We start from the raw sequence: 136616 nt of genomic DNA, 5'->3' as shown, positions 1-136616 counted from the left end.
TGCCAGGGTAAAGCAAAACAAAACCAAAATCATTTCACCATCGTGAGGCTGCTGTTTGGAAATACGTTTTTTTGTTTTGAATTAACTCAGAAGTGTAGCTATGTAATCTTAAGCAATGCGCTTATTTCTGGGCCATGGTTTATTTGTAGAAGGGGGGGTAATTTGAAGATCGAATTGACTCACTAAATGATTCGGGAATGGGGCAGCACCCCATCTAGCAAATGGAGAGGTGCTCCTTAAATGGAGGGTGTTTAAACAACTTCACCGAGATACAATTCACATACCAGAGCATTCACCCGGTCCTCTGTGACCGGCTTCTTTCACTGAACATAAGCATTCAAGGTGCGACCACTGTAGCTTGCATCAGTCCTGCACCCCTTTTTACTGCCAAACAATACTCCATTATATGGATCCATTCTTCAGCGGACGGACATTGAAGTTGTTTCTTTTTTTAAAAAGGCTTTTATTTCTTTATTTTGAGAGCGGAGGAGAGAGAAGGTGTGTGGCAGGGAGAGCAGAGGGAGGGGGGAAGCAGACTCGGGGGAGCGCAGATCCGGACGGGGGAGGGCGGGGGGCTGGATCCCACCACCCCGAGATCATGACCTGAGCCTAAACCAAGACACGCAACCCACTGAGCCACCCGGGCACCCCAGTTGTTTCTTTTAACCATTATGAATAATGCTGCTGTGAATATCCACGTACAAGTTTTGTATGAATACATTTTTAATTCTCTTAGGTATACACCTTGGGTTGGAATTGTTGGGGCATATGGTAACTCTTATGTTTAGCATTTTGGGGAACTACCAACTAGTTTCCAAAGTGGCTGCACTACTTTATTTTTTTTAAGATTTTATTTATTTGGGGGGCGCCTGGGTGGCATAGCGGTTAAGCGTCTGCCTTCGGCTCAGGGCGTGATCCCGGCGTTATGGGATCGAGCCCCACATCAGGCTCCTCCGCTATGAGCCTGCTTCTTCCTCTCCCACTCCCCCTGCTTGTGTTCCCTCTCTCGCTGGCTGTCTCTATCTCTGTCAAATAAATAAATAAAAATCTTTTAAAAAAAAGATTTTATTTATTTGGGGCACCTGGGTGGCTCAGTCAGTGAAGCGTCTGCCTTCAGCGCAGGTCATGGTCCCAGGGTCCTGGGATCGAGCCCGGTGTCTGGCTCACTGCTCAGCAGGATGTCTGCTTCTCCTTCTCCCTCCGCCCCTCCCCGCCTCGTTTGTGCACGTGCACTCTCTCAAATAAATACATAAAAATCTTTTTTAAAAAAGATCTTAAAAAGAGTTTTAATCTTTTTAAAAAAGATTGTAATGTATTTATTTGACAGAGAGAGAGAGCACAAGCATGGGGAGCTGAGGCCAAGGGAGAGGGAGAAGCAGGATCCCCCCTGAGCAGGGAGCCCGATGTGGGGCTCGGTCCCAGGACCCTGGGATCATGACCTGAGCCGAAGGCAGACGCTTCACCGACTGAGCCACCCAGGCGCCCCTCGGTAATGTTTTTCTGATTTGAAATTTTAAGAAGCAGATCTTGGAGCTCAATTAAGGAGAACGGCTTACTTACCTGCAGTTTCTTGGGCAGGCACATTTTTCAAAACAGACTTTGAGGAGAGGAGCATCTGTCTAGGGGCAGAAGGAGCCTGAGCCAGTGAAGAACGCAGGTGTAGAGCCTTCCTCATCAGACAGATCAGAGCTTGAGTCTGGCCTCCACCAACCAGCTCTGTGACTTTGGTCTGTAGCCTGTTTCCCCTTTCCAAAGAAAATGACGAGCCCAGCCCACAGATTCACTGTGGCCGGTACGTGGAGTAATGCAGGTAGACGGTACTGAGCACAGAATTGAGTACACAGTGGACATTCACCAAATGAGTGTTACTTTTTTTTTTAAGATTTTATTTATTTATTTGACAGAAAGAGAGACAGCCAGCGACAGAGGGAACACAAGCAGGGGGAGTGGGAGAGGAAGCAGCAGGCTCCCAGCAGAGGAGCCCGATGCGGGGCTCGATCCCAGGACTCCGGGATCACGCCCTGAGCGGAAGGCAGACGCTTAACAACTGAGCCACCCAGGCGCCCCGCGAGTGTTGTTACTGATTGCACTGGGAAAGACTATAAACAGGTCCCCTATTTCAAAATGGGTAGGTTGAAGTTCAGAGAACTTTATACGATGTATGGAGTTAGGAGAAGAAAGGAGACATACACACTGGGGGAGGAGATTAAAAAAATAAACTTGATTATTATTAAAACAGTTTTAGATGTACAAAAAAGTTGGCAAAGATCGTAAGAGAGTACAGAGACTTCCTGTATGCCCCGAACTCAGTTTCCGGTATTAACACTACTAACATCTCATATTTGTTACAATTAGTCAATCAGTATTGATGCATTATTGACTTAAGTCCATACTTTATTCAGATTTCCTTGGTTTGTTTTTTTTTAAGATTTATTTGTTTGAGAGAGAGAGAAATGAGTGCACCAGCCGGAGGGGCAGAAGGAGAGAGAACCTCAAGCAGATTCCACGCTGAGCATGGAGCCCGACACAGGGCTCGAACTCACGACCCTGAGATCATGACCTGAGCCAAAAACCAAGAGTCGGATGGTCAATGGATTTCGCCACCCAGGTGCCCCCAGACTTCCTTAGTTTTACCTAATGTCCTTTGCCTGTTTCAGGATCCCACAAAGACACCACATTACGCTCAGTCATCCTGTCTCCGTAGGCTCCTTTTGACCAGGACTTTTCTAGACGTTCCTTGTTTTTGCTGATCTTGAGTTTTGAGGAGTATTGGTCGGGTATTTTAGAAAATGTCCCTTATTTAGGATTCATATGGTGTTTTTCTTAGGATGAGACTAGAGTTATGTATGGGCTTGGGGAGGAAGCAGAGGTGAAGTGCTGTTTCCATCACCTTGAATCATGCCTTCGAGACGACCCATCCTGGGGCTAAGGCAGTGCCGGCCAGCCTCCACTTACTCTTTCCCCCTTCTTTGCATATTCTGCTCTTTGGAAGGAACTCACTCTGCAGCCTAGACTGTGGGAGTTGGGAAATTATGCTCCGCCTCCTTGGGGGCGGAGTATCCACTTGAATTACTTGGAATTCTGTATGGGAAATTTGTCTCCTCTACCTTTCTTTATTTATTCAATCGTTTATTTATATTATGATGGATTCATGGGTATTTCTTTTCTACTTTAGGTTATACCCCAGGACTATTTTATATATGGCTCCCCAGTTTTCAGTTGGCTCCTGTGTCCCTTTCATTGTGGGTTTTTGGTGTTTTTTTGTGTTTTGTTTTGTTTAGCAGACGCTGACTTTTTTTTTTTTACTGTTTATCCTTTTGTATCTTTCCGTTTTTGTCTCATGTGCATGTATTATCTGTTCTTAAAAGTTAAAAGCTGCCAGTGTACTTGACATAAAAAGTTTGTAGCTTATAAAAGAAGGTAGACTAGGGGTGCCTGGCTGGTTCAGTCAAAAGAGCATGCACTCTTGATCTTGGGGTATGAGTTTGAGACCCACGTTGGGTGTCGAGATTACTTAAATAAAATATGATTTAATTTTTTTTTACTTTTTAAAACATTTTATTTAAATTTTAAAAAATTTTTAAAAGAAGGTAGAGTAAAAAGTCTCCTTCCTTCCCCTGATCGCTCCAGCCTTGCTCCATTTCAGCTTTCATGAGATACCAACATGAGATACCATGTTGATTTCTTGTTTATTTCTCCAGAACAACTCTTTCTTTCTTCTTTCAAACAAATATTTACATATAGTACAGGCTGTTCTGTGTACTGTTTTTCTCAAGTAACTATCTCTTGCGGGTTACAGCATTCCTTTGTAAGGCTATACCATAATGTATTTAAACCACTCTCCGTGAGTGGACCTTTATGTTCTTTCCAAAGTCTTTTACTAGAACAAGGAGTGCTGCAGTGGCTACCCACCTCTTTTGGATACCTGAGCCGATAAATCCGGAGGATACATTTCTAGGCAGAGAATTGCTGAGTCGAAGAGTATATGCGTTCAAGATTTAGATGCTGCAAAATTGCCCTGCACAAACCTTGTGCCAATTGCCAATTTCCAGTCTCACCAACAACGTAAGGGAGGACCTGTTTGCCCACACCCTTGCTAACGCGGAGAACTAACAAGTTTTTTGATCTTCGCCAATCCCACGGGTGAAAGATGGTGACCCGAAGAAGTTTGAATCTGCATTTCTTTTATTAGGAGTGAAGCTCATCATCTTGCTGGAAGGTTAAAAATCCTTCATGTTTTCGTTTTCCAGGTTTTGCCTTTTCAAAGGGCTACCTCTTCCCCTCTCCCCCTGCTCTTTGGTTTTTAGGTGTTTTGTTTTGTTTTTTAAGATTTATTTATTTATTTGAGAGAGAGCGAAAGAGCAGAAAGCACACACAGAGGCAGAGGGAGAAGCAGGCTCCCCGCAGAGCAGGGAACCTGATGGGGGGGCTCGATCTCAGGACCCCGGGATCATGACCTGAGCCAAAGGCAGACGCTTAACCGACTGAGCCACCCAGGCTCTTTGGATTTTTTATAACTTTTGTTTTGTGCCTCAGTGAAAGCTACTCGTTCATCTCTTCCATTAACAAATATTTATTTACCTACTGCATATCAGACTCTGATTTAGCAATGTGATAGTGACCAGAAAGGGCAAAGATACTTTTCTCTGGGCGATTAAAATTCTAGAGGGGGTAGACAGAGAGGAAAGGAACAAATACCTGTTGGTTGGCGATACCTGTTACGGAGAAAAAGTAGGGTATGGGCTAGAACGTTCCGGCGTGCTGTTTTCTATAGGTGGATTCAAGAGGGTTTCTCTGAGCGATGCTAAGGGAGAAGAGATGGGAATAAAGTGAGAAAAGGAAGCATGCAGTCGTCTGGGAGGGGCGTGCTTTCCGGCAGAGAGAGCAGCAGTGCGAAGCCCCTGAGGTGGGAACGTGCTGGGTGAGCTGGGGGGTCAGCCAGAGGGCCAACGTGGCTGGAGCTGAGTCAGCGAGAGGCAGAGGGTTGGGAGATGAGGTTTGAGAGGTAAGTGGAGACCACATCATGCAGGGCCTTGCAGGCCTTCATAAGGACTTTGGCTTCTACTCTGAGTGAGGTGCTAGCCATTGCAAAGTTTGTTTATTTTGGCTGTACCTTTTATTTTATTTCCGTTTTTGGAGAGTTTTGGAGCAGAGGAATGGCATTATCCAATTTAGCTTTTTAAAGCACCGTACAGGGCGCCTGGGTGGCTCTGTTGGTTGAGCCTCTGCCTTCGGCTCAGGTCATGATCTCAGGGTCCTGGGATCCAGTCCTGCATCAGGCTCTCTGCTCAGTGGGAAGCCTGCTTCTCCCTCTCACTCCCCCTCTGTACACACACACACACACACACACACTCTCTCTCTCTCTCAAATAAATAAATAAAATCTTAAAAAAAAATAAAGGACCATATAATAGCACGATCTAGGAATTGAGACATTACCATACACGTGTCACTGGGGGCATTTCCCATCATCAGCCTGTTCAACTGGAATATTTAGGAGCCCGGTCCGCTTTAAGCAAGTCCAATGTGTGACGTTCCTGATGCACCTGATTTTCTCTAAGGGACCGGGCAGTCATTGCCATGGTCATGGGCTCAGTTTGGCAGATCCCAAGCCTCTAGTCCCTCTAGTCTCTAGGATGACAAAGAAGCCTACCCTTTTTCCCACTGGAAGGAATCATCTCCCCAAAGCTCAGCAACCACATTCTAGAAGCGTCTCCTGCTGACATCTTCATACAAAGCCATAAATATGTGTGTTCAAGAATGTTCCCACAACTAGGTAGATGGTAATAGCTGCACAACCTTGTGAATATACCAAAATTGCCTGAATTGTAGACTTTAAAGGGTTGGAATTTATGATATATGAATTGTAATTCAATAATAACAATAGAAACAACAAGGGACGTTTTCAGAAACCCCGTTCATCATGGCACAAAGATCAGAAACAACCCGAATGTCTATCCACAGGGATCTGTTAAATACACTTGTAGGGTCATCAACGGGTGAACATGGAGAAGTTAAGAAGAATGAGGTGTGTCTGCATTTGCAGATGTGGGAGACAGAGAAAGCTCTCCGTGATGGTCTGTTAAGTTTTAGAAAAATGAAGGTGAGGGGGGCGCCTGGGTGGCACAGCGGTTAAGCGTCTGCCTTCGGCTCAGGGCGTGATCCCGGCGTTATGGGATCGAGCCCCACATCAGGCTCCTCCGCTATGAGCCTGCTTCTTCCTCTCCCACTCCCCCTGCTTGTGTTCTCTCTCGCTGGCTGTCTCTATCTCTGTCGAATAAATAAAATAAAATCTTAAAAAAAAGAAAAGAAAAGAAAATGAAGGTGAGGAACTGAGCGTGTAGCATACTACCATTTGTAAGAGAAGAGTATGTACACGTACACAGAAAATACTTCTAGAAAGGTCGTTGAGAATTTCTTAACAGGAACTTTTAGGGAGTGGAGATAGGGTTTTACCTTCACTGACACTTTCTACCCTCTCTACTTTTATTCACTTTTAAAAAGACTTTTATTCACTTATTAGACAGAGAGAGCGAGATAGCACAAGCAGGGGGAGCAGCAGAGGGGGAGGGAGAAGCAGGCTCCCCACTGAGCAGGGAGCCAGAGGTGGGGCTCGATCCCAGGACCCTGGGACACGACCTGAGCTGAAAGCAGATGCTTCACCGACTGAGCCACCCAGGAGCCCCTACTTTTATTCATTTTTTTTAGAAAGATTTTATTTTTATTTAATCTCTACACCTAACATGGGGCTCAAACTTACAACCCCGAGATCAAGAGTCACACACTCCCCCAACTGAGCCAGCTAGGTGCCCCTACCCTCTCCAATATTTTTTTAAAGATTTTATTTATTTATTTGACAGAGATAGAGACAGCCAGCGAGAGAGGGAACACAAGCAGGGGGAGTGGGAGAGAAAGAAGCAGGCTTATAGCGGAAGAGCCTGATGTGGGGCTCGATCCCATAACACCGGGATCACGCCCTGAGCCGAAGGCAGACGCTTAACCGCTGTGCCACCCAGGCGCCCCACCCTCTCCAATTTAAAAAACACATATGTTGGGGCACCTGGATGGCTCGGTTGGTTAGACATCTGCCTTTGGTCATGATCTCAGGGTCCTAGGATGGAGCCCTGCATCCGCATCGGGCTCCTTGCTCAGTGGGGAGCCTGCTTCTCCTTCTCCCTCTGCCTACTGCTCCCCCTGCCTGTGTTCTCTCTCTTTACCAAATAAATAAAATCTTTAAAAAAAATACATGTTTGCGTATAACTTTTAAGCAAATATGCATTTTAATTATCACAAGAAATATCAAAAATGCAAAAATAAAGAATCGGGGAGAGGAACGCTTCCGGCAGAGGGAGCAGAGGTGCCCGGTCGCTGGGGTGGAAATGTGCTGGGTGGGCTGGGGGATCAGCCAGGGGCCGTGTGTGGCTGTTGCTGGCTACTGATCAAAGAACAGACTGTGACGAGCACTTGTGGGGCATTTTCTATATGCCTGGCATTTTGTTGTGGGGCAGTGGTGAGTAAGACTGAGGTAGTTTCCCCATTCCTCCCAACTCCCAGAGTTGGTGGGAGGCCCCGGGTCTTGGAGGGAGTCCTCTCTTGCCTTCTTTCACCCCCTCCCACCTCTTCTCCAGGACCCATCAAGTCCAGAGTAGGCAATGACCCTCGAGCAGAGGACTTCACCTTCCTCAACCTTAGCTGCCCATCCGCAAAATGGGAATAACGATAAAGCCTAGCTCGGTGGAATTATCGTGAGAATTATCGGTGCTCTAAAAGTAGTTTGAATTACTGCGAATATTATTAGCCTGCCTCCAGCACTGCCTGCTTGGGCTGCCTATTGAATAATAAGAGTATAATTATTCTCACAATCATACAGAGAGACGGGCGGGGCTGGGATGACTATGCCCATTTTGTATGTAAGTACAATGAGGCACCAAGATGAAAGGGGCTTTCGAACTTAGTGGAAAATTCAAGATGGGCAGAATTTAGGGTTGTACAAAATACGAATTTGAATCCCTGCTTTACAGCCTACTTGCTTTGTGATTTTAGGGTAGTTAGCTCTCTGAGTCTGAGAGTGAACCATACTTGTCAGAAAGGGACCAGGCCTCAGCCCTCACAGGACTTCAAGGATTAAAAGCTGCTGGAAAAGAAAAAGGCCTCCCATAGTGCTTGGAGCCTGGCAGCTGCCCAGAAAATAGCTGCTATTAGGGTAATTATTCTGTAAATATTCTGAATGATAATAATATTTATGGACCAAGGTGTCGCCTGTGTTCGGTGCTGAGGTCAGAGGAGAGACCAGGTCTTGCCTGGTCTCTAACTCTCTCCCTAAGACCAGCTCCTGCCCTCCTGAGCCCCACTGGGAATGAGGCGGAGAGGCCCTCGGTGATGCAAATGACTGTTGACTTTTCATTAACAAAACAATGAGCTCGTTGACGCCTGCGGTGGAAATGTTTAAAACTTTGAAAAGGAGAAAAATCGGTTCACAAGTGTTTGTTGATATCCTCACACCCTGCTTTACTGGTCAATCAACATTTCCCAAGGCCTGCGGGACAACCCCAGGTTGGCCACCTGTTGAGGTCTCTAAAACGCTGCGTGAACTGGGGCCTTACAGTGTTTTAGGCTGAAGGATGCTAATCGTTCAGGGCTGGGCTGGGGCGGGCTTTGATGAAATGTGTATGCAGAGCCTGGGACCAGTTAGAAACAAAGCAATTTTTCAATCAGTTTATTTTGCCCCAAACCGCCCCCAGCCCACCCTTAACTTCAGGAGGACGCGGACCACCCCCTTTGGGGATCACGGAGCCGCTGTCAGTCTCCTGGGGAAGACATGGGGGAGGAACATGGTGAGGAGTAAGGAATGAGGACACCTAGAGCCATCAAGCTGGGTACAGAACAGGCTGGTTAGGTAAGACATAGAGAGATAAAAAAAAAAAATACTGTTTTTCAAATATGTGAAGATATTCACTAAAGTGTATCCACTAAAATATTGTTTCTAGAACCTAGAGAATGAAAACAATTCCAGTGTCCAAAATAAGAGACAGATTAAATACATCATTTGACATTCACACAATGACTGGACCAATATGGCTTTTTAAAATAGGAAGTAGATCCTAACATGAAGACCTGGGCTAATCTGCAAGATTTCTTATTCATAAGTAAGCGGAGATATCTCACGTTCATGGAAAGGAAGACTGAGGGTTGTAAAGATACAGTTTTCTCCAGATTGATCGGTAAGAGTCAATACAATGCTAATAAAACTTACAACAGGATTTTTTAAAATGAAACTCAACAAGTCAATTAAAAAAATATATAGGGAGGGGGTGCCTGGCTGGCCCCGTCAGAAGAGCATGTGCCTCTTGATGTCGGGGTTGTGAGTTTGAGCCCCATGTTGGGTATAGAGATTAATTAAATAAGGAAACTTTTAATATATATATAGGGGGGCATGGATGGCTCAGTCATTTAAGCGTCTGCTTTTGGCTCAGGTCATGATCCCAGGGTCCTGGGATCGAGCCCTGGTGTCCAGCTCCCTGCTCAGCAGGGAGTCTGCTTCTCCCCCTGCCCCTCACCCCTTCATGCTCTCCCTCTTTCTCAAATAAATAAATAAAATCTAAAAAAAAAAAAAAGAAGGAATCACCAAAACCAGCTCAGGAATATAAAAAGTTCTGATAAATGACAGGGGTGGCAGGACACATCAAAGGGGGGACTGTTTGATGAGTGGAACTATAACAAAAATTGTCATCCACATGGGAAAAAATACAGTTAGATCATTGCCTCACACGATCCACAAAACCCAGCTCCAGATGTAAGAACTTATTATCAAAAGCAAAACTTTAAAACTTTTAGAAGAAAATCTAAAGGAATTTCTTTCTGGACTTGGGGTAACAAAGAATCTCTCTCTTTTTAAAGATTGTATTTATTTACTTATTTTAAAGTTTTTATTTTTTAAATTTTAAAAATTTTATTTATTTATTTATTTATTTATTTATTTATTTATTTATTTATTTATTTATTTATTTTTACAGAGGGAGAGAGTGTGAGCAGGGAGGGGCAGAGGGAGAAGGAAAGAGAATCTCAAGCCAGGCTCCACACTTAGCACAGAGCCTGATGCAGGGCTTGATCCTACGACCTTGCGATCACGACCTGAGCCGAAATCAAGAGTCAGACGTTCAACTGACTGAGCCACCCAGATGCCCCTTAAAGATTTTATTTTGTTTTAATTTTATTTATTTATTTGACAGAGATAGAGACAGCCATCGAGAGAGGGAACCCAAGCAAGAGGAGTGGAAGAGGAAGAAGCAGGCTCCCAGCAGAGGAGCCCGATGTGGGGCTCGATCCCAGAACGCCGGGATCACGCCCTGAGCTGAAGGCAGACGCTTAACGACTGAGCCACCCAGGCGCCCCTTAAAGATTTTATTTTTAAGTAATCTCTACACCCAACGTGGGGCTCAAACTTACAACCCCAAGATCGAGAGTCACACACTCCACTGACTAAGCCAGCCAGGGGCCCCACAAAGAATCTCTTAATTAAACAAAACAGAAAAGAGTAATCATAAAAGAAAATATTAATACATGGTTAGATATTTTAACATATGAGAAAAGAAAATGAAATGATAAGCTACACATTTGCAGAAGAAACGTGCAAACACATATAACCATCCAAGGATACTTCTCGAGATACCCTAAACAGCTTCTGCAAATCAATAAAGGACAATAAACCAGAAGAAAAAATGGGTAAAGACTTGAAAATGCATGTAAAAGGAAAGGAAACGTGGCTGAAAATCTCACGAAGGGATCAATGATCGACATCACCAGTAATCAGGGAAACACAAATCAAGATCACGACGAGATGTCGTACCGATTTCTATGCGGTCTGTGGTGACAGTTAAGACGTCAGGTTTAACAGTAAGTGCTGGAGAAGAGCAATGGGTCTCCTGTTCGTAGCTGGCGGGAATGTATATCCACAGCCATTTGGGAAAGCAATGTATCATTTTCTTGTAAAATTGAACTCTCGCATATCTTAAAACCTGGCAGTTCCCCTCTTGGGCAAAAATCCAGGAGCAAGTCTTGCATGTGTGTTCCAGGAGACGTGTATATGAATATTCATAACAGCAGTGAATAAATGGCAAAAAACAACAAAAAAAAAAACCAACAACAGCAAGAACGCCAACTGCCCTTCAACAGGAGAATGGATAAATACATGAGGGTACATTAACCGAATGAAATATCACAGAGTGAAATTTGAATGAACCACAGCCACACATAACCGTATGGATGATTTTTTTAAGGTTATTTATTATTTAAGACAGAGAGAGAGCGCGCACGTATACGGGAGGAGGGGCAGCAGGAGAGGGAGAAAATCTCAAGCAGACTCCATGCTGAGCGTGGAGCATGATGCAGGGCTTGATCTCACGACCCTGAGATCGTGACCTGAGCTGAAATCAGGAGTCAGTCGCTTAATCGACTGAGCCACCCAGGCGCCCCAGGGATGATTTTTATTACTGTAATACTGACTGTAAAAAAAAAAAAAGAAAACAAAAACAGGAAGCCAAGGGCTACTTACACCATGATACCCTTTTCCTAAAATCCAGAAACACTACAACTGAACAACATATTGTTTCATCATCACATCGAGGGCAAAGCCACAAAATTAAAGGTGAGGAAACAATAAACACAAAATTCAAGATAGTGGCTTCCTGGTTTGTAGAGGGGAGAAGCAGCTTGACTAGGATAGAGGTAGAGGTCATCAGAAGATGTGAATTATTGTCAAGGATCTTAATATTAATAAGTAAATACATAGGGACGCCTGGGTGGCTCAGTCAGTTAAGCGCCCGACTCTTGACTTTGGCTCAGGTCATGATCTCAGGGTCGTGAGATCAAGCCCTGCATCGGGCTCCGTGCTGAGGGTGGAGCCTGCTTGGGAGTCTCTCTCCTCTGCCCCTTCTCTCACCCCTGCTTGTACATACACTCTCCCTCTCTCAAAAAAATGTAAATATATAAATAAACGAACAAATAAAAACATAAAACAAGTAAATAAATAAATAAAAGAGGGCCGTGAACAGAAAGTAACAATGTGTCACAGGTTAAGGGTTTTAATTAATCCAATTCTTTCTACCTGATGTCCTTTCTTTAAAAAAAAAAATAAGCATGTACCAGACGCAACTACTTGCGTAAAAAAATTAGTGGGGGAAAGATCCATTACCCATACATATAAAATGTTATACATAGACCAGTCTTTCACAAGGTAATCCGGGATTGGGTGGGATGGGAGGTCATGGAGAGGGAGAGTTTCTTTTTACTTTACCCCTGGTGTACTGTTGGAATTTTTGTTTTACTTTGTTTTACCTTGTGCATAGACTATCTTTTCAGCAAGAGGTGTGTCAAAAGAAATCAAAATAAAAACGAAGCTTTTTTATGGCAGATGTTTTAAGAGCTTGCTAATTAGTGGTATCGACGAGGGAGGGGCAAACAGGCACCCTTCATACCCTGTCGGTGGCAGAAATCAGTGCAGCTACTTTGGAGGGCAACATTTACTAGTGTCTTTGGAAATCTTAAATGCACGTATTCTGACCCAGCAAGTCTCCTCCACTTTAAGAATTTTCTTTACAGGGCGCCTGGCTGGCTTAGTCAGTAGAGCGTGACACTCGATCTCAGGGTCATGAGTTCGAGCCCTACTATGGGCATAGGGATTACTTAAAAAAAAAAAGAATTTATAGATTCACTTGTACAGCTCAAGATGTAAGTGTACAAGGTTGGCATCACAGCAGAATACAAAATTAGCTACGCACACAAATGAGTATTTAGTGGCTATTTAAAAGTAAGAGCTAAGTCTGTATGTATTAACCTGGAAAGATGTTACCCGTATATTAAGTGCAAAAAGACAAAATGTAGAACAATATATATAGTATGATATCATTTGCAGGCATAGAAGACACACGTACCCATGGAAAATTCCTAGCAAATGCAAGCAGCTATTAACACCAGTTACTTCTGGGGAGTGGAATTGAAAGGGTGAAGGAAAGGACATACTTTCTGGTTTATATTTAATACTGGATTTTATTTTTTATAAAGAGCAAACACTTAGGACTGCTGTAATAAAAAATCTATTTTAGGGGTGCCTGGGTGGTTCAGTTGGTTAAGTGTCTGACTCTTGATTTCACTCGGGTCTTGATCTCAGGGTTGTGAGTTCAAGCCCCACATTGGGCTCCACGCCCAGCATGGAGCCTACTTTTAAAAAATAAAATTAAAAGTCTATTTTAGAAATTCAAAACAAAGTATTCTATGTCAATTATAGCGTAGTGAAGCTGGGGGATAGTTCATAAATTAGAAAGAAGCAATGTGGGGGGCCAGGCTGGCTCAGTCCATAGAGCACATGACTCTTGATCTAGGGATTGTGAGTTTGAGCCCCATGTTGGATGTAGAGATTACTTTTTTTTTTTAAAGATTTTATTTATTGTGAGAGACAGAAAGCATGAGTGGGGAGGAGAGGGAGAAGCAAGGAGCCCGACTCGGGGCTTGATCCCAGGATCCTGGGATCTTGACCTAAGCCAAAGGTGTCCAGGAGCTGGACGCTTAACCGACTGAGCCACCCAGGTGAACTGGATGTAGAGATTACTTAAAATAAAATCCTAAGGGGCGCCTGCATGGCTCAGTCGGTTGAACATCTGACTCTTGGTTGTTTTGCTCAGGTCATGATGTCATGGGTTGGGAGATGGAACCCCGCCCCCACAAATCTCTACACTCAGTGGGGAGTCTGTTTGAAGATTCTCTTCTCTGCCCCTCCCCCCAGTTACGGATGCTCACGCACGCTCTTTCTCTCTCAAATAATCTTTAAATAAATACAATCTTTTTTTTGAAAAAGATTATTTGAGAGAGGGAGGGAGAGAGAGTGAGAAAAGAGAGAGAGATCATGAGCAGGGGGGAAGGGTAGAGGGAGAAGCAGATTCCCGGCTGAGCAGGGAGCCTGATGCAGGACTTGATCTCAGGACCCTGAGATCATGACCTGAGCCGAAGGCAGATGCTCAACGGACTGAGCCACCCAGGCATCCCTAGATATATTTATTTTTTACAAAATGGAATCATCGGGGCGCCTGGGTGGCTCAGTCGGTTGCTCTTTGCGGAGCCTGCTTATGCCTCTGCCTGCCACTCCCCCTTCTTGTGCTCTCTCTCTCTCTTTGACAAATAAATAAAATTTAAAAAAAAACTGTTTCTAAGTTTAAAAAAATAAGAAAAGTTTAATACAACCTGTGTATGACCTACACGCCAAGACGCTTTGTTAGGATGCAGAACTGTCAAAATAAATGCAACTTTACAGATACGGGTGAAGTCCTCTTTGCTCTGTGAAATGCTTGTTACCACTTGCACATTTCCCTGATGATTCATGAGGGTGACAATCTTTTCAATACATGTATTGGCCATTTGAGTTTCCTTGTCTCCCAACTGCTGTTTCTTGGTCCATGTTTCTGTTGTGAAGACTTCCAGGGCATGTCCAAATTGTTTTGCTTTTATAGATAATGCCGTGATGAACATCTTCACACATGCGCATTTGCTCATTTTTCTGATTCATTCCTTAGAATAAGTTTCTAAAAGTGGAATGTCTGAGACAAAGGATATATTTTAAATTTACAACTTTTTTTGGGGCGCCTGGGTGGCACAGTCGTTAAGCGTCTGCCTTCGGCTCAGGGCGTGATCCCGGCGTTATGGGATCGAGCCCCACATCAGGCTCCTCCGCTATGAGCCTGCTTCTTCCTCTCCCACTCCCCCTGCTTGTGTTCCCTCTCTCGCTGGCTGTCTCTCGCTCTCAAATGAATAAATAAAATCTTTAAAAATAAATAAATAAATAAATAAATAAATTTACAACTTTTTTTTTCCTTTTATGAAACAATCTTTTAAAAAATCCAGATCAAAGGGGCACCTGGGTGGCTCAGTCGGTTAAGCATTCGGCTCAGGCCGTGATCCCAGGGTCTTGGGATCAAGCCCTGCGAGCCCCACGCTGCATCGGGGCTCCCAGCTCTGTAGGGAGTCTGCTTCTCCCTCTCCCTCTGCCACCCTCACTTGTGTGCGCTCTCTGTCTCTTGAATAAATAAAATCTTCTTAAAAATCCAAATTAAAAAATCCTGTGTACATCTACACCCCCCTGCAGCCGCGTGTGAGCTTCTGTCTTCCCACACTCTTCCCAGAACTGGGCATCATGATTTTAGTTTCCTTCTTTGAAGGTCAGGGATGTTTTTGATTGGTGTGCTTGCTTAAGATGTGCTGGGTTCCACCTGTAAAGTCCCTGCGCTGTATTGGCTGTATTCTCAAAAGTTCCCAGTCCTCCTAGAGAGGAGAGTGGGGTTCTAGCAGCTCCCCACCCTCTCCTAGCCTCCTGGGACCTCAGCCACTCGACAGCTGCCTTCCGGAGGCTTCTCTCAGAGGTCCCCCGGAAGAGCTATTTGCTAAATCTGGCAACCCTACCCCCAGGTTCCCGTTCTACTCCTCTCACCTAGACTGCAGCAATTGCCCCTGGGTCTCACCCCTACAGTCCATTCTCGGCACCAGCCTCTGCTCACAGCCCTCCTGCTGCACTTAGAATCCCATCTAAACTCCTGAGTTTAGAGCCCTGCCAAATCCAGGCCTGGCCCTCCTCTCAGACCTCATTGCCAACTGTTCCCCAGCCCCCTGCAGCCCCCTGCAGCCCCCTGGGCCTCCTGGTTGTTTCCTGTTAGGATAAGCTGGGCCAGCCTCTGAATCTTTATACTTATTTACCTCTGCTTAGCATGCTCTCTCCCCCGAACATTCTCTGTTCAGATGTCGCCACACCAGAGAGGCCTTGCCAGCCCACCTTGCCTAAAACAGCACCTCCCCGGCCCCAACCCTGCTTTATTTTTCCCTAACACGCATTACCCGTCATTATTTTATACTTTGACTTGCTTAGTGTCCTTGTTCTTTGTCTTCCCTCACCAGGAATGTAAGCTTGATAAAAGCTGGAACTTAAAGTGTTTTACTGGTTTGTTTTCCCAATATTATCTCCCTGGTGCCTAGGATCATGCCTGGCACTTCTCAGACCTGGATCTGACAGGCTGTCCTGCCCAGAAGCTAAGGGCACAGCCGTGAGTCAGTCTCTCTGGGTTCAAGCCCCTGACTGCTTGCTTTCCAGCTGTGTCACTTGGGGCAAGTTACCTAACCATCCTTTCTACCGTCTGTAAAACGGGGATGCTAATCTACTTTAGTTGGGTGATTGGGAGCATTAAATGAGTTAAGCCGTGTGAGAACACAGGCTGGTGTTTGCTGTTTGTCACTATTACAGTGTTTGAGTGAACTTAACCTCTACGGGTTATTACCATTATACACACATGCAAACGTCACCCAACCCCGATCTACTGAATATTTAGTATGTGTCTGTCACTCCCAGGCAACGGGGAATAGACTCCTACACAGAAACTAACAAGATAGACATGACCCCTCCCTTACCATGAGTCTTCAGGAACTCAAATAATTATTCCTGGTGTTAAAGTGTTGAGGGGCAACAAAGCACAGAATTTTTCAGGAGATATAACTTAGTCTGAGGGCCAGCAAGAGATCCTGGACCAGGACCCTGGGATCATGACCTGAGCTGAAGGCAGATGCTTAACCAACTGAGCCACGCAGGGCCCTCTATCACACTCTCTTATGCTTGTTCTCATATGAAACCCCGTTGGAATGGAACCTCCGAAAGAGCTGGGACTTTGGGGAGGGGGAGAGAGACTGGCCGCAGGAAGACCAATTAGGAGGTCGGTGTGGATGGCCTGAGTTCTAGAACTTTGATTTGCTAGGAGGATTAGGAGCAGCCGGCTGGCTGATAGAGAGCCGGAGGCTAGAGGACTTGACAGCTGGAAGCTTCATTTGCATAGCACTTTATACAAGACTGAGAAAAGAGCCAATTGTCCACATCAAAGAATGGAGTGGGGAGGCAGTGGAGTAGTGGTAGTGAGGAAGGGCGACTCAAGTCCCAGCAGTCCCAACAAGCCAGCTCTTGGTACTGTCACTGATTTTGAGTCATCAAGGACTAAGGATCAAGTGTGGGGCTGGAGAGAAATATAGAAATATTGGGGCGCCTGTGTGGCTCAGTTAGTTAAGTAAGCATCTGCCTTTGGCTCAGGTCATGATCCCAGGGTCCTGGGATCAAGCCCCGTTGGGCTCTCTGCTCCACGGGGAGCCTGCTTCTCCCTCTCCCTCTACCTGCTGCTCCCCCTGTTCATGCTCTCGCTCTCTGTCAAATAAATAAATAAAATCTTAAAAAAAAAGAATAGCGAAATATGTCATATTCTAAAACTCTTTTTAAAAGATTTTATTTAGTTATTTGAGAGAGAGAGAGAGGGAGCACCAGCAGGGGGAGGGTGAGAGGGAGAGGGAGCTGAGAGCCTAACGGGGCTCTGTCCCAGGATCCTGGGATCATGACCTGAGCTGAAGGCAGATGCCCAACCGACTGAGCCACCCAGCTGCCCCAAGAATATAGACATCTTTAAGATGTAATGGACAAAACTTGGTGGCCGGATGTGGGACATGAGGGAAAGGGAGGGTGATGTCTTCGTTTCTAGTTTAAGCAACTGGGGGGATGGTGGTGCCATCTCCTCAGAGTGGATTTTGTGGTTCAACTGGAAGGCCTGGAGGAATCCAGGAGTCAGGCAGATGGGAACACAAGTTCCGAGCCAGGGAAAATACTTGGCTTAAGAGATGGTAATTGGAATGCACAATGAAATCATGACAAAATGCCTTTTTCTTCTGAGATCTCTTTAGGCAAATTACCAGAAAAGCTTACATGCAAATGCTTTCTGGTTGCAGACGGGCTTCTCCACTTCATCTAGACTGTTCCATAACCCTCAGATACTTCTAGCAATGGAGGGTCCCTGTAAAGGAAGGGTTCCAGAAGCTTAAACTTCCTTAGCTTCAGGGTATCTGCCTCTGCCCTTGCTCATGTGTTGGGTGAGAGAAGGCAATTGAGGAAAGTCTTGAGAAATGCTTACAACTGGTGGACGGGTCCAGGAGACGTGGCCTGTGAGGGAGACTGAGAAGGGGCGTCCGGGGAGGTAGGAGGTAGGAGGAGACTGGGAAAGGCTTCACAGAAGGCAAGAAGAATGGCTGTTTAGAGGGTCGTTATCACTAGCAATCAACTGTCTGCCAAGTTCTGCTAACACTGCCTCTGCAGTGTCTCTCCCTCTGACTCCACTGCCACCTCCTGGCCAACAGTCCCCATTACAACTGGGTATCTGCTCTAGCTTCTTTATTTCCAGCCTCTAGTGGAGCCTGGACCATGCCCATCCCTCCTCAACAACATTCAGTAGCTCCCTGTCACCTCCAAACTCATCCCACTACCGAGCCTGGAATGCTGGACCTTTGGCTGCCTGGTTCCAGGTGACTTATCTATCTCAATCTGCTCCTTCATAAAGAAGATAAGCTGATCTTGTCACTATCCCCACAACCCTCAGCCTTGTTGTGGCTGCGTCATCTTCCTGAATTGCCCACCCTTCATGCCTACATTTTTCAAGGTCAGGCTCAAATGACATCTGAAGCCCACTATGATACCCACTGGATCTGATCTGACCCTTGACCACCTTCTCTTGTGACATTCAAACACTGCCCTTGTTTTCACCAAGCTCACAGATCACCCCCAATGAGATTAAATTCTTGAGAGTAGAGACTGTGTCATCTTCTCTCCTGTCTCTCCCATTTAACCCAGTACAGGGCCTGCTACTCAGTGGGCAGAGGAAACGCTGGTCAGGAGAGCACACCCACTACCACCCAAATATAGGAACAAGAAGTCACAGATTCAACTACCTCCAGGAGCCAGACAGATATGACAAATGCGTGAAGTTGCCCAGTACAAGACAATTAGGAATGGTGGGGCCTATGGCAAGCAGGAGCTTTCATTCTTCTGCCTAAAGTGCTAATAACACTCAGAACATTAAAACAGTCTGTAAAGCATATCTGAAAAGCAAACTTGACCTGAAGAGTCATGAGTTTGACTCTGAAATATGGGTCAAAGTACACCCCTCTATTTAGGTGGTTCTTTAGAACTTTCAAAGCAATTTTGCATCAGCAACTCTATCTCCCTTATATACATGTGAGAAAAGTGAGGCTCAGAGAAGTGAGATGTTTCTTAAGATGACATAGCAAGGAATTAGCAGCCCAAGGCTAGGTCCAACCCATTCGGACTCTGGCCTGGCTTCCTGTCTTCGGAAGGTGACGGGAAGAGGGTCTAAAAAAGATGGGGATCATTCACTTTTTAAAAATCAAGGCTATTTTTTAGAGCAATATTACATTCACGGGATCGAGGGGAAGGTACAGAGATTTCTTATATACACCCGGTCCCCACACATGCAGACTCTCTCTATTATCAACATTCTTCACGATAGTGGGACATTTGTTACAACTGATGAGCCTACATTGACACAGTCTAATCACCGAGAGGCCATGATTTACATTATAGTGAACTGTTGGTGTTGTACATTTTATGGGTTTAAACAAATGTATGATGACACTTATCTACCGTTAGAGTATCATAGTCCTCTCCTCCTATTCATCCCTCCCTCACTGACTCCTGGCAAACACTGATCTTTTTAGTCTCCATAGTTTTGCGTTTTCCAGAATGTTGTATAGTTGAAACAATACAGTAGGTAGCCTTTTCAGATTGGCTGCTTTCACTGTGCATTTAAGTTTCCATGTTTCTCTCTCTCTCTCTTTCTTTTTTTAGAGAGGGAATGGGGGGGAGGGGCAGAGGGAGAGGGGAAGAGAGAGTCATAAGCAGGCTCCACGCCCAGTGCAGAGCCAAATGCGGGGCTTGATCTCACAACCCTGAGGTCGTGACCTGACCCAAACTCAAGAGTTGAATGCTTAACTAACTGAGCCAACCAGGTGCCCCTCCTCTGTTTCTCTGTGGCTCAATAGCTCACTTCTTTTTAGTGCTGAATAATATTCCACCGTCTGGATGTATCACGGTTTATCCATTCACCTACTGAAGGCCACCTTGGTTGCTCCCAGGTTCTGGCAATTATGAATAAAACTGCTGTAAACATCCACTCGCAGGTTTTCGTGTGGATACAAGTTTTTTTTAACTCCTTTGGGAATTAAAAGGAGTGCGATTGCTGGACTGTATGGTAAGAGTATGTTTACTTTTTTTTTTTTTTAAGATTTTATTTATTTATTTGACGGAGAGACAGCCAGCGAGAGAGGGAACACAAGCAGGGGAGTGGGAGAGGAAGAAGCAGGCTCCCAGCGGAGGAGCCTGATGTGGGGCTCGATCGCGCCCTGAGCCGAAGGCAGACGCTTAACGACTGCACTACCCAGGCGCCCCAAGAGTATGTTTACTTTTGTTAAGAAACCACCAAACCATTTTCCAAAGAGGCTGTACCATTGCTACGAGCAATGAATGAGAGTTCCCATTGTTCCACATCCTCGGTGGCATTTAGTGTCGTCAGTATTCCGAATTTTGGTCATTCTAATGTGTAGTGGTATCTCATTGTTGTTTTAATTGGCATTTCCCTGATGACAGATGATACGGAACATCTTTTCATTGGTTCATTTGCCATCTGTATGTCTTCTTTGGTGAGGTGTTTGCTAAGGTCTTTGGCCCATTTTTTAATCAGGTCGTTTTCTTATTGAGTTTTAAGAATTCTTTGAATATTTTGAATAACAGTCCTTTATCAGATGCCTTTTGTAAATGTTCTCTCCCGATCTGTGGCTTGTCTTCTCATTCTCTTCACATTGTCTTTCACAGAGAAGTTTTTAATATTCATGAAATCCAGATTACAAATTATTTCTTATATGGATCATCCTTTTGGTATTGTTTCTAAAAGGGCATCAATATCACGGTCAAGGTCATCTGGTTTTCTCCTATGTTGTCTTCTGGGTGTTACACAGTTTTGTTCTTTACATTTAGGTCAGTGATCCATTTTGAGTTAATTTTTGTGAAGGGTGTAAGGTCTGTGTCTAGATTAATATTTTTGCTTGTGCTTGTGCAGTTGTTCTAGCTCCACTTGTTGAAAAGAGTATTTTTGCTCCATTGTATTACCTTTGCTCCTTTGTCAAAATCAGTTGACCATATCAATGTGGGTCTACTTCTGGCCTCTCCATTGGTCTATTTGTTCCATTGATCTCTTTGTCTATTCTTTTGCCAATATCACGCTGTCTTGATTACTGCAGCTTTACAGTAAGTCTTGAAGTCAGGTAGTATCAGTCTTCCAATTTCGTTCTCCTTCAATAATATCTTGGCTATTCTGGCTCTTCTGCCTCTCAGTATAAACTTCCGAATCAGTTTGTTCATATTCATAAAATAACTTGCTGGGATTTTTATTTGGATCGCACTGAATCTATAGATCAAGTAGGGAAGAATGGACATCTTGCCAATATTCAGTCTTCATCACTCACTTTTCATTCAACTGAAATTTCATTTGTCAAATGGAACAATCTCCTTTTCACAGGGTTGTTTGAAATGGTTTTCATCATTCAGTGATTATCTAGAGTACTGTAGTCCCTGTGACAATGTCCCTGCTCTCAGGGAGCTTATCCTTTAGAGCTGAGGGGAGCATACAATAAACAAGCATACAAATAAATTAGTAACTTCAAGTAAGTGTTGTGAAGAAAGCAAGTAATAGGGAGTGACTGGCAGCGAAAGGGTTCTTTAATGTCAAGGAACTTCTCTGGGGAGGCAACATTTGAACTAAGACCTTCATGAAAAGGGAGAGCTAGCCATGAGGAAAAACTTTCAGACAGAGGAAACAACAAAAATGAAGGCTCTGGAAGCAGAAATGAACTTGACGGATGGTTTGGAGAAGGGCATGGTGGCTTCAGTATAGCGAACAAGGGATAAATGAAGTTTAAAAAAAAAAGTACACATGGGTCATATCCTGTAGGATATTTATTTTTAAAATTTAAGTAAAAATCTTTGCTTTGAGGTACACAAAGTATACACATTTTAAGTACACAGCTCAGTGAATGTTTATATCTGTATATACCCATGAAAATGACCTCGTCCAGATCAAGATAGAGAATGGCGGTCAGCAGACATTTTTGGTGAAGCACCAGACAGAAAATAGTTTAGGCTCTGTGGACCTGGGCCTTTGTTGCAACTACTCAGCTCTAGTACTGTAGTACCATAGGAAAGCAGCCATAGGTGCCATGTTAATCAACGGGTATGGTGGAATTTCAATAAATCTTTAGTTACAGATGCTGAAATTTGATTTACATTTACTTTTCATGTGTCACAAGAGTTTTCTTTCTTCTTTTGTTTTTTCCTCAACCATTTGTAAGTGTAAAAACCATTCTTAGACTTGTTAGCATTCTTAGCTTGCAGACTGTACAAAAACAGGTGCTGTACAAGACTTGTCCTCTGGGCCATAGTTTACCAACTCCTGATACACATTTCTAGTATCCCCCTTGTGGCTCTTCCCAGGTAAAATCCCTTTCTCTCAATGGTTATTTTATTTTTAACACCATCAATTAGTTTTACCTGCTCTTGAACTTTATGTAAATGGGATCATATGTTCTCTTGTGCCTGGCTTCTTCAGCTCAACATGTCTGCCCTGTGGAGACTTGAAGTCATGATACGCAATGGGGTTTCATTTAAGTGAATTAAGATGCCATTGGGGGGTTGTAAGTGTGAGAGCAACAAGATCTGATTTCTATGTAAAGGTCACTCCAGTTGCTATGTGGAGAATGGAGTAAAGAGAAACAGGAATGGATGTGGGAAACCCAGTCAGGGGCAATCCAAACAAGATATGATGGTGGCTGGCTCAACAGTGATAGTCATGGAAATAGAAGAGAGATTTGGGGTTTATTTTCAGTTTGAGCTCAAGAATCCAATACCAGTTATTTTTGTTTTTAACCAAGTATTATAATACTAAGTAGTTCACACTAATAAATCTCCTGAATAATCTTTCTGAGACTGGCTTAGTGGATTTTCATGTATAAACCATGTTCCTATCTTCAAGGGGTTAATAATACTTTTTGGGGTGGGGTGGACAGACCATGAATCCGGATATAATGCAATCAGTGCTTTATGAAACCCAGGGGGCTATCGGAGCCAATAGTATGAAAACCAGCCTAGGTGTGGTCAAATGAGGTCACCTGGGGGTTGTCGCCCTCGAGCTGAATTTTGAGGGAAGAATAGCTGAAAGAGCATGAAAAGGTTTATGGGAAGGACAAGCGATGTGAGATCTCTTGGGAGCTCAGTATGGTTCTATGATAGGGTCTCAGAAATATGTAAGCTTGGTATGGGGGAAAAAAAAAGACTAAACTGGGCCTAAATGGATGGGCGTTCATCCACATTTTCAATCTGTCCTGGGCGCTTCCATATGACTTGAGGCTCCAGCATAAGCCAGAGGTAGCAAACTGGCAACCTGTGGCTGAATTTGACCCTTAGATGTATTTTGGCCCACAGGGTGACCACTGGAATGGTGGTTTGAACAGTGGCTGTTCTTGCGGGACAGAGCATATCGTCTCCAGTCCCTCACATTCCTCACCTGACCCTCTTCACTTTATTTATATTACCTTCCTAGCTCTTTTAGGTATTTGAGTTTTTTTCTTTTTTTATATTTATTTTCTTATTGAAGTATAATTAACATACAACGTTATGTTAGTTTCACGGGAACACGTTTTAAGTTTTCAATCTCTGATCTTTGCTGTAAGAAGAACAGATCTTCAAATCAGTGACACTGAGAGAAGGATCAACTCTCTGAGTAAAATAGGTAAGAACTAAACTGAGTGGATGAAGAGGAGCTGAATGAGAACTTTATCAGGGCTTCCTAACCTGGCTCCCAGGGTGGGCTTTACTTGGTAAATTTTGTGTGTGTATCCTTGTGATTTAGACTGCTTGGCTATGAATCCAGGCTTTGGGCTCTGTCACAGGTTAATCTATGAGCTTCAGTTCATTTGTAAAACGGAGCTTGTCGGGATTAAAAGAGAGAATTAGTGCACAAAGTAGTCTCAGTAGAAGGTAACTGTTATTATTCTATTCTGGGGTGAGGGCATCTCAGAGGAGTTCTTACCCTAGAAAGTTGGCCAACAAATGGCATATAGGTGCTTGGCAGCTATCGGGAATCACACCCTTGTGTAAAACGAAGCAGCTATGTAAGCGGACTGCCGTGGGGAATCCAGAGGCCCAGACTCTACTGCTAACTTGCTGAAAGTACCTGACAAATTGCTTCAGCTCTCTGGGTGATCTATTAAAAAACGGGGGACTGCTCTGAATTGGCAGCCGCAATGCAGCTCCACTGGCACTTTCTCTGGTGGAGGATAAAGACGCTCCGCCGCGGGGCAAGCGCGGAGTCTCCAAGGGAACTACATCACCCAGCCTGCTTTGCGCTTCAGGCAGCGCCCTACGCTTCACGCGAGCCTCCCCGTTCCCCCAACCTCCAGTTACTGTCTCTCGCGAGAGGACGGGCCGCGCCGGCGATAGCGATAGTGAGCTGTGGTGGTGGTGCTGGTGGTGGTGGTGGCGGCCGAGACGGCGGCGGCCATTTTGGTGGGGCCTCGGAAGCGGCGGCGGCGGTTCGCTGAGAGTAGCGTCTTCCATTTTTCCCACCCACCGCCCGCATCTCTGTGCCGTGAGAGGAGGCAGTGGAAGCAAGGCGGTGGCAGTAGCCGCGGGCCCCAGGGGAATTTAAAGGCCGCGAAGGCGGCAGCCAAGAGGGGGCCCTCCCCCCTCCTCGGCGGGAGGGGGGGTGGTGCGCACGCCCCCGAGGACGCAGGTAAGGAGAGGGAGACAAGATGGCGGACGCTCCACAGTTCCCCCTCCCCTGACGGGTGACTGCGCGCGCATCTTTCCGCCACCGCCTCTCCTCCCACCTTCCCGGGGTGCTGCGCGCGCACCTTCGGCCGGGGCCCCGGGGCCGGTGCGCGAGGCTGTCGGCGCGCACCCATAGAGACAGGCTGAGGGGGGCCAGGCCGGCCAGCACAGGGCCCGGGCGCATCTCCTCTCCCCTCCCGCCCGTCTGCGCACGCGTGCCTGAGCGAGCGAGCGAGCCCTGAGAGGACGGACCCAGGTGCGCTCCTGCCCGCCCACCAACCCCAGCCCCCCCCCCAGGGGCGCGCGGGAAGAGGAAGGGGGGCGTGGGACGAGGAGTCGGGGCGCGCGCCCACCATATCCAGTCAGTAACCAGGACCTGGCGGCACGAACCCTCCCTTATGTCAGCCCTTCGCGGTCTGGTGGTGGGGGGCTCCCTGACGGGTAGGGATGAGAGACTTCCCAGCCTGCGACCCTTGCGTGCGTGGGTTTGGGCTCTGGCGGGAGCCCCCGGGCGGTGCGCGCAGCCGGCTCTCCTCACCTCCAGGCGCGCACGCGCGGGCCCCTCCCCCAGTCCGTAGCGCACGTTGGGTGGGGTGGGAGTCTAGGAGGGGGCGGGGCTATCTTAGGGTTAGTGGCAACTTGGGGCAGAGGTCAAGGGTCACGCCGGGTCAGTCTGTTGGAAGGAGTTGGGAGAGAGCAGTGAAGCCGGGGGTCAAGAGTTCAGGTGTCTTGGATTCTGGTTAGCTCGGGTCCTGTGACTCTATTGCGGAGGAAGGAGTGAATGGAAGGCTACACCGTGGTGAAGGAATTTCCTTAAACACTGGGGAAACACTTCCGGGCCTTTGGTGGGTTTACCCCACCTGTTTCCGGGGCACGGTTCTTTGCTGAGCGGTCTTTCTCATTTCTGACTTCTCCTCTAATGTCTCCTGCTGCAGTTCTTGTGTTTGGGGAAGTGTCTCATGGAGCAGGTATAGGAGTTACAGGGCCCTGCCCTGAGGAGGGCAGGATTCTCCTGTGATTCCCTTCAACCCTAACTGCAAAGGAGAGCCAACATCTTTCTGAGCTTCTGGATGTGACAGCTCTTTTTGCTTTGTTATTTGCTCTCAGATCAGTGGTTGGAGCCTTTTACGCTTAAGCTTTTCAAAGGTTTTTGTTTTTTGTTTTCTTTTTTTTTTTGCTTCACTTTGGTGCTTCTCCTCCAGCCAGAATCTTAGGTCTCTAGGGAATTCTGTTATCGCAAAACATGATTTGCTTTTATTTTTTGGAAATGTGAGCTTTTCTTTTTACTGTAACTCTCTTCTTTTCAGCCTTTGATTTGGGTATATTTAAAAGCCTCAAAAGTTGTTGTAAAGAAGGCTTTGATAGATGTTGGTAAATGTGGATTTGTTCCTCACGGCTGTTTTCCTTCCCTTCTGTTTTAGGCCTGATTCCCCTCAGTACGGCGGCACCGTGGAAGTACAGACTTTCACAGGGGGTGTGGTCTCAGCTCACACAGGTGAGGGTTCAGATACTGTTTTGTGTACTGATGCGAATGGGAGAGATGTTTGAGATAATTAATGAGAAACATTATAAGTCAGTATTTTTGGTTTGATGATAGTGGTGCAAGAACAAAACTGGACGTGTGGATAGAGAAAGGTCTGATCACCCTGGTTCTCCCAAGGAGAGCAGCACATTCTCCATGGTTTTGGCATCAGACTACCTAAGTTTCAGTCTTTCTGTCAATTCCTGACTGTGTGACCTTATACAAGGCATTTAGGTCTCTGTGTGTGTTAACTTTCTAACTTATAAAATAGGGAAAGTATTAGAATGCATGCTTCATTTAGGTCAGGGATATTTTCTGTCTCTATCCTTAGTATATAGAAGGAACTAAATAAACATTTATTAAGGTGTGAAAAGTACCTGGCTTGCAACATAGGTGTGAGGATTATAGAACATATCAAGTTGGTGCTTAGTAAATTATGACACATAGTGGAAGCTCAAGAAACATAGGCTGTAATCATTGTTCATTATCTTTATTCTTGAACGTTCTTGTGTTTTGTGTTTTTTGTGGTTTTTTTTTAGATTCATTTATCATTTTATTTTATTTATTTATTTTTAAAGATTTTATTTATTTATTTGACAGAGAGAGAGAGATAGCCAGCGAGAGAGGGAACTCAAGCAGGGGGAGTGGGAGAGGAAGAAGCAGGCTCCCAGCAGAGAAGCCTGATGTGGGGCTTGAACCCAGAACGCTGGGATCACGCCCTGAGCCGAAGGCAGACGCTTAACGACTGCGCCACCCAGGCGCCCCTAGATTCATTTATCATTTTAAATCCCATTTTTACTCTTTTTACCCTACTTTAGGTGCTCCAGAGGCCGGTGGACCTGAGCGGAGGCTGGGACGCCCTAGTGGGCCCCGGGCCCTGGAAGGCGGGTCCCGGTGGCCGGTGGCCCAGAATGAGGCCAGCTCCCAGCATGCCCTGCAGCCGGACGCCAGCCCCTCGGCCAGCAGCAGTGGTGATAACGACCCAGTCATTCTTCAGGCGTCCAAAGAGGAGCCTGGGAGTGGGACCATGCAGAGCAGCCCCTCCCCTGCTCACCCTCAGCTCCCAATCCTGCAGACACAGGTTTGAAAGTGGAAAGGGTTCCTTTTCTGCTTCTGCTTTGTGGGCTGTTGGCTCTGAGGCAGAAGAAATGTGGCAAGTTAGCCACGTTTCCATGATCCTAGCTATCTGTGTTTAGAAAATTTCTGGTGCTCAGGTTGACCATCAATCCTCTTAGATACTTATGTTCTTTTTGCCATTAATTTAATATTGATCGCTAAGAGTGTAGAAACTCCTTGTTACCTGAAAAGGGTTGAATTAGACCAGGTTGGAAATGGAGGTTGGACCAACATGCTCCTAAGACTGTGAGCTTTGAGAATAGTTGTTTGTTTAGGAATTGAAGCAACGTAAGCATTGTAGATGGTGTGTAGTGTTTATGCTTTTCTCATACTAAGGAAGTGCCAGAGGTGAAAAAATGTGGCTTTTGAGAGTAGACATATAGAGGTTTGCATAGAGTAGGCTTTTGATGGGTATGGATTTGATACTTATAATTTTCCTGAGCAGCTGGGGAATTTTGTGATACAGTCTTTTGTCATTTAACTGAGGTAGGAATTTCAGTGGCATACCTGTGAGGCTACTGTGCCGGAGTGATGTTTATGAATTTCCTCACTGTCCACATTTAAGTGAGACTTTGTTCTCTACTTAATATTGGTTGTGCAGCACCTTGTAAAGTAATAGGTGAGTGTTTGAGAACAGTTCTTCCCTTCTCACCTTCTTAGTAACGCCTCTTCCCTTAACACCTTAGAATGCCTCTTCCCTTCTCACCTTCTTAGTAAAGGAAACTACCAAGATAGATGAAGAACGTAGAGGTTTAAGTGATCTTGGTGGTGGTCTTTGTTTTTCTTTGAATTTGGCGGTAACTCACATTTATTCTAATAGGTGAATCTGCCATACTGGCTGCGTAAAGGAAGGAAGAGTAGGGAGTTGTTTATGTGAGTGAAATTCTTGAGGTTCTGAAAGGATCGTTAGCATTTGAAATTACATGCTATGGTATTCTCGAATTCAGGAACTGTGTAAATGTCAGGCTATAACTTCTTTGCATGCCAAGCATCTATAAACTTGGGTCTGTTATCTTGAATACCTTATCAAAATATCCTGTATATTTGTGCTTATAAAAACGAGGTTGAGCATTTACTCTGGAGGGTTTTTTTATAATGTAGAATGAAATGATATGAGAACTTCTGGTATGGTGCTAAGCATTCATTTTATCTGTCATTTTCCGTTTTTCTAGATGGTGTCGGACGGCATGACAGGCAGCAATCCTGTATCCCCTGCCTCATCCAGTTCCCCAGCCTCTAGTGGGGCAGGCGGCATCTCCCCCCAGCATATAGCTCAAGATTCCTCTCTGGATGGACCTCCAGGGCCCCCAGATGGTGCCACAGTGCCCCTGGAGGGGCTCAGCTTACCCCAGGCTGCTGACCTGGCTAACAAGGGCCCAAAGTGGGAGAAGAGCCATGCTGAGATTGCAGAGCAGGCCAAGCATGTACGTACTGGGAAGGCCTATGAGGATTCTTCTTTCCTCAACTTCTGTGTCCCATGAGCATTTTATATTTCCTTCCTTGTGGATTTAGAGTATAGGCTCTGCCTTAACGATCTTGAGCAAGTTGCTTGAGGAGCCTCTACTATAAGGTAGAGGTGGTGTAGTAGTTTAACAGTAGACCATTGTGAGGTCTAAGTTGAAGAAGAAAATAGACAAGAAAGTGCTTTGTAAACTGTAAGGCTCTTAAGATTTACTGGTTTCTGCTTCTCATTTCTATCCTCTAGCCTCTTTTGCCTTACCCAGTGGTAAGTGTGGTCCCTGGACCAGCAGCATTGGCATCACCTGGGAAATTTGTTAAAAATGAAAGTTTGTTGGTACCCCTCTTCCACCTATCCATTTAAAGCTCGAGGGTGGGGCCCAGCAGTCTGTCTTAAAAAGTACTCCAGATGATTCTGATGCATGTTTAAATTTGAAAGCCATTGGTCTAATACCCTTGTGTTTCTTCATGTTTTCCTCACCGTCGGGCCATTTAGTTCCCCTATGTCATCTCTGGCTGTTATTTCCTTTGATTTAGTTTTTGTCAGGAGAGGAAAAGAATAATGAGGGCAGTTGTCTTGAGTTTGTTTGTTTTTAAAGATTTATTTATTTATTTTAGAGAGGAAGTATGGGGGGGGGGCAGAGGGACAGGGACAGAGAGAAAAGCCAAGCAGGGAGTCCGTTCTGACGGGGGCTGGATCCCACAACCCTGAGATCATGACCTGAACCAAAATCAAGAGTCCAGTGCTCAACCAACTGAGCCACCAGGCGGCCCAGTTGTCTTGAGTTTTTAAGTCACTTTTGTTGATTTCGAATGCTTTCACTTTTCTGCTTATGAAATTTAATTACTGTAGAAACATGTTACCTTTTTGTCATCCTAACTGTTGTTTAATATTTTTATGTATAACGTAAGAATTTTCACCAAAATGTATGTTTTTATAAAAATATTTTTGTAAAAACGAATAAGATTGTGTACGTTGGGCTTTATATTTCTAAGCGTGAACATAACTCTTTCTCAAGCAGAATTCGACAGTGATGAAGATCCTTTGTATCCAGTCTGTAAGGAAGGGTATACTCCCTGCTTCTCTGGAGGCTTCCCTTGGAATATGTTTTCCTTAGTCTTTCCTATGTTCTTGGGGCATGGAGATTGAGTGAAATAACGGAAAGAACATGAAATCTGGTGTCTGGAGTCATTAGACCTATTTTTTTTTTTTTAAGAGTTTATTTATTTATTTGACAGAGATAGAGACAGCCAGCGAGAGAGGGAACACAAGCAGGAGGAGTGGGAGAGGAAGAAGCAGGCCCATAGTGGAGGAGCCTGATGTGGGGCTCGATCCCAGAACACCGGGATCACGCCCTGAGCCGAAGGCAGACGCTTTAACCGCTGTGCCACCCAGGCGCCCCCATTAGACCTATTTTTAATTCCCAGCTCTTATCATTTCCTGGTTGTGTGATTTCAAATAAATCACTTAATCTCTCTGATCTTTCCCCCCCCTTCACTTGAAAAGATTATAATACCTACTTACTTGCAGGATTGGTATGTGGACTTAAGACACATAAAACACTCCATCCAGACAGTGCCTATGTATAATCACTGCCCAGGAATTCAGCTGTGCTCACGAGGTAGCATATATGTGCAGTAACTTGATTGACGTAGCTCTTCCTCGTTAGGAAGCTGAGATTGAGACTCGGATTGCTGAGCTGCGGAAGGAGGGTTTCTGGTCACTGAAGAGGCTGCCTAAAGTGCCCGAGCCTCCCCGCCCCAAAGGCCACTGGGACTATCTATGTGAGGAGATGCAGTGGCTGTCTGCTGACTTTGCTCAGGAGCGTCGTTGGAAACGGGGTGTAGCCCGTAAGGTATGTCATCAACCGGGCCTACCTTCCATATTTCTTTTCCAGGTTTTCTTTTCCTTGATAAGTGGGTTGGTTTGAAGGGAACCAAACAGAACAAACAGTATAGGGTGCTTATTAATGCCCATAGTCTCAGGAGGCAAGCTCTGACTTCCCAGATTTCTTGGACTTGATTATTCTCTTTGCTCTTGAGGAAGGAGCAGGAGACTGGCCTTGGAGTGTTTTCACTCTGGTTCCTTGTTCCCACAGGTTGTGCGCATGGTCATCCGGCACCATGAGGAGCAGCGGCAGAAAGAGGAACGGGCTCGTAGAGAAGAACAGGCCAAGCTACGTCGAATCGCCTCCACCATGGCCAAGGACGTCAGGCAGTTCTGGAGCAATGTGGAGAAGGTAGGCATCAGGGATTGGGAAAGGGAAATGCCTTAGGTTTGCTTGGTGGGTAGCATGGTAGCAGGAACAATCAAAACTTCTCCTTGAGAGAGTGAATATTCTAACTTCAGGCAACTCCAGTGACATTTCTGTTGTACATTGGATCTCTGTGGCATTGAGTGCTGTAAAGAAGAAAGAAATACAGTGGAAAAATATGGTCCTGCTTTTGATATTATTAATAGGACTTCTTGATCCCTCTAGGCAATCTGTCCTCTGCAGGGTATTCAGCATGCTTTTCCTAAAACCAGGGCCATTTACCTGTTAAAATACCATCGAAGTTCTTAGTAATCAAATTGTTCTCGTATATTAAGTTTTGTTTCTCAAGTACTACCTGGTTTCTGTCTGTATATTCAGTTTTGTCTCCTGCCAGTTCCTTTTCTTTTCTATTTCAGATACTACTTTTTTTGCACATCCCTTGTAACTTACTCATGTTCTTTTTGCTGCCAGGAGTGCCTTTCTCCTCATGCCCACTTAGGGAACACCTTCTTAGTCTCTAAGATTCAACCCCAGATACATTTGTAAATCTTTCCCTGATGCCTGAAGTTTTTAAACTGGTTCTTCTCTTTCCTGTGCTCCCTTTGTGCTTTCCTCAGAAGCACTTTAAAGGTCATTTAGTTTTTCCCTCTAGAGGCTAGTACAGAGGAAATTTCCCTAAATGTGGGGGAAAAGAGTACATGAATAAAAGATTATCTTCGTGACCTGTCCATTTCATGCTGTGGCAGGTGGTGCAGTTCAAGCAACAGTCCCGGCTTGAGGAAAAGCGTAAAAAAGCTCTGGACCTGCACCTGGACTTCATTGTGGGGCAAACTGAAAAGTACTCAGACCTTTTATCTCAGAGCCTCAACCAGCCGCTAGCATCCAGCAAAGCTGGCTCTTCCCCTTGCCTTGGCTCTTCCTCAGCTGCCTCTAGTCCTCCACCTCCGGTTTCCCGGCTGGACGATGAAGGTGTGTGTCCTCTTTGGCTCTGTTACTCTTCCTCGTGTACCCTTTCCAGAGCTGAAAACCCACCCTGTGGCTTGCAGGGCCCCGTGGACTTTGTGACCTTGTTCTCCTGCTATAGATGGGGACTTCCAACCCCAAGAGGAGGAAGAGGATGATGAGGAGACGATTGAGGTTGAAGAACAACAGGAAGGCAATGATGCAGAGACCCAGAGGCGTGAGATTGAGCTGCTTCGACGTGAGGGAGAATTGCCATTGGAAGAGCTGCTCCGTTCCCTCCCCCCTCAGCTGCTAGGAGGGCCTTCCAGCCCCTCGAGAACCCCCTCATCTCGTGACAGTGACACCCGAGATGGGCCTGAAGAAGGTGGTGAAGAAGAGCCCTCTCAGGTGTTACAGGTATGGGGAGAATGGGTAGAGGGAGGACTCAGAGTGGGAGCAGAGGTAGAGTTCTGGGGTATAAGGTCGGTTGTGGTTTTCAGGAGTTCTTCCTGGTGTAGGGCAGTTGGCTTTCATTTAGGGATGGATAGGGAAGAGTCTGGGTTTGGGGCAAGCTGCATTCTGAGCTGGGCAGTTTCTGGTGCTGTGGTGGAAGAACGTACTGTCCTCTACTCTTTAACTGCTATGTGGCCTTGAAAAAAATACTTAATCTGGTTCTTGCCACTTCTGTGAAATGATCCCCATACTTCCTATTGGTTTGTAGGTTTGGAGCTGGGATGATAATCTTGAAGTCTTTTCTGGACCTAAGCTGTCTCTTTCTCATATGTCCGAGTGCGTGCAGATGGTGCTGGGGCCTGTGTTTCTTACCTAGCACTTTCACAGATCCTCCTCCAGGCGGTGGGGCCAGGATTTGGTAGCTGGTGCTGAAAGAAAACCCTTGATTGCATCCTTGCCCTGGGACTGTGCCAGTGGCAGCTGTCACTCAGTGGGACAGAGAGACTGTTCTGTGACATCGTATTCAACATTGTACCTTTCTCCTGCTGCTCTAACCTTAGGTCTTCTCCCTTTTCCTTCTTTGCCATACAGGTGAAGCCCCCACCCTCTGTCACACAGCGCAACAAACAGCCTTGGCATCCCGATGAGGATGACGAAGAGTTTACTGCCAATGAGGATGAAGGTCAGTCTTGTTCTCTTTTTCCTATTGCTCCTTCCCCTTTGAATTATCTGGACCTAACATTTCATGCTTTCTTCTCTCTTCAGCTTGGACTGGGTCCTGTGATTCTGTTCCCATTGATTTTGCTTCATTTTTTTTTCCTAGCGGAGGATGAAGAAGATACTATAGCAGCTGAGGAGCAGTTGGAAGGGGAGGTGGATCATGCCATGGAGCTGAGCGAGTTGGCTCGAGAAGGTGACATTCACCAGACGTTTACTGAGCATCCGCTTGCTGTCTTTTCTGTGCAGAATGCCAGGGATAAAGAGATGAATAAGACACTTTTTATCCCCCTTGGAGGAACTCCAGGTCTAATGACAAAGACAGATGTAAACAAATAATTATAAATAGAATATGACGACTGGTTATGGTGGAAGTTTGAACAAAGTGCTATGATAGCTTAGTGGAGCTAACGTAAGAGGGTGTTGGCCATGTTTGACTTGAACCTTAAAGGAGATTTCGTTTGATATTATTCCTCCCAGTGGAAGGCAGCAGTGTGTACAGTTCTAGCCCAGGCTGTGGGGCTTGGCGTTAGTAGCTGGTGCTGAAAGCAAGCTCTTCTGTCTCCCTTCAGACCTGAGCCCAGTAGTGTTTGTAGAAACCTAGATAAAATGAACTGGCACCACGCACACCCCTCCCCCTTCCCCCCTTTCCCTTGAAGCACCCGGAAGCTCATCCGTTGTTTCTTGTCCAGGCGAGCTGTCTGTGGAGGAGCTGCTGCAGCAGTACGCAGGAGCCTACGCTTCCGACGCCTCTGCCCCGGGCTCTGGGACTAGCGAGGATGAAGATGAAGATGAGGGTGAGGCGGACAGCTCTGACTGTGAACCAGAGGGCGCCACAGAAGCCGAAGAGGGTCCTCAAGAGGACAGTAGCAGTCAGTCAGGTGAGTGTGCGGTCCTGGGCACACCGGAGGGGAGACACGGGAAGAGTAGGTATGGTGCGCACTCAGCCTTGGTCTTGTGCTTTAGAATCTGCTGAGGAGCAGAGTGAGGAAGAGGAAGATGAGCATTCAGAGGACGAAGAGACAAGCGGCACTTCAGAATCGGAGGAGTCTGAGTCCGAGGAGTCGGAGGAGTCTCGATCACAGAGCCAAGCAGATGAGGAAGAGGAGGAGGAGGAGGAGGATGACTTTGGGGTGGAGTACTTGCTTGCCCGGGATGAAGAGCAGAGTGAGGCAGATGGGGGCAGTGGACCTCCCACCCCAGGACCTGCCACCACTCTAGGCCCTAAGAAGGAAATTACTGACATCGCTGCGGCAGCTGAAAGTCTTCAGCCCAAGGGTTATACCTTGGCCACTACGCAGGTAACCCCTGACCCCAGCTTCTGCTTTCTCCTGTCTTGACTTTTTTGTTTCTTAGTGACCAGTGCCTCATTTCTGCTGTGATACCTCTTCCTCCCTACCAGGTGAAGACACCCATCCCCCTGCTCCTGCGGGGCCAGCTCCGGGAGTACCAACACATTGGGCTGGACTGGCTGGTTACTATGTATGAGAAGAAGCTTAATGGTATTCTTGCTGATGAGATGGGGCTAGGCAAGACAATCCAGACCATCTCCCTGCTTGCCCACTTGGCCTGTGAAAAAGGTAATGAGGCAGGGCCCTTCCTCTTGGGTCTCCTTGGCCAGCTCCCTGCAAAGCCTGTTTAATGGTGACTAGCTGCGGGATGGTGAACACTCACCGTTTTGCACTGTTTTGGTAGCTTCATTGACTCCGGTCAGTAACTATGGAGATGCCAGCGTAGGTGCTAGGATTCTTAGGAGGGGCCATTAGGATAGATTGGTCAGGGTTATACCTGAGGAACCAAAACAGAGCCCCAAAGTTCATATTTCCTTACCGTCTCTTTTTTAAATTCTGCCTAAAATCTTTCGATTTTGTTTTTTTTAAGTTGAGGTATAATTGACATAGAACATTCTGTGAGTTTCTGGTACCCAGCATAAGGTTCTGATACTGGCACACATCGTGAAATGATTAGCGCAGCAAGTCTAATTAACATCCACTACCACAGAGTTAACACAAACTTCTTTCTCTTCTGATGAGAATTTTTAACACCTCTTTTAATGATTTTCAAATATGCAATCCAATATTCCTAACTATAGTTACCATGCTGTACATCTCTCATTCTTTTGCTAAACAGGTAACTGGGGTCCCCATTTGATCATTGTCCCCACCAGTGTGATGCTGAACTGGGAGATGGAGCTGAAACGGTGGTGCCCCAGCTTTAAAATCCTCACTTACTATGGAGCCCAGAAAGAGAGGAAGCTCAAGCGGCAGGTTAGCTCTCCCTGTGATCGATATTCCCCCGGCCCCGCCCCACCCCCACCGCCCATTGATGCCTCTTTTACTCTTAGGCCCTTTCCTCAGAGGAGTTCCTTTTCCTCCCCTTTCTGTTGCTGCCTTCTGCTCCTGGGACTTTCTTTTTTCTCCATACCTGATATGTCCTTTGAGGACCTTAGCATGTCTTTTCTTTATCCTTTCTTTTCACCGCACCGTCTGCTGCTTTCTCCTGATACCTCAGGGCTGGACCAAGCCCAATGCCTTCCATGTGTGTATCACGTCTTACAAGCTGGTGCTGCAGGACCACCAGGCCTTCCGTCGCAAGAACTGGCGCTATCTCATTCTGGATGAGGCACAGAACATCAAGAACTTCAAGTCACAGCGCTGGCAGTCACTGCTCAACTTCAACAGGTGGAGATAGAAATGGGGATTTGTGGGAGGGTTAACTTGGCCTGAAGGGTAGGATGCTCAGAAGGTTGGGACCTTGCTGATCACCCTCCCTCTAATTCCCTCTGTTTCTTTGCAGCCAGAGACGCCTGCTCCTCACAGGAACTCCACTGCAGAACAGCCTCATGGAGCTGTGGTCCTTGATGCATTTTTTGATGCCCCATGTCTTCCAGTCCCATCGCGAGTTTAAAGAATGGTTCTCTAATCCCCTAACTGGCATGATTGAGGGCAGCCAAGAGTACAATGAGGGTCTAGTAAAACGCCTCCACAAGGTAGGGCCTGTAGCAGTTTGGCAGGGGTATTGGGAGTGGCAAACTAGGGGCGGTACCTAGAAAACCTTTAGGGAGAGGGAAGTTGGTACAGAGCTGAATTCACTCAGTTGTCAGGTGACAGTGTTCTAGTGACTGACCCATTGCTGAATTGAGTGACCTCATCTTAGTCATCATTTTACTTGTTTTTTTTCTAATAGTGACATTTCTGTCTTTATTCTCTGAGTAGAATGATACTGCTGATCAGTCCTTGCTTAGATTTCTTCTTACCAGGCTTTCCTCAACTTTCTTTGGATTCTCTCTTGTTTTTTTCTTCTTTTTTTTTCTTTTGTTTTCTCTGGCTCCTCTTCCTTTGTCCAGCCTTTTTTTTTTTTTTTTTTTTAATTTATTTTAGAGAAGGGGAGGGGGAGGAGCAGAGGGAGAGGAACATGCAGACTCGTCCGTGAGTGCAGAGTGTGATGCAGGGCTCAATCCCACGACCCTGAGATCATGACCTGAACCGAAATCAAGAGTCGGACACTCAGCTGCTTTGCACAGCTTCTAAGTAACATCTCTCATGGGACGCCTGGGTGGCACAGCGGTTAAGCGTCTGCCTTCAGCTCAGGGCGTGATCCCGGCGTTATGGGATCAAGCCCCACATCAGGCTCCTCCACTAAGAGCCTGCTTCTTCCTCTCCCACTCCCCCTGCTTGTGTTCCCTCTCTCGCTGCCTATCTCTGTCAAATAAATAAATAAATAAATCTTTAAAAAAAACAAAAAAACAAAAAAAAAAAAACAGCATTCTGATCTTTACTCTTTTGTCTCAGTTTATATATGTTAAGGCTTTAAAAACTCTCCAATTTGTATTTTTACTCTCTTAATCAGTTAACCTGTATTTAAATTTGACTTGATGTCTTTAATTCAGAGTTTCTCTTGAATGTATTCTATTTAAGCCAAACATCTCAAGTCTTACAGCCTACTATTTTCTGTTTTGTTCAGTCATGCTGTTATTTTGGTAAATAGAAACCAGAGTCATCTTTAGCTACGTTTCTTTCCTTCATTGTATTCCTATTTTCTGTTTCTTCCATTCAATTTAAAGACTGTCCTATCAGATTTTACCTCTTGGGATTTCAGATTTGCCTTTTGTTTTCTATGCTGCTGTCACTGCCACAATTTTTGTTCTCAGCTTCTCTCCTGGATTTCCAACTTTCACAATGTTATAAATTTATAGTTCCTCCCTGAAATGTAATTTGAGTCATCCCTTCTGCATAATTAGTTGCTCTGCCCTCAGTGTCTTTTTTTTTTTTTTAAGCATTTCTTGAGTGGTATTATCATCTTTATGTGTATCTCCTTCAACAGACAGTAAAGTCCTGGGCGGAGGGCTTATATTTGATTCCTCTCTGTGTGAGTGATTCCTGGCATGCTTCATGGCTTCATGAGTGTTTACTGAAGGTCTAAGCCAGGATTCTGCTGGTCATCAGGCCAAGACCCAGCTAGAGGGGCTAGGCTGGGGCTCCGTGCCCGTCGTTCTCCTGTCAGCCTCCTACTTATTTGCTTTTAGGTTTTGCGGCCTTTTTTGCTGCGCCGAGTTAAGGTGGATGTTGAGAAGCAGATGCCTAAAAAATACGAGCATGTTATCCGCTGCCGGCTCTCCAAGCGTCAACGCTGTCTCTATGATGACTTCATGGCACAGACCACGTAAGGAAGGATCGAGGGTGTCCCTGGGGCCCTGTACTGGAACAGATGTGATTGTCAGGATGCCCCATTTATTTTTCCTCTCTCCCAGAACTAAGGAGACACTAGCCACAGGCCATTTCATGAGTGTCATCAACATTTTGATGCAGCTGCGGAAAGTCTGCAATCATCCAAACCTGTTTGACCCTCGACCTGTTACCTCCCCCTTCATCACCCCAGGAATCTGCTTCAGCACCGCCTCTCTGGTGCTAAGAGCCACTGATGTCCACCCCCTCCAGGTAAGTTGTTCCCAAGGTTATTGGCCCTGCCCTAACCCTGCATCCTTTTCTTTAGGCTGGAGTCCGACCTTTTGCATCCTTCCCTCCTTGTAAACTGAGCACTATTTCCCTGGTTTCATTGTTTTCTAACTCTGTGACTTTGGGCAAGCTAATCATTAATTGATCTCTAACCCTAAGTTTGCTTGTCCTTGAAAGTAGGGATTGTGAAGGCCTATTATCTGCAGTATGTTTGTGAAAATTGTGTTAATATTTTTGAAAGTGCCTGACATGTTAGTGATACTTAAATATTATTTTGTTTTCCTGTTCCTTCCCTCTTTTTGGCCACTCCCCCCCCCCAATTTTTGGTTTTGTTGTGGTAAAATACACAAATTTTATCATTTTAACCATATGTTTCAGTGGCATGAATACATTCACATTGTTGTGCAACCACCGCCACCATCCATTTTCAAAACTTTTTTCATCTTTCCAAATTGAAACACCACACACACTAAATAATAACTCCTCATTGTCCCCTTTCCCCCAGCCCTTGGCAGCCAGTACTCTACTTTGTCTAAGTTTGACTATTCTAGGTACTCGTAAATAGCAGCATACGGTATTTGTCCTTTTGTGACTGGCTTATTTCACTTAGCAGATTGTCTTCCAGGTTCATCCATGTTGTAGCGTGTGCCAGAATTTCCTTTCTTGTTAAGTTTGGGTGATGCTATTTCATATGTATGTCTACATATCTGTATAAATCCACATTTATACATGTATATATACGGCATTTTGTTCATCTCTTTACCCATCAATGGACGCTTTGGGTTATTTTCACCTTCTGGCTATTATAAACAATGCTGCAATGAACATGGGTGTATGAATACCAGTTTGAGTCCCTTCTTTCAATTCTTTTGGGTACATACCCAGACATAGAATTGCTGGATCATATGGTAGTTTTGTTTTTGATTTTTTGAGGAACCGCTGTAGTGTTTTCCATAGCAGCTGCTCCATTTCACATTCCCACCAGCAGTGCACAAGGGTTCTAATTTCTCCACATCATTGCCAGCACCTGGAATTTTCTGTTTTATTATAATAGTCATCTTAACAGGTGTGAGGTGGCTGTACCTCATTGTGATTTTGATTTGCATTTTCCTAATGATTAGTGATAATAGAGCATCTTTTCATGTGCTTATTGTGTATTTTCTTTGAAGAAATGTCTATTCGGCATATTTGCCCGATTTTTTTAATTGGGTGGCTTTGTTGTTGAGTTGTAGGAGTTCTTTGTATGTTCTGGATATTAACCGCTTATCAGATACATGATCTGCAAATATTTTGTCCCATTTGATAGCTTGTTTTTTCACTTTGTTGGTAGTTTTTGATGCAGTCCAATTGATCAGTTTTTTTCTTTTGTTGCTTGTGCTGTTGGTGTCATATCCAAGAAGTCATTGCCGTATTGGTCCCTTTGACACCATGCTTTTGTGTTCTTCTTGTACCAGCGGATAGACATGGGTCGGTTTGATCTTATTGGCCTGGAGGGTCGTGTCTCTAGATATGAGGCTGACACATTTCTACCCCGGCACCGCCTCTCCCGCCGGGTACTGCTAGAGGTGGCTACTGCTCCTGACCCCCCACCCCGGCCTAAATCAGTCAAGATGAAGGTCAACAGGTACCAGGGCTGAGGGATAAAGGGATGGGTTCCTAGAAAAGGTGGCTACAGCTGGCTGGGAGCAGAAATTGGGGTGAAAAGGAGAGAGTTGGAGGCTAGGCTAGAATGTTTATTACATGGGATGGATGCAAAGTACTGGAGGAATTGGGGGGTTCTGGGAGGGGCCCTTGTGTTTGTCACTGATTTGTTTCCCCCTTTTTCTGCTTGGTGCTTTTCCGTTATTTGGATTTCTTTTCCTGTTTCTCCTTTGTGTCCTTTTCCTTTACCCCTTTTACTTTTTAATCTCTCTGTTATGTTTCTGCTTCATCATCCTTATTTTTTTCTTTTCCTATTTTTTTTTTTTTTAAAGACTTTATTTATTTATTCGACAGAGATAGAGACAGCCAGCGGGAGAGGGAACACAAGCAGGGGGAGTGGGAGAGGAAGAAGCAGGATCATAGTGGAGGAGCCTGATGTGGGGCTCAATCCCATAACACCGGGATCACGCCCTGAGCCAAAGGCAGACGCTTAACCGCTGTGCCACCCAGGCGCCCCTCTTTTCCTATTCTTTATTCTCCTTCCCTCCCTACCCACCCTTTTGTTTTTGTCCTTATAGGATGCTGCAGCCAGTGCCCAAGCAGGAAGGCCGGACAGTGGTGGTGGTGAACAGCCCACGGACCCCTTTGGGCCCTGTCCCAGTCCGACCCCCTCCAGGCCCTGAGCTCTCCACTCAGCCCACCCCTGGCCCAACCCCTCCAGTGCTGCCAGCACCACTGATGGTGTCGGCCTCGCCCGTTGGGCCCCCGCTTATTCCAGCATCCCGGCCTCCTGGCCCTGTTTTGTTGCCCCCACTGCAGCCCAATAGTGGGCCTCTGACCCAGGGTGAGTTACAAGGGGGCCAGCGTGCTGGGGGGGTTACCTCAGGGAGATTGTGCAGATTGGGGAAGAAGTAATGAAATTAGAGTGTTGAGGGAGCTAAATTGGAGACAGAGGTGTGTGTTTGATGGCTTGGGAGCATGTGTGGAGATTTCTGGGAGCAGGCTAAGGCTCTAGTCAGGGTGTATCTGACAAGATGTTTGCTTTGTGTCTACAGTGTTGCCATCCCCCCTGGGTGTCCTTAGTGGGACCTCACGGCCTCCTACGCCAACCCTGTCCCTGAAACCGGCCCCACCTGCTCCTGTTCGCCTAAGCCCTGCCCCGCCTCCAGGCTCCTCCAGCCTGTTGAAGCCCCTGACAGTGCCACCAGGCTACACTTTCCCTTCTGCTGCTGCCACCACCACCTCTACCACCACGGCCACTGCTCCCACCACGGCAGTGCCAGCTTCTACTCCTGCACCGCAGCGCCTCATCTTGTCTCCTGATATGCAGGCTCGCCTGCCCTGTAAGTTCTCAGGGGTCTGGGAGTGAAGGCTTTGAGATGGGAGGAAGGTTTATGTGCTACAGGGCTGGAGAAAAGCTCAGGAATGTGAAAGTATAAAATTCTAGGTGGCTGATGTATGTGAAGTATTTTGCTGTATACTGGAAATTCATAATCAAGTCAGGGAGTTCTCAGGCGAGTGGGGGAGATGACCCAGAGATGAGTAAATAGTGGTAAACCTAGCAGTAGAAAGTTATTTGGGGTAAAGGGCAGTGTGGAGTTGGTGGTGGTGATAAGCTCAGTACGGTGGCAGGCCATTAGAAGATAGAAAGGAGATGCTAAGCAAATAAGTGGAAGGTAGCAGCACATCAAAGGCTCAAAGGCTGAGTTCATTGGAATCTGGTAAATTGAGGGGGAGGATTGGAGGAGCTGGAGACCTGTGCTTTGTGGGGCGAGGTGGTGGTAGAGTCATCCATGTGTACATTCAGCCCCTTCTTTGTTCCTAGCAGGCGAAGTGGTCAGCATCGGGCAGTTGGCCTCACTGGCACAACGTCCAGTGGCTAGCGCAGGGGGAAGCAAACCTCTCACCTTCCAGATCCAGGGCAACAAGCTGACTTTGACTGGTGCGCAGGTGCGCCAGCTTGCTGTGGGGCAGCCCCGCCCGCTGCAAAGTAGGTAAAACCCACCCCCTGTCCTGCCTTTTTTCTCCTCTTCCTTGTCTCTTTGTTTTTGTTGCTCTTTTCAGATGTCAGTCTTTATGTTTCTTTCCCTAGCTTTTGGTGGGTGGGGCCAAAGGGAATGTTTGGAGGGGGTCTTTTGAAAAAGATAGGAATGAGGTCATTCTAGAGAAGTTATCCCCTCTCTATTCTTTCCTTTTCCTCTTGCCCTTGCCTCTGTCCTCCTCCGGCTGATAGCTGCTTCTCTTTCTTTCTCTCTTCCCTTAACCCAGGGAATGTGGTGCACCTGGTGTCAGCAGGGGGGCAGCACCACCTCATCAGCCAGCCTGCCCATGTGGCTCTCATCCAGGCCGTGGCCCCGACCCCTGGCCCCACCCCTGTCTCTGTGCTGCCTTCTTCGACCCCCAGCACCACCCTTGCCCCCACTGGCCTCAGCCTTCCGCTTGCTGCTAACCAGGGTGAGGCTCCTGGCCTTCCTACTTACTTAGCCCTTGCTGGCCTTGGTCCCTTCAGGCATGCCCTGGGCTACTGTCTGTCCAGCCTTCCCTCAGTGTTGTTTTCCCTTGCCAATATCTCCATATCTGTCTGCTACCCTCTCCTGCCCCTGGACTATTTCCATCCTTTGGGTCTCTTGTTTCTTTTCTACCTTCCCCTCAATGTAGCTTCCTCTTGCAGTGCCACCAACCATGGTGAATAATACAGGCGTGGTGAAGATTGTAGTGAGACAGGCCCCTCGGGATGGACTGACTCCTGTTCCTCCGTTGGCCCCAGCACCCCGGCCTCCGAGTTCTGGGCTTCCAGCTATGTTGACTCCACGCCCCACATTAACCCCTGGCCGGCTACCCACACCTACTCTGGGTACTGCCCGGGCCCCCATCCCCACGTCCACTCTGGTGAGGCCGCTTCTCAAGCTGGTCCACAGTCCTTCGCCTGAAGTCACTGGTGAGTCCAGGTGGCTAAGAGCAGATGTTTTTGCCAGGAATGGACATAGGGTGGTCCGGAGGGTTTCTTAGTCACAGTAGCTTTCCTGTTTATCAGCACACTGATACGCTCACTTTGTAGTGGGCCCCAGAACTAGGCTGCCGAGGTCTTGCCTTATTTTAGAATATACTTCTTAGAATCTTGGAGGGAAAGGAAATGTTAAATTGTCAGAGTCCTTGAATCTTTGACCTCATAGAGTGGGAGTGAAGGTTTTCTGGGAAAGGGATGAAGCGTGGGGGTAAGGGAAAGGGTGGGACAGGGTAATAGAGCAAGACTAGAAATCTGGGGCTAACTCATCCTCTGTCTCCACAGCTTCAGCACCCGGAGCTGCTCCCTTGACCATCTCTTCTCCTCTCCCCGTGCAGTCCTCACTCCCTGGGCCAGCCTCTTCTCCAATGCCAGTTCCCAGTTCCTCCCCCCTCGCCAGTCCTGTGTCCTCTACAGTCTCCGTTCCCGTGGCATCTTCACTTCCCATCTCTGTTTCCACCACGCCTCCTGCCCCAGCCTCAGGTCCACTCCCTGTCCCCATCTCAGCCCCCTTGCCTGTTTCGGCTTCCGGCCCAGCTCTGTTGACCAATGTGACTCCAGCACTGGCACCTGTTGTCTCAGCGGCTCCTGGACCTCCCTCTTTGGCACCAGCTGGGGCCTCCTCGTCAGCATCAGCTTTGACTCTAGGTTTGGCCACAACTCCATCCCTGTCTTCATCTCAGGCACCTGGTCACCCTCTGTTGTTGGCTCCAGCCTCTTCACATGTTCCAGGCTTGAACTCAGCTGTGGCCCCAGCATGTTCACCTGTCCTGGTACCAGCTTCTGCTCTGGCCAGTCCTTTTCCGGCAGCACCAAATCCAGCTCCAGCTCAGGCTTCCCTTCTGGCTCCAGCACCTTCCGCATCTCAGGCTCTAGCCACCTCTCTGGCTCCCATGGTGGCTCCACAGACAGCAATCCTGGCTCCTTCTCCAGCTCCTTCTCTGGCTCCTCTTCCAGTCCTGGCTCCATCGCCAGGTCCTGCTCCCCTGCTGGCACCATCGCAGACTCCGGTTCCAGTTCTGGCTTCATCATCTACTCCAGGAACCTCTTTAGCTTCAGCTTCTTCACTGGTGCCAGCCCCAACTCCTGTGTTGGCTCCATCATCAACTCAGACCATGGTACCAGCCCCGGTTCCATCACCTCTCCCAAGCCCGGCTTCTGCGCAGACGCTGGCCTTAGCCCCAGCTTTAGCATCCTCTCTCGGTGGCTCATCTCCATCTCACACCCTCTCTTTGGGAACGGGGAACCCTCAGGGGCCTTTTCCAGCTCAGACCTTGTCATTGACTCCAGCGTCATCCCTAGTACCAGCTCCAGCCCAGACATTGTCTTTGGCACCAGGACCACCACTGGGTCCATCGCCGACGCTGTCTCTGACTCCAGCACCCCCTTTGACTCCAGCTTCTCCAATGGGCCCAGCCCCAGCTCATACGCTGACTTTGGCTCCAGTATCGTCATCTGCTTCACTCCTGACCCCAGCTTCAGTGCAAACATTGACCTTGAGCCCTGCCCCAGTTCCGGTGCCCACCTTGGGCCCAGCTGCAGCCCAGACTCTGGCACTGGCCCCGGTCTCAACACAGGCCCCAGCTTCCCAGACATCCTCCCTTGTGGTTTCGGCATCTGGCGCTGCTCCCATGCCCGTCACCATGGTATCCCGGCTGCCTGTTTCCAAGGATGAGCCTGAGACACTGACATTGCGCCCTGGTCCCCCCAGCCCTCCCTCCACTGCTACCTCGTTCAGTGGTCCCCGGCCTCGACGCCAGCCCCCACCACCACCTCGTTCCCCTTTCTATCTGGTAAGTTTTACTCCCTCAGAGAGAGGGAACAGGTAGTTGATTTTCTTTGGAGTGTTGGTAGAGTGGATGGAACAGAACAACGTTATTTTTATCATGGTAAATTACGAAGCCTAGTTTTGTGGACCTGATACTTGAATGTGATGTTGGACAAGTTCCTTCTCTTTCCTGGCCCTGTCCTCTTACCTGTATCATGGGAATAATAATCTATATTTTGCTTTTCTCAGAGGAGTAATTGAGGACCTAATATGGTTTTGAAACTCTGAAGAATTACTGATAGTTCAAGGCTGCCTTGTTACCATTGGTCTTTTTGGTGCTTGCTTATTCTTGAGTCAGTGTTGGCATGTAATTGCCTCATTTTACGGATGAAGAAACTAGCCCACTAAATGGTGTTATAAAGATGACACAACTTGTGAGAACTCAGATGCGTTGACTGCGTTGGTCTCTCCTCCTGAGGCGTTCCTCAGATAGGGAGACTTTGCTCAGTTGCTAAAACCATCACATTGTCAAGTATTTGAACTTGTGAGGGGAGGAGGTTGGCACCATGGAATACAGTTCTCTAAAGATGACGAGCCTTTGACTGATGGGTATCTCTTGTAGTTTTGTTTTGTTTTGTTTTTTTTACCTCCACAGTGATCAAGTGGGTAATAAAAAGAACTACGTTTCTTGCCCTTCCATGAACTTGTGGTAGCCATTTTTTTTCTCTTACGTATGTATGATTCCGTATGTTTGGTTAAGTTAAACTTACACTCAAATTAGAGTAAATATTCCAGGAGCTAATAGGAAGAAAGTTCTGGTGAATCGTTCTAGGCCCTCTTTGCCTTTTTCTCCCTTTATTTTTATTTTATTTTATTTTTTTTAAAGATTTTATTTATTTATTTGACAGAGATAGAGACAGCCAGCGAGAGTGGGAACACAAGTAGGGGGAGCGGGAGAGGAAGAAGCAGGCTCATAGCGGAAGAGCCTGATGTGGGGCTCGATCCCAGATCGCCGGGATCACGCCCTGAGCCGAAGGCAGATGCTTAACTGCTGTGCTACCCAGGGGCCCCTGCCTTTTTCTCCCTTTAAAATAAAGGGAGCTGCTTTTTATTCAGAGCTGCTGCTTATTTTTTGCCTCAGCCCCAGGCCCCCACTCCGTCAGTGCCATTGACTCCGCCTTTGGTCTTTTTCTGATGCTGCCAGGTTTGTCTTGGCTTGCTGAACATAGGAGAGCTAGATCCTAGCCTAAGAGTGGCAACTCCATGGTCTGTGCCAAATTTTGTTTGCTTTGCGAGTATGTGGAAGCTTAACACTTTTTTTCTTTAAACAGTTTGACGTAAATATCACATGCCATACAGCTTACCCATGTAAAGTGTATAATTCAGTGGCTTTCAGTATATTCACATAGGTTGCAACCATCACTGAAGTCAACTTAAGAACATTTTCATAGTCCTGAAAAGACCCTTAGCCATCATCGTCCAACCCTTCCACCTCTCCTAACTTTAGGCAAGCACTAATCTTTCTGTCTCTTTAGATTTGCCCATGGAGTCATATGGTATATGGTCTTTTGTGACTGGCTTTTTTCATTTAGCTTAATGTTTTTGAGGTTCATCCACATCGTAGCATATGTTGGAATTTTATTTTTTTTATTGTTGAATAACATTCCATTGTGTGGATATACATTTTATATATCTGTTCATCAGTAGATGGACACATTTGGAATATTTCTACTTTTTGGCTGTTATGAATAATGCTGCTATGAATATTCACTTCTAAGATTTTGTGTCTTCATATGTTTCCAGTTACATTGGATGTATGCCTAGGAGCAGAATTACTGAGTCAGATAGTAACTATGTTTAACTGTTTGAGAAACTACCAAACTTTTCCAAAGTGGCTATACCATTTTACATTCCCACCGGCAGCACTTCATGGTTCCAGGTTCTCCACATCTTTGCCAACACTTGCTGTTATTTGTCTTTTTGATTATAGCTATCCAGTGGGTGTGAAGTGGTATCTTGTGGTTTTGATTTGTGTTTTCCTAATGGCCAGTGATGTTGAGCATCTTTTCAGTGGTTGGCCATTTGTGTATCTTCATTGAAGAAATGTTCGATATTCAGATCCTTTGTGGTTTTATTTTTTTTTAATTTATTTTTGTAATCTTTTTTTTGATTTTTTAAAAGATTTTATTTATTTATTTATTTATTTATTTATTTATTTATTTATTTATTTATTTATTTATTTATTTATTTGACAGAGAGAGCGCCAGCGAGAGAGGGAACACAATCAGGGGAAGTGGGAGAGGAAGAAGGAGGCTCCCAGCAGGGCAGGGAGCCCGATGCAGGGCTCGATCCCAGGACCGGGATCACAGCCTGGGCCTAAGGCAGACGCTTAATGACTGAGCCACCCAGGCGCCCCTCATTTATTTATTTTTTTAAAGTAAATTCTATGCCCGACGTGGGGCTTGAATTCACAATCCTGAGATCAAGGTCAAGACCATGCGGGGGCACCTGGGCGGCTCAGTCAGTTAAGCATCTGCCTTTGGCTTGGATCATGGTCCCAGGGTCCTGCTCAAGGGAGAGCCTGCTTCTCTCTCTCCCTCTGCTTGTGCTCTCTCTCTGTCAAATAAACTTTAAAAAAAAAAAAAAAGATCAAGACCATGCTCTACCAACTGAGCCAGACAGGTGTACCTGCCCTTTTTAATTGGGTTATTTTACTAATTTGAAAGAGTTCTTTATATATTCTGGATACAAATACCTTTTCAGATGTATGATTTGCAAGTATTTTCTCCTTTGCTACTACTTTTGAGAACTGGCCTGCTGTGCTAGGATGCTTTCCTTTTTCACTTTGATCACCAGGAGCTTAAGAGGTCAAGTTTAAGGGAGCAGTCAGGAAGGGAGATTTGGGACATTGCTTTTTTTTCCAGGACCATCGCCTAGGGTCCATCTCCTTCATTTGTTCATTCTAACAGCAGCTATTTATTGAGAGCCTACTTGGTGCCAGATAACTGAGCTAGATAGTGGGTGATTATAGTGAGCAAGACCAGATACGTTCGTGTTACTGTTATACAGCTTTGTGGATCGAAGACATTAGTCAAAGATTCATACAGATGTAAAACTACCAGTGTGGTAAGTACTGCAAAAAAAGAGGTAGTTTTATAGCCTGTGAAGCCTGAAATGCTAGTGATGGTAAAGGACTGGGTCAAAGTCCTACAGATTTCCTGTCTGCCAGGCCACTCCCCTTTTCTCTCTTAGGGTGATGAAACCTAGATGTCTGATTAGCTTTTCCTATCCTACCCCATTCCAGTTTGGCCCTTGGCAGAAACCTGGATTTGATTAGCCATTCTGTCCTGGTCAGTGATTGGAGGAGGGCTTTTAATAATTGTTTTGGATCCACTTCAAGAAGGCAAATTAACTTGAATGTTGTGGAGTAAGTGTTATATAAAAATCATCTATTTTATAAGCTTATTAGATATACAGATCTTAATTTTGAATGTTCAGGTATTCTGTTTGGTGGCATACACAGGAAGGTCAGGTTTTTTTTGTGGAGAAGTTATTTTGTAGGACATTATGAAAGGAGTAATTCTCATTATTGACAGCTTGGAAAACCACTAAAAGCATAATGTAGTTTTGAATCCTATGGTTTTCTTAGGTTATGTTTAATTCTGGGATGAATGGTCAGGTTTTCTATGAGGACACTGATCACTTTTTCTGTGTTTTTTTTTTTTTTTTTTTTTTTTTTTTTCTTCTCTCATCCCCAGGACTCTCTGGAGGAAAAGCGGAAGCGGCAGCGATCTGAACGCCTGGAGCGGATTTTCCAACTTAGTGAGGCTCATGGGGCCCTGGCACCTGTGTATGGGACTGAAGTCCTGGATTTCTGTACCCTGCCCCAACCTGTTGCCAGCCCCATCGGCCCTCGTTCTCCTGGCCCCAGCCACCCCACCTTTTGGACTTATACCGAGGCTGCCCGCCAGGCTGTACTGTTTCCCCAGCAACGACTAGACCAGCTGTCAGAAATCATTGAGAGGTTGGCAGGGCTAAGTGCTAATGGGAAGCGGGTCTTGGGGCCTCTGAGTGGATGTAGTGGTTAGGGCTGGTGAAGGTGCACTTTTGGGGCCTTTCAGAGTTCCATCTTTTATACTGCTTGCCTTCTTCCTTCACAGGTTCATCTTTGTCATGCCTCCTGTGGAGGCACCTCCCCCTTCCCTGCATGCCTGCCACCCACCTCCTTGGCTGGCCCCACGTCAGGCAGCCTTCCAGGAGCAATTGGCCTGTGAGCTCTGGCCCCGGGCTCGTCCTTTGCACCGTATTGTGTGTAACATGCGCACCCAGTTCCCTGACTTGAGGCTCATCCAGTATGACTGTGGTAAGTTCATTGGTTACTGAGGATCCCTTGACCTTTTTTCCTCTCTGTTAGTACCAAGACTATATCAAAGGGATGCTATACATAGATTTTTGTGAATTTAATTAAACATTAGACAGTTTTTCAGGTTATGTTTATAGGCAAGATGGAGAAATGTAGGCCTTATGATGGATTCTTGACATTCCTGAATTTGATGAAAGTTGAAAATGTGTGCTAACTCATTCATTCAGTAATTATTTTGTGAGTATCTGTTGTATTTTGCTAATCTTTTGGGATACAGTGGCAAATAAGATAGCACAGCATAGTTTTCAGATTCATGGGGAAAGGTGCAAGGTGGTACAAGACTGCACAGTAAATAGTAAGTTTTGTTTTGGAAAGACAGAAGGATCTTCCTGTCTTTGGTTAGAATCTTGTTGGTTAGAATGCATTTGGCTGTAAGTGGTGGAAAACTGACCAATAGTGTCTTCAACCACAAGAGCATTTATTGTTTCCTTAATAAGAAATTCTGAGAATAGTGGTATATGTCTGGTTCAGCTTACTGATGTCTTCATGGACCCAGGACCTTCTGGTCTTTCTGCTATCCTTAGCTTTTATTTCTTTATTCTCATGTTTATTTCTTGATGATCTTACCATGGCTGCCACAACTCCAGGGAGCACAGCAATGCTCTGAGCAGGAAGCAGGGCTTGAGATAAAATATTCTCAGCAAGTTTCTCTTTGTGGGGAGTGGGGAGAAAGTTCCCTTCATTGACTATGCTTCATGGCTCACTTCCTTAATTTGTGCCATATCCCCATCCCTAGAATAATCACTGACAAAGGGAAATGGCAAAGAGGAACTATGGCTCTTTTAGACCAATCATGATTTATCTTTTGGGGTTGGGTTGGGGCTTATCATCCCTGGTATCAAGTGATCTCTGCCAGGTGTCTACAGTGTAAATCAGGTTCTTTTAAGCAAGAATATCTTTTGGACAGTAGTGAATCGTTTCTGCTACAACCGAGCAGAGATATTTCTGTAGTAACATGTTTGGAAATTTTCTAAATGACCTTAGAATGTAAGATAGCAAAATTTTTATTAATATATACTCAATAAATATTTTAGTAAAAAAATAACTTTGTAACATTTGAAACCATTTAGAGTAGATGAATTGAAAGTCTTTGTTAAAAACTTTCAAACTGATATATCAGAAACATAGAAGGTATTTCTATGTTTGATGGGAGGTTGAACTCTAGATAACCTCATAAGATCCTCTCTCCATGGTTCTGATCTCAGGGATCTTCAATCCTTGTATGTAAGTCATGACATCCAGCGGATGTTGTTGATGTCTGTCCTGTCAATCTGTTTTGTGCTTCAGCTGACATAGCTCAGTGTAGTTCTTAAGGATTTCCTTCCTGCTCCTACACCATTGAGGGTTCCCTTTTTTCCCCTGAGGATCTATATGTTATCCTACTCATGGTTAGACACAGAAGATAGATCCAAGACAGGAGCAGACTGAAGAGGTGGATCCCATGAGAAAAGAAAATAAAGTTAAATATTTTTTTTAATATTTAATTAATTTATTTTAGAGAGCATGTGTATGGGGGTGGGATGAGGAAGAACAGGGAGAGAGAATCTGAAACAGACTCTGCTGATTGTGGAGCCCAACACAGGGCTCAGTCTCATGACCCTGAGATCATGACCTGAGCCAAAACCAAGAGTGAGACACTGAGCCACCCAGGTGCCCCTAAAGTTGAATATTTTTGATCTCCTAGGCTAATTGAAACCCTCGCCTAAAGCTTTTATTGTTTTTCAACCACGGTCTTTCAGTGCTAAGTGTTCCCTGTTCCAGCTTATAACAAGGTCCCTGTACCCATCATTTTTCTTCAGGAAAGTTGCAAACATTGGCAGTGCTGTTGAGACAGCTCAAGGCGGAGGGCCACCGGGTGCTCATATTCACCCAGATGACCCGGATGCTGGATGTATTGGAACAGTTTCTCACCTACCATGGCCACCTCTACTTGCGTTTGGATGGGTCTACTAGAGTTGAACAGAGACAGGTAACCTGGGCATCTGCAGCCCTTTGAGGCTCACCTCAGCCACTGTCTGCATTTTCCAGACCTCAGGGTCCCAGAAGGGGCCCCACTAAGCCCCTCGGGTCTGTTTTGGAGGATATGTCTCCTGATACTGTCTTTTTTCTTCCTCTCTAGGCTTTGATGGAACGATTCAATGCAGACAAACGCATATTCTGCTTCATCCTTTCAACTCGGAGTGGGGGTGTGGGTGTGAATCTGACAGGAGCAGACACTGTTGTTTTTTATGACAGCGACTGGAATCCCACCATGGATGCTCAGGCCCAGGATCGCTGTCACCGAATTGGCCAGACCCGAGATGTCCACATCTACAGGTATTACCTAGTCTTCCCTCACCTTGCATCCTCTTTACTGATAGGGTTTTATTAATGTATTTGGCTTTTTACACATGGCCTTCATCACTCCTTAGACTTATCAGTGAACGGACAGTGGAGGAGAACATCCTAAAAAAGGCAAATCAGAAGAGAATGTTGGGAGACATGGCTATTGAGGGAGGCAACTTCACCACAGCCTATTTTAAACAGGTACTAAGATCTTCCAGTCTATGCCGGAGAGAACTGCTGTGCCCGTAGGGGTTGCTCCTGCTTATTAAAGTGGATGCTGGTGCGCCTGGGTGGCTCTGTCGGTTAAGCGTCCACTCTTGGTTTTGGCTCAGGCCGTGATCTCTTGGGATTGAGCCCCACATTGGGCTCCATGCTCAGCAGTTGTCTGCTTGAAAGATTCTCTTCATGTGCCCCTCCCCTCGAGTGTGTGTGCTCTCTCTCTTTCTGTTTCTAAGATAAATGAATAAATTAAAAAAAAAAAAATGAAGTTGCTTTGGTCTTCACAGATCTGCCTCTTCAACTAGTGACATTTCTGATTATTTCTAAGAGCTGTTATCTCATAGTAGACTTGGGCCCAGCATTCCATTGGCTCTGACACTTCCGTCTGTTCTCTCCAAAGCAGACCATCCGAGAGCTGTTTGATATGCCCCTGGAAGAGCCATCTGGCTCATCTGCACCCTCTGCCCTTGAAGAGGAGGAAGAGACTGTGGCCAACAAGCAGACCCATATCCTGGAACAGGTGAAAAACTAGCAGATAATCTCTAGAGTAGAGCTGGTAGTTACGGTGTGTGTTGTCCAGGGGGAAAGAATGTGTCTGCTGCTTCCCGGATGACTGTTGGCCTTTAATAGTTGTGAGTAGATTGCTTATTGGTTCATAAGATTTCATGGAAGAAAGACAGGATTTGGAATCCTCAGTTACAGGTTTGAATTCTCACAGTACTTCTTACTAATTGTGTTAGTTAGGGCAAGTCTGCTTAATCTTCTGTGCCTGGAGTCTTACTTTCCACTTTTCTGAGCTGCTGATGGGAAGGAAGTAACTGAGGATGAGATGGAATAGTGGATGTAGAAGTGCTTTGTATGGGGTGTAGCCTCTCGTTTTCTAAACACTGATTGATGCATAATAGAATCACTTGGGGAGGCTTTTGGCTTTTTATTTTTATTTTTTTAAATAGGTTCCACACCCGGCATGGGGCTCCACGAACTCACGACCTTGAGATTAAGAGTCACATTCTCTACTGACTGAGCCAGCCAGATACCCTTGGAGAGCTTTTTAAAGGATTGATTCCAGGGTGCCTGGGTGGCTCAGTCGTTAAGCGTCTGCCTTCGGTTCAGGGCGTGATCCTGGCGTTCTGGGATCAAGCCCCACGTCAGGCTCCTGGGAGCCTGCTTCTTCCTTTCCCACTCCCCCTGCTTGTGTTCACTCTCTCGCTGGCTGTCTCTCTCTCTCTGTCAAATGAATTTAAAAAAAAAAAAAAAAAGATCGATTCCTGGAACCCCATCTGAGAATCTACTAAATTGTGATTTTGGGGGACAAAGGCTGGGCATTTGTATTTTTTCAGAAGTAGGTGTTGGGAACTACAGGGTACAGTACCATGGAGGGGTTTTTCCTACCGGGTGCTGCCCCTCATTGCTGAGCACACTCTTAGGTTGCATCCTTTGGTGACTTTGGTATGAGCTTTCTGAATATTGATCACAGGGGAAAAATCAGATGGGCTTAGTCTCTTGTCAAGAGGTTATCTCAGTGCAAAAAAGAATTAGGGATTTTTTTGTATTTAAAGCTTTCTGGGACTGCTCTTTTAAGGAGATCTAAGGCTGACTTGAATGGAAGAGGAAGCAGAACTAGAGATTTCTAAAACAGTTACTTGCTTATTGGGGGTCTTCCAAGTGATATCTGTGTGGAATACTGCATTGCTTTGATAACTTTGAGGGCTCAGAAGACAGTTGAGTTCAGTTATATACCTGGTTTGGTATAAACGTGGCCTCAGATTTTTGTCAGAATCAAACCACAGGGGGCAGCTCGGTGGCTCGGATGGTTAAGCGTCTGCCTTTGGCTGAAGTCATGATCCCAGGGTCCTGGGATCGAGCCCCGTGTTGGGCTCCCTGCTCAGTGGGGAATCTGCTTCTCCCTCTGCCTTTCCCCTGGCTTGTGCGCGCACACGCTCGCTCTCTCGCTTTCTCTCTCAAATAGATAAATAAAATCTTAAAAAAAAAAAAAAAAGAACCACAGGATGTGGAATTCTTTAATTCTCCTCGTTTTTCTTCCCCATACCTTTGCAGGCACTGTGTCGGGCAGAGGATGAAGAGGATATCCGTGCAGCCACTCAAGCCAAGGCTGAACAGGTGGCTGAGCTTGCAGAATTCAATGAGAATGATGGGTTTCCTGCTGGTGAGGGAGAGGAGGCCAGCCGGCCTGGGGCTGAGGATGAAGAGATGTCCCGAGCTGAGCAGGAAATTGCTGCCCTTGTAGAACAGGTCAGTGTTAGACCCACTAGTTCTCAACCTTAGCCTTCACAGTTTCTTCTCCTGGACCTTGTGATCCTCCTCCTATTTTCTCTGGTGAAAATAAGGGTGATGGGCCCTGGTTACCAAGTCCCTGTGTTCATCGCCACTGCTCCTTCCCACAGCTGACCCCCATTGAGCGCTATGCCATGAAATTCCTGGAAGCTTCACTGGAGGAGGTGAGCCGAGAGGAGCTCAAGCAGGCAGAAGTGAGTATTTCTAGGGGGTGGGGATGGAAGTGAGAAGTGGATGCTTTCTACCTACTCCCCACCCTCCTTGCCTCCCTCTGACCACCCACCGTTTGGGCTCTCTTGTTGGTAGGAACAAGTGGAAGCTGCCCGCAAGGACCTGGACCAAGCCAAGGAGGAGGTGTTCCGCCTACCCCAAGAGGAGGAGGAGGGGCCAGGGGCTGGGGATGAGGTTTCCTGTGGGACTGGTGGAGGCAGTCACCGGCGCAGTAAGAAGGCCAAGGCCCCTGAAAGGCCAGGGACTCGCGTCAGTGAGCGTCTTCGTGGAGCCCGGGCTGAGACTCAAGGGGCAAACCACACTCCTGTCACATCCACCCATCATACCCGCAGCACTTCCACACCCCCACGCTGCAGCCCTGCCAGGGAGAGAGTTCCCCGGCCAGCACCTAGGCCTCGACCCACTCCAGCTTCAGCTCCTGCTGTAATTCCTGCCCCAATCCCTGTTCCAATCCCTGCCCCGATCCCCATTTCAGCCCCAAATCCAATAACCATGCTTCCTGTTCATATCTTGCCTTCTCCCCCACTTCCTCCTTCACAGATTCCTCCCTCTTGTTCTTCTGCCTGTACCCCTCCTCCTGCCTGTACCCCTCCACCAGCTCATACCCCACCTCCCACCCAGACCTCTCTCTCAACTCCTTCCTCCCCTCTCCTGCTTGGTCTACCTTCTGTGCCCGTCTCCCCCCCAGTCACCAACCTCCCCTTGGGCTTGGGGCCTGAGACAGAGCTGTGTGCACAAGCATTGGCATCCACCGAGTCCCCGGAGCTGGCTGATATGGCCAGTTCCGAGACTTCCCCGCTTACTCTTGTGCCCCCTAAGGATCTGTTGCCGGTTGCTGTTGAGATCCTGCCTATATCAGAGAAGAACCTTTCTCTCGCCTCTTCTGCACCTAGCCCAACCCTGGAGGCTGACAGCGTCCCCAACGGTCAAGAGCAGGAAGTGCCAGAGCCTGCTGAGGGGACCATCCTCCCAGTGCTGCCTGATGGTGAGGAGGTGCCCTCATGTCTGAGTGAGAGCAATGGGCTGGATCTCCCACCTTCAGCAGCATCTGATGAGCTACTTCCGGAGCCACTGGAGGCTGACAAGAGCTCAGAAGAGCTGGTGGAGGCCCAGACCCCAACCTCCAGCCCAGAGAAGCCACAGGAACTTGTTTCAGCAGAAGTTGCAGCCCCATCAACGTCATCCTCCGCCACCTCCTCACCTGAGAGTCCTTCACCTGCCCGGCCCCCTCGGCGTCGCACCAGTGCTGATGTAGAAATTAGGGGTCAGGGGGCTGGTCGGCCAGGGCAGCCTCCAGGCCCCAAAGTGCTCCGCAAGCTGCCGGGACGGCTGGTGACTGTGGTTGAGGAGAAGGAGCTGGTGAGGCGACGGCGACAGCAGCGGGGAACTGCCAGCACCCTAGTGCCTGGGGTCTCTGAGACTGGTGCCAGCCCGGGAAGCCCATCTGCCCGCAGCATGTCGGGGCCAGAATCCTCACCTCCCACCAGTGGGCCCTGTGAAGCTGCTCCCCCATCCACACTGCCCACCCCAACCCAGCAACCCTTCATAGCTCGCCGTCGCATTGAGCTGGGGGTGACTGGTGGGGGCAGCCCAGAGAATGGAGAAGGGGCACTGCTTGCCATCACCCCTCCAGCTGTGAAACGTCGGAGGGGGAGGCCCCCCAAGAAGAACAGGTCTCCAGCAGATGCTGGGCGAGGGGTGGATGAGGTACCTTCATCCACCTGTAAGGGAAAAACCAATGGGGCTGAACCAGTCCCTGGGGCTGAGACCCTTATTGTTGCGGAGCCTGTCCTGGGACCCCAGCTTAGTCCTGGGCCCCAGCCTCTTGGACCCCAGCCAATTCACAGACCCGAGCCCATCATCCTATCACCTGTGGAGAAAAGAAGGCGTGGGCGGCCCCCTAAGGCACGAGATTTGCCCATTCCTGGGACCATTTCCTCTCCAGGGGATGGCAACTTAGAGAGCCGGACACAGCCACTCCCGCTACCACCTCCCCTGCCACCACTCCCACCACTCCTAGCCTGTCCCACTGCTACTGTCGCCAACACTGTCACCAATCTCACCATTTCAACATCCCCACCCAAGCGGAAGCGGGGCCGACCTCCCAAGAATCCACCATCACCTCGGCCCAGCCAGCTCCCTGTCTTGGACCGTGACAGCTCTTCTGTTCTTGAGAGCTGTGGATTGGGGAGGCGGCGGCAACCCCAGGGCCAGGGGGAGAGTGAGGGTAGTTCCTCTGATGAGGACGGAAGCCGCCCCCTCACCCGCCTGGCCCGCTTGCGGCTTGAAGCAGAGGGAATGCGGGGACGAAAGAGTGAAGGGTCCATGGTGGTGGCTGTAATTCAGGATGACCTGGATTTAGCAGATAGTGGACCAGGCGGGTTAGAATTGACACCTCCCGTGGTCTCGTTAGCTCCAAAACTGCGCTCGACCCGGCTGCGTCCAGGGTCTCTAGTACCCCCACTAGAGACTGAGAAGGTGCCTCGCAAACGGGCAGGGGCCCCAGTTGCTGGGGGTCCTGGGCTCGCAAAGCGGGGCCGCCTACAGCCCCCAAGTCCCCTGGGACCTGAGGGTTCAGTAGAGGAGTCCGAGGCTGAAGCGTCAGGTGAGGAGGAGGAAGGGGATGGGACCCCACGTCGCCGGCCTGGCCCCCGCCGACTTGGTGGGGCCACCAACCAAGGGGACCAGCGCATCCTGCGCAGCAGTGCCCCTCCCCACCTGGCTGGCCCTACCATTAGTCACAGAGGCCGCAAAGCCAAGACGTGAGTGGGCTGCCCCTCCACCTAGGCTTTCCGCCACGGCCCCTCTCCCTCCACAACCAGGCCTGACTCTGTTAACCACTACTTGAAGTCTTGAGGGGGAAAGCCTCCAAGGAGACATAGGGGCCTTCTCCCTTCTTTCCACCAAAGTAGGGGGTAGGCAACTGGTTGTCATGGAAACGGGGCTCTTCACATACCCCCTTCCCTTCCACCCCACATGGCTGGGCAGTGTTAAGGGTGGCAAGATAGTCTCTGTCCCCACCCCCTTGTACTTGATTCCCCAGCTATCTTTCACAGCCCCCCACCCTTAGGGGAAGGGGGAGGGGCTTCTCTCTACCATGAGTTTTTTTTTTTTTCTTTTTTTTTTAAGAAGAAAAAAATAATAAACTTAGTTTCTGTATGAGCATCCGCGTAAGGAAGCTTCTGATTTTCTGGTCTGGTGGAGGGTTGGGTGGGAACTTGGGCATCGTTTTCCTCTCTCTTGTTCTTGCCAAAACCCTAGTACCTGATCTCTAACCCTGAATTATGTGTCTTTGAGGCAGAAATCACCCAAGAGGAGAAAAGATTGGCAAATCTGATCTGGTAGGGTACCTTTCTCTAAAGTTTCAGTTTTAAGTCACTCCAACTCATACTTTTTCTCTCTTCCTATTCCCTTAGTTCCTGGACTTTCCCTCAGAGCGCTCTGATGCCTCAGACTTTTCCCTGCTTTTACCCCTCTTGCTCAGATGCTTTCACACCTTTTCCAGAGGGCAGGCATCCTACCTCCAGTTGTTCCACCCCCCCCCCCCTTTGCTTTCCTCCATCTAGCCAAACTAGTTTGAGTCAGCCACACCCCCTTCTGAGCTCCTGGGGCCTTTTGGGTGGTGGCTGGCCACCCAACCCCACCCCTGGGCTTGGCTTGGAGACCTGAGTCAGCTCCATCTCCACCCAAGCCAAATCAAACCTGAGGCAGGAGCCGAAACTCACAGTCCCTCGAGGCCTATAGCCAGGTAAGAGCCCCTGTTCGTTTTTACATTTTCTTTGGTCTCAACTCCCTGGACCCTCTCCTTGCATTCTCCCCCTAATGGCTGTATCTGTGTTTACCTCATCAGTTCTTGCCTCGTCCCCACTCTCCTGCAGCATTGTGGCAGAGAGTCTGTGCTCTGCTTATCTTGCCTCCTTTCACTCTATCCTTTGTTGCTTGTGTCAGAGAACTGCAAATGGCGCCATTTTGTGTAGGATGTAGTGGGATGGATGGAGAGGAGGGTGGAAAGGTCGTTTGATGCCACAGCTCAGAGGACTTGAGAAGTTAGGGAGATGAGAAATGATTAAGTAGGGCATCATTATGCAGGTTTCTGTGTGGGTTATGAGGTCATAGTGTTAATCTGAATATATTGTGTGGCCTGGGTTCAAATGGAGAGAAGAGGTGGCAGGGAGTCAGCATAGCAAAGGAGGCCCAATTTGGGGAGGTAGCATTTTTCTGATGTTCAGCTTCCTCAACTATGCAGAGAGCTTAGTTGGGTCCTTTCCCCCACCCCTGTTTTCATCCACTGTGTTTTCACATGAAATGGCTGTTCTGTTTGAAGTGGGGTATCAGGGCTTAGGGTGCCTTTCTGTGATCCCTCAATATTCAGGGGCAGCTTCTGAGGGACTTGAGAGAATTTTAAGGCCATCTGAAATACAGTTTAAAAATCACTGATTTGTGTGGTATGATTCCTAGCAGCTTTTGAGGTTCGGTGTTTCTCCTGCTTGTCAGTGTGCACCTGTCATTTTGTTTTTCCCTACTTGTCAAAACAGTTAAGTAATACAGATAATGCTGTATTCATGCCGGCTTGCCTTTAAAGACTCAGGATCTTAGGCTGAGAAAAAAGGATTCTGGCCGCACATTTCCTCTCTTGGTCTATGAGTCATGAGAGGAATTCCCCAGTAAGGCAGCATTCCTGAGAGTTGGGCTAGGTCACCAGGACACATCAGAGAGAGGGGTGGAGTCTGATCGTGCGAGACCAATGGCTCAGTTGTTGGGCTTACGAGTACCTTGACTATCGCCCACAGGTGATGGAGGACGAGGAGAAGGCAGTGGACACCTTGGTGAGCAACATGGAAGCTGCTCATTCTCCATCCCCCATCCGCTGCTGCTGGCTCCGCCTCCGCTACTTGGCAGCTACTAGCATTATCTGTGGCTGCTCTTGCCTGGGAGTCGTGGCCCTTGTGTTTGCCATCAAGGTGAGGAATGCAATTCCTGTGGGAGCAGGGGGGTGGGTGTAGTTAGGCAATGGTTTAGTGCATTTGATCTGTCCACATTGATCACACAGCTACTAAGTACTTATCAGAGCTTGGCTCTTGGCCTGGTGTCAGAAATGAGAATAAGATATGATTCCTGCCCTCAAAGGGCCCACAGTCTAATGAAAGAACTGTGAAAATGGGTAATTAATGGAATGTCGCTCATCAGTATGGTGATGGAGGAAACACAAGGTATTCTGGAAGCTAGGGAGGGATATGTATGTGTGATTACATACGTGCATATGTAGAGTAGGTGACGGGAAAGTAACCTTAAAGAATGAGTGACTAAGGGTGAAAGGACATTCCAGGTAAAGGGAGCAGTGTGTACAAACGCCTGGACTATTAGTTCCGCATGACTGGACCAGTAAGAAATGGTGACAGATGAAGCCAGAGGGCCCAGATTCCCAAGGGCCTCCCAATGCTGTGCTTGGAGTTTAAACTTTATCTTGAAAGTACTGAGGAGTACTTTCAAGAGTTTTTGCAGAGAAGAGTGACACGGTCAGGTTTGTGTTTCAAGGCCTATATGGAGGATGGCTCGGAAGAGGCAGTTGAGCAGCGATTAGAGCAGTCTGTAGCAGTCGGGAAGAAGCTGTGGGGTGTTTGAGAGGACTCCACCATTTCCAACCACCTAACCAAAACTGCACGTATACCTTTTGAAAGGCCACACAGGCTAACTTAAATATCATGCTGGAATTTTCTCAACCCTGGTTGTTATTTTAACGATCAGAAACTGTATTCTTATCATCATGAGAATTTCTGGTTTCGTCAGGTCAAAAGCATTAAAAGAATCCTTAATAATGAAAGCGATGAGGCCCATTGAGCTAATGAGAAGGGAGTGTTGTTTGGCTGGACAGGAGGGAAATACTCTAAGATAGCTCACGGTTTCTTGCCAAGGATTCCAAATTCTGAATGAATGTGGGATGAGTAGGAAAGGATGGGGGATAAAAGGATTGGAAGGTACTTTTCCCATATGTGATCTTGTGAGCTAACAACGGCTACTCAGAAAAGTACCCAGAGCTGAGTGGGAACCTTACTTTGCAGATGAGGCATGAGAACTAGACACTGGAGAGGGAGGGCAGGGGGTTGGGGTGTCAGGTTTTGAGCCATGACAAGGATGGAGGATTGGTGTGGGGCAGTGGGCACTTTGGGGCAGAAGCAGGGGGAGAACCTAACCAAAAACCTGCCCCCACAGGCGGAAGAGCGGCATAAGGCAGGCCGGTTCGAGGAGGCAGTGCACTGGGGGGCCCGGGCCCGGAACTTCATCCTGGCCAGCTTTGCCGTCTGGCTTGCTGTCCTCATTCTGGGCCCCCTGCTTCTGTGGCTGCTCTCCTACGCCATCGCCCAGGCTGAGTGACCCTGGGTGGCCTCTGCTGAGAGTCAGCGAGACCTCCTGGATCCTGCAGTGCGTCATTGCTAGGGTCTGAGGCCAGCAGTGGTCCTTCCTGGCGGGAAGGATGGTGCCTCTCTCAAAGGGCTTTGGAAGAGCTCTTCTAGACCTTTCTAAGAGGAGGCAGCAGCTGAAACTGTCGAGGGGAGGCCAGCCTGCTCCGTTCTTTCAGTGCCCACCATCCCGTTTCCCCCAGCCTGCTACATCCTAGGGGCCTCGACCCAGAGGTGGGGTTGAAGACCAGGCCTGATTTTATTAGAATTTGTTTTGTAATAAAAATCTTTTTTAGTGGTGAATACTCCTGTCTAATTGTTGTTCCCCTCTTTTCCCCGGGCCCTTGGCGAGAGCCAGAATGGACATCTGACTGATGGCAAAAGTCTGTATTTTCCCTTACTTAGGAGCTCCAAGAGGATTTTTCTTCTTTTTTCCTTCTCCTGAAAGTTTCCCTTCTTGGAAAGACCCCAGCTTCTCCCTTGCACATCAGCAGAGAGACCCTGCGGCCCGATAGGAAAGGAGCAGCTGCCGCTACTCTTTATGGAGTGCTTCCTATATCCCAGGCTGTGTTCCTAAGCACTTTCTATTACCTAACTCCTTCAGCCCTCACAGCCACTCAGTAGGAGGTACCATTGTTTTCATTTTATAGATGAGGAAGCAGGCACCCAAGGTCATACAGCTAGTGAGAGGCTGAGCTGGCATTGAACCCAGATGCTTTGTTTCCAGAGCTGAGAGAGGAATGAAAGGGTTGGATGGCAGCAGCAGGTGAATTTCCGCTCTGGAGGTGAAGCTCTGTAGGATTATAATGAATTTTCATATCCTTTGTCTTGGGCCTCCCGGTAATATTTTAAACATATTTTAAATTGTGAAGTATATCATATGTACAGGAAAATATCCAAGATGATTACATAGCTTTTAAGTTAACACAAAGCAAACATCTGAAAACCGCCATTCAGTAACGACAATTCTTTAGACCCCTCCCAATCACTCCTCCTTCCTTTCTTCCCACAGATACCTAGCATTCTGACTTCTAATAATGGAGTTTAGTTTTGCCTGCATTTGAACATTACATAAATGGAATCCTATGTAGTTTTATGTCTGGCTTCTTTTTCTTAACACTGTTGGTGAGATTCATCAGTATTTGGTGTAGCTGTAGTTGTCATCACTGTATAGTATACCATTACATGAATATATTGACGATTTATCCACTTTCTGTTGGTGGACTTTTGGGATGATTCCATTTTGGGGATATTATGAATCTTGCTGCTATGGACATTCTTATACATGTCTCTTGGAGTACATGTGCCCTGGGAATTGAATTTTGGGTGTGTTTTACCATAATTCAGAGACCAGCAGAACACTTAAAGGAATTAGAAATATATGTTGCACACTGAAGAGAGAAGATTAAAGGGGAAGATGGTTGTCTTCCATGTTCCAAAGTGCTACAGGAAGGAAAAGTGAAGAGTATCCATTGCTGGTCCCACTGGGTAGAAGCCATACCTAGGGCAGTGGTGCTCAGTCTCAGCTTCACAATAGAACCCCTTGGGGAGCTTTAAAAAGTACTTATGCCTGGGCTTCAGGCCTACAGATTCCAGTTTAATTGGTGTAAAGTGCTGCCTGCCTGGGCATCAGGGTAACACATTTTAGATTTTTTTACAGAAACCTTTTTTTAAAGCTAATATTTCATTAATCAGCAGCTTTAGGTTACTAGAGGAAACTATATCCCATTCTCCCAAAGTGATTAAATGAGATCTTGGTATTTTATTTTATTTTATTTTATTTTATTTTATTTTATTTTTTAGGTCTTTCTGTTTTTAACCTCAATTTTGAAAAAATTTCAAACCTACCGAACAATAAAAGAATAGTACAATGAACTCGTGTGCTCTTCACCTAGGCTTATAATTTTTAATATTTCACCACATTTGTTTTAGATCTTTCTAAATACACATATTATTATTGCAGAGCCATTTGAGAGTAGGCAGAAGGCCCTTCGTTCCTAAATTCCTATTTACAATTTTTAGGGTCAGTATGGTCTCAGATTGTTTTTTAGTTCAGTTTGTTTTATCCATTACTGTCATCCTTCTTAAAATATTTGGTTGAGGTATAATTTATATGAAGTAAAGTACACAGATCTTATGTGTGTCGCTTGGTGAATGTTGCGCATGAACCCATCTGTATAATCACCACCTAGGTGACTAGAACATTGCTAGCACGTCAGAAGGCTCCTTCATGGCTCTCTTGTCTCATTATTCTTTTTGTTTCTGATTTTGACCGGTGGAGATTGCATCAGCCTGGTTCTTGTGTCCTGATAAGTCCGCACATTTCTTCACTTGCTTTCTGGCACAGATTATTCCAGGCTCATCTTATTACGCTTTCTCTGCTCTAGCCTGGGAATTGGCCATTTCTCCCAAGGAGTCCTGGTTCCTTGAACTGGGAACTGTTACTTTGAAATCAATATCTAGACTAGCTGTGCTCATTCTCCTGAGATGCTCCTGCTTCTAGGCCCTTTCAGAGGTTAGAGCTAGAAAATATCTGATCTATTTTAAATCTATGTTTAAAATGATCCCTCCAATTTCAATCAGTCATAAGGTTCTTTCCTTTCCCCATCTCAAATTCCATAGTCCCACAGTAAGAACCTTGGCTGCCAAATACATCAATATGTTTATTCATTTGCAAATATATATAAATATAAAAATATATATTCACTTGCTTGATTTCTGAATAATTATCCCACTATACTACCAAACAATAAGCCTACCTAGTAAAGTTCAAGGTTTATTTGCAGTTACTTTGCCTTTAGATTTATAGTATAAAGTCAAAATACTGTTAAAAAGTTACTTGGATTCGTATTTCTCTTATATGGTTGTGATCCCAAAGTGACATTTCTAAGATAGTTGTTAGAAGATTAAATGAATTCATTCTGTACCTCTTTTGCTGGAACATAACCTCCACAAGGGTAGGGACTCCCCCCACCACCACCACCCCCGCTGATAGTTTAGCGTTTAGACGCTCGGCAAATATTTATTGAATGAGTAGGTGAATGCCAGGGTTGAGCTGTGCACTGAAAAGGCTTATGAAGTCAGTCGCTCCCGGCAGTATCACAACTCGGCAGGCTTAGAACGGAGTGTGATACTTCCCAAGGCTTATGGGAGGCGGTGGTGGAAGACTGGGAAAATGTATAACCCCAGATGGTGAGCACGACGGCTTTGGAGGTATTCAAGTATCAGAGCAGCCAGAGGACTAAGAAGCCACTTCTGGTTGACGGGCTGTGGTTCGTCCAAGTCCACAACGGGCAGCAGGCTGGGGTCCAAGCTGCGTGCTCCGAGCGTTTTAAGAGCTGGAGGCGGCCCCTCAAATCATGCACTTTGGACCAGGCCTTCAATTTTTTTAAAAGAGCGGATTTGGATACTGATGCTAGGCGGGAATGAGGGAGCCATGCCCAAGTCAGAGAACCGAAGGCACTGCGAGTCTCGCGTCCTAGATACCCAGAAGTCACACTTCCGGGTAAACCCAACTTCCGGGTCCCATTCCGGGCCTCCAATCCCACTAGTCAACAGGCTCCGCCCTCTGCCGTCCCCTGCAGATTCTGTGCGCTGATTGGCTGCATCTGAAGCCCCGCCCCAGCGTCCCAGACTTAGGTAACTCCGAGCTCCAACGCCCGCGCCAACCTCGGGACTCCCCGCTTCCTATTGGACTGCCAATTTCCAATCGGAAGGGTTTTTGAATCTCAATCTTCAAGCGGCGCTGGCCATTGGCGTACAGGATGGGGGCGGGGCCTGGGGTCGTTGCCGGTGCCGCCCGGGGGTAAGGTAAGGGACTAGAGGCGAACCCCGCGACAGAGCGGCTTCGCATCGACCCTGGCTTCTCTCTCTTCCCCCGCGGGTGAGCCTGCGCGAGACCCCGCGCCCCCTCCCAGCGCCGGCCCAAGTGCGCCTGCGCAACAACAGCCACCTGCCAGTGTGCCCCTTCCCTTCGTCCTCCGCACCTTTTCCCTTCCCCTCCCCGCCCCCCTCCCTGCCCTGACACCCCTCCCGCCCCCAGGCCCTTTCGTAGGGTCTCCCCAGCCCTGATCCTTACCCCACCCCGTCCCCATCCCCGAGGATCCTGGCGCCCCAGCCGCAAGGGCTGCGCCTCCGCGAGCCGCGATGTGCGTCCTCCCAGAGCCTGTGGGCCTCACTGCCCTCACTGCCCTCCGTTTCCTCCACACAGCCCCCCACCACCTTCAGAATGACGCTGGACGTGGGGCCGGAGGATGAGCTGCCCGACTGGGCCGCGGCCAAGGAATTTTACCAGAAGTACGACCCTAAGGACGTCATTGGCAGGTGAGGCTTAAGCCAGGGAAACAGAGGTCCAGAGAGGTCGCGTCCTAGGCAGAATACAAGGTTCCGTCTGAGGGCTGGATAGTTTAAATGATAACAAACAGTGGTTAGTGGAGGAACATTTGGTGACTAAACTCTTTCTCTAGGTCAGTCCCCATTTCTTCCAAATTCACTCATTTATGTGTTCAACAAACATAGTTAAAGCAACCATGCTGCCAGACACAAAGCTAAACACAGGGAGGGTAGAACAGATGTTTATGCCTTGGAGGTGAAGTGACTGAAAGAGACACATGAGCATTCAAGTAGTATCAGGTTGTGGGATGGGGCTCAGAAAACCACAGCTTTTCACAAGGGGTGATATTTGGGTCTTGAAGGATGAGTAGGAGTTCAGCATGCAGAGAAAAGAGGGAAGGCCTCACCTGTAGAGACAGTGGCGGGTACACTTATTCATCCAAGGTTTCCTAAGAACGTACAGCATGCTGGGTGCACTGTGCGAGGCACTCGGGATACAAGCCCCACATGTTTTCTGTTCTCCTGGAGGTTGTATTTCAGTGGTAGAGACAGACGACAAACACAAAAACAAGATAAAGGTCATCATCTGCTTGGGTGATGGGATGAGAGTAACGGGGCTGAAACTTGAAGGATGGGAATGAACAGGATATATTTGGGGCAGAGGGAACAGCACATGCAAAGGCAAAGGCAAGAAAGGGCCTATTCAAGCAATAGGCAGAAGATCATGGTGACTAGAACATAGTAAGAGTGGGACAAGGTGGAGGAAATTCAGTTGGAGAGGTAAGTAGAGGTTTGATTATGCAGGGCCTTAGGCCTTAGACCATGATAAAGAATTTCGATTTTATTCTAGTGAAACTGGTAGTTTCAAACAGGGCAGTTAACATGGTGTCATTTCTATTTCTGTGATTTGGGGGCTAGGAGCTTAGCCTTTCTGTGCCTCAGCTTCGTCGTTTAGATTGGCAATAAGAATAGACCCTACCTTGTAGGTTGCTGTGAGGATGGGAAGAATTAATATGACAGTCTTAGAACTCTTCCTGGCACGTGGTAAGTGCGCAACACAAGTGTGTTATTACATTTTTAAAAAGGTCATTCTGGCTTTTGTGTAGAGAATGGATAGGAGGGGGACAAGAATGGATGTGTAGAGACCAGTTAGGAAGCTGTTGATTGTTTCAGGTGAGAGATGGTGATGGTTTGGATTTGAGTGGTGGTGGTAGAGATGGGGAGAAGTGGATAGATTGAGGTGATGATTTGAAGAGAGACTGATACAGTTTCCTGAGAGACTGGATATGGGCCATGAGAGGAAGGGAAGGAAACAGGAATAACGTCTAAGGTTTGGGTTTGAGTGCCTTAGTACCATTTTCTGAAACGAAGAAGGTCAAGGAGGATTGGATTGCTGGGAAGGCTGAGCAAGTCAAGAGTTCAGTTTTGGAGACATGAAGTTTGAGATATCCAACCTAAGCTGTCAAGTGGGTACATGTGTCTGCAACTCGAGAGAGCTGGGCTAGAGCAATAAATTTGGGAGGCATTAGAATAAAAGTAGTAGCTGGTGAGAAAATATATGGAGAGAAGTGGAGGGGGCCAAGCTCATGCCCTGGGGCATGTCACCATTAAGGGGTTAGAAAAGGAGGAGTCAGCAAGGGAGACTAAGGAGATAGCATCTGTGAGTTAGAAATAAAAACACAGAAAGAATGTGCTTCTAGAAGGTTGCCATGGTCTGCTGTGATCAGTGTTGTTGAGGCCAGGAAAGCAGAAAAGGCTATGACTATTAGATTTGTTCAGACTTCTTTCAGATATCACATGGAGATGTTAAAAAGACCTTTGGGATCAGGAATTCTGGAAAGGAATCAAGGGTTGAGGCAGTGCAGTGGGAGTCATTTGCACAGTTGGTACTTAAATCCCCCAGGACTGGGTGGAGGTCATCGGGGGAAAGAGTATCTGGAAAAGAAGAGAGCTGAGATCCAAGTCCTAAGCGGATGCAGGGCTTCAGGACCAGATAAGGGAGGATTCACTGAGGCTAGGAGAGCCCTTAGGGAAGAACAGTGGTTCCACTGCCATGGAGTGCAGAAAGATCAGTTTTGGAGAAAACAGGTCAGGGGATAGGGTCCTTATCTCATTCCAGCATGACTGTGGTAGCATCATACCTGGTCACTGTCTTTTCCCTGTGCTTCTCCTGCACAGTAAATTACGTGCACACTCTCACTAAATGCGTTCCCAGAGTACCAGTTTCTTCACATATAAAGGTCTGAAGCCTTAAAAGAGCTTGCTGCATTCTAGAAATTGGTGATAAGTTATAAGTCACTGAAGCAAAGATTGAATGGCAGGGGCCAAAAATGAGGCCAAAAAGAAACCGAGACCATTTGGTGAAGGCCTTGAATGACAGGTGAAGGAACTGGGTTTTGACTTCTATCTTGCAGATAATAGGGAGGCAGTATGGAGAGAAAACAATTTTGAGTGCCCTCCATAGTTAACTCTATAAGGTTGACATTATTAGGTCTCACTTAAAAAGAGCACAGTTGCTCTAGGGGTCCCACTGAGGAATGAGGGAACACTTAGAACTTAGTAGAGAATTTAAGCTGGAAAGTTGTTAAGCAGCAGATGACATAATTGGGGCGGTCATAAGCAGCTCATTCTGGAAGCAGTGCAGTGGGTGGGTTGCAGTGGCTGAGGCTGGCAGCAGGGAGATCAGTGGGGAGGCTGTTATGGCTATGGGGGTGGAGTACCAGGAAACAGATTTGAGAAACACACAGAATGGAGTGGACTGGTTGGGTGTGGTGGATTGTGAAGGAGAGGGAAAAGCCAAGAATCCTATGCCAAGATTTCTAGTTTGGGAGTCTGATCAAATGGCATTACCGTTAATGGAGATTAGGGTATTAAAACTGTGAAGTGGCCAAGAGTAAGGCAGTAGGAAGTGGTGAGCATTGTAGCAGCTGGAAGGTTCTTGTCCCACCTAAGATAGGAATTCAGATTTGAAAAGAACTCACTGACCAAACATAACACATCTGTGGGCTGTGTTTGGCTAGAGGGTCAGTGGTTTACATCTCCTGATGGAACCAGAGATGTGGGTCACAGGCATGCTAAGCAGAGGGAGTTATGTAAGGGCAAGGAAGCCGTGAAGGGCAGCCAGGGAACCCGCACAGGAAATGTGGTATGAGGTCTGACCTTGGAGAGATTTGTATTTAGCCTGAGGTACTTGTAGGGTCATAAGGAATTGGTGACAGATTCCAAGCAAGGAAACACCTGTCTAGGACTTTATCTTCACCATGCCAAATGGGCTTTTCTGCTTCTACCTCATGTCTTTCAATATCTCTTCAAGATGTTGTTGGCTACATTTCAGGGCCGGCAAAGTGCAAGTCCAGAGACCTTATGTCAGCGGGTTACTTGGAGGTTAATTAGTGGCAAATCTGGGGCCTACACCAAGGTCACAACTTTGGTCTTCCAGTCAATGGTCTGATATTTCTCTTTGGAGCCTCTTAACACTTGAGGTATTGTAGGAGAACTTTGGGATTTGGATGGGGTAATCAGGGAAGATTGAGTAAAATTCGGAGGGAGACTTAGATCATTTCTTCCTGCTTTCTCCTTGTGGAGTTCCAGGAGAAGGGGCAGGTTCTGGGGCTCAGTGTGGAAAGGACCTGCCTAAGCTTATCCATGCAGGGAGTGGCAGCGACTGGGTTCGAACCCAGGACCCCCACCTCCCTTCCCCGTGAGCTTTGTGTTGCACCTTGCTGGGTACCCAGGTTGCTTGCTGAGGCTACTGTGACGCTCCCTAGGCCAGGGTGAGTGTCGGGAGGCTGCCCTGTTGTCCAGATGGGTCTTCAGAATACGGTGCAGTGGGCATGAGAATGGCAAGGCTCCACTCTGTGTGGAAACGAGAGCGGGAGGCCCTGACTCGTGTGCTGTCGGACTCTGGCAGAGGAGTGAGCTCCGTGGTGCGCCGTTGCATTCATCGAGCTACTGGCCATGAGTTTGCGGTGAAGATCATGGAAGTGACAGCTGAGCGACTGAGTCCCGAACAGCTAGAGGAGGTGCGAGAAGCCACGCGCCGGGAGACGCACATCCTTCGCCAGGTCGCCGGCCACCCCCACATCAGTGAGGCTGCATTCCCTGCTCCTGTTAGCTGCCAGCCACCTCCTGCTGGCCCTGCCCACGGCCCAGTTCCCCCAACACTGCCTCCACGCCTCTGCTCCCTCCATCATGGCTCCACTCCACCTCCAAGTGTGGCCAGCCTTTGGGTCCCTAACTGCCTCCTTTTGGTTCTCCTTCCTTCCCGATAACAGCCCACTGCCACCTCGGGGTGGAAAGCCCCTTTAACATGCATCCGCTCCTTTCCATCTCCGTATCTCTGCCTTTCTGCCTCTTTCCCAGTCACTCTCATCGATTCCTACGAGTCTTCTAGCTTCATGTTCCTGGTGTTTGACCTGTGAGTATCTCCCTGCCCTGACCTGAGAAGTGTCCTCCTCCCCTCCGTGCGTGGCCCCGGCCTGACAGCGCAGTGGGCTAACGCTACCCTGCTCACGCCTTCCTGTGTGCCCGTGGCTCGGGCCCCTCTCCCTAGGTGCCCTGATGAGGCCAGTTCTTCCAGGGTGTTTGTGACCAGCCAATTAAAAAGGGTTTTCATGACCCCCGGGGTCACTGTCCCAGTCCCCCGTGGTTGTAAGATTAGCAGGGAAGACTGTTTTAAGAGCTGACCCCTTATCAACAGATTCTCACTCCCCCGTCTCTTGCTGTTGAACACCCTACGTGGTGTTTGTCTCTGCCATCAATTCATTTCCTGGGTAGTCTAAATCTGAGTATGAGGTGTTCTACAGTATAGGGTAAACCAGTGCAAAGGTACTTCAAAAGAGAATGGTTTGAATAGCAAATATTTAAGAGAGACCCCTGGAAAAATGTCACAAAGTCTTCAGAAATGACCCTCTGCAAAAGTTGGGGTTGGGGGGGAGGTAGGAAGTGTCTGTTACCTTATCATGCAACTTTGCAGAACAATTCTATGCCCCCAAACACCACCTGATTTTGAGGCTTGACGTAAAGTTGCAATTATAAACTCAATTTTTAAAGACAAGATCAAAATAAAATCCTATTCAGCTTTTTTGCCATTATTAACTGTGAAATTTTGCTCCACGGTCTAAGTAGATGCACTTTAAAAGGCCCACTTTGAATATAATTAGTCTCAGATAACGAGGACCTCCTGTAAATTATTGCAAGAAGGCCACTTATTCTCGCTAAAATAGTCCCCTCATGGCACAGTGCATATGTTTTGACTGCCAACCCAAACTGCCCCTGGCATCTGGTTCACCCTTTGAGCACCCTAATCGCTAAAAAAAAACCAAAGAGGACTCTCTCTTCACTGAAATCTTCCATGGTATTTTCTGTGAGCACTGGCTTATTTTCTCAGTCCTCGTGTAAGGTACACCTACCTCCCAACCCCTCCTATCCCTTAGGATGCGGAAGGGAGAGCTGTTTGACTATCTCACAGAGAAGGTGGCCCTCTCAGAAAAGGAAACCAGGTAATGACTGAGTCTGCAGCCCATGGGGTGATCAGGGGGTGGGGCAGGGGGGGAACAGAGGAGCAGACTGCGCCTCCCCCAGGTCCATCATGAGGTCTCTGCTGGAAGCAGTGAGCTTTCTCCATGCCAACAACATTGTACACCGAGACCTGAAGCCCGAGAATATTCTCCTAGATGACAATATGCAGATCCGACTTTCAGATTTTGGGTTCTCCTGCCATTTGGAACCTGGCGAGAAGCTTCGAGGTGAGGGGGCCTGGTGCCCTAAGAGGCTTGGGAGGGAAGGAGACCCAGGCCTGAGGCTGGTTAGCTGGCTCTGAGTAGCCAGGTACCAAGAAAAGGGGAGAAGTCAGTGAGCACTTGCTAAGTACCCTCTGGGTGCAAAGGCTCGTGAACATTCTGAGTGGGCTTCCTGGTCCGGGCGGGGGAGGGGACGGATGGAGCCGAGTGTGCAGATCGTGGCACACAGCAGGCAAGGGAAGGAGCCATGCAGGGGAAGCCAGGAGGGAGGAGCACCTGATTCAGCTGGAGCGACCCACAGAGGAGGGGGCTTCAGAGCTGGGCCCATCCCCTGAGGAAGAGGAGGGAGGGGGGATAAGAGGCCTGAGCTGCGTGTCTGGGTTTTGGTGCAGACAGGACCACAGTGTGCTGCTTAGGTGCGAGGAAGAGTCCGGCGTGGCCGGACAGTGCTGCTCAGCGGGTGCACTGGGCCTCGCCCAATGTTCATCCATTTGTTGTGACAGAAATAGTTTTAGTGCAAATGGAAAACTTCACAGAGTTTGACCATGGACTCGTCAGAGCTGTTAACATCGTACTTTCTCTCCTTCAGTGGCTTTGGGCTGTGCTGTGAACAGCTAACGCTCACTGACACCACACTAAGTCTTTATATGGCTGCGTCCTCTAGATTCTCTTGACAAAAATTTAAGAGAGTGTTGAGATTACCATTTTATAAATGGGCTTAAAGAGATGAGGGGACCTGCCCATTGTCAGGTAGCTGGGACTTGAACTTGAACGGTCTGACTCCAGACCTCATGTTCGTAACCTATGGACTTAACACATTTGTCTTGCAGATGCTGTGCTTTGTTTCCCTTTGGGCTTTCCCACATGCTTTTCCCCATTCTGGAACCATCTTTGCCCGTGCCCCACACCACCCTTGCCCTTGGCTTTGGGAATTCAGGTTTCCCTTTAAAGCTCCAGGTTAGGTTAGATCCCCTGCTTTCTCTTCTTGTATCTTCTCCCTTCAGGACACACATTTTACTCTGTTATTTCTTGTTTGCTTTCTGGTAGACAGCATGGTAAGGGCACGTCTAATTCCCTGGCGTCTAGTATGGTGCCTGGTACATGGTAGGCGTTCTTAAATACTTTTCGTAGGAATGAATTTCCCAGGAGAGTCAGGCCTATTAAGATTTCCTGGAAGTATGCCATGGAGCACAGTTCGGCAGCTGCTAGGACGGAAGTTGGTGCCTGAAGTGGTAGAAGCTTGGGTCAGGTGGTGGAGGGCTCTTGTGCTGCAGGAGTCTAGCCTTGCGCCTGAGGCCATATGGGGGGGGCAGCCAGGGAAGGGTTTTAAATAAGGGACTTACCCAGTGTGTACCTTAAGAAATCCCATATTCCCGCTCGTTCCTGAGTTTGAGTGGTGATTCCACTACACAGAATAGCGATCATAGGAGGAAGAATTGATTTGGGCAGAAAGGAACGTAGAAAAGAGTGAAGGTCTGTTTTCCATGTGTATATGTACATAAAAACGTGGCGTAAAGTTGTGTAAGGAGTGGGTGGGTGGGTTGGAGGTGGCAAAGATACAGTGGGGTAGGACCTTAAAATCAATGTGAAAATCACGTTTTCCCAGGAAGGCCACCAGGAACCCTTGGTGGGTACTTGAGTTGTTCAGTAGGGATAGGGGCTAGGTCAGCCCCCAGCGGAGGGTGGGCAGGAGCAGAATGGGAACACTTACGGCCCTGGCGGTGTTGAGGCTCCAGCAGAGGTCTGGAGTTAGGGACCCTTGAAGGAGCTGGTGGCATCCATCAATCTCAGCACTCTCTCCCCAGAGTTGTGTGGGACCCCAGGGTACCTAGCACCAGAGATCCTTAAATGCTCCATGGATGAGACCCACCCCGGCTACGGCAAGGAGGTCGACCTGTGAGTTTCTGGTCTCCCCGCTTCCTTCCTCCTTTGTGCCCTGTCGTTCAGCACATCTTGCCTGGCACCTAGTCCTGCCTCACTCTGCTCTCTTTCCCAGCTGGGCCTGCGGGGTGATTCTGTTTACACTCCTGGCTGGCTCACCACCATTCTGGCACCGACGCCAGATCCTGATGTTACGCATGATCATGGAGGGCCGGTACCAGTTTAGTTCGCCCGAGTGGGATGACCGTTCCAACACTGTCAAAGACCTGGTGAGCTGGGGCCATGAGAGGGCTAGGAAGGAGGCCCAAGAGCTGCCTCTCATGCCCTGGGGTTTCCCTTAGATCTCAAAGCTGCTCCAGGTGGATCCCGAGGAGCGCCTGACAGCTGAACAAGCCCTACAGCACCCCTTCTTTGAGCGCTGTGAAGGCAGCCAACCTTGGAACCTCACTCCCCGCCAGCGGTTCCGGGTAAGCCTGAGAGCGTCAGGATCTGGGCCTGCTCCTCGGGCTCATGATCTTTCTCCTGTGGTGGCTGCTCCACTGGAGCTCACCCTGCCCCTCCCCTTCCCAGGTGGCAGTGTGGACCGTGCTTGCTGCTGGACGGGTGGCCTTAAGCACCCAGCGTGTCCGGCCACTGACCAAGAGTGCGCTGTTGAGGGACCCTTACGCGCTGCGGCCAGTGCGGCGCCTCATCGACAGCTGTGCCTTCCGGCTCTACGGGCACTGGGTGAAGAAGGGTGAGCAACAGAACCGAGCCGCCCTCTTCCAGCACCAGCCCCCTGGGCCGTTTCCCATCATGGGCCCCGAAGAGGAGGGGGACTCAGCTGCTATTACTGAGGAGGATGGCATGCTGGCAGTGGGCTAGCACTTCGGCCCCAGGGAACCCCAGAGTGCAGGACTCTCCAGGAGGAGGATTTTTATCATTCCAGCCCTTCCGGGCTTTGGCCTCAGGCCTCCCTGCCTGGCCAGGCCCACCATTGCCCATACCGCCATAGGGACCAGCCCTGTGCACCTGTCCCCACCAGCCAGGGCTTTGGGAACAGAGCTGAAGTGGAAGGCAGCCGCTCGCAACAGCATGCCCGGCCTTGTCAGTGCTGCCTCTGCTGCATTTGCAATAAAATCCGCTGAGCGCTGGAGGGAGCCAGTGCCCGGTGTCTGGTGTCTGGTGTCTGGCTTCGGCAGCGGAGCCCAGAAGGTGCTCGGGAGGGGGGGCGGGGATGGGGCTACCCTGCCCCAGGCCTTTATTGGCGAAAATGCTGGGGGTCACTTGGTCTTGTTCTTGCCTTTGCTGGAAGGTGGCTGGAAGGGCCGCTCTAGTGTGGCCAGCTTGCTGCTGAGCCTTTCCTCGCTGGCCTGGAGCCGCTCCTCCATCAGCTGTTGGAGCTGCCTCAGTTCCTTGTTCATCTGGGTCCTGATGTAGGCTTGCAGGGTGGAGACCTGGCCTGCCGGGGCAGGGAAGAAGGGGGGGGTCAGCAGAGATGCTGTGGGGCGACCGGTGGCCGTGTAGCTTCAGTTCAGGGAAGGCCAGCTAACCCTTCTGTGGAGAGAGGTGGGGGGACTGGCCAGGCTGGACTCTCTGGGTTGCCAATCAGCAGATAAGTGACCTCACACAGGTGATTTCATCTTTGCATACCTTGGTTTCCCCCTGCGTACTGTGTAGATAGTGACAGCACCTAGTGCCTAGGCCTGAAGGAAGATGCAATGTCAAATGCTTAAAACAGGGCCTGCCTGGCACCATAGTATTGCCAAATATGTGCTGGCTGGCATTGGTTTTTTATATTTTTAAAAAATATTATTTTAGAGAGAGAGAGTGCGCGCACACACACATGCGTGCTCAAGCAGGAGGGACAGAGAGAGAGAGAGTCCCAAGCAGACTCCGTGAAGAACATGGAGCCTGAGACATGGCTCACTCTCAGGACCCTGAGCTCAGGACCTAAGCTAAAACCAAGAGTTGGCCGCTTAATCCACTGTGCCACCCAGGTGCCCCCCCATCACTGGTTTTATCATGATCCTTTCCTGGAGCTCCTGCCTCACCCCCAGCAGCTGCACTCTTACTGCCTGTTTGTCACCTTGGATTTCTGCATAAGGAGTCATTTGGAGAAAGGACACTGTGCCTAAAACAGACCTGAAGTCCTGATGCGGTCTAAACCCTTTATTTTACAGCTGCCCAAAGTCACGGGGGTCCCTAACCCATCCTCACTTGGCTCTGGCTGTGGCTCTGGTGGGACCACTGTTTCTGGTTCCTCCTGTGGGGTGACTGCCTGCTCCTCCGCCTCCTCGCCACCTTTCTCTGCAGGCCAGAAGCAAGAAGAGGCTTCAGCACCAGCCCCAGCCCCAGCCCCAGCCCCAGCCTTCTCCCTTACCTGTCTCGTCCTCTGGCCAGAGCTTGGGTGGCTGTAGCCCCACGTAAGTCAAAGATAGATCCAGCCGCACCTGGGAAGAGGGAGGAGGAGAGAAGCTGAGAGGAGGACATCTGCACTGAGCGAAAGGGGGAGATGAAGGGAGGCCTCCGTACCTGGGGTGTGAAAACATATTTGTAGAGCTTGAAGTGGCGGAAGTAGGTGTTGACCACGTAATCTGCCAGGGCCAGCAGCTGTTCCTCCCTAAAGAGGTTGATGCTGAAGGGGGGCCGCTGTGGGGATGATTGGGAGTTAGAGGACTGACCCTTCCAGGAACCCTGACCTTTTCTCCAAGTGCCCAGCCATCTAGGAGCAGGGAGAGCCCCTTCCGCCTTCAAGGCAAGATGAGGGTGATGAGTGTGAGGACAGGAGACTGGGCTAGACCTTATCTGTGGGAGACTGAAGATCCCGTTCCAGGGGAACTGACCCTGACTCCATGGCGAAAAAGGACACTGGTGAAGTAGCGGTAACATTCCTCCACGTTGCCCAAGGGGGTTGCTGGGAGGGAAAGCAAGATGTGACAAGTGAGTCCCCTCCCGGATAATCATTCATTTCACTCACCAGCTACTTATCACTCACCAGCTACATAGCTTTGGAAGTGAACAGATCTAAGTTTAAGTCGTTCCTTGTTTCATTAACTCACTCAACAGATAGTATCCACAATGCACTGTTCTAGGCACTGAACAAGACGAGGTCCTGCCCTTAAGTGACATGTGATAAAACAAGAAATTTTTCAGCTCTTGTTAAACATTCTGCAGGAAATCAGGTCCAGGAATAGAGTGGGAGGTGGTGGAGGAGCTATTGAGCACTGTCTTTATGTTGATGGATATCACCTACACTATTCCTCAGGACAATCTCATAAAGTTGGTGCTGTCTCTAAGGAAATGGATGGTTTCGTCACTTGTGTGCGGTAATACTGCTTGTAATGACAGAACGAATACTGCTTCCCGTGGTCACTTGTGCCATCCCAGCCTCCACTGTCCCCTGGGCTCAAACCCTTTGGTAGCTGCCTCCTCTCACCAACACAAGCCTTGTGAAGATCTTGGAGCAGGGCACAAGCTGTCGATGTCTGTTCCAGTGAGAAGCCCTGCTGGCGGCAGAAGATGAGTGCGTGGGAGAAGAGGTCCAGGGTGATGGCATCCCGCAGGCTTTGCTCAGGACAGCTTAGCCCCAAGAGCTCAGCTAGCACCCTTGGGAGGGAGACAGGAAGGAAGGACTGAGCCAGGCCCCCTTCACCACCCCACACTGGCACACCACGTGCTCTGGAGCCGGGCATTCACACCTTCCCAGCCCAGCCCCCTTAGTCTTCCCCGGGAGCCAGCTCTTCTGCTCTTCCCTGCCCCAGCCCCATACTCCCTCATCTCCTCAGTGTTGGCTGTCTTCTCCAGCCTGTGCATGGAATGGATGTCCAGGTACTTCCTGTCATAAGAACAGAGGAGAAAAGGTGGCCATCAGGCATTAGTCTCAATGCAGGGCTATGATGGCTAGAGCATTGGACTGGGAACCAGGAGCCCTGAGTTTGAGGGTTAGCCCTTCCACTACCCTTTCAGAGCAAGTCACTTCCTCTCTGGGTGTAACTTTCTCCATCTTTAAATAAGGGATATGGCTTAAATGAACTCTTAACGATCTTCTTCATTTATAAAGGTGAGGATTAGGAAACTTGAGTTCTTGTTTCTGTCACTCCCCATGTGGCTTCAGTGTCTCCATTTATACAATGCTCCATAGCAGTCGATACTCCATTTACATCCTTAGTCGTCTTCCCACCCTCCGTCTTTGGACTGGGGAGGCAGGAAAGCTGGAGATTAGTCATCTTGGATAACTGCAGTTTCCTCATCTGTCAAATGGGGAACGCCCCCAGCTGTTTGACAGGACTGGTGGGGAGGAATAATGCAAGTGTAAAGTGTAACTTTCCCCCCAAGATTCTTCACACTCACCACATGCAGATCCGCGGCTCGGGCAACGGGGGCTGCGGAGAAAAAAAAACAACAAACGGATTGGGCAGGGGGAGCTATGCTGTCCCTGGCCCCAGTCCCTGACCCGTCGGGAATCTCCAGGGGGCCTGAGACCCCGCTAACTTGCATTCTCATTTTAAGGATTATGCACGAGTAACGCTGGCAGGCCAGGCTTCAGTAGGCCCTAAGTACTTTTCATGAGCATTTAACAATAGGAGTCACATACCCCTGCCTCTTCACCAAGGCACCCAGGAAACGTATTGAACGTTAATAAACATAACGACGGGTGACGCCTTGCCGGGGAGCCCTTTTACAAACATTCATGAGCGGCCTGCCACTCGGTCCCGCCCTCACCGGGAACAACTTGGCTGCAGGATCTTCATCCGCTTCTACCGAAGCCGCGGTTCTGGACTCGGTCAGCACACCTGTTACCATCCGCGTGACGGACCCATCCACTGAACTGAGGTCCCCCTGAGGCTCCCGCTGCAGTTCTGAGAGCTGTTCAAGCTCCGACTGTGTCTTCAGTGCCATGAATTGGCTGGACTTCTGGCGGATCATCTTGTCGCTCTTCCTAGCCGCGGGTCACCACAGGCTATGTCCCGCCGGGGTCCTGGGAATGCCGGTTCTTGCGCGGCGACTGTCAAGCCCTCCCTCCAGCGACGCCTCAGCCAATCTATGCCGCAGAGAGGCCGGGTGCAGCCAATCCGCAGGGGGCGTCTCCCTCCGTCTCAACGGCGACCGTTGCTAAGGGAGCTCGTGGAGGGAGGGAGCAAGTGTAGGACGCTCGCCAATCAGTGAGAAGAAAATGCGCATGCGCAATAAGTTTCAAGCCCCGCCCCCGTGCCCTCGCTTCAAAGTGGCTAATCGAAGGCAGGTGATGCCCTTAGGGCTGGAGGATGTGAGTGTGGTGTCAGTTGCCACGGGAACTGTCTGCTGGCCAATCACCGGGAGAAAGAGGAGGTGTTCAGGAAGAAATAAAACGGGATCCGAGAGGCGGGACAAAGCGCGACCAATAGAAACAGGAAATGAAGTTTCGCCACATCCGGCATTGCCTGCGGCGCTTGCGCTCTGTGCTGAGGAGACCGGTGACGTCCGGTGAAGTCCAAGATGGCGCTAGGCTGAGCCTGCTGCCGGTGAGGGGCACGGGGCAGGCGGGGGCGGGATCCAGCAGGTGTGTGCGGGGAAGGCTTGGGGCTGCGGAGCACTGGCCGCCTCCACATCTCTGCTCTCTGTCTTCTGCAGGTGACGGAAGTGCCGCCTACGCCTGCCTGACGTCCCTCGGGAGACCCTGCGCCGCTCCTCGCCGCCGCGGCCATGTCTGGACCCGGCAACAAACGCGCAGCCGGCGACGGGGGCTCAGGGCCCCCAGAGAAGAAGCTGAGCCGCGAGGAGAAGACCACGACCACGCTTATAGAGCCCATTCGTCTTGGGGGCATCTCTTCCACGGTTCGTGGGCTCCTCCTGCCCCAGTCCTCACAACTTGTCAGACTCCCAACTCTGTTCTCCGCCCAAATCGTCCAGAACCTTTACTCCCTGTTCCCCCAAGCTTAGCAGGATCCACTTTACAGAACACTCTGTTGAAGGAAACCGAGGACATGACGTCTGCCTTCTTTCTACAGATAGGGAAACAGGTTCCCAGAGGGCATGTGACTTGTCAAAAGACTTGAGAGTTAGAAAGAGGCAGAAGCAGAACTTGACCCTCCTCACAGCTAAGATGCTTTCTCTGTGGGTGTCTGACTCTCTTTAAATCCCGTTAGTGGTTAGTTTGGGGATACTGTCTTTTCCATTCCAGTTGCTCTCTTTTGTCTCTCTCTGTGATTCTTGGGCCCTGCTTGACCCTCTCCTCGGCCCCTTCGTTTTCCTTGGTAGGAGGAGATGGACCTGAAGGTTCTGCAGTTCAAGAACAAGAAACTAGCAGAGCGGTTGGAACAGCGACAGGCTTGTGAAGATGAGCTCCGAGAGCGAATTGAGAAGCTGGAGAAGCGTCAGGCCACAGATGATGCCACACTCCTCATTGTCAATCGCTACTGGGCCCAGGTGGATGCCCCCCTACTTTCCAAGACCTGGCCTTGATCCAGCTGCCAGTCCTCAGACGACTATGCTGGGAAAGGAGTATCATGCTGGGAAGCACCTGAGAGATTCATAATATTTTTGGTGCTTTCTCCCTTCAGCTGGATGAAACTGTGGAAGCCCTTCTCCGACACCATGAGAGCCAGGGGGAGCTGTCTTCAGGGACAGAGGCGCCTGGGACCCAGGAGGGGCCGACACGTGATGAGACCCCTCTCACAGAGCCAGGGACATCGGAGCTGAGGGGTAGGGCCAGAGCCCCAGGATCTGGGGAGCATAATTAAGTTCTGAGAATGGTTCTGGAGAAGAGGGAACTTTTATATTAGTCTCCTGAATTCTCTACCACCCTTTACACACCCCCCACCCCCCCACCCCACACACACTTGACTTCATGTTTGGACAGCAAAATTCAGTGGGTAAGAATCCAGGCCCCAGGCTTTGGAATCTGAGTGATTTGGTTCATAGTGCATGTCATGTTTGACAGTCATGTAGCTCAAAAAAGTATTAATATCGAGTGTTAACTGTGTAGCTATTACTGTTCAGCCTCGGAAGAGACAAAGATAAGCAAAAAGAAATACTGTCTTTGCCATCAGGGAAGAAGTCATTTTAAACCACAAGTAAAAAAGTATAGGGGCCCTTGAAAGGGAGTTAGCATATGTGCCTTTGCATGTGGTTCTAATTTAGATTGGGAAGGCAGAGAAGGTCTCCCTGAGGAATGACTTGGAAGCTCTGTGGCTCTGAAATTACTTTAGCTCCCTGAGCCTCCATAGTTGCACTTTGACGATGGGGATACCAGTGTATTGCAGGTATTACTTGTGTTGATTGAGCCATAGAGTGTCGAAGGGCTCAGTCTGGAACTTGGTACCGAGTGGTGGTAACTGCGGCTGTTATCCTCATGAGATCCTCATGAGGGTCTGTCCATCCCTCACAGAGCCCCTGCCAGTGCAGCTGCGGCCCCCGCTCAGTGAGCCAGCCTTGGCTTTTGTGGTAGCGCTGGGCGCCAGCAGTAGTGAGGAGGTGGAGCTGCAGCTGCAGGGCCGAATGGAGTTCTCCAAGGCAGCTGTGTCCCGTGTGGTAGAGGCCTCAGACCGCCTGCAGCGCCGGGTGGAGGAACTCTGTCAGCGAGTGTACAGCCGAGGTTAGTTCTTCCTGTCCCACCACAGACGTGTCTGTCCCTGTTCGTGTCTTGATTGTCTCCTCTCAGTGCCCGAGCCCAGAGGCAGCCATAATTCTCCAAGGAATAAATCAGCCACGTTCTCAGGGAAAAGGATAGGTTGTAGATGGGGCTCTGCCTTTGGTTCATGGGGTTGAGCTCTAGAGAGCTGGGTGGGAGGAGTTGTTGACCTTGTGGGGCCACTGCCTTCCAGCTGGAGACTTCCTTGGAACACTCTGCACAGAGTTTGGTTGCTGTTGCTGACCCACAAGGCATAGTAGCAAGTGCCCAGGTGTTGTAGCCTGACAGGCTTCTCCCAGCCCTAGTCCTGTCATTCTGGGCAATGGCTCTCCTCTCTGAGCTGGTTTCCTCCTTTGTGCAGTGGAGATAAAGACTCCTGGCTTTGTCATGAGAAATTGGCAAGACAGCTGATGGATCACACTGGGCACATAGCAGACTCCAGAATGAGTTAGTACTTTGCCCCATTGCCCTGGACTTGGCTCTTACCCGAGCCCTGCCTTCTCAGGGGACAGTGAGCCCCCCGGTGAGGTGGCTCGGGCACGCACCCGGGAGTTGGGTCGTGAGAACCGGCGGCTGCAGGACTTGGCTACCCAGCTACAAGAGAAGCACCACCGCATCTCGTTGGAGGTGGGATTAAAATCAGGGCAGGGTTTGGGTTAGACATGCACCAAGGCTCTCAGAGAGCCACGTTCCCTCCTCTAAGCATCTGACCCTATCATTGTCCCCAGTACTCTGAGCTCCAGGATAAAGTAACATCAGCAGAGACCAAGGTGCTGGAGATGGAGACGACGGTGGAGGACCTGCAGTGGGACATCGAGAAGCTGCGCAAGCGTGAGCAGAAGCTCAATAAGCACCTGGCGGAGGCCTTGGAGCAGGTGGGGCTTGGGTGCTGGGTCACATGGAGCCACGGCTGGGTACTTGGAGCCGTCGCTTCTCTCCTCCACCCCCATTGGTCTGTCTCTCCACAGCTCAACTCTGGCTACTATGTGTCTGGGAGCTCCTCCGGCTTCCAGGGGGGCCAGATCACACTCAGCATGCAGAAGGTGAGTGGGTACCATTCTTCCCAGTCCCTCCCGTAACCTTTTCTCTGCCCCACCCGTCAAAGTCCTCTCAAAATTAAGGACAGACCATCCACACGGTCTGAGTCCCTTCCCTGTCACTCCTGCTGCTCTGTTTTATTTGTTCATGTATGTGTTTAGTAAGTAATTGTTAACGTTAAGTGCTGAGCATGGTACTCAGAAAGCAGGCATATCTGAGAACAAAATAGACAAAAAGCAAAGCTTTCATGGAGCTTAGGTTCTAGTTGGGGGAACAAACAAGAAGTAACATAGTTCATCAAGTGGTTATAGGTGCCCCAAAGAGAAAGTATAGAAAAGAGACAAATGGGGGCACCTGGGTGGCTTAGTTGGTTAAGCCTTTGGCTCAGGTCATGATCCCAGCGTCCTGGGATCGAGTCCTACATCGGGCTCCCTGCTCAGTGGGGAGTCTGCTTCTTCCTCTGCCCCTACCCCCTGCCCCCGCTTGTGCATGTGCGTGCTTGTTTTCTCTCGCACACATGAAAATAAATAAAATCTTTTAAAAAAGAGAGATAAATGAAAGTTTGTTGGAGTTGACTGGCATTCTTGTTGACTGGCTGGCTGAAGGAGGTGTCTCACTGAGAGGACTTTCTCACTTCTTGTTCATTGGACTTTTTTTTTTTTTTTTTTTGGTGCTGTGAGGATCGTTGTTCCTTGTTAACTCCTTATTTCAGGTTCCTTTTCAGGTCTTTCAGGAAGGCTTCCCTGATCCCTGTCGGTTATGAGCCTTGGTTCCCAGCACTGACTGTGCAGTATTTTCTCCCACTTACCTGGGAGCCCTTAGGAAAGTGCTTTGGTTTGGCTTGTCCCTGGGGCTTCAGAATCCATCACTGGCCACACGTGGTGGGACGTGAGGGAAGCGTGCATCCTGGCCTGGCCCTGCCTCCCACAGCCCCTTCCATTCCACAGTTTGAGATGCTGAATGCAGAGTTGGAGGAAAACCAGGAATTGGCCAATAGCCGTATGGCAGAGCTGGAAAAGCTACAGGCCGAACTTCAGGGGGCTGTGCGGACCAATGAGCGCCTCAAGGTGGGCTCTATTTAGGACTGGGAGGGCTCGAGCCTGCGAGGTAGTGGCTAGGTCCTGAATCCTCTTGCTGATCGCTTTTGGACACTCTGGCCCTAGGTGGCCCTGCGGAGCCTTCCCGAGGAGGTGGTGCGGGAAACGGGGGAGTACCGAATGCTGCAGGCCCAGTTCTCGCTGCTCTACAACGAGTCTCTGCAAGTGAAGACCCAGCTTGACGAGGCCCGGGGGCTGCTGCTGGCCACCAAGAATTCCCACCTGAGACACATTGAGCACATGGAGGTACGGCCCTGGAACAGACCTCAGGGTCAAGGTATTGCTGGCCTTCACAGGCCCTGTGTACTGCCAGGGGTCCCTTGGAATAAATTCTTCGTAAGCCACGGAGGCCTGAGGCAGGGGGGAAGAGGGGAGAAGTTTGCCAGGGAGCTGAGGGGTTGTGTGGGTCCTTAACCCCTCACCCTACAGAGTGATGAGCTGGGGCTGCAGAAGAAGCTGCGCACAGAGGTTATCCAGCTGGAGGACACGCTGGCCCAGGTACGCAAGGAGTACGAGATGCTGCGCATCGAGTTTGAACAGAACCTGGCGGCCAACGAGCAGGCAGGTATGTAGTGAGGACAGGGTGGAGGTGGGGCCTTATCTGGGATTGCTGGTCCCTGGTGTGGGGCTGATGCTTATCCAGATGCAAGGGGTTAAGCCCCTTCCTTTCACAGAGCCTCCTCTTCCTGGCCAAAACAGGGATCATGCCACCTGGCTCAAAGGCACGGTGAGAGGCCCAACCAGCTGAGGGGGCTGACAGAGCAGGCGCAGCCAGAGCATGAGCTGTTGGCCCCGTCTGTGGTTCTCTGGCCTTACGTGTCTCTCTCTCTCTTAGAGGGATTCGTTCATTGTGCAAAGATTTTTGAACACGACCTATAAGCTGGGCTGTCTTCTAGGCTTTGGGATTATGTCTACAGACAAAACATAGATGATTCCTGCTACTGTGGAGCAGTATTTTACTAAAGGAAGATAACAAAGTGAAAAATAGACCACGTATGTTAGATAGTGGCAGACACGTCAGGAAAAATAAAGCAGGGAAGAAAGACAGGACGTGTTGGGAGAAAGGGGTTGTGGTTTTGGATGGGGAGGCTAGAGAAGTGAAACTCAGAAGGCGATGTTTGTTTAAAAATATTAAAAAGTGGACTGATTTATTTTTGTGAGTATTAGTTACATGTTCCTTTAAAGGAGATTTGGAAATACTAAAAAAATCTGCATTAACAGAAGTAATACAAATAGGCAGTCTCAAGTGGGTTTTGGGTGAGTTTCCTTCCAGCCCAGGTTATTACTTTGATGAGATCACACTCTATATAAGGTCTCAGTTTCCCTCTCCTCCAAAATGGCAGTGATGGCTGCAGCTCTCCTTCTTCCCCTGCTGAGGGGTTGGGCCCTTCTTGCAGAGGCCGGTCTAACCCCTTACTTCCCAACCCTCTCCTAGGGCCCATCAACCGTGAGATGCGCCACCTGATCAGCAGCCTCCAAAACCACAACCACCAGCTAAAAGGGGATGCCCAGCGGTACAAGCGGAAGCTGCGGGAGGTGCAGGCGGAGATTGGCAAGGTGAAAGCGGGCTGCCTGGGAAAAGCCTTGGCTGGACCCAGGTGAGCACTGTCTCACCTCAGCCCTGTTCTCTGTCTTCGCAGCTCCGGGCCCAGGCCAGTGGCTCAACCCACTCCATCCCCAACCTGGGCCACCCAGAGGACTCTGGCCTCAGCGCCCCAGCCCCAGGGAAAGAAGAGGGTGGGCCAGGCCCTGTCACTGCCCCCGACGGCAGAAAGGAGATGGCTTCGGTGCCTGGCACCACCACTACTACCTCCTCAGCGAAGAAGGAGGAGCTGGTCCCCTCTGAGGAGGATGCCCAGGCCCTAACTCCTGGGTCCCAGGGCCCCTCCTCCCGGGGTCGAGAACCTGAGGCCAGGCCCAAGCGGGAGCTTCGAGAGCGGGAAGGGCCTGGCCTGGGACCCCCATCTGTAGCCTCAGCTCTCTCAAGGGCTGATCGGGAGAAGGCCAAGGTGGAGGAGGCCAAGAGGAAGGAGTCAGAACTCCTCAAAGGTCTCCGAGCAGAGCTCAAGTGAGGCCCTATTCCTGTTTTCCTCCCACCCCTGTCAAAGTGGTCTCCAGCTCCATTCAGAAAGCCTTCCTCCTGTGCCTCCCCAGGAAGGCCCAGGAAAGCCAGAAGGAGATGAAGTTGCTGCTGGACATGTACAAGTCAGCACCCAAGGAGCAGCGGGATAAGGTGCAGCTCATGGCAGCTGAGCGCAAGGCCAAGGCTGAGGTGAGGACAGGTAGGGCCCATGGGGCATGCACAGAGGCCGCCCTGGGCAGTTATGACCAGAGCAGAGCCCTGGGTCAGCGGGAAGCAGTGACAAGGGCTAACTCTGGTGCTGTAGGTTGATGAACTACGGAGCCGTATCCGGGAATTGGAGGAGAGGGACAGGAGGGAGAGCAAAAAAATTGCGGATGAGGACGCCCTGCGGCGCATTCGGCAGGCGGAGGAGCAGATCGAACACCTGCAGCGCAAGTTGGGCGCCACCAAGCAGGTGCGACGCCCTCGTGGTCCCCTTGCTTCTGAATGGTGGGATTCCCTTACCTCCCGTTGGAGTGCTTCTGGCAGATGGTCCGGGATCACTCTGTTCAGCCCTGTTTTCATGCGGTCCCCACGATCATCTCCTGTGCTCCATCTCATCTCTGCCCGTTTGCCGCAGGAAGAGGAGGCTCTGCTGTCAGAGATGGATGTAACCGGTCAGGCTTTCGAAGACATGCAGGAGCAGAACGGGCGGCTGCTGCAGCAGTTACGGGAAAAGGATGATGCCAACTTTAAGCTGATGTCAGAGCGGATCAAGGCCAACCAGATCCACAAGCTGCTGCGGGAGGAGAAGGATGAGCTGGGCGAGCAAGTGCTGGGCCTGAAGTCCCAGGTATGGCTGCCCTGGGCCTGCAGGGTGGAGCTGGAGGGGCCCGCGGCTCCCTAGCACTGAGTCACCGCCCCGACCTCAGGTGGATGCCCAGCTGCTGACCGTGCAGAAGCTGGAGGAAAAAGAGCGGGCCTTGCAGGGCAGCCTCGGAGGCGTGGAGAAGGAGCTGACGCTGCGCAGCCAGGCCCTGGAGCTCAACAAGAGGAAGGTGAGGCCAGGCCCCGGGGAGAAAGCAACCGAGCATGGTGGCCCACAGCCGAAGCCCCGCTGTGCCGCCTCTCACAGCCCGGCTCACGTCTTGAACGCTGCCTGTGTTCTAGTCCCGGTGCTGAGCCTTGTCTCTGCGGGGTTGCATTTTAGTCTCGTAACAATCGTGAGAGGGTGTTTGTTATTATCTGTTTCTCTCAGTGAGGAAACGGAGGCTCAGGGCGGGCAGCTGACTTGCTCAAGAAAGAATGGACCTGGAATTGGGGCCTGGATCTCCTTGGCTCCAGAACCCACGTTTTGAGCACTGTGTTGGTCAGCTGTGAAGTGGGGATGCTGGTTTCTGTCACATAATTGTGTTAAACTTCAGGAACGTCTAGGTCGTGGCAGAGGCTTAAGATTAATGTTGGTTTTTAGCCTCTTTTCCCTTTGGGCTTTTTTCTTCCCCATTTAATTCATTCGTTAAAGCAGTATTATTCATGCCCTTGCTATGAACCCCTGGCGCGCTAAGTGCTGGAGAGAACCTAGAACGAGAGGGTCCTACTGGAAGTAGGAACCTCCAGTGTTGAGGGGCAGATAACCAGACAGTAATCCCACAGGTAAAATACGCTCCTGCAGATCCCATAAGTCTCGTGAAGGAAACTAAGGTGCTGTGAAAGAAAAATAGGGGAGCCTGTCTCGGGAGCTGAATGTAAGCTGGGGCCTGAGGGGGCCACTGGAGAGGAATAGTGTGTTGCGGGAGTTGAGGGGAGCAGAGAGAAGAGCCCCATGGAGGCTGAAAGATCAGAGAGAGCGTTACGCAGTTGAGGAAGTGAGTGTGTCAGGAGCTTTGGAGAACAGGCGAAGGTGAAGGTGGAGAGGTCAGGAGGCAGGACTAACTCCAGTGAAGATACTGGACTTGATCCCAAGAGCAAAAGTCACTGGAACCTTTGACACAGGCATCTGTGGACCCCGGCTGCACACACCTACTCCCCAGGCTCAGGTGAACGGTGCCCCCCCTTCCTGTCCCACCCACCTCAGGCTGTGGAAGCCGCCCAGCTGGCTGAGGATCTAAAGGTACAGCTGGAGCATGTGCAGACGCGGCTGCGAGAGATCCAGCCTTGCCTGGCGGAGAGCCGGGCTGCTCGAGAGAAAGAGAGCTTCAACCTCAAGAGGGCTCAGGTGTGTGCGTGGGGCAGGGGCGGTGTGGCTCAGGGTCGCTGGTGTGGCCTGGGGGCGGGTGGTTGGAGAGGCGAAGGCTTGCACTTTACTAGCTCTTGTCCTGCTCCAGGAGGACATCTCACGGCTGCGGCGCAAGCTGGAGAAGCAGAGGAAGGTGGAGGTTTACGCAGATGCCGATGAAATCCTCCAGGAGGAGATCAAGGAGTACAAGGTGGGGCTACGGGGCTGAGTTGTGCCCCATCAACCCAGGAAATCTTAGGTGGGGGAGTTGGTGAGAGCTGTAGTGGATAGTCTGGGGACCCCAGAAATAAGTAGCAAAAGTGGTCAGAACCTTGGTTTTGGAGAATCGAACAGCTGGCCCAGTATCGTACACATACTTGTGCCAGGCACAGTGCCTGGCTAGGTGTGGGAGGGCTAGGAATTAGCCTTCGTCTTTAGATCTCTTGAAACCGACTATCAGTTAGAGGCGGCAGCCAAGTATTCCGAGTGATGAGTGTTGCGATGGCAGGGGCCAGGGGGGCGTGGCAGCTCTGGGGGTTAGTAGGCTTCCTGGAAAGAATGTTATCCAAGGAAAACCTGAAAAATGAGGGTTGGCTGTGAGGAACGAGGACGAGAGGGTTCCAGCAATGGGAAGGGCAGAGGTAGAGGCCTTTCGTTGAGAGTGGTGTGCTGGAGGACAGATTGCTGGACATTGTGGTTGGAAGACAGAATGTGGGTTTTGTGGGGAGCGGGAGGGCTGGGGGCCTTGGACAGTGTCAGATCCTGAAGGGTGTGGTGGGTCAAGTTGAGATGCTTGGTTTATCCTGTAGGTAGTGTGGAGACATCAAAGAGAGTGATGTGGTCTAATTTGCTGCTAGATTTGGCACAGAGGAAGTGAAGACTAGAGGCAGAGAGATTTGTTAAGCTGTTGGAGTCATTGAGGCAAAAACGGACAGGGAGCTAGCCTGGGGTGTTAGAGACAAGTAGAGGAGGTCAAGAGATACTCGGAAGACAGAATTGCTTGGACTCAGCGATGGACTGATGCATGGAGTGAGGGAAAGGGAGATACCGAGAATGCCTGCATTCCTGATTTGAGAAACTAGGTGGATGACAAGTGGCACATCATGGGATTAGGAAGACTGTGGAGAAGCAGGTTTTGGTGGACAGTGTTGTGTCTCCAGGATGTTGAAGATGAGGTGTCTGTGGGAGGCTGGCTGGGAAGGCACTGGAAGTAGAAGGACTGTCTGGGGCTTGGGGGATTGTGAGTAGAGGCAGCGGTGGGAGCTACATACAACTGTGGTCACCCAGGGAGGGTCTTTGGTATGGTAGGGGACAGGTCATTCTTTCCTTTGGGAACCTCAAAGCTTAAATGATAGGCAGAGGAAGAGAAGCCTGTGGTTTGGCCTTGAAGGAGCAGAGGCAGCTAGGGCTAGCCATGGGGAGGGAGGGGAAGGTTTCTCCAGAAGAGATGGACTTGCATGGGTGTGGTTTGAGAGCTAGGGAAGAGGTGATGCTGGGGCAGTAGGCTGGGCTGGGATTTCAAGGAGGGCAGAGGAAGAACGTTGGGGAATGCTGAGTTGAGGGAATTCCTGGAGTTGGAGGTGAGATCTGGTGGCCCGTGGGAGGTTTCAGGATAGGAGAGGAGATTTGTAAAACCTTCGTAGAGAAGAGTCAGGGACCCAGCCGGATCTCTGGATGGCGCCGGGGTGGGCCCAGTTGAGGGTAGAGACGGCAGATTTATAGTGGCACTGCTGTGCTCAGCTGTGACTCAGCAGGTGCAGATGAAGAGAAGGTAGACAGTCAGCTTCAGCCAGGATTGGCGTTTTGCCAGAGAAGGCCAGAGGGGCGAGAGCCCCAGGGCAGAGGAGCCTGGACTGAGCCTGTGGGTTCTCAGCCTTGAGTGGGGACTGGCTGCTGGCCACCACGAGGCACTTGAGCAGGGTAGAATCCAGACTCTGCTACTTTGTAGTTCTGAGAGCCTGGTTGGCCTCTGAGCCTCAGTTTCCTTATCCGGTGAGTGCTCTGCCCCACCTCTCAGGGTTCTGGGGAGAGTTAGATGGATTCTGCTGTGTGGTGGGCTTAGCCTGGACCACCTCCTACTGTCACCTTGGGGTCTGGGTGCCATCAGGACGGTGCCCGAGCTGATGCCTTTGCCCGGCCCAGGCGCGGTTGACCTGCCCCTGCTGTAACACCCGCAAGAAGGATGCAGTCCTTACCAAGTGCTTCCACGTTTTCTGCTTCGAGTGCGTGCGGGGCCGCTATGAGGCCCGCCAGAGGAAGTGCCCCAAGTGCAACGCGGCCTTTGGTGCCCACGACTTCCACCGCGTCTACATCAGCTGAACCCGTAACTCAGGGGACTTTGGAACACCCACGGACCCTGGGGGCTGTGCCTCCAGTCCCTCCCTACCCCACGTTCAGTGGTCCCTACCCTCCATTCCAGACCCTGTGGGCCCAGCCCCTCTCCACCTAGTGGGTTTGGGGGTCCCAGTGCATGCTAGTGGGAGTGAGATGTGTCAAGCCAGTTCCATCTTTTCCCCACAGTCAGAGCTGTAGCCTAAGGGGCACCCGCCCTGCAGGAAGGGTCTGCTGTGAGCGGCTTGAGGGGCCCGGAGCACTCAACTGAGCTTCCTGGAAGATGGCCCTAACCTGGCTCCACAGGCTGACTCCTAGTCAGCTGTCTCCATGGGCCCATCCTAGTCCAAAGGGTGAAATCCCCCAGGTGTGACCTCCTAGCCACGAGGAGGTTCATTCACTGACTGACCCATAAATGAGGACCAAGGGTGGGCCAGTTTCCTCAGCTCCTTAACTCTAGGGCCCCGGGGAGACTTTCCAAGCTAGGGTGGGGCTTCCTTCCTGTGGAGTTCTCTGGGCTCTTTGGCTCTTATGCTAAGGGCCAAAGGAGGTACCCAGTGGGTGGGGGGCACTGTCCTCTTCTTCTGGGAAACTCTGGCTGCTGCAGTCTCCGTGCCCTCATCTCAGGAGTGCTGAAGCAAGATCATCAGTCTCTATTCTAATCAGCCTACCCCTGCCCCACCATCTCTGTTTCTCTCCCAAGCCTGCTTACCCCCCCCCCCCATGCTTCCCAAGACTCCGCTGGGTTCCCAGTCCGGACCCTGCTTTCATCCTGATGGCCTTAACTGCGGTGGAGGCTGAATTTCCCAGGAGGGGAAGGGACAGACTAGCGGCTGGGCCAACTTCCAATCATTCCAGGTAGAGGAGCTTCGTCTAACACCCTGTGACTGAGCCTGTCCCCATGATGCTCCCTGTGCTGCCTGCCCAAGCAAACTCGCATGGGTCGTGAAGGCAGCAGCCAGGGGCCTGGAAGGTGGAGCTGCTGACAGGTGCAAGGGTCCATTCAGACCCACAGGCCCTGCTCTAGACATGTCTTGTATAGGCTGTTAATTGTTATGAATAAACGTCCAACCCTCAGCCTACACTCTGGCTGCTACACTTCTCCCATGGCTGCCCCTGCTGCCATGTGAACCCTAAGGGCCGACGCACCTCACCCTTCCCAACACCAGCATCTAGTTACGTTTGGACCTAACTGCCGTCTCGGATCCCAGATTGTGCTTGCGGGAGGCGTATGCCTGCAGGTAGACAGCATCCATCGTCCACGGTCGCCAGCTTGTCCCTCCTGCTCCCACCGGGCCGGGCTGACACTCCGTGGATCCCGGCACCCCTGCGGGCCTCCTCCGCGCAGGCTCACCCCGCCCCTCGCAGTCATTGGCCGCAGGGATGCTGGGAGCCTCGTGTTGGATTCCGGGAAATGTAGTCCCTTGTTAGCACCTGGCAACAGGGTCCTTGGTGGGGTGAGTTGGTTCCCGGGTTACGCCGGCCAGAGGTAGGCCTGGACCCAGTCTACGGGCTATCTCTTCCCACCGGCTTCACCCGCCCCTCCCCCGCGGGCGGACAGAGCAGAGCAGCGCAGCGGGTGACTTCCTTCATTGCAACCTGCGCTGGCCGTTGGCCGTATACTCGGGAACCGCGTGTCGTTTGGCGTCTGCGGGTTCAACTTGCTGTCGGGTCCGCGGGCGGAGCCTTCCCTGCAGCCGTGACGGGGCTGACGCCGGGGCCAGTACTGACTGGGCTAGGGGCTGGAGTCGGGCGCATGGTTGTGGTGGCGGCCGCAGGCTTGGCAGCGGTCGCGCCTTCGGGAGGCCCCGCGGCCCTTTCGACGGTCGTTCCTTCGCTGGGGCTCGCGGCCTTATCCGCCTTCGGACCCCACCTGGCGTCCAGGGCTTCCGCGGGGTTGCAGCGGCTGGACCAGGTCGGAGTGGAGACGGAGACGCGGGTCACAGTGACTTCCGGCGCTGGCGGGGCCGCGGTGGGCACGCTCACCGAGACCCGCGCCGCGGCGGGGGATGGCATCGGGCCGTCGAGAAAGTGTCTGCCGCCCAAGGGCAGCGGACGCCAGGCTGGGAAAAACGCAGTGTATTGCATCATAGAGACGCGGGCCGGCTCTGAGAGGAGGGCTGCACCTGGAGAGGCAGGGTCAGCCAGTTCTCCGTGAGCACTATCCTCTTTCCCAGGAGTCTTCCCATGGGTTCTTCAGTAAATACTAGTAACTATACGTCACCTCCCCAAATGTCTGTGTTTGGCCAGTCTCCGTATCCAGAGAAGTAAAAACTCATGTCTAGTGTCTAGCAGGCATCAAACCACTTTCTCAAGCTCAAAGGCGGGGGATAAAGATGCCAGAATTTCTGGGAGGCTCTGCCTTAGGGGCTGGTCAGGTCCCTTTCACTCAGGTTTGAGCCCTGACATCTCCCAGTAGCCCCAAGTGGCCTCAGTGGCTGTGATACCCTGGGCCCCTAGGATGGGCAGGCCGAAGTTCCTCCTGGACCAACCCTGACCTTCGCTGGCCTCATGGGTGAGCAGATGCTGGCCTCATGGTGAAGGTGCCTGTTTTAGCCAGAACCGGGGCTACTGCGTGACTGGCCACAGAGTCCAGTGGAACATTTGACATTGATCACTCTCTTTAAAACTTCCTGGGACCATGGTGCTACACTCTCCTGATTGTTCTCATACTATCTGCTGTTGGCCCTAAACTACACCCTCTTCTTTCTTCACTACTCTCCCTGTGCCTTTATCCAGGCTTCGGCCACGGCTAAGCTGCTAAGATCCAGTCCTCTAGTCCAGTTCTCCTTCCTGAATTCCAGACCTACAAAAACACCACCATGGGGGCGGGGGGAGAGGGCCAGGTCGTCACTCTCCTCCCAATGGTGCTCTCTTCCCAAGTTCCCCAGACAAGATGCTCCACACTCTGCCTTCTGTGATCTAGCTTACCTCAATCTCTACTCAATGCTCTACCACCCACCCCGTGTAACGTTACGTGCTTTCTATCCCCCACCGCACCTCTGGGCCCTGCCTTCTGCCTCAGGTCACTTCCTCCAGCCAGTCTCCTGACTCTCTGCTGTGCCAGTCTCCTGACTCTCTGCTGTGCCAGGCATCATGTCTGGGTCCACAGCCCTTTCCGCTAAGTCTGAACCAATCACTGTGCTCCAATGCCTGTTCTTTCCCTGAAGTCCCCTCACTTTACCGAAGACTCCTCTGCGCTGGGACCAGGGCAGCAAACGCAGAACGCAGGATAGCCTTCCCTGCTCATCTCCCTGTGAAAGGCAAGTCCCTTCTCCCTTACCTACTACCCCACTCCCTGCTTTCCAGATGGGGAGGGGGAAGGAGAGATAGCGAGCCTGCCCTGGGAGTCTAGGTCAGAGGGGTGCAGAGAAAGTGGAGAGAAAGCTTCCTGGCCGGGGCAGTAGGCTCCCCGCAGGCTGGGGCAGACGCAGGCTACAGGTTAGAGCAAGTGTGGATCTCAAGTGGCTGTTCAGGGGGCCATGGCCAGGCCTGGGCCCAGGAGATGGCGCTGAGGCAAGCTTGGCATTGAGGATTCAGCAAGAGCAGCCCCGCCTGGCCAGACAGTGTGGAGCCCAGGCCAGGCCCAGGCAGGCCCAGTGCTGGGGGAGGAGAGGTTTGGTTAGGTGCAGAGCCTGCCCCTGGCCGCTCTGGTTTCCCTCATTGCCTTCCTGTGCACCTTGGGCAAGTGACTGCCCTTCTCTGAGCCTCTCCACACCATGAGGGCTTATGGGCTACCTCCTGGGGTAGGATCTCCACCCATGCCTCCTCAGGGTCTCGGAAGCTCCGGTCCAGAGGTGGGCTGACGGCCCCAGGCGAACCAAGGGAGGTGCCACCAGCTTTTGGAACTAGATCTTCGGAGCTGTCCCTTGTGGCAGTCTGGCGAGAACGCAGCCGTGGGGTGGTCGGAGAGGCCTCCCTGGGGCCGCACAGCTGGACCGGAGCCAGCCAGTGCCAGAATCACCAGACAGCCACCCGGCAGTCAGTATGTCATGCTGGTGGCAAAAGCCAGGCACTGTCAAGACCTGCTTGGCTCTGCCGCCATCTCAGCATGTTTCTCCCCCTTTCTCCCAAGGATGTGGATTTTAACAATCCATAAGCCCTCAGGGTCCTACCCACAAGCACTGTTTGGGGATTTGAGGGCATCTGAGTGAGGAGTGCAAGGGTAGCCTGGGCCCGGCTGAGCTTTTGAGGGGACACACAGACCCTGGCTCTGGGAGAGGACAAGCTCCTTCAGCTTGCTCCAGGCTTGAAAGAGAAGACAGAAAACACCTGGGAAATCTTATTCCCTTTATTCTCTTCAACTAATCAACATGACCACCGGTGACACAACACTGTTATTGACACACAACACTCAAAAGTGGGGCCTCTCTCCACAGGGACAAGTCACGTTGAGCGGGGCTTCCATAATGGGGGCAAAGGAGTCTGGGGGCTGCTCACCTCGGGAGCAGGTGTCATGGAATCCCACCTCTTGGCTGTGATGGTTTCAAGGTTCCCCACCATTCAGGATTCATGCCCACTCATCAAGTTCCCATGTGACCTCCATAGCCACAGAAGTTTCAAGTTGCACCCTAAGCTCAGATCAGTGTCTGCTCTCCCCTCTGCTTTCGCCAATGACCCTGTGACCGGTCTGGTGGGCTCCTCCACCAGGGCACTTCTGAAGTCAGGCCTGTGTGGGGCTGGACAAGAGGGTTTGGCTACACTGTGCCTTCTGCACTAAGTTCTGGTGGGCGTGTGCCATGACCGTCCCCTGGGCCTTTGCCTAATCTGGTCAGAGGGACTCTGGACACTGCCACTTCCCCAAGCCAGCTCCCTCCCTGGTTCCTCCAAAATGGAGGTCGCTCTGGGAGGGAAGCACCTGGGTAAAGTAGTTTGGGGAGGTGGGCAAGAGAGGACAGGTCATGCCCCAAAGGTCTCTGATTCTGCCCCTTTGCTGCTACGAAACCCCAGACCCCAACCGATCATGTCCACATCATCCATTCAGTACCAGAGCCAAGACCGCTGGCCCTCACTCATCCCTACACATGCGAGCATCCTACTACACGGGCTACACCCTAGTCCTCAGTAGGCCGACGGCTGGCCTTTGACCACACTGGCCACCTCCCCCCTCCCTGCCCCGGACTGGCCCCCGAGCCCCAAAGGCTGCTCTCCAGGACTCTTCTGAAGACAAGATTCCTCAGACCTGTTTCCGAGGGGAGCTGTTTCTAGCTTTAAAGGGGTTTGTCTCTACAACTGGTTTCTTTCTACTACCATCTTAGAAAAAATCTGCTTTGACTTGGAGGGCTGTCTCCTCTTCCTCAGTCTCATAGGGACACCCCTCTGCTGATGCTTCTGTCGGTAGAGATTCGGCAGGCAGGCTCCTTCTCCCCTCTCAGTAGTGCTGTCTGACCTGGCACTTGGGTGGGGTGGGGTGTTATGCAGACGGTCACGAGGGTCTCCCCACAATTATCCGAGGCCTGCCTTTTCCTTCTCCCCAGCAGGCCTGGGCTTTTCCTCTTACAGTGTTCTAGATTTTGATCCTTTGAATTTACGGTCATCCCTTTGGGGGCAGGAGAGATGAAGGGTGACGAGCTTTCACCTTTCGAGCTTTTAGGTCATGAAATTAAGAGGTCTCTTCCGCAGCTTGGAGGAATCTGGGTCGCCCTCTCCAGGCACGTGACTCCTGAGGGGTCCCCTCACCTGGCATCTCAGTTCTCTGACTCCAGGCCCACGTGGGGTCCGTGGGCACTTCCTTTGGACCCAGCACTGGACAGAGTCCTCTCCTCCTTTAAGGGTCTCCCGGGCTAGGGGGTGGGGGTTCTTGTTACAGATGTGTCTAGAATTTCCAGTCAGCCATTTCCTAGGGCAGCAGTCTCTCTCCCCCCTGCCACACACACCCAGTCATGTTAGCGGGTTTGGCTGGGCTAATGAAAGAGTGTTACCGTGTGGTGTGTGAGGACAGGAGATGGACCTGGCAGGGGAGTGGGTTTCTCATCCTTCCATTTCCCTCTGAAAGTTTCTGGCTAAGGAGGAGAGGAGCCAAGTGGGTGGGATCTGTCCCCTCCCAAGGCCACGATCGGGCTGGGTCGTCACACCTCAGAGCGCTCCAAGTACCAGGGTGAGGAAGGTGGTCAGGCCTCCAGATGCTCTTCAGGGACCCACGGCCCAGTCTGTGGGGTGTCGGGACACCCAGCACTACGTGCCGGCTGGCTCATCCTGCCAGCAGCCTGGCTAACAGCTCAGATGAAAGAGTGAGGTCTAAAAGCAGGTTGCTGGCTAATCAGAGCGCTCTATCCTGTCGACTTGCTGTCCCTCGTTGCCACAGAGAACCCACGTGTGGCTCTCGTTGACTTGGAGAAGAGAAGTCTAGGGAGGATTTAACCACACACAGGCCTCGAGTCTCTGAAGGGCTTTATTCTTTGGAGGTCGACTAGCAGCGGGTCCCCCTCTCCACTGAGGACAGAATTCGAGGAAGTGAGCTGCCACGGCAGCGAGACTGGTGGCAGTTAGATAGCAGGAGACACCTCCTGACAGTGAGACCTGAGAATGGGCAGGAGGGACCCTCCACCCCTGGAGGCCTCTCAGAGTAGAAGTCCCCCATCCTGCCTGGCTGGGGGGAGCCCTGGCGGCCTGAGCTGGGATCTGCTTGCACTTGAAGCTTAACAAGCTCCCGGAAACGGGGAGGACTGGGCAGCCCCGAGTTTGCTGGGTTCCATCCGGACACGGCTTCACCTTGCTTTGCTTTCCTCAAAGCACTCTAACAGAAATCCCTCCCTTCCCCCTAATTTTTTTGTGGTGGCTTCCCAGTACTCTTTAAAGTTTCTATGCACCCCAAACTTCAGCCTTTAAGAAGGCTGGACATCACTTTTTTTTTTCCTTCCCCATTTTTGGGTTCTTCCTCATAAGGAATTCCGTGGGCCTCTTCCTCTAACACGCAATCACCTAAGATCGGCCTCATCCCCCCAGGAACCCCCAGGGCAGTGAGCTGAACTTTCTCTTCCTAGTTCCCTGGGCCGTTTCTTCTCTGTGGGCCTGGGGGCTCCTCATCACTTATTTTTCGCCTCTCCCCACACTAGCCCCCAGCTGAGCGTTTTCCTCAGCGTCACTGTCCAGGACTTCTGGGAGGGAGGCTCTCTCGAACTGCAGGGGGAGAGAACACTGCGGAACAAGTTCATGGGAGGCTCGTCTGCACCTTCTGAGGTCAATGCCATTGGATTCCCTGCGCTTCCCCGACCCTATAGTTTCACAAGGATTTTGATACAGTTTTATAGGGTTGTCTAGAGACGTATTGGGACCTCTTCCTACAATTAATAGGGCTTTTATCCACTATGGTTTATAGGGTTTTTCTGCTACAGACTTAAAGGGCTTTTTTTTTTTCCTACATATTTATAGGGTTTCTAACCCAACAGTTTTTCTCTACTGCCTTATTAAGGGGCTCCCACCAACAATTTTATAGGGTTTCTCATCACTGTTGTAAAAGCACTATTTTTACCCAGGGTTCTTAATCCTCTGCTTCTCTACAACCTGATAGGGTTTTCCTCCTTTCCCCACGTGATTTCTGGGAGGATCCAGTGTTCCTCTCAGGACAGAGGCCCCTGGTCTCCAGACCCATTTCACAAGGTGACCCCTGGGTGGCAGCTCCGGTGGAGGAGGAGAGCTGCGACTTCCGTGAAGCCGTCTCCACACTCAGGGCACAAATAGGGCTTTTCCTCCAAGAGGGTCTTGGGGTTTTCCCCGTCCCCCTGGCTGCTGCTCCCCGTGGGCGTGGGGGCCTCTCCCTCACCTTCCTGGCTTGTGGACAGGGTGGCTGGTTCTGGAGGGGGGTCCTCAGGCGTGGGGGACTTTTCCTGGGTGTGGGTCTCCTGGTGCCGGGCGAGGGCCAGGCGATCAAGAAAGGAGGCCCCGCAATCTGAGCAGCTGTAGGGCCTGGCCCCCAGGGGGCTCCTGAGGTGCTCCAGGAGGACAGAAGAGCTCTTCCCCAGCTCCGGACTCTTCTGGGGTTTCCCACCTGCATGGACTTTCTGGTGCAGCAGCAGCTCAGAGCTGAGGCCAAAGCTTTTTTTGCATTCAGGGCATTTAAAGGGCTTGCCACTTAGGAAGGGACTGGGCCCGGCCCCTTCCCCTAGACCAATCCTATAATCAGGGAAGAGAAAGGGCTTTTCGTTGCCATGGCTGAGCTGATGTTGGAGGAGCACGGCGCGATCCAGAAAACTTTCTCCACAGTGGGAACAGATGTAGGACTTGGAAGAGAGCAGGCCCAGCCTTTGGCTGAAGCTCTCCTGCCCCTCGGGCACTTTAAAGGGCTGTCCCGGGGGTTCAGCTCTGCCCTCGGCAGCACCTGGGTAGGAATTGCCTCCGAAAGGGAGCCGGGGGGGTCGGAACTGGGGCGCCTTGGGGGCTGGGTGTGCGATGAGGCCATCTGCGTTTTTGTAGGGGTTCTCCCCGATGTGGATCCGCTGATGCTGCATAAAGATGCCCTCGTCGTTGAAGCCCTTGCCGCAGACAAGACACTTGTGTGGTTTGGCTCCCGGCGGGGGCGTCAGCAGGGCAGGGTCGCCCAGCCCCAGCAGGGTGTCGCCCTGAGCTCTGCGGGCCGGCGTCTTGCCCCTTTCGTGGACCACCCGGTGCTGCTCCAGCTCGTGCGCCTCCAGGAAGGCCTTCCCGCAGTCGGAGCACACGAACAGGTTCTCATCCATGTGCGTGCGTACGTGCGTGATGAGGTTGGAGCTCTGGCTGAAGCTCTTGCCGCACTCGGGGCACTTGTAGGGCTTCTCGCCCGTGTGCGTGCGCCGGTGCTGGATGAGGTGGGAGCTGCGGATGAAGCTCTTGCCGCAGTCGGAGCACTTGTAGGGCTTCTCGCCCGTGTGGATGCGCTGGTGGCGTATGAGGGTGGAGCTCATGATGAAGCTCTTGCCGCAGTCGGCGCAGATGTAGGGCCGCTCGCCGCGGTGGATGCGCTGGTGGTTGATGAGGTTGGAGCTGACGCTGAAGCTCTTGCCGCACTCGGGGCACTTGTAGGGCCGCTCGCCCGTGTGCGTGCGCTGGTGCCGCAGCAGCGTGGCGCTCAGCGTGAAGGTCTTGCCGCACACCGGGCACTTGAACGGGTCCTCGCGCAGGTGAGTCCGCTGGTGCTTGATGAGCGTGGAGCTGTGGCCGAAGCTCTTGCCGCACTCCAGGCACTCGTAGGGCTTCTCGCCGGTGTGCGTGCGCTGGTGCTGGGTCAGCTCGGAGCTCTGGATGAAGCTCTTGCCGCACTCGGTGCAGCGGTACGGCTTCTCGCCGGCGTGGATCTTCTGGTGCTTGAGGAGGTTGTGGTTCTGGCCGAAGCGCTTGCCGCACTCGGGGCACTTGTAGGGCTTCTCGCCCGTGTGCGTGGCCTGGTGCTGGATGAGGTCCGAGCTGCGGTAGAAGGCCCGCCGGCACTCGCCGCACTTGTACGGCTTCTCGCCCGTGTGCGAGCGCTGGTGCTTGATGAGGTTGGTGCTCTGGGTGAAGGCCTTCTCGCACTCCGTGCACTTGTACGGCTTCTCGCCCGTGTGCGTGCGCTGGTGCTGCACCAGGTTGGAGCTCCAGCTGAAGCACTTGCCGCAGTCGGGGCACTTGTAGGGCTTCTCGCCCGTGTGCGTGCGCTGGTGCTGCACCAGGTGCGAGCTCTGCGTGAAGCTCTTGCCGCACTCCGAGCAGGTGTTGGGCCGCTCGCCCGTGTGGATGCGCTGGTGCCGCAGCAGCTTGGACCACTGGCTGAAGCTCTTGCCGCACTCGTTGCAGATGTAGGGCTTCTCCGCCCCCGAAGGGCGGCCCTGCACCAGCTCCCGCAGGCTGGGCTCGCTGGCCGGGACCACCGGGGGGCTGTTCCACGTGGTCAGGGTCCCCCACTGCCAGCTGGCCTCACAGGCCTTGGTCCAGTCGGACGGGGAAGGGACTACCTCGGGGGCGGGGGGATCCAGAGGGGCCTGGTGGTCCAAGGGGCTGGGGTGACCCAGAGGGGTTGGGGAGTCCTGAGGGACGGAGGGATCCTGGGAGGGTCTCTCCAGGGGCATCTCTGCTGGGTCCTTGAATTCTGGACTCTGAGCTGGATCTCCCAAGATGATCTCCTCCCCAGAACTTTCCTGCTGAGGGCTCTCCTCTTCGTTCCCACTCTCGGCACCTACAGAGAGAAAGGGAGTCTCCAGCCCCCATCTCCTTTCAGAACACGGGGTCGGGTCTCTCTTCCCTCCCCTGGGTGTCCCCCAGAGTCTGGGCCCCTCCCTGAAGTGGGGCCACTGTCTTGTCAGGACTGCAGTCCCTTCTTGTGCCCCTCACCTCTACGAGCATCGTTGGGGCTCTGTTCAGGACCCTGCAGATCTGGGCCCCACAGCGCGGCCTCAGGCTCCATCCCAGAGCTCAGGTCTGCCCAGCGTTCCAGGGACCCTGGGAGAGGCGGGGGCGGGGGGGGGGGGGGAGAGGAGAGAGGGACACACAATCGGAGCTGATCTGCGTGTTTCTTTACTCCCCAAGCCCCACTCCTTCACCTGCCGGCCCCAGGCGAACTTCAGTTTCCCACCTCCCCATTTTTCTGGGCAGCAGTTCTCACCGTGGCCCCCCGACCCCTGCAGGCCTGGTTCCTGCTCCAGACCTTAAGATCACAACTAAGCCAGCAGGTGAATTTAAGAGTGTAATTAAAAGCTCATCAGTCATAACCCTTTGAACCCAGACTGGGGGCTACAGAAGTATCTGACACCCACGGGGAAGGAGGCTCTCACCCCACCCCTCTGATGCCCAGAGGCTGGGAAACCTGTTATTTTGCTAATCAGAGGAAGCTCATTAAGACTCTAATTTTCCTCCTTAATGGGGCTGCTAATTGGGACCAATAAACTTTCCTTATGAGCCCAGAGAACTGACAGCCCGGAACACTTGAAGAGTTAAAAAAAAAAAAAAAGAAGAAGAAGAAGAAAGAAAGGAAAGGAAGGAAGGAAGGAAAGGAAGGAAGGAAGAAAGAAAAGAAAGAAAGAAAGAAAGAAAGAAAGAAAGAAAGAAAGAAAGAAAGAAAGAAAAAGAAAAGAAAAGAAAGAAAAGCAAGCACGAAAGCAATCAGATTTCCCTGAGGGGATGGGGGCCCTCCAAAAGGACTGGGGCACTTTCCCGTTATCCAAGCACAGAAAGAATTTCAAGCCAGAGGTGGGGGGGGGGGGCAGTTTGAAGCCATGGGGAGGCTTCTGCAGAGGCGACCTTGAGCGGAAATGAAAAGGAAAAGGGACAAGGGGGAAATGTGTGGATGCCGTCCAGCCGCTGACTCGGTGCTGCGCCGTCCTCCTTATCTCTCCCCATCCTCCCCCAGGCCTGCGAGGCGACCCAGGAGTCAGGCTGTCCATTTTACAGATCAGGAAATCAACACTCAAGGAGATTGCTCCAAGGTCACAGGCTGGGAAGTAGCAGAGCCAAGACCAGAAATGCAAGGTTCTGGGTCTGGCTCGCCCCAGCCTCTGCGAGGGAGATGACCTTGGGAGTCACGTGAAACTCGTAAATGTGGCCTGCTGGCAGGAGACGGGTGATGAGGAAAGCTCAGACAGAACCTGCCAGCCATGAGACGGCAACATTCCCAGGACCACCCGCTCTCCTTGGCTTGTCGGATCCAGTGATTAGGCCTGACAGTCTGCGCGGATGACCTCAAACCAGTACTCCCCACTGAAGCCCCCCATTCACACTCCCCTCCTGGCACCCCTTCTTCTATTCGGTTCTGTTTTGCTGTTGCTGTATCCCGTGCCTAGGACGGTGCCTGACACATAAGAGGTGCCTTATACATTTTGTTGAATGAATGGGGGTGAATGAGTGAGATGCCCCTCGTTCCTGGAAAACCTGCCTGGCCCAATGCCTTTAAAGGTCAGTTTGCAAGGGGTTGGCACCAAAGGAACAGGAGTTCAGAGTGGCCTCCTGGTAAAACCTAGCTAGCCAGCTATCACTCCAAAAAGGGTGATAGAATTCCAGCTTGAGGGAATAAGGCCTCAGGAGCTATATTCTAGGTTCCCACCGAGTTTAGAGCCTTAACAGAGCCCCTGGGGGGGGGGGGGTCCGGGCTTCCAGTGGCTGCGTGGGAGGGGCACTGCGTGTATGGGGGCAGTGGTGCCGGAAGACATGGCAAAGACTCACGAGGAGGTGGCTGGGAGGCAAAGTGAAGCAGCAGCGAGCTGAACCCTGCCAAATAGCGGTAGGAGAGACAGGACTTGGATTTTGGGAAGTAAATTAATTTCTTCATCTCCGCAGCTCCTTAGGCCATGAAATGCCCCCTCCCCCATCTCTAAGTGTCTTTGGAGCCGTGGGGGCAGGGGCCTCCGCCAAGCTGGGGGCCGCCTATTCTTAAGAGGCCTGCTGGGCTTGCCTAAGACAGGTAAGAGCTTCTGTACCTTGATCGTCCCGAGAAATTGAAGCTCAGCGGTCCCAAGCAGGAGGGAAAGGGTTAAAGCCAAGGCCGCCATGGAGTAGGAAAGTGGGAACACCGAGGGAGGCAAGAAGTGCTGGGAGCCCACCCAGGCCCAGGCCCCGGGGCACCGGCCTTGGACCCCGGGCCGGCCCCCCACTGCGGAGGGACGGAGGGACGGAGGGACGGAGGGAGGGAAGGACAGGAGGAGGAGGCTGCCTCGCAGAGAGGTGTGGAGAGCGGCCCAGGGTGACCCTGACATGGAGGCAGCTGCGGGAATGCAGCCGCCCCGGCCCCGGCCCCGGCGCCCACCGCACCCCCCACGCCCGCACCAGCGCAGACCCTGGACTTCTGCTCGGGCCGGTCCCCGCGACCCTCTTCCGGAGCCCGGGCCGGAGCCCCGCATCCCGGCCTCCCCCGCCCGCGGGGCCCCCAGGATTCCGGCGCTCCGCGGCGCCCCGGCCCCGCCGGCGGCCCAATTCCCTCTTCCCAGAATGCTCACGCCCTCCCTCCCCTCCCCCACAGCCAGACCCTCGCGCTCTTCCCAGAATCCTCGGCCCCTCGCGGCCCCTGCCCGGCCCCCACCCCACCGGCGCCCGGGGCGGGGAGGGGGCGCAGGCCCGCGCGCCCCCGCCTCCCGCGCCCCATTGTTCCCGGTGGCCGTCCCGGGCCCTCCGGGCCACCCCCCAGGAACCCAGGCGTCCCCAACTCACGGCTCTGGGGTCTGGGGAAGGCCGGAAGGCAGAATCCAGCCCCAGGGGACTTAACCCCTTGAATGCCCTGCCTCAGGGGGGCGGGCTGGACGTCGAGGACTCTGGGGTCCTTCTCAAGGGGTGATCCCAGGCTGAGGACCCGGGGACCAGTTCAGGGTGACTGGGACGGAGCAGGAAGTGACCCCAGCTTCCCGGGCCCCTCTAGCCTGGAGTCAGAGCATCAGCTCTATGGGATTTAACCCTTTGCCTCCCGCAGCCTGGGAAAAAAAGAGGACGGGGAGCGGGGAGGTGGCTGAGACGCCCCTCTCTCGGTCTGCGGCGGGAGCGGGTCCTCGGGGGAAGCCCAGATGCCAGTGAGGGGTCTCTGGATGGCTGACCACTCTCCATCTCAAAGGGGCTCGGCCAGCCGCTCTCCAAAAGCCGGATCTCGGATTTGGTGGCTGCTTGTCACCCGGGGCCTGCCTTTGTTGGGACTCAGACCCAGGGATGGGGCTCAGATGCCTGGGCTGTGGGGTGGGAGCGGGGACCGGCTGGGCAGATGCGGAGAGAGAACATCCTACTGACTAAAACTGGCTTAAATGAAATAATAAGCCACGGCAACGAGAGTTTGGGCCTAGGGGCTGCGCGCAGCCCGGAGGGATTTGTAGCATGCTTCTCCCCCCAGTAGCTCCCCTCAGAGCGGCCATGGTGGCAGGAGGGAAGTCAGTGTGTGTGGGGGGGGGGGGTGTCCCTGAACACGGAGGGCCTCTCCCAGCAGCTCAGAGGTACCTGGCTCATAGCAGCAGACACCTTTAAAATCCTGAGAACGCTGGTGGCCTCCCAAGGCCCAGATTACCTGGGCTCCCAATCCTACAGCCTTTATCTCATTCCTCCTCACCACAATCCGTGATTATCCCCGTTTTACAGGAGAGGAAACTGAGCTGTGAGAAGTGAGGTAACGTGCTTAAAGCCAGGTCATTTTTTCCATTGCACACATTTGTCTGTGGAAGCCTGGCCACTGCGGGGAGCACAGTGGTGGAGAGGCCCCAGAGCTGAACAAGAATCGGGCTTTCTACCCTCGACAACTCCAGAAGTTTGATAGCATATAAATTAGAAACACAGGAGTCACAAGAGAAGGTACAGGGTTATCTGTCTGGGGATGTGAAGGAGGGGGAAGGAACAAACTGTATGTCAGAAATTGTTAAAGAGGCTGCAGCCCCTCTGGGCCTACATTTGGGGTGCAGAGAGTATGGCCCCACTAGACCCTGCCCCTGCTCACATCTCAGTACTGCCTCCTTCACCCACCTTCCCCGCCAGGCACATCCCCGTCTTATCTCTGGCTCCCATCACCTTTGACACCTCACTCCTACCCCAGGGCCTTTGCACCTCCTGGTCTTCCTGCGTCCCTGCAACACACATCAACCCCTGACAGAACATTTGCGTGTTTGCCATCTGTCTGTACCCGTGTCTTCTTTGCGTGCACACACACACCTTAATGTCCGTGCTGCTGGGGGAGGGGCTTGGCCTCTTGGACTCACTGCTGTCCCCCCAGCTCCTGGAACAGACTGACATGTGGTAGGTGCTCAGTTCACGCAGTGCGGAGGATGAACTCCTCCTCCTGCCGCCTCCATCGTTTCTGGATCAACCCCCAAGCTGGACAGATGTGGCAAAGTGGGACCAAGCTGGGCTCTGGCTACATAAGCACATTCATGGTTCAGACACCCTCACTGTCCACCCCTCACTCTGAGGAACAGGTGAGGAAGAGGCGGACTTGGGATCTGAGTGCTGGGCAGGCCGATCTGGCCCTCACTACTGTCTCCTCTCTGTACCTGAGCAAAAGCCTAACCTGGCCTGGGGGCAGTAAGTGTGGGGGAGGGGGTTGATTCAGGGGGTGCGGGGCAGAAACTGCACCCTGGAGGCTCACAGAAGAGTTTAATTTGGCCTACACCCTTTTTGGTGGTGCTGGTGGTGGTGTCTGTGTGGGTGCGTGGGTGTGTGTGTAATTGAATCAATCGCCCCCTTTAAAAATCAGTACATTTCACATACAAATCCAAATTTCCCACTTCTTTGGAAAATCCAAAGATGTGGCAACAAGACCCAAATTTTCACGTGGCAACCACTGGCTGGGCAGTAGCTTCCTTGCTTACAAGGCCGCTGGCTTTCCAGGGTGCCGGTCCCCGTCACTCTGTTGTCTCCCCAGCCCTGAGGCTAGGAGGTGGTTTCGGTATATCTGTGATCATCCACTGTTGGTACTGATTCTGTACCCCTCGGTGTGTCCCCCAGGTTCAGGGTAACAAGTATGAGGGTGATGTCTTCTGAGCAGTTTCATTTATTGAGTATTTACTAAGTGCCGGGCGCTATTCCACGGGCTCCACAGACCTTCACAACAAGTAAGGTGACGAGTAAGTCACCTGTACACAGCTAACTAGTGACAAAGCTGGCTTGAAATCCAGACACGCTGCCCTGAGAGCCACATGGCTTCTAACCTCAACTCTCAGAATGGCTCGCGTGTGTCGGGGGCGGAGGGTGAGCTGCTCAGCCCCGCCCCCTCTCCTTCATGGTGTTCCAGGAGCCGGAGAGAGGAGTGGGCAAGGGCAGCGTGCCCCTGCTCAGGCCAGGCCATTCTCCAGCAACAGTTTGCCTGTCCTGCTCCTGGGGAAGCTAAGACCGCTCTGATTGTAGGCGACAGCATGCTGTCCTGTTGCCCACAGTCAGCTGGCACAGTGGCCAGAAAGGAGACGCTCCTGGAAAGATGAGGCCTGTCCCCCCTTGGCCTTTCACGGACAGCCCATCTCGGCCGCCGCGCAGCAGCCTCCCATGGGGCCCCTGCACACAGGCCCTTGCATCCGGAGACCCGGGCTGTGTGAGAGCAGGAGGTGGACCCTGGTCCGGACCCTGCTCTGTCCTCACTGCTCCGTGTGGTCTTGGGCAACTCACTTTGCCTCTTGGAGATTTGGCTTCTTCTTTGGAAAGGGGACGAGCCTTGGTTCCCCAAGGGACGGGAGGGGTAAATGAGATGATACGAGAATTCAGAGCGGACGGGCTCTAGCCAGGGCTGCCTCATTCTTTCTCACCAGAGCGCACCGCCTTCAGCCCGGTGGGCGGTGGGTGGGAGAGCCAGGAAGCTGGAAACCGTGTCCCAAAAGGGACGGGAAGTGTGTAACTTGGGAGGACCTGGGGCTGTGACCTGAGACTCCCAACCCTCCGCTCTGGGGGGGGGGGAGGGGGACTCGCTCAGGCAGGGTGCAAGAGCTTTCTCGCAAGGACAGCTGCCTACCTGCAGGCAGGGACGGGGGGGGGGGGGGGTGCCGCTGGTATCAGCAGGACAGGATGGACCTTCTTCCCTGGAGATGGTCATGCCCACGGGGTGTATGAGGGGCTGCTTTTTAGGGATGTGGTCCTCAAATGTGGAACAAGAGCAGGGGCCCAGGGCTGGGAGATCCCTTCTGCCTCTGAGAGTCCAGGATCAGTCACTCCTCTGCTCAAGAACCCACAATGGCTCCCTAAGACTTCTCACATCGAGTCCTGTCCTCCTGGTGCCTCCTAGCCACCGTGTCCCTAAGGCTCAGAGCCATGTCCTTCCCTTACATTCTCTTCCTCAAACATTTCCTGCTCCTTGTGGTTAGTTCCAAAAAGCCTTCCGTGTCGGCGGCTTAGCCTTGCCCCTGTCCTTGAGGCCTTGTTCTTTCTGTGCATTTGCCTAACAGACCTGTCCATGTCACGGTCATCCAGGTTCACCAACTCCATTTCTCTCCGTGATACTTAGTCATCCTGCTCCCCAAGGCCTGAAGGGCCCTCCTCTGCACCCCGTTTGTCAGTAGGTCCTCAGTTCTATGACACCCCTGCCCAGTCTGCCCAGCCCTTCTGTCGCCCTGCCCCGGGCCACCATCACCCCCGGTTCTATCCCTGAATGACCGCAGTGACTTTCTGACGGGTTCTCTGGCCTCTAGCCCCCTTGGTTTCTTCCCACCTGTCTGGTCCCGCATGTTTCTTCCAAAAAGCTCTAGTGTGTTCACCCTTAGAACACCTCCTCCTTCCTCATCATCAACAGAGAAGTGTGTTTGGGGCTTTTTTTTTAATTTTTGAAAATTAAGAACTTTTCTCTGTTTATATTTTGACAATAACTTTGACTAAGGTATAGAAAGCCACGGGGCGCCTGGGTGGCTCAGTCAGTTAAGCATCTGCCTTCAATTCAGGTCGATTCCAGGGTCCTGGGACTGAGCCCCACATTGCATGGGGGCTCCCAGCTCAGTGAGGAGCCTGCTTCTCCCTCTTCCTCTGCCTGCCGCTCCCTCTGCTTGTGCTCTCTCTCTCGCTCTCTCTCTCTGTCAAATAAATAAAGAAAAGAAAAGAAAAAGCTCATATATAATTGGGTAAATAAAGTAAATTTATATATTAAGTAAATGCAGATATGTATAATTTAAATAAAAATAAAAGTAAATACAGGGCTCCTGGCTGGCTCAGTTGGTAGAGCATGGGACACTTGATCTCAGGGTCATGAGTTTAAGCTCCACATTCGGCAGGGAGTCTACTTAAAAAAATTTTTTTAATAAAACATAAAAGTCAATAAAATAGATGCATAATGTTTTGTTACCAAGCATTTGCATGAAGGTGTGGACTGAACTAGCTGTGGTCATCACGTTTCTGGGCCTCAGTCACCCCATCTGCAAAACCACACGTCAGATCGAATGTTCTCAACAATAAGGGTCTGACCATATGGAACACTTTTCTGTAGATGTGACTCTTTGGGGAGGATACATAAGTGTCTGGAAAGGACAGTGGCCTCTGGGGAGGAGGGCTGAGGATCTGAGGTAAGAGGAAGGCTTAACTTTGGAATCTTTGGTTCTGTGTGATGATTTCCAGTTGGTGAAAGTCACTTTTTAAACGGTAAATATTTAGAGTGTAAGGTTGGAGTGGAGATCGTGGGTTAAAACAACACGTTGATTTCCTTTTCAGGTTTGTCCTGGTCCAAGTCACATTAAATCACGTTCAACGGATTTCCTACCCATATGTGACACGTGGACTAACCTTCGAGAGAGGTCCCCATTCCCCCTGGAACAGATGCTGTACTGCGGCCTGAGCACGGGACAGGAGATTGAAGACAGATGGAAGAGAGGATTATATTGTCACACACAGTTACGAGACTTAAAAAAAAAAAAATCAGTAAGCTCCCAGACACCTGAAGCCTGGTCCCACCGTTGCCACCCCCCAGGGCCCCTAGACTTGTGGCTGGAGAAGTGAAAACACCAGAGCACACGGCCTGTATGAAAGCAGCCTTTCTGCCTCTCTGCTCAGTGTCCCCCAAGGTAATCCCCATTGTCACGCAGTGCCACAGGCTCCTCCCCCATCTGTCCCCAACCTAGGACTGTCCTGCTTCTCAGGCCTTTCACCGAGCGAGCGTGGCTCCCTTCACCTTCTCTAGAAAGAATGCTCCTCCTTCTCCTCTCCACACAGGGAGTCTTGTCTGTCTTCGGGGTCCTGTTCAAACGCCAGCCAACTTCAGTCTAGGCCCTGATACTCACCCCCATTGAATATATACTTTCATTCACATTAAGGCATTTGTGTCTCTTGGTACAAGGCGGTCACCCTCACCCTTTCTTTACTCCGGAGGGAACGGGACTTCAGACAGGTAACATGTTCAGGTCACAGAGAAACTGTGAGAACCTGGGATCTGTGGGGCTTGGGTTTTTGACTGTGGGCCTGGGGCTTCCCTCCTTCAGAATCCCGCTCAATCCTACCCCTTCCTTCCCAGACGACATTGTCTCCTGGAGAACTGCCCTTCCCTTCGGTCACAGTCTGACTGCAGGGATTCCTATCTTTTACTTGCCATCTTGGCCACATGGGGGTACCCTCTATCGTGTTATTTGATATTTTTCTTCAGCTCAGTGCATTTTTCTTCATGGAAAGAAACATATCTGAGAAGAAAACTCAATGTCAGTGTGAGAAATAGAAATTGCTTGTTCCTGGGGCGCCTGGCTGGCTCAGTTGGAAGAGCATCCAACTCTTGATCTCAGGGTTGTGAGTTCGAGCCCCACGTCGGGTGTGGAGATGACTTAAATAAATAAGACTTTAAAAAAAAAAAAAACTGTAACAACTCAACAATAAACACAAGCAACCCAATTAAAAAATGGGCAAAGAGGGACGCCTGGGTGGCAGAGTGGTTAAGCATCTGCCTTCGGCTCAGGGCATGATACCGGTGTTATGGGATCGAGCCCCACATCGGGCTCCTCTGCTGGGAGCCTGCTTCTTCCTCTCCCACTCCCCCTGCTTGTGTTCCCTCTCTCGCTGGCTGTCTCTATCTCTGTAGAATAAATAAATAAAATCTTTTTAAAAAATAAAAATAAATAAAAAATGGGCAAAGAACTTGGACATTTCTCCAGAGAAATCTATAGATGGCCAACAAACACCTGAAAAGATGCTCAACATCATTGGCCGTGAGGGATATGCAAATCAAAACCCCAGTGAGATCCCACTTCGCACCCCCAGGGACAGTTATAATAATAATACTTTGTAAAAACCTGAGCGTAACCAGCGTTGGTGAGGATGTGGAGAGATCGCAACCGTCATACGCTGCTGGTGGGAATGTAAAATGCTACAGCCACTACAGAAAACAATTGGGTAGTTCCTCAAAAAGTGAAACATAGGACCACCTGTGACCCAGCAATTCCAGGTCTGCACCCAAGAGAAATGAGAACATATGTCCACACAAAAACGTGCACACAGATGCTCACAGCAGCACTCTTCGTAACAGCCAAAAAGTGGAAACAACTCAAACGTCCGTCAAGGAATGAGCAGATAAACAAAATGTGTGTATCCGTACAATGGAATAGCATTAAGCCATAAAAAGGAATACTTTGCTGGGGCGCCTGGGTAGCGCAGTCGTTAAAGCATCTGCCTTTGGCTCAGGGCGTGATCCCGGTGTTATGGGATCGAGCCCCACATCAGGCTCCTCCGCTGGGAGCCTGCTTCTTCCTCTCCCACTCCCCCTGCTGTGTTCCCTCTCTCGCTGGCTGTCTCTCTGTCACATAAATAAATAAAAATCTTAAAAAAAAAAAGGAATACTTTGCTGATCGGTGCTATATAACATGGATGAACCTGGAAAACATTGTTTTGGGGTTGGGTGGGTTTTTTTTTTAAGATTTTATTTATTCGAGAGAGAGAGAACACAAAGGGGAGGGGAGGGGAGGAGAAGAGGGAGAGGGAGAAGCAGACTCCGCACTGAACAGGGAGCCCAACACAGGGCTCGATCCCAGGACCCTGAGATCATGACTGGAGCCGAAGGCAGACGCTTCACCGACTGAGCCACCCAGGTGACACTGAACCTTGAAAACATTGTTGAGTGCAAGGAACTAGATATGCAGGGCTGCATATTTTATGATTCTGTGTATACGAAGTATCCAGAACAGGTGAATCTAGAGAGACACCAAGCAGATGAATGGTTGCTAGGGGCTCGGGGGGGAGGGAGGAATGGGGAGTGGCGGCTTAATGGGTACAAGACTTCTGTTCTGGAACTAGAAAGGGGTGATGGCTGCACGTCCTTGTAAATGTACTCGATGTCACTGAATTATGTGCTTCAGAATGGTTGAAATTATGAATGTTATGTGAATTTTACGATAAAAATTTCAATCAGGGGCTCCTGGGTGGCTCAGCTGGTTAAGCGTCTGTCTTCAGCTCAGGTCGTGATCCGTGATCCCGGGGAGGGGGCTTGGGATGGAGCCCCTGCATCGGAGTCCTTGCTCAGCAGGGAGTCTGCGTCTCCCTCTGCCCCTCCCCGCCCTGCTCCTGCTCCATCTCTCTCTTTCAAATAAATAAAATCTTTAAAAAAATCCAGCCAATACTAAGTTATGTTAATAAATGCCATTGATATATTGTTGCACAATTAGGGAAAGGCTCTGGGTCTAAGGGGCTCATCCTGTGTGTAAGTGAGAAGGTGATAAGGGCCTCGCACCAACCTGAGACTCTCCCCTGGGCGGACTCAAAGGGTTCTCCTGGGAAGGAGAGCAGGAAGGACCACCCTTCTCCTGGCGCGGTCTCCGCGCACCGGCAGAGACCCTGACATCACCGGGGCGCCACCTTGCCTGCCATGTGGACAGATCCGATGGCATTTCAACCCAGGCTTCATCCACCAGCCAGAGGCCACGTGACAGGGGCTGCCTGCCCAGGGGAGGGATCTTTCTGCAATTTGTCCCGACGGAGCACTTTCCCATAAATCGCCCAAAGGCTCCACAGGTTGGCAGCCCTCCTCTGTCGCGAGACACCTGGAAAGCCACCAGTCAGACTTTGTTTCAGTTCTTGTTTCTATCACATTCAGCTGTGAGACCTTGTTCCAACGACCGGACCTCCTCTGAATCTCTCTTTGCTCATCGGTACAATAGGGAAACAACCCCTCCAGAGGGTGGGGTTGAGTGACAAATTGCAGTGAGGTGCTCACGTTGACCGTCAGTTTTTTTCCCCATAGTTAGCTTCAGCTTTCATCTTTGGCTTAAATATATACATATATATATAGTTATATATATATATTGTTATATATATTTATACATTTATGTACTTCTTTATTTATTTATAAATATACATATTTGCACTAGAAAACTATATATATATTATATATATATCATTATATATATATTTATACATTTATGTACTTCTTTATTTATTTATAAATATATATATTTTGCACTAGAAAAATAATATAGCCATACTAAGGAAAATATTAAAAAATGAAATTACACATTTTTCATCTACCCCAGTTCAACTATTTTTGCCTTTCGTTGTATTTCCTTCCTGTATTTTTTTCTAAGTTTTTTTTTTTTTTTTTTTTTTTTTACTTAGTTGTACGTTTTTGGTGCTTCATTGTCTTCACGGCCAACGTTTTAATGGCTGTCTACAGAATTCTTTCTACATGCACCATACTTTGCTGAGTCATTTCCCTGTCGTTGAATTTTTACACTGCCTCCCGTTTTTGTTCTTACAACTAAAACTTCGGTGAACATCTCTTGAGAATACATGTCTCCGAAATTTTGACTGTTTTCTTAAAAGACAGTCCCAGAAATAGAAATATTGGGTCAAATCTAGGAGCACTTCCCTGGCTTTGGTGATGCATAACCTTGTAATTAGTTGTGACTCTAAATGCAGGATATCCAGTCTCTGTCTGTCTTGTCTAAAGGATGTGAGGAGAGATTTGATTACATGCCTTGCTGAAATCCATCTAAATGCAATCTAGAAAATTTCCTTGGTCTCTGAACCTCGTAAGTAACCTGATAACCATAGAAAAGCATTCCTACTTCATAGGGCGGATGTGGGGATTAAAAGCATGGCCGCTCAGACCAGGGCCCAGCATGAGTGGGCGCGCCACCGGTCAATCCCCATTCTTTTCTTTTTTTTTTTTTAAGATTTTATTTATTTATTTGACAGAGATAGAGACAGCCAGCGAGAGAGGGAACACAAGCAGGGGGAGTGGGAGAGGAAGAAGCAGGCTCACAGCGGAGGAGCCTGATGTGGGGCTCGATCCCGTAACGCCAGGATCACGCCCTGAGCCGAAGGCAGACGCTTAACCGCTGTGCCACCCAGGCGCCCCCGGTCAATCCCCATTCTTGTTTTCACCTTGCAAAGGATGCGAGCCTTCTGGGACTGCAGCTCTCTGTGGCCTTTCTAGGCATCACTGCTTTCCTTACCAGGCTCTTAGGTTTTGACTGTTGTAAGGTTATCATCCCTTGACTAGTGGCTTCTTTTTTTTTTTTGTAATAAGGATTTTATTATTTATTTATTTGAGAGAGAAAAAGAGAGCAAGCACAAGTAGGGGGAGGGGGAGGAGCAGAGGGAGAGGGAAAAGCAGACTCCTCACTGAGCAGAAGGACTCCTCACTGAGCAGAAAGCCCCATGTGGGGCTCGATCCCAGGACCCCAAGATCATGACCCGAGCCAAAGGCAGAGGCTTAACCAACTGAGCCACAAAGGTGCCCCTTGACTAAGGGCTTCTGTTTGCTAAGAGGTTTTGTTTTGCTTTGCAGACTTGTTCATTTGCAAATACGGGGCCATAAAGAGAACTATGAATCAAAGGTGTGCAGCCTTTCTCTCGCATATACGATACTGTAGATATTAAAAAGATGTGAAATCAGATATTAAAAAGACACCTTTAAGTGGGTACCATAAAGGAGATGAGCGAGCCTGGCGGCTGTGCTTGTTTGTTTCTTTATTTATACCTTGCGTGGTTTCAAAAAGGACCCGAGGCATTTACGGAGCCGCATATTCTTCAACAGGTGCCTGGCATCTAGTACGACCCACAGCTGCTCAGCGCTGGCCATTAGCACTGATAGTAGCGGCAGTAGCAGCGTGTCATTAACAAGACCAAAAAACCCCCCCAAACCCCAAAAAACCCAAAAACAGAAAAGGCAAAGGGAAAACAAAGGGGAAAATGATAACACGAATCCAGGGTTGGTACACAAAACATATGGCGTAAAGCTCTGTTGATACAATTGCTAAAAGTGAGGCACACATTTGCTGAGCTTTCTAGAAGCCCAAGCGACTGTTGGTTACGTAATTCATGTGAGGCTCGGGAGAAAGTTCTGTGAGTCCTCATGAAAATGACATTTCCTGATGCGGAGGACCTTGTCTTCAACCCCATCCCCTAATTCTGAATCCAGTCCAACACAGAGACAGATGGGCATGCAAAGGCCCGCTGCGGTGGGAGAGGGATCACCGCTGTGCTGAGTTCTTAGGTTGAGCCAGTCCGCTTTTAAAGCCACTGTTACAAATCGCACATCCCAGCCTTAAGCGATCCCAGTAAGGGGGTTAGCTATCTTTCGGCTCCGGGGGTTGGTGGATACACAGTATCTCCAGTTCCCCAGCTCCAGGAGCCATTCACAAAGAATGGAACGGGGTGGCCCTGGACGTGCACAACTGGGAGATGGCTTTGTTTCACATTGTTACAGAGCTTTCATTCTTTGGTTTTTCACCCTCGAGATCTGACCACTAGGTTTGGAGCAAGCCTGCCTTTGACAGGGGCAATCAAGCTATGCCTGCTTCCAGCTGTTCCGACTCCAGGTCACCTTCCTTTTTCCCAGGGGTCTAGGGCCTGTCACCCCAGAGGGCTTGGATTTGACCTTCTTCCTTCTGTACTAACCAACATCTTTTGTGCCAAGCCTTTGACATGAGTTATTTTAGTTTTGCCATAACTCCGGCAGGTGGCTGTTGCTGCCCCTGCTTTCTGCTGTCAAAATAGAAGTTCAGAGATATAGGAAGTACCTTGCCCAAGGTCACCCTGCTAGTAAGAGCTGTGATTTAATGCAGTCCTGTAGGACTCGGGACCTTATTCTTCCCTGCACCAAGCCATCTTGCAAATCATGTTTGATGGTCTGATTTAGGATTCCAGTTGAGTTAAACATCAAGTTTTCTGGCCTTTGGTTTGTATCATTAATACCCTTCCCTTGTTTTGAAAACTGGGACTTCGTTTGTCTGTCTCCAGATTTTGTATCAATGAGTCAGGTGGCTTGGAACTTGCTCGTTGGCAATTTTTCTCATTTTACTTCTCCAAGCCAGATCGGGAGGTGATGATTAATTCAGAGCAGCACGATGCTTTTTAAGATTTTATACCTCCACTATCAGGTTTGCATTTCCTCTTACCCGTGTTTGTTACAAAAGAAATCTCATAATGCAAATAAAAACCATGAACTACTATTTTTGACCTAAGAGGTCTGCGAATATAGTTTGCTTATAGACTACGTGGAGAATCAGGCACTCTCAAACATCATTAGTAGAGCATACATCTGCACTGCCTCTTTGGGGGAAGGAAAATTTGGCAACACCGATCAAAATTCAAAACGCGCACGCCCTTTGACCCAGCCACTCCACTTCCAGAGCCTACGGGCAGACTGGCGCATGCACGCAATGCTATCCAGCAAAACATTGCTTCTATAGCAAAAGACTGAACATAACCTACAAGTCCGCTAACGGGGAAGTGGATTTAAAAAATTCTGGCATATCCATATAACTGAATACTCAGCAGCTGTGAAAAAAAAAAAGAAGCAGATATGTACCGACTGATGTGAGACATTCTCCAAAACACGCTGTTACATGAAAGAAGCAAGGGGAGAAGCAAGCGACTACAGTGCATGATCCTATTTGTGTTTTCTAGAAGGAGGCACTTGCCTATACTTAGACTATCTTTAGAAATACACAAGAAAGCGGTCACAGTGCTCAGGAGATGATGACAGGGGCTGGGGACAGGGAGAAGCAGGAGGGCACCCCGCTTTTCCTTTACTGTCTTTTTATACCATATGAATTTTTCCCCTAAAATAGAAAAGGAAGGGAAAATGTAAAAGAAATCTTGTTGTAAGGGCATGATTTTCCTGGCTGGAGAAAGGGCGTCTGGTCATTAGACCAGGGTGGCGGGTACATGATGTGAGAGGCCCAGTGCCCTGTTCTGACTAAGCCACTCACTTGAGTGCCCCTGGGGAAGCCCCACACTTTCTTGGCATTAGGGTGCAGAAGACAAGATGGACAATGTCCTGCTCTCCTGCAGCTTAAACCGGGTAGAGGGAGCAGCGTGGCCAAGGGCGTGGAGGTGAGGAAGTCTCTGGTTCCTCATCACCCATGGCCACCCGTCCCTTTTCCTCACAGCTCCCATGCCCGCCCTCTCCCCTGCCACCTTCCCGCATGATTGTCAAGCTGCTAAAGCCGGAGGGAATGAAAGGCAAGGACAGCCTGACTGCATCCTCCAGGCTCCACGAACCCTAACGAAGGGCGTTTAGTACTAAGCGCTGGAGCTCAGTGGAGACTGCCCAGCGGGACCGTGAGAGCGGAAGCAGGGAGAAATGGCCCGCTGGACTGGACCCCAGCTTTCCACAGGTTGTGTCAAAGGTTGGGCTGGTCGGTAATTGGTTTTGCACAAGAAAACGTGAATTTATTTTATCCTTAAAAAACAGGGGTGCCTGGGGGGCGCCTGGGCAGCTCAGTGGGTTAAGCGTCTGACTCTCCACTTCGGCTTAGGTCATGATCTCAGGGTCGTGAGATCGAGCCCCAGGTGGGGCTCCGAGCTCAGTGTGGAGTCTGCTTGAGACCCTCTCTCCCTCTCCCTCTGCCCCTCCCCTTGTGCTCTCTCTCTATAAATAAATAAATCTTAAAAAGGGGGGGGGGGCGCCTGGCTCGCTCAGTCAGAAGAGCATTTGACTCGATCTCCGGAGGGTGGTGAGGTCCAGCCCCAAGTGGGGTGTAGAGCTTGGTAAAAAATCAACTTTAAAAAATGTATTTACTCAGTGCCTTTCTCTCTTTGGATGCCTGCAACTTGCTTCTTGTGAAGGTCACGAGATCCTTGTCTTTAAGCAAGGATAGCGTGGGTGCTGGGGCACCGTGTTACTGAGTGTTAGCCTGGTGTAGGAATTTGGTGGCTTTGCGCAGGACTAAGGGGACGTCCAGGTCTGACAGCCCTATTGGCTTTGATGCTTCAGTTCGGAATTCCCAGAACAGGTTTCTAAAATCAGCGCGGCAGTGTGGAGGAGAACAGGCATGCGCCCTGGGGTCAGAGGGCCTTGAGTTCAAATCCCCCGCTGACACCCACTCAGTTCCTAACTCCATCCATACAGTGGGAATAACAACACTGCCTTCACAGAATTGCCCTAAGCCTGTAGAGATAGGTGTGCCCGGAACCGAGCACAAAGAAGGCGCCCAAGAAACAGCAGCTCTTACTATCCTGTCTATCGTGTTCTTCATTCTCATGTCACAAAACGGACCCTCTGACACCCGTCCTTTTTCAAAAGGCAGCAGTAAAAATCGGAACAATGACGACGAGTATTGACTGAGTACATATTCGGCGACAGGCCCTGTTCTAAATCTTTTACAAGTTCACTGAATCCTTACAGCAAGCCTTTGAGGCAGAGACGACGATTTTACAGATCCGAAGGCCGAGGCTCAGAGAGGTTCAACAACCTGCCCGAGGCGGTTCAGCATTTTAGCGGAGCGGCCCCACGAGCCCCGCGGGTTGGGCGCTGTCCTCCCGATCCGGGCGCGAGAGTCACGGACCCGTCGCCCGGGGAGGACACCAGCCCTGTCAGCGCTGCGCGGGGAGAGGGCGGACGACCCCCCGGCTGCGGCCCCGGCCGGCTGGGGCCGAAGGGGTTATTCCCACTGAGACGCCGGCGCCCGGGGCTGCTAGAGAGGCCCTGCGGGCGGCGGGAGGAGCGCGCACTTCCGGCCGCGGCCGGACTCGGGGCAGCGCACCGGCCGGCTCGGGGCTCGCGGCGCTCGGCGGCCGCCTCGGGGCGCGGGGTGGGTGGGGTGGTGGCGGGGCGCGGACCGGGGGCGCCTGGGGCGGGAGGGGGAGAGGTGTCTCCGATTGTGGCCGCCGGGGGGCTCCTGGCCTCTCCCCGCAGGCGGGTCGGGGGAGGCGCGGGGAGGGCGGGCAGCTCGCTCCCCCGGGGACGTCGAGCCTTCCAGAGCCCCGGCTCAGAAAGCACCCGCTCCTTCCGCCCGCCTCCCCCGTAGTGTCCGCAGCCGCCCCGCGAAGCCGGTGGCCTCATCCCGGTTTTATGGGCGACTCGCTTAGGACGCGTGTTTTGTGCACGGGCTGGTCCACCGGCCGGGAGCGGAGCCGGACTGCGCGGCGCTGGGGGGGCCCTGCGCTCCTGACCCGTTGGGATGCGGGGCGACGGCCAGGTCGTCGGGCCGGCTTCTGTAATCCCAGCAGGCCTGCCCCCTCGACCTGGCCGGCCCTTCCCTTTCGGGCGAGAGACGTGGGGCATGGCGGAACCTCGCTAACCTTTTCTCCTGCCGCTCCCCGCGGCTTCCCTCATCCTCTCCGTACCCTTTCCGATTTCATCTTTTTTTTGTCCGCTCGTCTTTTCTGTCCCACCGCCACCATCTTTCAATCGCATTGTCACAAACCTGTCTTACCGCAGTAACCTTCAACCTTGACTGCTTCCTCGCTATCTCATATGTCACTCTACACCCCACTGGTCCCCAAACTCTTGCATCAAGCCACACCCTTGTTCAAAGAGCCTTTTTGGTCCCAAGCTGAAGCTGTCTCTGAGCTCAAGTCAAAAATCTCTTTAGCACGGCATTCGGGGCCGCTTAAAATTTAGCTTCCGCCCATCTTCCTCACCTGATCTGTCTCTTGGTGCCCTGAGTAGAAGTTACAGACTGGTAGCTACAACTCCAAAGTGTGTTTCAACTGGTGGACAATTTCTTTAGAAAATTCCAGCTGATATTTACTTTAGAATTGGGAGGTTGCATTTTTAAAAACAGTAACAACCAGATCTCTAGCTTTTGATGCATCAGTAGAGCTGGAAACGCTTCACTCATGTTCTTACACTAAGCAACTGCCTCAAACTGAGAAGTGGGTGCCCCCCCCCCCTTAGAAGGACTGCATCCCCTGGTTCAGCCTCCACTCCCAGCTGCCATGCTTGCGCTGCTGTTTTTCCTGTAAGAGAAGCAGGTTTTGGTTCCCGTGTCTCTATCAAAAGTGCACAAAAGGAAGGTAAGCCCAGAGGCATTCAGGTGTAAAAGCACCAGAGAGTAAGCTCCCAGCCTCCTGTTCTTTCCTGGATCTCATAGCCATTTGAATTTTCCACTCAGGCTGTCAAGGAACCCTCACAGATTAATGGCCTCCAAGATGAATGGCCTCAGAGACTCTCAAATGAATGTGAGGACGCGATCTTAGCACATCTTCTTCAGTGAGTAACCTCTATTCTGCAAGGTCCTTGGCTAGATCTCCTACCGTGTGAAACCTTCCCCGACAACCAGCCGTCTAACCAACGCCATCCATCCATCCATCATCCATCCATCCATCCATCCATCCATCCATCCATCCATCCGTCAGCAGTTCTGGAGGCCAGGCTCTGGGTTAGCTGGGGTATGCCCAAACCACCATCATTTCTCCCTCCTGTGAATTTCTGCGACTGTGACTCAATATCTTATACAATGTTGTACACGTGGTAGGTTCTCGATAACTACTTATCAACTGGGTAAGTGGCATAGTCACACCCATCTTATTTATCCCCCTAGTTTGGTTGTAAGATCTCGGACGGAGGGGTCCGAATCGGATTCATCTTGGCACTGCCCTGGTAACCAGCACACTGCCTGGCACCAAGGATCCAAGGAGATCTGTGCCATAACGAGGGGCCCCAGGCAGGCTACAGATACCGAGTTTCAGTCCCGGCCTGTGGCTGGAGGCGGAGTGCCCCCCCCTCCCCGCTTTGCCAACCCCCGCATGAGGCAGAGGAATGGAGACGCAGCCCAGAGAGAACAGAGGACAGAGGCCTTACTCAGTGCTGGCAGCCGGAAGCGCTTCACAGAGCCCTGGACCTGGAGGCTCTGCTCGCGGGATTTAGCCGAAGCTGCGTCTAGGACCCAGCTGTATCCGTGTGACCTTGAGAGTGACACCCAACCTGATTCTGATTCCGAATTCCAGGCTCTAGAATAACAACAATGGTTAGCATGTACTGAGGCACTCTCTGAGCCAAACCCTGCCAAGGGCTCCGACCCTGTGGCCTCCTTCCAGCCCTGCAACGCCGTGGAGAAATTGCTGTATCCCTGATAAGGCTGAGGCTCCAGTGCCCAGCGACTTGCCTAAGGCCACGTAGTAATGGGCTGAGCCAGGAGTTCAAGTCCAAGTGGGCTGAATCCTGCGCTCCTACGCTCAGCTTGTCTTTAACACCACTGAACTGTCCACTTAGCAATAGGAAGGTGGCAAATGTTATGCTATGTGTACTTTAATTCCATTTTTTAAAAGCAAAAAACAAAACAAAACTCCGTCTCAAGAGGGATTTGGGGCAGGGCCTGGGGACTCAGCATTCCCCTGCTCAGGGTTCTGGTTAAAATGTGCCAAACCGAACCCCCATTCACTAACTTTCTCTCACATCCTTCTTTAACTCCCATCCTAACGAATTAAAAATTATACTTTAAAGTTAATATATATCTTCAAAAGTCTTTAGAAGTCCAAAGCGAAAACCGGATTAAAAAAAAAAAAATCAGGGGCGCCTGGGTAGCGCAGTTGTTAAGCATCTGCCTTTGGCTCAGGGCGTGATCCCAGCATTCCGGGATCGAGTCCCACATCGGGCTCCTCTGCTGGGAGCCTGCTTCTTCCTCTCCCACTCCCCTGTTGTGTTCCCTCTCTCGCTGGCTGTCTCTCTGTCACATAAATAAATAAAATCTTAAAAAAAAAATCAAACTGACAATGTAGCTTTTTTTTTTTTTTGCTTTTATGTATTTTTTTTATAATGATTTTTTATTATATTATGTTAGTCACCATACAGTACATCCCCGGTTTTCAATGTAAGGCTCGATGATTCATTAGTTGTGTATAACACCCAGTGCACCATGCAATATGTGCCCTCCTTACTACCCATCACCGGCCTATCCCATTCCCCCACCCCCCTCCCCGACAATGTAGCTTTAAACTCTTGAGGACAAGCTTGTATTCACAGGAGAAAGTCACAGGAAAGAAAAATAGTTTCCTGCCCTCCCCCCCCAAAAAAAGGCAGAGAGAGAAAGCAATAATTAAACACCTATTGCATGCCAGGGACTGGCAGCCACTTTCATATTTTATCTCACTGAATCCTTAAAACCGTGAAGGTATTATCCTATTGTGCAGAAAGAGGAAGTGAGGCTTTAGAATGTTACGTAATTGTGCAAACGTTTAACTGATTCTGAGAGCTGGAGCTCGATCAGAAACCAGTCCTGCTAGTCCGAAAGGTGACTGGAGGGGCGCTCGGCTGCCTCAGTCGGAGGATTATGCGACTCCTTGTCTTGGGGTTGTGGGTTGGTGCCCCACACTGGGTGTAGAGATTACTTTAAAAAATAAAATATTAAAAGAAAAGAAGAAAAAAAAGGTGTCTCTGCTCTCTCTATATATCCATGATCCAGTGAGAAAAAACTGTTAACTTAGGAGTTAGGAGTTCATCATGCCAGTCCCTCGCCACTCAAATGTTCTGGAACTCTCTCCTTGAACTCTAGAGGGGTGTGGGTGTGTGGGTGTGTGTGCGCACACACGCGCACGTATCCACGCTTTAAGAGGGGTCCAAATGAGGGGAAAAAAAAGGCTTTTTTTCTGGCTTGCCTCAGAGCTACGAATCTGTCAGATTTACAACATACTCTTTTAAGACTTTCCCAGCATGTTGTAGTTCATTCATTCATTGATTTACTCGTTCAATAAATATTGAGTATTGAGTAAATAAAGAGCTAACTCTGGGTTCTTCTAGATCCTGTTAGATACACTTGTGAACAAAACAGCTAAAAATTAAAACCAAAGCCCCCAAATTCCTGTCCTTACAGAGGTTAAATTCTAAGGAAGACAGATAACAAATAAGGGAAAAACAAAGTGAGCTAGGGAGTGTGGAGGACCGGGAAGGTGTTGGAAGTCTCGGAGAGGGAGGCGGGGCGGGGGGCGGGGAGACTTCTCTAAGATGTGGAACAGCCCCCCGCGTGATGTGCCCTCCGAGAAGAAGACAGCCCAGAACAGGAGGAAAGCCACTTACACACTATCTGCCGTCTCTGAAGTAGCCCAGGAGGAGGAAAAATCACAAAAGATCCATGTTGATTTCTTTTCTTCTCAGCATTCCCTTTTGTTCTTTCTGATTTTCTCTCTCACTTCTTCAATATCGTGTGAGACTCACCCCTTTTCTGCCATGTGTATCCTCCCATCTTTTTAAAAGATTTTTTTTAAGGATTTTATTTATTTGACAGAGACAGCCAGCCAGAGAGGGAACACAAGCAGGGGGAGTGGGAGAGGAAGCAGCAGGCTCCTAGCGGAGGAACCTGATGTGGGGCTCGATCCCAGAACGCCGGGATCACGCCCTGAGCCGAAGGCAGACGCTCAACCGCTGTGCCACCCAGGCGCCCCTAAAAGACTTTTTATTTATTTTTTATTTTTTTAAAAGATTTTATTTATTCATTCGACAGAGATAGAGACAGCCAGCGAGAGAGGGAACACAAGCAGGGGGAGTGGGAGAGGAAGAAGCAGGCTCAAAGAGGAAGAGCCTGATGTGGGGCTCGATCCCATAACGCCAGGATCACGCCCTGAGCCGAAGGCAGACGCTTAACCGCTGTGCCACCCAGGCGCCCCTAAAAGATTTTTTAAAGCCGTCTCTCTACCCAGTGTGGGGCTTGAACTCGCAACTCCATATCAAGAGTCGCACTGACTGAGCCCGCCGGGCACCCCACATCCTTCGCTTCTTTACTCTCATTCCATCCAGGGTGGACAAGAAATGAGGTGGCCGGTGAGCAGGGGAGCCGGCACGTTTCCCTCGGTGACTTGGAGCCAGGCAGCGTGCAAAGTGGTGGCTGGAGCAGGAGGTTTTGGCTTTAGTTGGCTTTTTTTTTTCTTTTTTTCTTTTTGGAAGGTAGATGGATGATCACTGAAGAATACTACAGAGGGGGGTTTGGGAACATCAGAAGTTGAGAAGCTCTTCTGGGGAGATAAGGGTAACAGGAAAAGCAGAAGAGGGAAATAACTTGCTTCTGTTTTATTTTTTATTGCTCTGTTTCTGCTTTGTAGGTCACCCCAAAGGTAGGCAAGATACAAATCTTAAGTACATGAAAGTGGGAAGTTTCTACTTAAATTGAAAAGACTTAAATTAAAATTACAAACTAAGTTGCTTTTATTTCTTTGGACAATTTCTTTACCTGCTTTTTAAAAGATATTATTTATTTATTTATTTATTTATTTATTTATTCATTTATTTATTAATCAGAGAGAGACAGAGAGAGCACAAGCAGGGGGAGCAGCAGGCGGACGGAGAAGCAGGCTCCCCATTGAACAAGGAGCCTGACGTGGTGACCCGAGCCCAAGGCAGACACTTAACCGACTGAGCCACCCAGGCGTCCCTCTTTACCTGCTTTTACATGTTTATGCCTTCTGTTTGCCGACACTATGTGTAAAGGGACGGATCATGCAGTCAAGCCAGAAAACCTAGCTTCTTCCTATTAGCAGCCCGACTTAACTACTCTCATAGTTTTCCCTTCTGTCAAGTGAGGGGATTTATTCCATTCTCCTCTCCAGCATCATCTCCTGAGCTGCAGGCTTTCACCCCTTCAGTATCTGTTAACAGTCCCTATTTAATGTTTAGGTGCCGTTCTAGACTTTTCATTCATTCCTGGAGCTTCTGGGCACAGAAGTGAAGGAGGATGAGCAGAGAGCAACGTAAATCGCTTGCAATAGGTATACGCGTTGAACATTTACAAAGAAACTTTACACGTGTTATCAAGGCTGCTTCATAACTAGGAAGAACCAAAAGGGACCTTAGAGGACATCAAGTCCAATCCCCTTCACAGTGCGTTGAGGGAACAAGCCTACAAACAGGTTGTGACTTGTTCAAGGCCACACAGCGAGTGCCGGAGCTGGGGCCGGGTCTGGGTTTCCCGATGCCTATCCATCTACACTTGAGGAAGCCAAAGCCCACAGAAGCCCAGGGACTTCCGTGAAGAAAAGGATCTGTCTGACGGGGCGGGCTCCTCGGAGATCATCTACTGAATCCAATCCCTCTTTTAACAGCGGCTTAGGCGAGGGGCCCGCCCTGGGACGAGGTTTCTCGGGATTTCCTGGCCCTGGGTCCGGATGTCCGGGCTGGCACCGCAGCCTCAATGAATAACCGGGGAACCTGTGATCGCAGGGTCCCGGGGGCTGAGGCACATCTCCCCGCACCGGCCCAGGGCGATTACCCGGGGAAGGGCGCCTGTGTCCCGGCCTCTGAGGGTTTCCCGCCAGGCGGGAGTCTGGGAACCCGGCCGGTGGCAGCGAACCGCTGGGGGAGTGGCTAGAGCCCGGTTGGGGGCGTGGCCCGATAGTGGCGAGCCAATCCCAAGCCGCGCCGTGATAGGGGCGGGAAGTCCGCTTCCACACCCCGCCCCTTTTCTCTCTCCGCGGGGGTAAAGCTCGCGGGTGATCTAGGCAACCACCCCAGCGTCCCGCCCACCTGCTAAATTTGCTGAGTCCCGCCCCTCTTGGCGCAATCTTTCGAAAAGCTAAGTCCTTTAAGGGGCAGAAAGGACGGAGATTTTGATTGGTTGGCTGGATGAGTGACCCTGGCGCTCGGGGAACGGGAACCTCGCCCAGGTCCGACAAGGTGAGCCCGGGACGCACACTTGCAGAAGCTGAGCAGAGAAAGGGCTTTGGTGAACTGAAAATTCAGTGTTTCCAATTCAAAGTAGCTGCCCTCCCAGGTGCGGGTGAAGGTAGTGGGAGTCCAAGAACCCCTGGGTCCCACCACCTGATATTGTTAGTCGTACTTTTTCGTTGTAGTATTGCGACGAATACAGGCATTTAAAGTTTACGTTTAAAAAAATAAATGAAGTTTACATTTAACATTTATTGGGCACCTGCCACTGTGACAGACGCTGTTCTAAGTTCTTGGGCTCAGGGAACAAAACAGATTTCTGCCTTCTTGTAGCTTCTATTCTTAGACAAGGGAGTCAATATATGATGTAGTGTGCTAGAAGATGGGACAAGGCTGTGGGGGAGACTACAGTAGTCCACCCTTATCTGTAGGGGTGTGTGTGTGTGTGTGAGAGAGAGAGAGAGAGAGAGAATATGTTCCAAGACCCCCAGTGGATGCCTGAAGCCCCAGATAGTATTGAACCTTACATATACTATGTTTTTTTCCTATACATACATACCTATGAGAAAGTTTAATTTATAAATTAGGCATAGTAAGAGATTAACAACAATAATAATAAAAAGGAGCAATTATAACAATATACTGTAATAAAAGTATGTGAATGTGGTTTCTCTCTCTCAAAATATCGTATTGTCCTGTACTCACCCTTCTTCTCGGGATGATGTGAGATGATCACGTGCCTACGTGATGAGATGAAGCCCGGTGAATGACATAGGCATTGCAATGTAGGCTACTACTGACCTTCAAAAGAATTCTGTTTCCAGACTCTGGTGGACCGTGTGTAACTGAAACTGTGGAAAGTGAAACCATGGCTAAGGGGGCACTACTGTAAAGCAAGGTAAAGGGAGCAGGTTTGGCCAGATTACACACAAGTGAGCAAGTGAGATCGGAACAAAGAATTGAAGGAGAAAAGACGGTTAGCTCATGGGCTCTCTGGTGGAAAAGCATGCCAGGCAGAAGGCACAGCTGACTGGTGTTACTGAAGAACAGCAAGGAGAAGCGTGTGGGTGGAGCATTGTGAATGAGAGGAGAGTGGTAGGAAGTGACTGGGGGGAGAGAGAGTGCAGATTTTGTCCGGTCTTGGATGCTTGGCTTTTACTCTGAAATAGGGAGCCATGGCAGTGTTTTGGGCAGAAGAGTGACATCATCTGACATATTTTAAAATAACCATTCTGGCTGCTAGGTTGAGAACTAACCAGAGGAACGAGGACAGAAGCAGGCATGCCTTCTAGAAGATTATTGCAATAATGCATGCCACAGCGTGGAGGAGATGACGGTAACTTGTGCCAGCGTAGTGGTGCTGAAAGTGGTGAAAGACGGTCAGATTCTGGCTATATTTTGAAGGTAGAGCCCCCAGGTTTTCTCAAAAGGTTGGAGTGGGTTGTGAGATAAAGACACGAATCAAGAATCACTCTGAGGTTTTTGACCTGAGCAACTGAAAAAGGAGTTGCCATCCACTGCTGTAGAAAGGCTGGGGGTGGAGTAGCCTTGGGGTCTTGGGCAAATACATGTTTACAATGCTTTATTTATTTATTTACTCTCCTAGTGTTTCTTTTTTTCTTTAAGATTTTTTAAAAATTTTTAAGTAATCTCTACACCCAATGTGGGGCTCAAACTCACAACCCCGAGATCAAGGTTCACATGCTCCACCGACCGAGCCAGCCAGGCACCCACAAGGAGAATGTTTCAATCAGAGAAGCACGGATGTGACCAGAGCACAGAACAGGATTTGGTTACTTCGTCAAGGGTCAAGAAGGCTTCCTTTCACCTTCCTTAAGGGGCAAGAATTACCCCAGTGAGTCTCTAAGGAGTGATAGGGTCCTTTCAGAATCACTTGGGAAATCTTTTCAACCAAAGCCACTGAGAGGGGCGCTTGGGTGATTCAAGTTGCTTAGGTGTCCGACTCTGGATTTCAGCCCAGGTCATTATCTCAGGGTCGTGAGATCGAGCTCCGAGTCAGGCTCCACGCTGAGCCTGGAGCCTGCTTACGATTCTCGCTCTCAGGGCGCCTGGGTGGCTCAGTCGTTGGGCGTCTGCCTTGGTCTCAGGTCATGATCCCGGGGTCCTGGGATCGAGCCCCGCATCCGGCTCCCTGCTCTGCTGGGAGCCTGCTTCTTCCTCTCCCACTCCCCCTGCTTGTGTTCCCTCTCTCGCTGCCTCTCTCTCTCTAATAAATAAATTTTAAAAAATCTAAAAAAAAAAAAAGATTCTCACTCTCCCTCTCTCTCTGCCCCTCCCCCACCCTCACCCCTCCACCCCGCTTTTGCACGTGCTCTCTAAATAAATAAATAAATAAATAAATAAATAAATAAATAAAACCACGGAGACAATCATTACTTCCCCAGATCTTACTGGTGGGGGCTGGGAGGGGTGGTGGGAGCAGTGGCTGCCAGTGTGTGCAGTTTGTCCATCAACGAAGGATGAGGAGGAGGGAGGGGTCTGCTCTCTAGTAAAGTGCTCATTTCGTGGAACAACTATTCCCCCCGAGTTGGACATCAGCCATCAGGTGACAGGACCGGAGAGAAGCATCCTGTTCAGCCTCTAGACTTTTATTCTTGTAGTCACTTTTTTTTTTAAAGATTTTATTTATTTATTTGACAGAGATAGAGACAGCCAGCAATAGAGGGAACATAAGCAGGGGGAGTGGGAGAGGAAGAAGCAGGCTCCCAGCAGAGGAGCCTGACATGGGGCTCGATCCCATAACGCCGGGATCACGCCCTGAGCCGAAGGCAGACGCTTAACCGCTGTGCCACCCAGGCGCCCCTCTTGTAGTCACTTTTTATTTGTAGAAATGATGTAGCAAGACATTAACAGGAGACTTCTGGTTAGAGAGGGTGGTCTGCAGGCATTTATCTCTAGCTTTTCCAGGCACTCCTTTAAAATAAGAGGGAAGGAATTTTTTAACGGATCTAAGTACACAAAGACAGAGGAGATAGAGGAGATGAGAGCCGATAAGAGGTAAACTTTTTTTTTTGAAGTGTAAAAGCAGAGAATCCTTTGTGGTGAATATAGCAGGCTGTTCAGACCAATCTGCTTATTGAAAACAATGAAAATGCAGAATAAAAGATATAATAATAATAATAATAATAATAATAATAATAATAATAAATTCTTTTTTTAAATTAACATATACTAGTTATTATTAGTTTCAGGGGTAGAATTTTGTGATTTGGACACCTGGGTGGCTCAGTCAGTTGGGCATCTGCCTTCGGCTCAGGTCATGATCCCGGGGTTCAGTCTCCCCCTGCTCAGTGGGGAGACTGCTTTTCTCTCTCCCTCTGCATCTTCCCCTGTTTGTACTCTCTCTCTGTAATATAAATATATAAAATCTTTTTTTTTTAAGTACTGAAGAACAAAGAGGAACTACCAGTCTAAAATCTAGGTGAAAATGTGAGCCCAGAGAGAAACAAACTGCCTTCACCCTGAAAACATTTGCTAAACGAGGTCAACTCAGAAGAGAAATCCAAACCCGTCCCAGGGACTAAGAAGAGATGCCCCCTGCTGGATTCAAAAAGGAGTCAAGCAAGAGTAACCTAACCCAGGCCCCTTGCCCCAGGGGATTGCAAAGTAAGTTCCTTGGTGCTGAGCAGAACAGAGGAAAGAAACTATTTCTGAGTTGTGATGACAGGCCTGGAGTGGATACGTAGCTTCAAATTACATCATTTGTGTGGTTAAAAAAAAAAACAAAAAACAAAAAACAACCATATTTAAAGTGACTGTAGACTGGCAGCGTTTAGGCAACTGGTGGGAGCAAATTCCCTCAAATAAGTTTTCAAAGAGAATACACAGTCAGAAATATCCCAGCACACAGAGAAATGACAGAAAGCAGAAGCCAACACTTGTATTTCATATATTGGAATTATTTACAAAATTATAATCTCTGATGATTATTATTGTTTATTTATTTATGTTTATTTATTTAAGTAATCTCTACACCCAATGTGGGACTTGAACTCACGACCCCAAGATCAAGAGCCACATGCTCTACTGACTGAGCCAGCCAGGTGCCCCTGATTATTATGTTTAAAGAAATAAAACATAAACTCGAAAAATAATTGCAAGAAGTTGGAAACATCACCACCTACCAGATTTGAAAAAAGCCAAATAGAATACAAAAACATAACAAATAGACAAATACAATAACCAAAATTAAAAATTCAATAAAAGGGAACTTCCTCATCTGGCAAAATATATATAGAAAAAAACCTACAGGGGTGCCTGGCTGGCTCAGTCAGCTAACTATCTGACTCTTGATTTCTGCTTAGGTCATGATCTCAGGGTCATGAGATCATGCCCAGTGCAGAGCCAGCTTAAGATTCTCTCTCTCCCTTTCCCTCTGCCCCTCCCCCATTCCTTTTCATGCACATGTGCACACTCACTCTCTTTCTCTAAAAAAATAATTAATTTTTTAAAAAAGAAAAAATCTACCCCCAAAATCATACTTAAAGATGAAATATTGTATACTTTCACTCTAAGATCGGGAACAAGCCAAAGATGACCACTTTCACTACATCTATTTGACATCGTACTGGAGGTACTAGCCAGTGCAATAAGGCAAGAAAAAGAAAAGGCATAAGTATCAGAAGAGAAGAAGTAAATTGTCTCCATTTGCTGGTGACATTATTTACAAAGAAACTGTAAAACAGCTACTAGAACTGATAAATAAATTTAGCTCTGTCTAGGAAACAAGGTCAAAATGCAAAAATCAGTTGTGTTTTTTTAAGTTGTAATTTTTGTATAGCATTAGCAACATTTGGAAAATAAAATTTAAAAATGTCCATTCTTACCTCTCTTATGCAACAAAATAATGGAAGTTCTAACTCATGCAATAGGGCAAGAAAAGAAAAGAAAAGGCATACAGATTGTAATGGAAGAAACAAAATGGTCACTACTTGCAGATAACATGATTGTTTATGGAGTAAATACCAAGGAATCTACCAATAAACTCCTAGATCTAATCAGTGAATTCAGCAAGGTCTCAGAATATAACAACATCAAAAAAAAAAATTATGGGGCACCCAGGAGGCTCAGTCAGTTAAGGGTCTGCCTTCAGCTCAGGTCATGATCCCAGGGCCCTGGGATCAAGCCCCGCATTGGGCTCCTTGCTCAGTGGGGAGAGGGAACACAAGCACGGGGAGGGGGAGAGGGAGAAGCAGGCATCCCGCCAAGCAGGGAGCCAGTCGCAGGACCTGATCCCAGGACCCCAGGATCGTGACCTGAGTAGAAGGCAGACGCTTAACGACTGAGCCACCCAGGCACCCCTGAAACTATTTTTTTTTTAAAGCACAGGAGAAAATTTTCAGGATCTAAAGTTAAACTAAGTGTTCTTAGAATTGACACCAAAAGCATGATTCATAAAAGAAAAAGCAGTAAACTGAATATCAAAATTTAAAACTTTAAAAAAGAGCTTTATTGAGATGCAATTCAGATATGATACATTTCACCTATTAAAAGTGTACAATTCAGGGGCGCCTGGGTGGCACAGCGGTTAAGCATCAGCCTTCGGCTCAGGGAGTGATCCCGGCGTTATGGGATCGAGCCCCATGTCAGGCTCCTCTGCTGTGAGCCTGCTTCTTCCTCTCCCACTCCCCCTGCTTGTGTTCCCTCTCTCGCTGGCTGTCTCTATCTCTGTCGAATAAATAAATAAAATCTTAAAAAAAAAAGTGTACAATTCATGGGTGCCTGGGTGGCGCAGTCGTTAAGCATCTGCCTTCGGCTCAGGGCGTGATCCCGGTGTCCTGGGATCGAGCCCCACATCAGGCTCCACTGCTGGGAGACTGCTTCTTCCTCTCCCACTCCCCCTGCTTGTGTTCCCTCTCTCGCTGGCTGTCTCTCTCTCTCTGTCAAATAAATAAAATCTTTTTTAAAAAAGTGTACAATTCAGTGGGCTTTTTGTGTATTAGTAATTTTAAAAATTTTGGTTATATATAACATAAAATTTGCCTTTTTATCTATTTTTAAATGTACAATTCAGTGACATTAATTGCGTTCACAATGTTGTGCAACCATAATCACCATCTATTTCCAAAACGTTTTCACCACTCCAGACAGAAACCCTGTAACCATTAGGCAATAACTGCTCATTTCTCCCTCCTCTCAGCATCTGGTAACGTTTAATCTATTTTCTGTCTCTGTGAATTTGCCTGTTCTAGATACCTCGTATAAGCAGAATCACACGATATCTGTTCTTTAGCATCTGACTTATTTTACTTAGCATAATGTTTTCAAGGTTTATCTGTGTTGTAGTATGCATTAGAACTTCATTCCTTTACATGGCTGAAAAATATTCCGTTGTGTGTATACACCACATTTTGTTTATCCATTGATTTGTTGATGGATACTTGGGTTATTTCCACCTTTTGGCTATTGCCAGTAATGGTGCAATGAACATTGGCATGCAAGTATCTGCTTGACTCCTTGCTTCCAGGTTGTTTGGAAGGAAGAAGTAGTTGAATCATATGATAGCTCTATGTTTAGCCTTTTAAGGAAATACCAACCTGCTTTCCATAGCTGAAAGTAGGGTAAAATCTCCAACTATTATTACTATAAAACCGTCTATTTCTCCCTTCAATTTTGTCAATGTTTGCTTTATATATTTAGAGGTTCTTTTATTAGGCGTGTATATGTTTATAATTATTATGTCTTCTTGTATTGAATCTTTTATCAATATATAATGTCCTTCTTTGTCTCTTGTTATCTTTTTAAAAAAAGATTTCATTTAGATATTTGACAGAGAGCACAAGCAAGGGGAGGAGCAGGCAGAAGGAGAGGGAGAAGCAGTCTCCCCACTAAGCAGGGAGCCCGACGTTGGGCTCAATTCCAGGGCCCTGAGCTGAAGGCAGACACTTAACCATCTGAGCCACCCAGGTGCCCCTCTTGTTATCTTTTTTTATTTAAAGTATATTTTGTCTAATAAATAAAAATTCTATTTTGATAGTAATTTAGCCACCCCAGGTCTGTTTTGTTTACTATTTGCATGGAATATCTTTTCCATTCTTTCTTTTTTTTTTTTTTTAAGATTTTATTTATTTATTCGACAGAGATAGAGACAGCCAGCGAGAGAGGGAGCACAAGCAGGGGGAGTGGGAGAGGAAGAAGCAGGCTCATAGTGGAGGAGCCTGATGTGGGGCTCGATCCCATAACGCCGGGATCACGCCCTGAGCCGAAGGCAGACGCTTAACCGCTGTGCCACCCAGGCGCCCCAATCTTTTCCATTCTTTCACTTTCAACCTCTTTATTTAAGATTTTTAAAATTTATTTTAGAGAGAGAGAGTGCAAGGTGGGGAGGAGCAGAGGGAGAGGGACAAGCAGATTCTATGCTGAGTACAGGGCCTGATGTGGGGCTTCATTTCTGGACCTTGAGATCATGTCCTGAGCTGAAATCAAGAGTCAGACACTTGGGGCGGCTGGGTGGTGGAGTTAGTTAAAGTCTCTGACTCTTGGTTTCAACGCAGGTTGTGATCTTAGGGTTGTAGGATTGAGCCCCACCTCAGTTCTGAGCTTAGCACAGAGTCTGCTTGGGATTCTCTCCTTCTCCCTCTGCCCCTCCCAACACACACACACACACACACACACACTCACTCTCTTCTCTCTCTCTCTACCTCTCTCTGTAAAAATAAATAAATAAATAAATATTTAAAAAAAGCTATTAAAAAAAAAGTGTCAGATGCTCAACTGACTGAGCCATTCAGTCACCCCTCAATCTCTTTATGTTCTCATAACTCATATCTAAGGTGGATCTCTTGGGGCACCTGGGTGGCTCAGTGTGTTAAGTGTATGCCTTCTGCTCGAGTCATGATCCCAGGGTCCTAGGATGGAGCCTGGTGTTGGGCTCCCTGCTCAGCAGGGAGTCTGCTCCTCCCTCTGCCCCCCCCAACTCGTGCTCGCTTTCTCAAATGAAGAAATAAAATCTTTTTTAAAAAGTGGATCTCTTATAGACAGCATACAGATAGATCCTGTTGTTTTCATTGTTGTAGTTTTTAAAGATTTTATTTTTAGGTAATCTCTACACCCAGTTTGGGGCTTGAATGTACAACCCTGTGATAGAGAATCGCATGCTCCACTGACTGAGCCAGCCAGGCATCCCCGTTTTTGTTTTTTAAGTCAACCTACCCATCACTGTATTTTAATAGAAGGAAAGGATTTAACCCGTTTACATTTAATGTGATTGCTGAGAAAGAATAATTTATTTCTGTCATTTAGCTATTTGTTTTATGTGTGTCTTACATGTTTTTTGTTCCTCTGTTCTTCTATTACTGTTTTTTTAATTCAGTTGATTTTTTATAGTGTGCCATTTTGATTCCCTTCATGTATATTTTATTATTATTATTTTTTAGTGGTTACCATAGGATTACAATTACCACTTTAAACTTGTAACAATCTAGTTTGAAAAATACCAACTTAGTTTCAATACTATACACACATTCTCCTCCCACACACCTCTGTTCCTGGCTTTTATACTGTTATTGTCACAGTTTACATCTTTATACATTATATGCCCATCAACATAGATCTATAATTATTGTTTTATGCATTTTCCTTTGAAATCATACAAGAAAAAGAGAGAAGTTATAAGCCAAACCAAAAATACCATAATACTGCTTTTACATTTATGAAATTGCCTTTACTAGTGTTAAATTTTAATTTTTTCTTATGATTCTGAGTCAGAGTGTCCTTTCATTATAGCCTGAAGAACTCCCTTTAGCATTTCTTACAGGGCAGGTCTACTAATAATGAGCTCCCTCAGCTTTCATTTATCTAGAAATGCCTTAATGTCTCCTTCATTCTTGAAGGGTAATTTTTCCAAGTATAGAATTTTCGGTTGACAGTTTATTTTCTGACAAACTTGAAGGAAGGAGTAGACAATTCAACAATAATAGTTGGAGTCTTCAATACCCCATTATCAATAATAGAGCTACAAGACAGAAGATCAGCAAGGAAATAGACAACGTGAACAACACCATCAACCAACTAGACTTAACAGAAATTTGTAGAACATTCCATACCACAACAGGATACACATTTTTATCAAGTCCGTATGGAATGTTGTCCAAGAGAGACCATACAGTAGGTCATAAAATATATCTCAAGGCTCCTGGGTGGCTCAGTCGGTTGAGTGTCCAACTCTTTGGGATTAGGTCATGATCTCAGGGTCCTGGGATTGAGCCCCGCATCAGGCTTCACGCTCAGGTGGGAGTCTGCTCCAGGATTCTCTCCCTCTTCCTCTGCCCCCTCCCCTGCTCATGTTCTCTCTCTCTCTCAAAGAAACAAATATTTTAAAAAGATTTTTATTTCAGAGAGAGAGTGAGAGAGAGAGCACGAGTGGGATGAGGGACTTAGGAAGAAGCAGACTCCCCACTGAGCAGGAAGCCTGACGTGGGGCTCAATCCTGGGAATCTGGAATCATTACCTGAGCCAAAGGCAGATGTTTAACTGACTGAGCCACACAGGTGCCCCCAAAATAAACAAATCTTTTTTAAAAAGTCTCAGTAAATTTATTTATTAATTTATTTATTTGTTTATTTATTTATTTATGGTCTCAGTAAATTTAAAAAGATTGAATCAAACAACTTTTTTGAGGTATAACTGACATAGAACATTACATTAGTTTCAGCATACAACACAATGATTTTGATGCTTGTATACACTGCGAAGTGAATCACACAACTTTGAGAAAAATAGAACGATTTTAGAAATCAGTAACAGGAGGAAATTGGAGAAATTCACAAATATGTGGAAATTAAGGAACATATTCGTACATAGCCAATGGATCAAAGAAGAAATTACAATGGAAATTAGAAGACATTTTGAAGTGAATGAAGATGAAAACGTTACATACAAAATATATAAGATGCAGCTAACGCAGTGCTTAGAGGCAAATTTACAGATATAAGTGCCTACATTACATCTAATTTATCTATTCTTTTGTTATTCATGATTTTTACTATCATATCTAAAACTCCATTGCCAAATTCAAGGTCATGAAGATTTACCGCGTTATTTTCTTCTAAGAGTCATACTTTTGGCTCTTTTATTTAGGTCATTGATTCATTATGAGTTAATTTTCCTATCTGATGTAGGTATGGGTCCAGCTTTATGCTTTTGCATGCGGATATCCATTTGCCCTTGCATCATCTCCTCCCACATTGAGTGGTTTGGCACCCTTACAAAAATCAAATGACCACAGATGTATGGCTTTATTTCTGGACCCTGATTTCTATCCCATTGACCTATGTGTCTATATCTATGCAAGTACCATACTGTTTTGATTACTGTAGCACTGCAATAAATTGTGAAATTAGGTATGAATTCTCCAACTTTGTTCTCCTTTTTCAAAACTGGTTTGGCTCTCCAGGACCCCTTGCCATTCCATATAAATTAAGGATTGGCTCTTCCATTTCTACCAAAAAAAAAAAAAAAAAAGGCCGTTGGTGTTTTATAGGGATTGCATTGCATCTGTAGGTCACTTTGGGTAGTATTGCCGTCTTAACAATATGAAGTCTTTCAATCCATAAAGACAGGGTGTCTTTCCATTAATTTGGCTCCTCTTTAATTTCTTTCAATAATGTTTTGCAGTTTTTAGCATACTGTCTTTCATTTCCTTGGTTAACTTTATTCCTAGGTATTTTATTCTTTTTAATGCTCCTGTAAATGGATTTTTCCTTTTGGATGGTTCACAGCTGATGTATAGAAACACAGCTAATTTTTTTGATGTTAATCTTTTACTCTGCGACTTTGCTGAATTTGTTTATTATCTCTAGTGCTTTTTGGTGGAATCTTTGGGATTTATTTTCCATGTATAGGATCATGTCATCTGTGACTAGACATAGTTCTATGTCTTTTCCAATTTGTATGCTTTTGATTTCTTTTCCTTGCCTAATTGCTCTGGCTAGAACTTTGAATATCAGTGGTGAAAGTGGGCATCTCTGTCTTGTCCTTTATGTTAGAGTTGAAACTTCCAGCGCTTCACCACCATGCTACCTGTGGGTTGTTCATGACTGCACTTTATGATGTTGAAAAAGTTCTCTTCTATTCCTAGTGTACTGAATGTTTTTATCTTGAAAAGTGTTGAACTTTGTCATATGTGTTATTAACATCAATTGAGAAGATCATGTATTTTTTCCCCGTCATTCTATTAGCGGGCTGTATTACACTGATTAATTTTTGTGTGTTAAACCGTGCTTGGATTTCTGGGATAAATCCTAATTGGTCATGGTGTTTAATCCATTTCTCTATCTATCTACCTATCTATCTATTTTATTTTTAAGTAATCTCTATACCCAATGTGGGGCTTGAACTCACAACCCCAAGATGAAGAGTCACATGCTTCACAGACTGAGCCAGCCAGGCACCACAATCATTTTTTTTTTTTTTGAGAGAGAGAGAGAGAGCAAGAGGGTGGGGGGAGGGGGAGAGGGAGAGGCAGAGAGAATCTCAAGCAGGCTCCACACTTAGTGCAGAGCTCAATGTGGGGCTCGATCTCACGACCCTGAGATCATGATCTGAGCTGAGATCAAGAGTCAGGCACTTAACTGAGCCACCCGGGCGCTCTCGCCCCAATCCTTTTAATATGCTGTAGCATTTGGTTTCCTAGTATTTTGTTGAGGATTTTTATATCAATCTGCATAAGTAACATTGGTCTGTAATTTTCTTTTCCTGTGTTGTTGTGGTCTGACTTTGGTATCAGAGTAATCCTGGCCTCATGAGTTAGGAAGTATTTCTTCCTCTTCTGTTTTTTGAAAGAGTTTGAGAAGAATTGGTGTTAATTCTTTTTAAATGGTGAGCAGACTGAGATGTCTGGGTGGCTCAGTGGGTTAAGTGTCTGCCTTTAGCTCAGGTCATGATCCCAGGGTTCTGGGATCGAGTCCCACATCAGGCCCCTTGCTCAACAGGGAGCCTTCTTCTCCCTCTGCCTGCTACTTCCCCTGCATGTGCTCTCTCTCTCTGTGTCTCTCTCACACGCACACAAATAAATAAATTAATGAATGTTCGGTAGAATTCACCAGTGAAGTCATCAGGGATCACTGTCCTTCCTTGTCATATCCAGCGTCTTGAAAATCATTGTTTTGTGTGTTTTGCCTTGTTATCTCGGGCAAGAGGGTAATCTGGGCCTAGTAAGTCCATTTTGGCCAGAGGTCAACATTAAGACAATGCCTTTGCTTTTTATTGTACTAAAATATACATAACATAAAAGTTACCAATTGTGATGGTTAATTATATGTGTCAACCTAAACCTTGGAGTGCCCAGATGTTTGGTTAAACATTATTTCCAGGTATGTCTGTGAGGATGTTTCTGGATGAGATTAAATTGGGGTTGGTAGGGGCACCTGCGTGGCTCAGTCAGTTGAATATCTGCCTTTGGCTCTGGTCATGATCTCGGGGTCCTGGGATGGGGCCCTGGATTGGACTCCTTGCTTGGTGGGGAGTCTGCTTCTCTCTCGCACTCTGCTCCTTCCCCCTGCTTGTGTGCTCTCTCTCCCTCAAATGAATAAATAAATAAATAAATCTTCAAAAATTTTTGAGTTGGTAGACGGGGTAAAGCATATTGCCCTACCTAATGAGGGCGGCCATCATTCCATGTATTGAAGACCTGACTGGAATAAAAGGCTGGGTAGGAAAGCATTCTCTCTGCCTGGCTGTCTTTGAGCTGCGACATTGGTCTTCTCCTTCCTTTGTTCTTAGACTCAGACTGAAACTTACACCGTTGGCTTCTGGGTTGGGACTTCTCAGCTTCCATAATTGCAAGAGCCAATTCCTTGTAACAAATCTCTTCATAATATATTATCGGTTGTTTCTCTGGAGAATTCTAATACTTAGCCCTTCTTAAGTGCACAATTCACTGGCTTTTAAATACATTCTCATGTTGTGCAATCATCACTACTCATTTTGAGAACTTTTTCATTATTCTAAACAGAAAAAATTTTTAAAAGATTTTATTTATTTGACAGAGAAAGACACAGTGAGAGAGGGGACACAAGCAAGAGGAGTGGGAGAGGGAGAAGCAGGCTTCCCGCTGAGCAGGGAGCCCAATGCGGGGCTCGATCCCAGGACCCCGGGATCATGACCTGAGCCGAAGGCAGACGCTTAACGACTGAGCCACCCAGGCGCCCCGTCTAAACAGAAATTCTGTACTCATTAAACAACATCCCCTATTCCTGTTCCCACCATCCCTTGCTAACCTCTATTCTTTTTTTTTTTTTAAGATTTTATTTATTTATTCGACAGCGATAGAGACAGCCAGCAAGAGAGGGAACACAAGCAGGGGGAGTGGGAGAGGAAGAAGCAGGCTCCCAGCAGAGGAGCCCGATGTGGGACTCGATCCCATAACGCCGGGATCGCGCCCTGAGCCGAAGGCAGACGCCCAACGACTGCGCCACTCAGGCGCCCCTGGTAACCTCTATTCTATTTTCTGTCTTCATGAATTTGCCTATTCTAGGTACCTCATATCGATGGAATCACATGGTATGTGTCTGTGACTGGCTTATTTCACTCAGCATAATGTCCTCAGGGTACATCCACGTTATAGCATGGGTCAGAATTTCCTTCCTTTTAAAGGCTGAATAATATTCCATTTTGTGTATGTATATCACAGTTTATCAATTCGTCTGTTGATGGATATTTGAGTTGTTTCTGCCTTTAGTTGCTGTGAACGGTGCTGCTGTGAAATCGAGTGTACAAGCAAGCCATGTTTTTTAAAGTTCACTGCTTTTGTC

At 49.2% G+C, this 136616-nt stretch overlaps 6 protein-coding genes, 2 long non-coding RNA genes and 1 other non-coding gene across 24 annotated transcripts; 7 read left to right on the top strand and 2 right to left on the bottom strand.

The window, feature by feature from the left end:
• The first annotated feature begins 24386 nt into the window (after nt 1–24386).
• On the top strand, nt 24387–57216 carry SRCAP (Snf2 related CREBBP activator protein). 4 transcript variants are annotated; one of them, XM_045786019.2, is made up of 34 exons: nt 24387–24691; nt 26151–26224; nt 27070–27332; nt 28540–28791; nt 30496–30681; nt 30925–31065; nt 31827–32049; nt 32165–32439; nt 33067–33157; nt 33299–33388; nt 33885–34073; nt 34159–34493; nt 34595–34772; nt 35323–35459; nt 35704–35873; nt 35989–36181; nt 37718–37854; nt 37943–38129; nt 39602–39771; nt 40367–40632; nt 40844–41131; nt 41617–41778; nt 42057–42242; nt 42460–42726; nt 43078–44585; nt 48319–48584; nt 48721–48923; nt 50783–50952; nt 51103–51299; nt 51395–51509; nt 51928–52047; nt 53586–53780; nt 53933–54016; nt 54129–57216. In XM_045786019.2, the coding sequence occupies exons 3-34, from the start codon at nt 27279–27281 to the stop codon at nt 56817–56819; spliced, it is 9726 nt and encodes a 3241-aa protein (XP_045641975.2). In that variant the 5' UTR covers nt 24387–24691; nt 26151–26224; nt 27070–27278; the 3' UTR covers nt 56820–57216. The 4 variants fall into 4 exon arrangements, with proteins under 4 accessions (XP_045641975.2, XP_045641973.2, XP_045641976.2 ...); XM_045786017.2 differs by having other exon boundaries at nt 41614–41778; XM_045786018.2 differs by lacking the exon at nt 24387–24691 and adding an exon at nt 24724–24985 and having other exon boundaries at nt 41614–41778.
• LOC123784792 (small nucleolar RNA SNORA30/SNORA37 family) lies at nt 32848–32976 on the top strand. Its single transcript, XR_006777552.1, has one exon. It is a non-coding gene; the product is annotated as a small nucleolar RNA SNORA30/SNORA37 family (small nucleolar RNA).
• Nucleotides 57217–57366: 150 nt separating the features above from the next.
• On the top strand, nt 57367–60754 carry TMEM265 (transmembrane protein 265). Of its 2 annotated transcripts, XM_045786034.2 has the most exons (3): nt 57367–57801; nt 58844–59014; nt 60264–60754. In XM_045786034.2, the coding sequence occupies exons 2-3, from the start codon at nt 58847–58849 to the stop codon at nt 60423–60425; spliced, it is 330 nt and encodes a 109-aa protein (XP_045641990.1). In that variant the 5' UTR covers nt 57367–57801; nt 58844–58846; the 3' UTR covers nt 60426–60754. The 2 variants fall into 2 exon arrangements, with proteins under 2 accessions (XP_045641990.1, XP_045641991.1); XM_045786035.2 differs by lacking the exon at nt 57367–57801 and having other exon boundaries at nt 57808–59014.
• Nucleotides 60755–64108: 3354 nt separating this feature from the next.
• Nucleotides 64109–73551, top strand: PHKG2 (phosphorylase kinase catalytic subunit gamma 2). 2 transcript variants are annotated; one of them, XM_045786033.2, is made up of 10 exons: nt 64109–64261; nt 64662–64774; nt 68694–68869; nt 69146–69200; nt 70219–70284; nt 70367–70530; nt 72330–72420; nt 72521–72674; nt 72747–72872; nt 72976–73551. In XM_045786033.2, the coding sequence occupies exons 2-10, from the start codon at nt 64680–64682 to the stop codon at nt 73267–73269; spliced, it is 1221 nt and encodes a 406-aa protein (XP_045641989.1). In that variant the 5' UTR covers nt 64109–64261; nt 64662–64679; the 3' UTR covers nt 73270–73551. The 2 variants fall into 2 exon arrangements, with proteins under 2 accessions (XP_045641989.1, XP_045641988.1); XM_045786032.2 differs by having other exon boundaries at nt 64186–64334.
• On the bottom strand, nt 73225–84836 carry CFAP119 (cilia and flagella associated protein 119). Of its 8 annotated transcripts, XM_045786029.2 has the most exons (9): nt 77110–77401; nt 76738–76769; nt 76157–76222; nt 75824–75993; nt 75231–75301; nt 74920–75036; nt 74768–74837; nt 74605–74694; nt 73608–73846 (listed from the first exon to the last, which is right to left on the bottom strand). In XM_045786029.2, exons 1-9 carry the CDS (start codon nt 77311–77313, stop codon nt 73668–73670), a joined length of 999 nt encoding a protein of 332 aa, XP_045641985.1. In that variant the 5' UTR covers nt 77314–77401; the 3' UTR covers nt 73608–73667. The 8 variants fall into 8 exon arrangements, with proteins under 8 accessions (XP_087724823.1, XP_045641982.1, XP_045641984.1 ...); XM_087868697.1 differs by lacking the exon at nt 77110–77401 and adding an exon at nt 84719–84836 and having other exon boundaries at nt 73225–73846; nt 74768–75036; XM_045786026.2 differs by having other exon boundaries at nt 73225–73846; nt 74768–75036.
• RNF40 (ring finger protein 40) lies at nt 77763–89823 on the top strand. The gene is made up of 20 exons (XM_045786021.2): nt 77763–77888; nt 77998–78201; nt 78625–78792; nt 78927–79068; nt 79754–79960; nt 80502–80623; nt 80725–80871; nt 80965–81039; nt 81982–82101; nt 82198–82377; nt 82561–82696; nt 83567–83688; nt 83772–84199; nt 84286–84403; nt 84519–84668; nt 84834–85046; nt 85126–85251; nt 86268–86408; nt 86518–86619; nt 88551–89823. The coding sequence occupies exons 2-20, from the start codon at nt 78070–78072 to the stop codon at nt 88725–88727; spliced, it is 3006 nt and encodes a 1001-aa protein (XP_045641977.1). The 5' UTR covers nt 77763–77888; nt 77998–78069; the 3' UTR covers nt 88728–89823.
• A 3192-nt stretch (nt 89824–93015) lies between these two features.
• ZNF629 (zinc finger protein 629) lies at nt 93016–102021 on the bottom strand. 4 transcript variants are annotated; one of them, XM_045786023.2, is made up of 3 exons: nt 101826–102021; nt 99021–99128; nt 93016–98865 (listed from the first exon to the last, which is right to left on the bottom strand). In XM_045786023.2, the coding sequence occupies exons 2-3, from the start codon at nt 99091–99093 to the stop codon at nt 96332–96334; spliced, it is 2607 nt and encodes an 868-aa protein (XP_045641979.2). In that variant the 5' UTR covers nt 99094–99128; nt 101826–102021; the 3' UTR covers nt 93016–96331. The 4 variants fall into 4 exon arrangements, with proteins under 4 accessions (XP_045641979.2, XP_045641981.2, XP_045641978.2 ...); XM_045786025.2 differs by lacking the exon at nt 101826–102021 and adding an exon at nt 101445–101654; XM_045786022.2 differs by lacking the exon at nt 101826–102021 and adding an exon at nt 101455–101654.
• LOC123784659 (uncharacterized) lies at nt 99251–106897 on the top strand. Its single transcript, XR_006777529.2, has 3 exons — nt 99251–100577; nt 100959–101082; nt 106761–106897. It is a non-coding gene; the product is annotated as an uncharacterized LOC123784659 (long non-coding RNA).
• A 9106-nt stretch (nt 106898–116003) lies between these two features.
• LOC123784660 (uncharacterized) lies at nt 116004–118961 on the top strand. Its single transcript, XR_006777530.2, has 2 exons — nt 116004–117269; nt 117368–118961. It is a non-coding gene; the product is annotated as an uncharacterized LOC123784660 (long non-coding RNA).
• The last annotated feature ends 17655 nt before the right edge of the window (nt 118962–136616 follow it).

This window comes from Ursus americanus, chromosome 2, assembly GCF_024610735.1.
Source record: "Ursus americanus isolate L20-20 chromosome 2, mUrsAme1.1.p, whole genome shotgun sequence".
In the NCBI taxonomy this organism is placed as follows: domain Eukaryota; kingdom Metazoa; phylum Chordata; class Mammalia; order Carnivora; family Ursidae; genus Ursus; species Ursus americanus.
Note: the sequence above shows the minus strand (reverse complement) of the source record. Positions and strands in the feature narration are given on the sequence as shown.

What these genes read in the sequence shown, in the direction of transcription:
- SRCAP (XM_045786017.2), top strand. Translation starts at nt 27,279, where the DNA reads ATGCAGAGCAGCCCCTCCCCTGCTCACCCTCAGCTCCCAATCCTGCAG. An exon ending in GTCAAGATGAAGGTCAACAG is followed by an intron (nt 39,772 to 40,366) that starts GTACCAGGGCTG and finishes TTGTCCTTATAG; the next exon opens with GATGCTGCAGCCAGTGCCCA. An exon ending in GCAGCCCCGCCCGCTGCAAA is followed by an intron (nt 41,779 to 42,056) that starts GTAGGTAAAACC and finishes CCCTTAACCCAG; the next exon opens with GGAATGTGGTGCACCTGGTG.
- TMEM265 (XM_045786034.2), top strand. Translation starts at nt 58,847, where the DNA reads ATGGAGGACGAGGAGAAGGCAGTGGACACCTTGGTGAGCAACATGGAA. An exon ending in CCCTTGTGTTTGCCATCAAG is followed by an intron (nt 59,015 to 60,263) that starts GTGAGGAATGCA and finishes CTGCCCCCACAG; the next exon opens with GCGGAAGAGCGGCATAAGGC.
- PHKG2 (XM_045786033.2), top strand. Translation starts at nt 64,680, where the DNA reads ATGACGCTGGACGTGGGGCCGGAGGATGAGCTGCCCGACTGGGCCGCG. An exon ending in TACGGCAAGGAGGTCGACCT is followed by an intron (nt 72,421 to 72,520) that starts GTGAGTTTCTGG and finishes TCTCTTTCCCAG; the next exon opens with CTGGGCCTGCGGGGTGATTC. An exon ending in CCAACACTGTCAAAGACCTG is followed by an intron (nt 72,675 to 72,746) that starts GTGAGCTGGGGC and finishes GGTTTCCCTTAG; the next exon opens with ATCTCAAAGCTGCTCCAGGT.
- CFAP119 (XM_045786026.2), bottom strand. Translation starts at nt 77,313, where the DNA reads ATGATCCGCCAGAAGTCCAGCCAATTCATGGCACTGAAGACACAGTCG. An exon ending in CTGCAGCCAAGTTGTTCCCG is followed by an intron (nt 76,770 to 77,109) that starts GTGAGGGCGGGA and finishes TTTTCTCCGCAG; the next exon opens with CCCCCGTTGCCCGAGCCGCG. An exon ending in CTGGCCAGAGGACGAGACAG is followed by an intron (nt 74,695 to 74,767) that starts GTAAGGGAGAAG and finishes TCTGGCCTGCAG; the next exon opens with AGAAAGGTGGCGAGGAGGCG.
- RNF40 (XM_045786021.2), top strand. Translation starts at nt 78,070, where the DNA reads ATGTCTGGACCCGGCAACAAACGCGCAGCCGGCGACGGGGGCTCAGGG. An exon ending in GACACATTGAGCACATGGAG is followed by an intron (nt 82,378 to 82,560) that starts GTACGGCCCTGG and finishes CTCACCCTACAG; the next exon opens with AGTGATGAGCTGGGGCTGCA. An exon ending in AGCGCAAGGCCAAGGCTGAG is followed by an intron (nt 84,404 to 84,518) that starts GTGAGGACAGGT and finishes CTGGTGCTGTAG; the next exon opens with GTTGATGAACTACGGAGCCG.
- ZNF629 (XM_045786022.2), bottom strand. Translation starts at nt 101,518, where the DNA reads ATGCGGGGCTCCGGCCCGGGCTCCGGAAGAGGGTCGCGGGGACCGGCC. An exon ending in GGCCCGAGCAGAAGTCCAGG is followed by an intron (nt 99,129 to 101,454) that starts GTCTGCGCTGGT and finishes CGCCTCTCCCAG; the next exon opens with GGTCCCTGGAACGCTGGGCA. An exon ending in CCCCAACGATGCTCGTAGAG is followed by an intron (nt 98,866 to 99,020) that starts GTGAGGGGCACA and finishes TTCTCTCTGTAG; the next exon opens with GTGCCGAGAGTGGGAACGAA.